At 36.4% G+C, this 144,179-nt stretch overlaps 3 protein-coding genes, 2 long non-coding RNA genes, 1 other non-coding gene and 1 pseudogene across 14 annotated transcripts; 3 read left to right on the top strand and 4 right to left on the bottom strand.

The window, feature by feature from the left end:
* The first annotated feature begins 9,524 nt into the window (after nucleotides 1–9,524).
* Nucleotides 9,525–20,773, top strand: LOC113277284. 6 transcript variants are annotated; one of them, XR_003324839.1, is made up of 6 exons: nucleotides 9,525–9,690; nucleotides 10,158–10,263; nucleotides 10,771–10,841; nucleotides 14,226–14,315; nucleotides 14,401–14,469; nucleotides 15,257–15,620. It is a non-coding gene; the product is annotated as an uncharacterized LOC113277284 (long non-coding RNA). The 6 variants fall into 6 exon arrangements; XR_003324838.1 differs by lacking the exon at nucleotides 14,226–14,315; XR_003324841.1 differs by lacking the exons at nucleotides 14,226–14,315; nucleotides 14,401–14,469; nucleotides 15,257–15,620 and adding an exon at nucleotides 20,504–20,773.
* Nucleotides 20,774–69,332: 48,559 nt separating this feature from the next.
* LOC113281027 (SUMO-activating enzyme subunit 1B-1-like) lies at nucleotides 69,333–73,412 on the top strand. Of its 3 annotated transcripts, none has more exons than XM_026529662.1 (11): nucleotides 69,333–69,458; nucleotides 70,006–70,101; nucleotides 70,281–70,332; nucleotides 70,447–70,642; nucleotides 70,745–70,824; nucleotides 70,946–71,062; nucleotides 71,778–71,828; nucleotides 72,414–72,480; nucleotides 72,663–72,766; nucleotides 72,858–72,962; nucleotides 73,072–73,412. In XM_026529662.1, exons 2-11 carry the CDS (start codon nucleotides 70,019–70,021, stop codon nucleotides 73,183–73,185), a joined length of 969 nt encoding a protein of 322 aa, XP_026385447.1. In that variant the 5' UTR covers nucleotides 69,333–69,458; nucleotides 70,006–70,018; the 3' UTR covers nucleotides 73,186–73,412. The 3 variants fall into 3 exon arrangements, with proteins under 3 accessions (XP_026385447.1, XP_026385448.1, XP_026385446.1); XM_026529663.1 differs by lacking the exon at nucleotides 69,333–69,458 and adding an exon at nucleotides 69,609–69,743; XM_026529661.1 differs by lacking the exon at nucleotides 69,333–69,458 and adding an exon at nucleotides 69,754–69,861.
* Nucleotides 73,413–74,797: 1,385 nt separating this feature from the next.
* Nucleotides 74,798–80,908, bottom strand: LOC113281026. 2 transcript variants are annotated; one of them, XM_026529658.1, is made up of 15 exons: nucleotides 80,754–80,908; nucleotides 79,963–80,027; nucleotides 79,617–79,700; nucleotides 78,887–78,965; nucleotides 78,295–78,365; nucleotides 78,077–78,178; nucleotides 77,680–77,769; nucleotides 77,507–77,581; nucleotides 77,360–77,392; nucleotides 77,192–77,269; nucleotides 76,788–76,847; nucleotides 76,051–76,110; nucleotides 75,622–75,687; nucleotides 75,408–75,464; nucleotides 74,798–75,255 (listed from the first exon to the last, which is right to left on the bottom strand). In XM_026529658.1, exons 1-15 carry the CDS (start codon nucleotides 80,794–80,796, stop codon nucleotides 75,079–75,081), a joined length of 1,140 nt encoding a protein of 379 aa, XP_026385443.1. In that variant the 5' UTR covers nucleotides 80,797–80,908; the 3' UTR covers nucleotides 74,798–75,078. The 2 variants fall into 2 exon arrangements, with proteins under 2 accessions (XP_026385443.1, XP_026385444.1); XM_026529659.1 differs by lacking the exon at nucleotides 76,051–76,110.
* Nucleotides 80,909–103,485: 22,577 nt separating this feature from the next.
* Nucleotides 103,486–106,745, bottom strand: LOC113277283. The gene is made up of 3 exons (XR_003324836.1): nucleotides 106,238–106,745; nucleotides 105,955–106,148; nucleotides 103,486–103,790 (listed from the first exon to the last, which is right to left on the bottom strand). It is a non-coding gene; the product is annotated as an uncharacterized LOC113277283 (long non-coding RNA).
* A 5,762-nt stretch (nucleotides 106,746–112,507) lies between these two features.
* On the bottom strand, nucleotides 112,508–116,651 carry LOC113281025 (3-oxoacyl-[acyl-carrier-protein] reductase FabG-like). Its single transcript, XM_026529657.1, has 4 exons — nucleotides 116,235–116,651; nucleotides 115,930–116,135; nucleotides 113,268–113,497; nucleotides 112,508–112,887 (listed from the first exon to the last, which is right to left on the bottom strand). Exons 1-4 carry the CDS (start codon nucleotides 116,324–116,326, stop codon nucleotides 112,609–112,611), a joined length of 807 nt encoding a protein of 268 aa, XP_026385442.1. The 5' UTR covers nucleotides 116,327–116,651; the 3' UTR covers nucleotides 112,508–112,608.
* On the bottom strand, nucleotides 115,454–115,676 carry LOC113284708 (annotated as a pseudogene).
* Nucleotides 116,652–118,166: 1,515 nt separating the features above from the next.
* On the top strand, nucleotides 118,167–118,238 carry TRNAG-UCC. The gene has a single exon. It is a non-coding gene; the product is annotated as a tRNA-Gly (tRNA).
* The last annotated feature ends 25,941 nt before the right edge of the window (nucleotides 118,239–144,179 follow it).

Here is a 144,179-nt window from a genome sequence, read left to right as displayed (position 1 = left end):
ATTCTATCCAACTGATCCGCATTGAGATACGCTTACAAGTAGAGAACACGACAATTACAGATCGCTCAACTTTCTCTGAGCAATAGAATGATCAATAGACTAATCTAGTTGTGCATCCAAGCCAATCTAAGAATCAATCATAAACCCTAAATATAGTGAAAACAAATGATGATGATAAAAACTCTCAATATATTTTTATTATTAACAATCTTTACGCTTAGAACATTGAATTCATCCTTAATCAACAAAGGATTTTGCTACTCATATTACAAAAAAGATGAATAATTGTGGTTTCCCCGTAAAGGGGTAAACCCTAGGTTTTTGATGTAGAATAAACCCTAGCTTATGATATGATATGTATGATTGATGAAAGTCCTAATACCTATTCATATAGGTTTACATTACTTGTGAAAAAACGGGGGTCTAACAACCACACCCAATATTTCGTTTGACAATCTGAATAGACAAACTCCACTATACTTTCAAGAGAATCAACTAGACAGTTAGACTCAACCTAGAGTAAAGTATATCAAAGAGTTTTATATCTTTATCTCTCAATTCAATCTGCAATCAACAAATAGGAATTTGCGAGCCCTATTGAATATAAGAGAAATAACTTGAACGGTACCAAAGACCAATGTTCAAGGATCAATCAATTTCAATCAACAACCAAAGGTTGGATTTACAAATTGATCGATTCAATGCACAGCCTGTGATATTTCAATTATATAACAAAATATAATGTGAAAAAGAAATAACACAGACACCAGAATTTTGTTAACGAGGAAACCCGCAAATGCAGAAAAACCCCGGGACCTAGTCCAGATTTGAACACCACCCTGTATTAAGCCGCTACAGACACTAGTCTACTAGCAATGAACTTCAGATTGAAATGTAGTTGAACCCTAATCAATCTCACCCTGATTCAAGGTACAGTCGTGCTCCTTATGTCTCTAATCCCAGTGGGATACTACGCACTTGATTCCCTTAGCTGATCTCACCCACATCCAAGAGTTTCTACGACCCAAAGTTGAAGACTTGATAAACAAATTTGACTCACAAAGAAAAGTCTATTAGAATAGATAAATCTGTCTCCCGCAGACATACCTACGAGTTTTGTTCTGTCTTTTGATAAATCAAGGTGCACACGAACCAATTGATAAACCGGACTTATATTCCCGAAGAACAACCTAGTATTATCAATCACCTCACAATAATCTTAATCGTATGGAAGTGAAACAAGATATTGTGGAATCAAAAACGATGAGATCGAAGATGTTTGTGACTACTTTGAATTTTACCTATCAGATATAAATATCAAGCAAATCTTAGCAAAGATAATACTCAATCATGATAGAAGAAGTAAGATCAGAATACGTCACTGCGGAGAAAATAGTTGGGTTTGGCTTCACAATCCCAATGAAGTCTTTAAGTCGTTAACTTATAGGGTTTCGTGAAGAACTTAAGGTTAAAGGAGGATCGACTCTATCTTATACAACTAGTATCACACAGGAGGTGTGGGGATTAGGTTTCCATGTTGACAAAGTTCTCCTTTATATAGTTTTCAAATCAGTTTTTGCAATCTAAGTTACCTTGGTAATAAAGCATTCAATATTCACCGTTACATGAAAACCTGATTAGATTCAAGATAATATCTTTCAACCGTTAGATCAAACTTAGCTTGTTATAGACAAATGAAATGTACCCTCATTTAAGTTTAGTAGTCGTACCTAAACGTGTACACCATGTTGGCTCTAAGTAGTTAACCGAGGTTATCTATATGAACACTGTCATATCAACCTTATCCATTTTAACCATAACTAGTTCAAATGACTCAAATGAACCTAGTTAAAGAGTTGTTAAATTTCTATATTCTCATAGAAGTATACAAGAACACAATTGAAGCCAAATCGGTTTGATTCACTCGGATCAATTCATGAACACTATAGCCACGGTTTGCAAAAAATGCATTCCTTAATATATAAATATATTAGTTCATGAGCCAACCGATTTTAGAACTTTAACCACTCAAGTATGCATACGGGTACATACCTTAGTAGTTGGTCTTATTCTAGGTTCCGAGTTACCTTCTTCTAGGCTCCGCTGGACGACACGGCATTCTCCTTCAAATATATAGGCCGGCCGTCCTTGTGATGGTTCCCAAGGGTCTAATATGAGCACTTAGGTCTTTGGGTTCGCCAGTATACGAACGGGTACGCATACTTAAGTACACTTCCAAAACCCAACAGAAATTCCCGGACCTATACCTTATAAAAGTATGTGTACCGGTATGTGTACTTGGTACACGTAATTTCATAACCACAAGTACGAATACGGGTATGCATAGTTTAGTTCTGGTCATGGATCACATACATGGAAGAATGCACACTATGTTTATAATCCAATGATGGTTAAGTATTCTAAACTCTATTTCAATCATTGGAACTTTCTTAGAGGATGGCAATAGTCGTTTTCACACATTATTAGCATCAAAGAAATTTTCAAGTTATTGAAATAAACATAATGAAAAATTCTAAGTCTACACCAAATGATTGTATCACACAAACCATGTAAGATGTTACTCGGTGATTTTCACATGATCATCTTTTGAATTTCGTCAAGAATATAAGATGAACTTGGTTGAAGCGAAAGATTACCGACACACATTTCGAGAAATATGTAAGCGAGTTAAACTTATCTCTAAATCTCAAATGTGTATAATCAACAACTATATAGTAATACGACTTTTCTCTCAATATAGGAGATAAAGTCAAGTGATAGATGAGATTAAGTCTCCACATACCTTTTGTTAATGAAGTTGCACAAGCTCTCCTTAGTAGTTCTTCATCTTCAATTGATGAACGTCGTGAAGTCTAATGCTCAACTACACAATCTATAATATTCCGAGACATTACTATAAGTAGACTAGAAATAGAGACTTATAGTTTTGGTCAATAATATTGACAAACAAGCTTAAGATAGCAAAGCTTGCAAGTTCGACCGAGCAGTGCTCTAACATCTTGGCCTTCAAGTATCCTAGTCAGTTCCGGAAACCGACCTAAAAAGTAGTAACAAAAGACCCTAATAGTTCCGGAATTTTGACCTTCATGGTTCGCATATCCTTTTTGCGAACCATACTTGAAATAAAATCCAGGGAATCTCGTTTGCGAACTGAAATTTCAGTTACTCCCATTTGTGAACTTTGTTTGTGAACTGGCTTGTCATCGATATTCGATAAACTCGTTTTGGCCGTAATTTCTTCATCCTAACTCGGAATGACCTCATACTTTTTGAAATTGAATTCTCTTCAATATGATGATGATAAATCTTGAGTCTGAATGATTTAATCTCGGTCTTTGGCCCGTCTCTTGATTTTTAGCATCTTCGCTCCGTTTCGTCACACTTCTTTCACTTCTCTTGGACTTGGGCACTAGAATACTGATATACGCATTTATGTGTTTGTTTTGTTCTCAATATTCTGTATTGTTAGACTCGATTAAGTACTTATTGTGTTATTTTGTGTTTTTGTAGATGTTTTTAGAGAAATAAGCTCTTGCGGCGATATTGGCTCGAAAAGTGGTATTTTACACCCCAGGATAGAGTACTAAAGGCACCCCAGAAATGCGCCGGAGGAACCCAGAAAAAGTGCTGAAAACATCCTAGAAAAATTACTGTTTACGCCCAAAAAATTACTATTTGCGCCCCAGGGCAAGTGGTAGCTCTGTAAAAGAGCCACAGTGTGATACCTGCAAGTGCACAGGGTCTAGTGTATAGAACAGAGCAAGCAGGGTCGATCCACAGAGACAAGGTGTGTGTGAGTTGAAGTTTCCTATCTAGTTCTGAGCTAGTGACAGTGGCAATGAGCCAAAGATGCAGTGAGTAGTGGCAAAAAACAAAGACAGTAGCCTAAGGAAATGACAAAGAAACAAAGATAGCTAAACAATGACAGTGGTACTAGGCCAAAGAAATGTTGTTGGGAGTGAAGTGAGAGCTTTGATTAGTTGTGTTGAAGCAGTGAGCTGCTGAGTTTTACACAGCAGTGTAAGGCAAAAGAAAGGAATGCAGGACAATGTGAAATTCAGGCTTCAAATTCACCACTAACCTCTACTAAGGATGCTCTGTGTACACTCCTCTTGTCTTTATGATAGACAAGGGTTTAGATTCATGTCTTCTCTATGTCTAAGGTGTTTCCCCACTAGAAAGATCAATCACAACTAAGGCATATTCTCTAAAGTACTAACTATCTAACTAAAGCACAACTAGTCTAAAGATCAATGATAATCTGGTTTGATATAAGTTGTAGTTCCACCATCATAGTGTGAACCTAACTACAAGGTATGCATGACATACCATGTGAGAGCAATATGATGCATCACTAAGTTTGATCTTTCATGAGCATTATTAACATTCAAAAGCAGTGTTATCAGAATGCAATGCACAACAACAAGTTAGGGTTTCATTGAAACCTAAGCAAAACAACTAAAGCATAATGAACACAGTATTAACTGAATTTGACATTAACAGAGCTGAATTGAAATTGAAACAACACTAACAGTTGAGGTCCTGGCTATTCCAGGCCTCTTGGTGGTGCTCTGGCTAATCCAGGCATGATTACAACACACACCCACACATCATATTTATACCCAATTTATCAATTTAGGGTTTCCCCAAATTCCCAAATTCAACAGTTGAAATTAGGGTTCGACTTTACCTAATTTGACGTGACAAATCACTCAAGAAGGTCGACCCATTTCTTCTCTGACTCTCCTGCTCCTCTCCATGCCTTCCAATTGCGTTTCTAACTCGACCTATTCTATTGATTTCTTACCTAGGGTTTCAGTGAGAAGAAAAGGTTGAGGGGTTGATGTAATAGGTAGATAGAGTGATGGTCTTTGGTTGTTAGAGGCCATGATGGCTTTAGGTGGAAGATATGGTGGTGGCAGCGACGACAGGGGCGGAGTTGGTGGTGGTTGAGGCGGACATGGTGCTGTTGCAGAGAGGGAGGAGGAAGAAGAAAGAGAAGGAGGAGAAAACCCGATCGAAATTGAATTAGGGTATGTTTGGTTTGGGTATAGGTATTAGGTACTAGGGTTGAGCGGTTGTAGCGAATTAGATGTCCAGCGAAGATGATACGTTGGATGATCACATCTGGATTGAATCGAACGGCACGAGGGAGACAGGCGTGGAGCGACTGTTGGATGTGTGATACATCAAAACTGACGACTTAGATTGGAGTTAGGTACTATGATGTTTGACAGGAGCTTCAGAGTTTGATGCACGATGATGAGGTGACCGTGGGATGATGTGATGGATCCAATATGACGGCTCTCATGGAAATGGGTATGGATATTGGAAATGGATTTGGGCGAGGGTTTTGGGCCTTGGGTATGCCAAGCCCATATCTTCTTTAAGAACAATTCTTCCTCTTCAAGCTCACTTCTAGTTGATCCGGCTCTTGCAAATATCATCCTTCGCTTCCTTTCTGCTGGAGTCTTTACCGTTTCTTTGCTTTTTTCGCTCAACAATTCTTCTAGGCTTTATTTAGTACCTAAAAATGCAAAATTAATTAAGAAAAATATTTACTCTTGAAAATAACGAAAACACAGAATTTGGGTTAAAATTGAGAGTTAGCGCACAAAAGATGAGTTAAATGCCAATAAAAAGGTGCCGATATATACAATATTTGGCACTCATCAGCAAGTGCTAAAGGTACACCCGTACAGGATTAGGGGGAGGTCATCTTCTCCATTCAAATTCCAAAATTGGCGGGAAAACAAACTTCTTCACTGACAGTTTTTTTCGATCGATTTTTTATGGTGTTCTAGAGAGATTCAAAGGCTGAAATTTGATGGGTAGTTGTGATATGACCTAATAAACATGTTTTGGGCTTTAGTTTCAGCTAAAATTGGTTGGATAATCCGTGAGAAGAAAACAGAGAAGCACGTACGTGAAAGAAGCTTTTCACGGGTTTGCATGAGTTCTGGGAAGTTTTGAACGTGTGTTATACATGATTGTTGGCTCGAACAACACTCTGGGGAGTGGTAGAGATAAATAAGGATGTCCGGGAGATGCAAAACGCGTGTAAAGATTAATCAGGGAAGAAAATATTCCCGAGAATATTTTTCTTTACTGCCGATAAAGAAGAGATTATACGAAGTTAATGAGGACTTATTCTTGATACAAAGGTGTATAAATAGGTTCCTAGGATCACATAGAAAGGGTGTCGAGAATTTGGGGTCGAGAGGATAGCTCAGGAGCAAGAAATCAAGAATTGATGAAACTCTGTTTCTGCTGCTGCTGATGATGAAGAACACGAAGAACAGACTAGTAAGAACCGTCGTTTATGAACATTCGTAGTTACAACTAATGTGGGTCTTAGAACGCGACAACATCACTTCAGTTTTATCGTTCTTTTGTGACGCTTTCTGTGGGTCGCACATTAGCTGTTTTACACCATTTTCTCTTCTTCTCTCCATTGTAAACACCATTAGAGCAATAAATAATTATTTTGAGAGCATGTTTACCATGATGAGCTAATTCCCCTATAACCAAGGCAATGGAGGAAGCTATTGACGCAACATAAATGGGTAACTATTTCATTTACTTGTATTATATAATTCACTTAATCACTGCTTTTGCAGAGTTCTTTAAACTGTTTGAATGATTGTCTTAATTATTTGTTATTCAGTTTGATATGTTATGCTTGGTTTAATCTCTTGATAATCTATGCTTAAGGTTTACAAATAATGTTTGAGAATTTGTATGATTGATAGTGAATTAAAGATAAAAGAGGACTTAAGAATTGAATAGAGTTTTGAAATATTTGTCAATCAATTTTGCGTAATAGTGGAATCTAGTGTCTTGGTTACCTCTCGCACCCATTGTTAATATTGTGCATAATATTTATTTAAATCTGAAAATTCATTTCCTTCACAAATCTGAAAAGAATCCATTTTTACCACTATCGCTACGACCCCACATAAAATCTTAAATCAAATACTTCGAATACTTCTATTATTTAGATCTTTTAGTACCTTTTCACTTTTACTGAGATGACTCACCTGATGGAAATACATAAAAGAAAACCATAGTAATAATACGAAAATATGCAAGAGTAATATCTAAACCAAGTATGGAATAAACACTAAAATCATATGAATTATGCACCTATCAGTGTTTTAGCTTCAACAACAACTCTAAGCATATTCTCTGGTCTCTAAGTGACACAATAAATGACACACCTATGAAACGGATAACCTACACTAGAATGAAACAACCCAAATTTTGTATTGGGTCATTAGCCGGTCCGTTTTTCAAAACACTGCTTTTGACCTTTTTAACACGGACAAGTAAATTAGGACGGAGTGAGTAATTAAAAACAAGAAAATAAACTCGAATATGATATGTATATTGTCTCAAATCGAAACATCTTTAAAGAAACTTACTTTATCCATGATTTATTTAGCTTGAACTCCAATAGGTGTTTTAGCATCAATAACAAGTCTAAGCATATCCCGGGTCTCTAAGTGACACAAGCAACGCAGACCTATAAAACATATAACCTAAGCAATGATGTGACTATGAAATGTCTAGTCTAGGCTTATGCATGGTTCAATCCTTTAAGTACACTACCCAATTTCGTTTTTTATATAGTGTGTTAGACAAAGACGTAAAAAATAAAAAAAATTAAGGAACAAGGGGCCATACAGAGCCCCTAGACTAATTATATTAATAAAATGTCAACAAGTTACAGAAATTCATACATCATCAACAAAGAATAGTAAAACATTTAATGATAGCCCCTAATACATAAGATCTAAGATACATTAAAAGTATTGAGTACATATTCAAATAGAGAACATATGTTTTTTGAGAGTTTTTGGAACTCTTTCCAACCATTTGGATAACTTCTTCAAATCGTGATGCTCCTATAGCAGGGAGTAATAAGCACATAAAATCATAATTACGATTAAAATCGATAGCCATGGATCTTGTATCTATTTGTAGAGACCTCGTCATGCCGGAGGAAATATTCGTAAAGGATATACATGAATATGCCATCATATGTTAACAAAGTGTCACGAAGGCTATTATATTCTTCATAGCGACAATAATCGACCATTAGAAGACGACCAGGAGAATATACACAAACCTGAATCTCGAATCCCTGTAGAACAATAACAAGTTTTATTGAAACCATAAAAACCTAATTTAAATGTTACACAAATTCACCCTGGTTAATATTAGAGTAAATCTAGGAAACACACAATAATCTACTTAAAAAATGATTGATATGTAATTGAAGTTTTGTAAAAGGAACCGATGATGAAGAAGAAAATATTGTTTGAATTTTTTAGCATATTCAGTTATGCAGAGCAATAGGAGAGAGAAAATGTAGTAAGGATTTTTCGTATTTGGCTATTTAGTGCGCCAAGGTCAAGTGCAGTAGGTCGTGGACACATGCAGTACTCGTCCTTGATAATAACTGAATGAGTGAGTAACTTATCCTAACCAGGTGTACCTCACTACCAGATACAAAACATCCCTACTTTTTTTTTGGAAAATTTGGCCTAAATAGGAGGATGGAAACACTAACATATACTTTGTTGACAAGAATACAAAACACAGTTTGGCTAAGTTTGCCTATGTTAGTGGTGGTCCATATTTGTCCTCAAAAAGATAAATCCATAGATGTAGTTCTCCGAACCACACCCTACTACTCACACATGTGGCGTAGCTTCTAGGTTTAGGAGTGAGTTTTGGAGTGATAATTCAAGAATGCACCCCACCGTCCACCCCATCATTCTCTCTCACTATCTCGAATCCAAAATGTATTGCCGATGCTAAAACCTAGATGATCGATCACTTAGTTTTCCTACCTTTCATTGTTAGACATGGAACACACAAGTTACTTTTTTAGGCTTATTTTGTTCATCAAGTTAATCTTGGTGATGTTCTCAATGATTTTGATATTTGATTTCATACTCAGGGAAGATGAATCACCAATTTTCAAGAGTACAAAAGATGTTTTACATGATTTTGAAATTTAATTTCGTTCCCAGGGAAGATGAATCACCCACAAATCAGATTACATGTATGATTTTGTGAGACCCTGAAGAATCAAATTTTTGTTCAAATTTTAGTTCGTTATTTGTATCAATTTTTGATATTTATTATTTTTACTTGCTTCTCCGGTTCCCTCAAGATGATAACTTTGATTCGTTATGCATGTGAATTTTGGAATAATTTTTTATGTACAATTTTTTTTTGTTTTAGAGCTAAGAATTGGATTTTTACTTTATTCCATGGTGATCCTAATTTTTACCTAATTGTTAGGGACCATATCAATTTTTACCTAATTGCTTAGCTCACGCATAAATGTTTCATCATGGGACGTTTCAGGTTATTTACATTTAATTGGCTTTTCAAATATGCAGTTACAAATTTCCTAATTTTAACCAGAGAAATTTCTAGGTTCCTTTAGCCTTCAATCTTTCTTTGTGTAAGTGGTGGCCCATATTTTATCTCTCAAGAGATAAATCTAAGACTGCTTCTCTCACATGGTTTTGGTTTTAGAAAGTAAACGCCTTTCTCATGAGACCCTCCTCCTTCATCTTCATCTTCATCTTCTACCATTTTCGTCCACTTGGAGATCTCCTTATGGATTATAGAAACACCTTCTCTTTTGAGGTATTGCTCTTTCATTGTTTTCGTATCTTTAAATTTTCACATTGAATATAAAAATCACCGTCTTTGATAATTTCTAAACTAGGTCAATCAAATTATAATTACTTGATTTGAATTATTTTATGTTGATAAATGATTTTCTAAGTGTGGTTGATCCCATAACACAATGTGTTACACACAATTTAATTTTTCACTTTCTCTTCATCTTCATTCATTAGACTCCAGGATACATCCCAAACCTAAGTAGTATTAGGTGAAGATTTGTATAAGATTAGCAGAAAAGTAATATTATTGATATCTTTATAAATTTCTAAAATGGCTAGGCAAATCTTTTCTGTTTCAATGTTTGGATTTACTATTTTGATCCGTCTCTTTTGATTTTTTAATAAAAGTGAAAGAACTATTTAAATTATGCCTTAAAAATACATCCACCTTCAATTAGTTTTACAATATTCATTCTTTGGTTTCAGCATCAATTACAAAAATCGGAAAAAAAAACTTCACACATGAAAGAAGCAAGCATCATCTCAATTTATTCTTCATTTTCAATGATCCTCTCATTACTATTTGAAAAAGGTAATGTTATCTGATTAATTTCATATGGTGGGTTTGTTAGTTATTTGTTCCTGAAATTTCCAGTGTATTATATTACTATATGTATAAGCTTAATTAAAACCAGATGGGTTTTATTTTATGTTTGATTGTCTATGATTTGATTCATGGAAAAGTTCAACTACTTTTACTGTTTTATTGTTTGATTTTTTAAGGGTTATTGAATTTGGGGGTTTTGGTTTTTAATGTATAAAATATATGAGTTTGTTGTCAAGGTATAGGGTTTATCATTTATTTATTTTCTTCATAGGTTTTTTACTGGTTAATTAGAGTTACTGAAACATTTTGATTGTTTATTCTGCTAATGTTTTTCTTCTTTGCGTATCAAATATTTTGGTGTTTGCGTATTAAATATTTTGCTGTGACAATTAGTCAGGCTTGTAAATTCAATTTCAAACCTAAATTTGATGAAGAAATAGGGAAAATGGTTAGAGAAATAAATTGATTTGTTGATTTTGATGCTTTTCATAGGAACTGGAAGGACTTAGATGACGAATTAGTGGAATCCAGTACACCTGGTGATGAAGCGTCTACAATAATTGGTAAGTTTATCAAATTGTATTGAAATCTCTTGCAGAATGTAATAAATTTCAATGCATTTTTTAAGAATAGAATTATAATTATACTACCTACTTTCATAATATGAAGATTCACCTTTACAGAACAACAATAATCAACTTGAAAACTATTAAAATGGTCCTCACTATGTTCATTTTTATTATCTTTCTTAATGCTTGGACCACATCCTTCTCGTTTCAAAGATGTAATAGAGAAAAATATAAGACCATTGGCGTGTGATTCAATAACTATGTCGATGTTGTTACAATAAATGGATGATTGAGTGGGGTAGGCTTCTGATGGGTTGTCGTAGGCACAACAAATTAATAAATATATTTCCCACTAATTACTGGTAATAGCGGTAGTGAGAGATAATTCCCACAAAGAGTTATGTAATTGATAGGTTATTTGATCAGCAAAATAAAGTAAATAACAATAAAAAAATGGAAGATTACCCGTCACACAATTATCAAATTAGTGTTTTCCCATAGAAAAACTTAAAATAGGTGTTTGCACATATTTCTGGATAACACTGTATTTAAGACTGATTACAAGGGTATTTCGGATTTATTTAACTTTCCAAATCTAACCTTCTGGAAAATAAAAGTATATTCGATTTTTGCAAATTAATTAAATTGTTAGTTTGGTAAATAAGTCAAACTGTCAAACTAATCCGATATTTATGAACGCGCGATTGGGGGATATGGAAACTAATTGGGGGATATAGCTAAAAGACAAAAACTGAATCCAAATATCTAAACTGGGCACCCCTTATCTAATATTTTTTTTAATTCCTAAGCTACCCCTCACTAATCAGGTTTAGTGGTTAATAATAATTAGTAAAATCTTAAATATTTGGGGGATAGATTAGTGTGTATTTTTATTTGAATTTGTGTGAGTGAGGTAAGAGTAGAAGGAGGGAAAAATATTTTTGAGTGGAAAATTTTTTGTGAAAATGGAAGATGATTGTGAAAAGAGGAGAGAATTGCAGCTGTTGAATCTTTAACTCAACCACAACAACAAAATCGAAAATTTTATTTTTTTCTGAAACCGCCATTTTTGCTCTGAAAAAGCTTGGTGCCGGCATACACGTAGTACGAATACCACGCCGGCACTTAGAGAACCAGCGTGGTATTCATAGATCTTGTATGCCGGCAAACAATATCCCCCATTTTGAAACAATTACCGGCACGCCTTTAACTTTTTACCTACCACCGAATATTCCGTGGAATATGCTTCCGGCGTGGTTTACTTCTAGCTTTTCCATGCCGGAACCACAAGAAAAACATCCAGAAGTTAAAGAACTTTTAACTTAAATACCGACGTGGTTTATAATTTATCAAGCATGACGGTTCCTAGTTCCGGCTTGGAAACCTCATAAAAACGAAATTCCGGAATTCCGAATTATTTTGGTCCGATAAGAAATCAATATACCGGCATTGTTGTTAAAATTTCGACCGAGCCGGTTCTTGGAAAAAAAACATAAAAACTGCAATGTTTTACATAGATTAACCAATTTAATATGTTCTAAGCCAAAAACAAATGAAATCAACATCTCTAAAGTTTAGCAAGACACACAAAATAACATAACAAATACTACATTGTTTAACAAACCATATGTAAATTTAATATGTTCCAAACCGAAAACAAATAAAATAAAGATCTTCAAAGTTTCTCAAGACTCACAAACAAACATAAAGCGACAGTAGATTGTTCAAAGACATAACTAATACTATAAAAGAAACATTAACAAACATCTTAGATCACTCTATCCTTGGATTATTGTGAACCCTCTTCTTCAATTTTTTCTATCTTTTCCAAGACTGTCTTCATTTCTGCCGGGGTCAGCACCTCTCCTTTCTTGTTCTTGCATTTAAACCAGTTTCCCAATTTTCCTACCAGCGAACGTTATTGTCATACTTTTTCCATTAGTATGTTAACTTTTATAAGTTTACAGATATACATTGAAATAACAGGAAGTGAACCAGAATTACGTACCATCAACGTGAGGGTCTTTTGAAGTACGGGCACAGTAAGTTTTTCAGGAGTTGTTGAGTGAGGTTTTGCTTGTGGAGGCACTGCTTCGGTGCCCGGACGTACAATATAAGGATTGGAGTACATAGAATGACCTCTGAGGAAGCTTGGTTCCGATTCATAACCGTTTACCGCCAATTCCCAACCAACCCTATTCGGCACTAGTTGTTGTTCTTCCCTTTCATTCCAATGTACAGGTAGAGGAGTTGGTTTGTAAACCACCAGCGTAAGCTATTCATCCGATAGACATTGTGGAAAGTCATGAGAGAATTTGGCATCAGATTTACCCGTAAGTTTTTTCTGTTTGTACCCAAGTTGGCGCATCACACTGCGAGGGTTATGCATAACAAATCCTTTTGGAGGAAACAACGGTCCGTTATAAAATGCTACATTGTCAAGCCTTTCGAAGTGAACTCCTCTTTGGTTCCTATATGGGTCAAAAACAACATCTTCGACAGCGATAGAGTCCAAATCCTCTCTCATGACGAGTAACCGAGCTCTGTTATTGGGCTTCGGTTTAATGTCGAAAAAGTATTTCTTAGATATAGGACGTCGTGGATCCATAACATACGTGAACATAACGATACTGTCGGTATAATTTCCGGCATTGTAATTTAAAAGGGGTCTATGCCGGTTTTACCTAACAACATTGTATGTAAATAACATGCTATGCCGGTTTTACCTAACAGCATTGTATGTAAATAACATGCTATGCCAGTTATATAGGAATTGTCAACAGATATTGAACAAAATAAGGTAATAAAAACCGGCATGGATAGTGAACATTACGACACTTCCGACATGTACTCCGGCGTTAAAATATATAGAATTTCTATGCCGGTTTCCGAATAACTTCATGCAATAAATGGGGGATACAGAACATATAAACCGGCATTATAATCAACTTTAATTGTAGGCCGAAACTAAGTTGGACTTTTCATGTAACATCCGCGGAAAGTTAATCGAGTTGTGGGCTTGAGATCAACCTACTCGTTGTATACTGAGATTTTGCAATGTGGGCGCAGGAATCTTTGTATTATCGTACCTTGCATTTGGAATGCGAGCTGAGTGCCTTGAGTCTCGTGTAGGGTTTTATTAACTGATTTAGTCATCCCTTATAGCAATGGAAGAGTCTCATTAGTATTATCATACAGTTGACTAAGACTAGAGTTGACCTATTTGACACCTAGATGTATAAGTGTCACAAAAAGAAGTGATAAGGGCATTTTTATCATTTAAATTCCTGTACAATACTAAAATGAAAATAATTTCTTTTTCTCCTTGTTATTGTCGTCTTCTTCTGTTTATTTACTTCTCATTTCCAATTAATTCAGAAACAAAGAAGAGAAGAAATCATTTTTCTTTCCCCTAAATTTGAAATACTAATTTAAGGAATTGCTATTGCGATTAAGTCTCGGTTCAAGGTAGGGTTTTCTTCCATTTCCCTTTATTCAAATAAAAAAAAATTCAGTTGTGATTGATTTGGTTGGGTATGTGTTAACATTTCAGAAATCTTCATTTACTTATCCAAGACGTGGTGCTTGGATCTCTCTGAATTGTTTTGCTATTTGCTTCAAGGTAGGGGGTTTTCTTTCCTTGAATATCTTATTCTTCTTTGTGCTAATTAAATTGATTTGATGGATAAACTTGACCTGATTTTTGCCTTGTACTCATATGATTCATGAAATTCTGAAACATGCATGGTTTTGAAACCCCATATATGTTTTTGTTTACTCTTTGCATAATGAGTTGCATGTAAATTTAATTAAGAATGATTTCTAAGGATTGGAGTGGTTTTGAACTCATCCAAGTTCTGGTTTTCATCTAAAAGATCAAATCTTTGATTAAGTTTCTTAGCTAGCCCATTTTCTAAGACAGCTAAGTGTTTGTAAAAAGAACTTCAAGTTTCTGAAAATGTAATTTCTGTCCTGTTTGTGGTACACTTTTTGGCTTAGATACCAAACTCATTATTGTTGGTTATAATTTTTATGTTGAGGAGGGTTATGACACTTTTCTTTGGAAACAAGAGAACTCTCCTATAGGACCGTCAGGCCCATTGGGGCCCCCCACTCGCGAGTGGCAACCCGGAAGACCGTTAGCTGTAACGGTGGCTGGTATCCAGAACTACCCTGACGTTGACACTGGCCTTTGTAAAGAGTAGAGTAATTTTATTTGTATTTAAATGAATGGCAGTTTAAAAATGTTTAATTTTGAAAGAATATTTTACATGAATTTCATATTTCAGTTTGAGGCTTTGTTGTTATTTTTATCTTGTGACACTTTTTGATTTATATCTTGGCACTCGGTCATCGTTATATCCCCTAATGGGATGTGGCTAACCCCGTTTTGTTTTGTTTTCCCACAGAGTATGGAGCTAGCTTGATGTGGTAAGCTGGGAAGAGCTTACAACGTGGATCTATGGACACAACATGGTATATGTAGTTGTCCTTGTATATATATATCATGGGCTTGTACATGGGGTGTTTTGCCATTAAAACTAAGTCACTTTGATTAGACTTTACCAAGTACAAATGGTTTAAATTTGCAAAGTTGAACGTTAGTTTTATAAAACTTTCCTGACTATTTCAGATGTTAATTTCCTTGTGTATCAAATCTCATTCACTGTCCATAATTTTTAATTTCAAATTCAGATACTTGTAAGAAACTTTCACTTTTTAGTTATACACTGCTTATGAATGTCAAGTATTCTTATATTGTTTTTCTTTTCATGGAAACTTCTATTGTTGAGCTTTTACATTTAACACAATAGTTCTAATTTGTATCTTGGATTCATTTTATTATTATTTTACTGAAATGAATTTGCCTATCCTTTTATACTTTCGAGTGACGGAACGGGGTTTTAGCCGTGCTGGACGGGTTGAAATCCAACCCGTTAGAGGTAAAATTTCTGGTCCGTTACAGTTGGTATCAGAACACAGTTCCGATTTACTTGGACTATGAGATTTTTGACTTACTAGTTTTTTCCGATACCGTGTATTTGATTGTGGTTAAAAAAATTCTTTGATTTTTGTCATCCGTTGATTCTCATTCAATTTTGAGCAATCGAAAGCTCCATAAAAAAAATTTGAGAATAATTTTATCGGTTTCCATCTGCTTCGGGGTTTGGGGTGAAAAGTTCAAAGCCATGATATATATATATATATGTAGCTTGTTGTGAGTCTTACTATCTTAGACTCCAACTATAATAAGTGTTGCTAATATGATATAGTCTCAATGAATGTTTTTAGTCTTTTACTCTTCTCGAGATGTCTTGAAATGCATGTATGAAACTATCACTTCAGCTGGAAAGACAAGGATATTAGAAACTATACCAAGCGCGTCGAAACAAAGTTAGAGGAAGAAACACTTCGTTTTTTATCTGTGGAGTTGGAATCGTATATACTTGAAGTCTTAGTTTTGAAATATCAAAATAGGTAATATGGTTTTTCCTATTTAGATTAAGTTTTTAATTGATTGTTACCTCTAAATACAGTTCCTGCTAAATTTTAGTTTTGGATTGTCTAACTTCGGAGATTAGTAAAAACTTCAGTTTCCTTCTAAATTTTCGTTAAAATTTTTTCTTTGGAAATTGTCAGATGTGTCCGTTAAAATACGATTTCATATTTTGATAGATCAAATTGCTTAGTATCTTTCTTGGTTGAAATCTTGGTCATTTTTTTTGTACGTTTTGAACCTTACGTTTTATATTTGTTTTGACTTGATTCTACTAGAATGGTGAATTGGGTTATAAAGATTTTCTTATATTTAAGAAACACCGGTAAAAAAATTATCAATTGTTTATGATCTTTTTAATTTTATTCATGAACCCAGTGTGTCTTGTTTTGACATGAGTTGATTCTTCATAACCTTGGACGGATTTATATGGCCCTGTCATATTTTAACTCGTTGGGAACCTTAACTGTCATCCCAATTGTTTTTTTGAGTTTGACTTTTGATTTTGAATGACACTCGTTTGAGTATTCTTTCACTAAGAATTTCTTTGAAATTGATGTGTTGTTGTTTTTTAAGAAATATAACTTTCCCATGAATCGTGATTATTACTTATTCATTTTCCTGATAATTTGGCTTGTGGTTTTCATTTTCTTTTCTATCAACATGAATTTGTTGTTTACTTGAACTCTTTTATCAGCTTAAGAAAATTGGAATACAAACAAGTATCATGATATGGAAAATTGAACGTTTTGTTTATTCATAAGCTTTTCATATCATATTTTGATTGTTATCTTGGAAACTTAATATCATGTAACACGTTTTAACAAAGACTTAGAGGAAACAGTACGATTTTCCTTATGTTTAATTATTTTTATTTTATTTTTTAAAAATAATAAAAATGGATGACGAATCTTTTCCGTTGAGTTGAGCTTGTTAGGAACTTTAAATGTTTCTTACTGCCTATAATTGGATACTTATCAATTGTTATTTTTAGTATTTACTTTTTACTGGCGTTTTTAGTACCTGTTGCAATGGTATTTTATCAATTTTCAATGGTGTTCCTTTATTTTTATTTGAATTCCCCACAATTTTACAACATGATAATCTGTTCGAGATTGACCTTAGCACGCAAACTGGAGTGAACACTTATTATTTGTCAAGTTCACATAAGCCAAACGTCATAGAAAGCTTCTCAAAGTTGACCATGAAGTGTTAGTACACCATTATATCAAGTCACCAATGAAGTGTTTTGGTACCAGAAGTTACTCCAAAGACGACAACAGTGATATACATCATGTAAGACCAATTGAAAGGACCTATTATCAAACTTGAAGATGAGAATTTTGGAGTTCTACGAGTTGACATAAATGCTTTCCAGGAAGCTAGTACAATGCGATCCTGTAATGAGAGTAAAGGGATGCGCTCTATGTGAGAAGGAGTTTGTTGTTTTCCACCAGCTCTGTGGACATAATCCATAGATGCACACAATGTTGACCTTTTTCACGTGCTTGAATGACAAGGCTTACGATCGAACACAACGTGACTTACATGGAGAAGTGATTCTGGATTATTGGCACGAAGGGAAAATTCATCAGGATACGGACTTTTAGATGGTGATGGTGTTGTGCTAACATCGTAGCTTGAAAGAAGCAACTAGGGGAAATGGAGTTCGGATGCGACAATAATACTAAGGAGGTAATCTTTTTTGCCCTTAGTTTTGTTTTGATTTTTGGGGACGAAAATCTTCTTTTAGTGGGTAATGGTGTAACACCCGCGAAAAGTTAATCGAGTTGTGGGCTTGAGCTCAACCTACTCGTTGTATACTGGGATTATGCAATGTGGGTGCAGGAAACTTAGTATTGTCGTGCCTTGCATTTGGAATGCGAACTGAGTGCCTTGAGTCTCGTGTAGGGTTTTATTAACTGACTTAGTCATCCCTTATAGCAGAAGAGTCTCACTAGTATTATCATACAGTTGACTAAGACTAGAGTTGACCTATTTGACACCTAGATGTATAAGTGTCACAAAAAGAAGTGATAAGGGCATTTTTATCATTTAAATTCCTGTACAATACTAAAATGAAAATAATTTCTTTTTCTCCTTGTTATTGTCGTCTTCTTCTGTTTATTTACTTCTCATTTCCAATTAATTCAGAAACAAAGAAGAGAAGAAATCATTTTTCTTTCCCCTAAATTTGAAATACTAATTTAAGGAATTGCTATTGCGATTAAATCTCGGTTCAAGATAGGGTTTTCTTCCATTTCCCTTTCTTCAAATAAAAACAATTTCAGTTGTGATTGATTTGGTTGGGTATGTGTTAACATTTCAGAAATCTTCATTTACTTATCCAAGACGTGGTGCTTGGATCTCTCTGAATTGTTTTGCTATTTGCTTCAAGGTAGGGGGTTTTCTTTCCTTGAATATCTTATTCTTCTTTGTGCTAATTAAATTGATTTGATGGATAAACTTGACCTGATTTTTGCCTTGTACTCATATGATTCATGAAATTCTGAAACATGCATGGTTTTGAAACCCCATATATGTTTTTGTTTACTCTTTGCATAATGAGTTGCATGTAAATTTAATTAAGAATGATTTCTAAGGATTGGAGTGGTTTTGAACTCATCCAAGTTCTGGTTTTCATCTAAAAGATCAAATCTTTGATTAAGTTTCTTAGCTAGCCCATTTTCTAAGACAGTTAAGTGTTTGTAAAAAGAACTTCAAGTTTATGAAAATGTAATTTTTGTCCTGTTTATGTTACACTTATTGTCTTAGCTACCAAACCCATTATTGTTGCTTATAATTTTTATGTTGAGTAGGGTTTCCTAAGATTTCTAAAGATACCTAATTTTTTGAATTCTGTATACTGAATTTTCTATGAATTTTCTATTAGAGACTCTCAAAACTGAAAATTTTCAGAACATGTGCTACTGCCCTGTTTTGTAGAGACTCTTTGGAACAACTATAATCCATGATACCTTTCCCTTTTATTTTTTTGTTAAATATGACTCTCTCATATTTCTTACAAGACCAAACTTGACGAATTCCATGGTCTAATGAATTTTGTACGATTTTTTTAATCGGTGCTTGCTGAAACTGCATTTTTTTTTTAAAACTTGTTTCTGCCCTATTTTATTGGGACTTTTAGAAACAGATATACAACTAGTTGCTCTCTTTTATCATTTTTATGTTAAAGAGCAATCTCTTAGATTTTCAACGATACCAAACTTTCCTAATTCTGTTTCCTAATGAATTTTCGACGAATTTTCGACTGTACACTACCTAAAACTACAATTTCCTGAAAACGTGATTATTGTTCTGTTTTGTTGACATGTTTTGACACAGCCACGAACTTCGGCACTTTTTTCATGTAATTTGTATGTGATAAATGGATTCTTTGGGCTTCTAACGAACTATAATTTGCTGAACTTTACCGCATAACGAATCCGACGTGAAAGCGATGTGAATTTTTGATTTATGACATTCAAACTAGAGTTTACATGGATATTACTCTTAGATTTTGTTTTCTACTAAGTCATGATATTCTTTTTGTTTTAAGTTCTTGTTAGACTTTCATTCAGTGTCTTACTCTCTCTTTCGCATATATGGTGGTTGATTACTTCTCATTTCCAGTAATTTGATTTCTTTTTGTTGATCATGGATTATATATTGCACTTTGTGGTAAGTGATTTTCACTCTCATATGCTGAGTTCTTATGCAATTGCTTCCAATACTTGTTTAAGCTTCAGTTATGGATTTGTGAGATTTTCGTAACTTTCTTTGTGGATGTTTCCATCATGACACTTTTATTTGGAAACTAGAGAACTCTACTATGGGACCTCCAGGCCCATTGGGGTCCCCCAATAACGAGTGGCAACCCGGAAGACCGTTAGTTGTAACGGTGGTTGGTATCCAGAACTACCCTGACGTTAGCACTGGACTTTGTAAAGAGTAGAGTAATTTTATTTGTATTTAAATGAATGGTTGTTTAAAAATCTTTAATTTGGACTGAATATTTTACATGAATTTCATGTTTCAGTTTGAGGCTCTGTTGTTATTTTTATCTTGTGACACTTTTTGATTTATATCTTGGAACTCGGTCATCGTTATATCCCATACTGGGCTGTGGCTCACCCCGTTTTGTTTTGTTTTCCCACAGAGTATGGATCTACATTGATGTGGTAAGCTGGGAAGAGCTTACGACGTGGAGCTATGGACACAACATGGTATATGTCGTTGTCCTTGTATATATATATATCATGGGGTGTTTTGCCATTAAAACTAAATCACTTTGATTGGATTTTACCAAGTACAAATGGTTTAAATTTTCAAAGTTGAATGTTAGTTTTGTAAAACTTTCTTGACTATTTCAGATGTTAATTTCCTTGTGTATCAAATCTCATTCACTGTCCAGAATTTTTAATTTCAAATTCAGATGCTTGTAAGAAACTTTCACTTTTTAGTTTGAACTTATACACTGCTTATGAATGTCAAGTATTCTTATATTGTTTTTCTTTTCATAGAAACTTCTATTGTTGAGTTTTTACATTTAACACAATATTTCTAATTTGTATCTAGGATTCATTTTATTATTGTTTTTCTGAAATGAATTTACCTATCCTTTTATACTTTCGAGTGAAGGAACGAGGTTTTAGCTGTGCTGGACGGGTTGAAATCCAACCCGTTAGAGGTAAAATTTCCGATCCGTTACAGTTGGCATCAGAGCACAGTTCCGATTTACTTGGACAATGATCTTTTTTGACTTACTTGTTTTTACGATACCGTGTATTTGATTGTGGTTAAACAAAATTCTTTGATTTTGGCCATCCGTTGATTCTCATTCAATTTTGAGCAATCGAAAGCTCCACAAATTTACCTTTTTATCGGTTTCCATCTGCTTCGGGGTTTGGGGTGAAAATTTCAAAGCCATGATATATATATATATATCTTGTTGTGAGTCTTACTATCTTAGACTCCTACTATAATAAGTGTTGCTAATATGATATAGTCTTAATGAATGTTTTTAGTCTTTTACTCTTCTCGAGATGTCTTGAAATGCAAGTTCGAAACAATCACTTCAGTTAGAAAGACAAGGATATTAAAAACTATACCAAGCGCGTCGAAACAAAGTTAGAGGAAGAAACACTTCGTTTTTTATCTGTGGAGTTTGGAATCGTATATACTTGAAGTCTTAGTTTTGAAATATCAAAATAGTTAATATGCTTTTTCCTATTTAGATTAAGTTTTTAATTGATTGTTACCTCTAAATACAGTTCCCGCTAAATTTTAGTTTTGGATTGTCTAACTTCGGAGATTAGTAAAAACTTCGGTTTCCTTCTAAATTTTCGTTAAAATTTTTTCTTTGGAAATTGTCACATGTGTCCGTTAAAATACGATTTCATATTTTGATAGATCAAATTGCTTAGTATCTTTCTTGGTTGAAATCTTGGTCATTTTTTTGTACGTTTTGAACCTTATGTTTTATATGTGTTTTGACTTGATTCTACTAGAATGGTGAATTGGGTTTTAAAGATTTTCTTATGTTTAAGAAACACCGGTAAAAAAATTATCATTTGTTTATGATCTATTTAATTTGATTCATGAACCCAGTGTGTCTTGTTTTGACATGAGTTGAATCTTCATAACCTTGGACGGATTTACATGACCCTGTCATATTTTAACTCGTTGAGAACCTTAACTATCATCCCAATTGTTTTTTTGAGTTTGACTTTAGATTTTGAGTAACACTCGTTTGAGTATTCTTTCACTAAGAATTTCTTTGAAATTGATGTGTTGTTGTTTTTTAAGAAATATAATTTTCCCATGAATGGTGATTATTACTGATTCATTTTCCTGATAATTTGGATTGTGGTTTTCATTTTATTTTCTATCAACATGAATTTGTTGTTTACTTGAACTCTTTTATCGGCTTAAGAAAATTGGAATACAAACAAGTATCATGATATGGAAAATTGAACGTTTTGTTTATTCATAAGCTTTTCATATCAGATTTTGATTGTTATCTTGGAAACTTAATATCATGTAACACATTTTAACAAAGACTCAGAGGAAACAGTACGATTTCCCTTATGTTTAATTATTTTTTATTTTATTTTTTAAAAATAATAAAAATGGATGACGAATCTTTTCCGTTGAGTTGATCTTGTTAGGAACTTTAAATGTTTCTTACTGCCTATAATTGGTTACTCAAATTATGTTATTTTTAGTATTTACTTTTTACTGGCGTTTTTAGTACCTGGTGCAAGGGTATTTTATCAATTTTCAATGGTGTTCCTTTATTTTTATTTGAACTTCCCACTATTTTGCAACCTGATAATGTTTTCAAGCTTGACCTTAGCACGCAAACTGGAGTGAACACTTATTATTCGTCAAGTTCGCATAAGCCAAACGTCATAGAAAGCTTCTAAAAGTTGACCATGAACTGATAGTACACCATTATGTTAAGTCATCAATGAAGTGTTTTGGTACCAGAAGTGACTCCAAAGACGACAAAAGTGATATACATCATGCAAGGCCAATTGAAATGACCTATTATCAAACTTGAAGATGAGAATTTTAGAGTTCTAAGAGTTGACATAAATGCTTTCCATGAAGCTAGTACAACGCGATCCTGTAATGAGAGTAAAAGGGTTGCGCACTATGTTGAGAAGGAGTTTGTTGTTTTCCACCAACTCTGTGGTAATAATCCATAGGTGCACACAACGTTGACCTTTTTCACGTGCTTGAATGACAAGGCTTACGATCGAACACGTGACTTACATAGAGAAGTGATTGTGGATTATTGGCATGAAGAAAACACTCATCAGGATAGGGACTTTTAGATGGTGATGGTGTTGTGCTGGCATGGTAGCTTGAAAGAAGCAACTAGGGGAAATGGAGTTCAGATGCGATAATAATACTAAGGAGGTAAAAAAAATTCCCTTAGTTTTGTTTTGATTTTCGGGGACGAAAATATTTTTTTAGTGGGTAATGGTGTAACACCCGTGAAAATTTAATCGAGTTGTGGGCTTGAGCTCAACCTGCTCGTTGTATACTGGGATTGTGCAATGTGGGTGCAGGAATCTTAGTATTGTCGTGCCTTGCATTTGGAATGCGAGCTGAGTGCCTTGACTCTCGTGTAGGGTTTTATTAACTGATTTATTCATCCCATATATCAATGGAAAAGTCTCATTAGTATTACAATACAGTTGACTAAGACTAGAGTTGAACTATTTGAGACCTAGATGTATATGTGTCACAAAAAGAAGTGATAAGGGCATTTTCGTCATTTCAATTCCTGTACAAAACTAAAATGAAAATAATTTACTTTTCTCCTTTTGGTTGTCGTATTCTTCTGTTTATTTACTTCCCATTTCAAATTAAATCAGAAACAAAGAAGCGAAGAAATCATTTTTCTTTCCTCTAAATTTGAAATATCAATTTAAGGAATTGCTATTGCGATTAAATCTCGGTTCAAGGTAGGGTTTTCTTCCATTTCCCTTTCTTCAAATAAAAACAATTTCAGTTGTGGTTGATTTGGTTGGGTTTATGTTAACATTTCAGAAATCTTCATTTACTTATCCAAAACGTGGTGCTTGGATTCTCTCTTAATTGTTTTGTTATTTGCTTCAAGATAGGGGGTTTTCTTTCCTTGAATCTCTTATTTTTCTTTGTGCTAATTAAATTGATTTGATGGATAAACTTGACCTGACTTTTTCCTTGTACTCATATGATTCATGAAATTTTGAAACATGCATGGTTTTGAAACCCCATATATTTTTTTGTTTACTCTTTGCATAAAGAGTTGCATGTAAATTTAATTAAGAATGATTTTTAACGATTGGGAGTGTTTTTGAACTCATCCAAGTTCTGGTTTTCATCAAAAATATCAAATCTTTGATTAAGTTTCTTAGCTAGCCCATTTTCTAAGACAGCTAAGTGTTTGTAAAAAGAACTTCAAGTTTCTGAAAAAGTAATTTATGTCCTGTTTGTGGTACACTTTTTGGCTTAGCTACCAAAACCATTATTTTTACTTATAATTTTTATGTTTAGTAGGGTTTCCTAAGCTTTTTAAAGAGACCAAATTTGCTGAATTCCATATAATAATGAATTTTCTATGAATTTTCTCAAAACTGAAAATTTTTAGAACATGTGCTACTGTGTTTTTTATAGAGACTCTTTGGCACAACTATAATCCCTAATACCTTCCCATTTTTATTTTTTTTAAAGATGACTCTCTCAGCTTTCCAACAAGACCAAACCTGACGAATTCCATGGTCTAATGAATTTTGTACGATTTTTTTAATCGGTGCCTGCCGAAACTGCATTTTTTTTTAAAAGTTGTTTTTGCCTTATTTTATTTGGCTTTTCGAAACAGATATACAGCTAGTTGCTCTTTTTTATAATTTTTTTTGTTAAAGAGCGATGTCTTAGATTTTCAACAAGACCAAACTTGCCTACTTCCGTTTTCTAATGAATTTTGGACGAATTTTCGACTGTACACTACCTAAAACTACAATTTCCTGAAAACGTGATTATTGTTCTGTTTTGTTAACATATTTTGACACAGCCACGAACCTCGGCATTATTTTTATTTAATTTGTATGTGATAAATGGATTCTTTGGGCTACTAACGAACTATAATTTGCTGAATTTTACCGCATAGCGAAGCCGATGTCAATTTTTGATTTATGACATTCAAACTGGAGTTTACATGGATATTACTCTTAGATTTTGTTTTCTACCAAGTCATGATATTCTTTTTGTTTTAAATTTTTGTTATACTTTCATTTAGTGTCTTACTCTCTCTTTTGCATATCTGGTGGTTGATTACTTCTCATCTCCAGTAACTTGAATTTTTTTTTGTTGACCATGGATTATATATTGCACTTTATGGTAAGTGATTCTCACTCTCATATGCTGAGTTCTTATGCAATTGCTGCCAATATTTGTTTAAGCTTCAGTTATGGATTTGCGAATTTTTCATAACTTTCGTTGTGGATGTTCCATCATGATACTTTTATTTGAAAACCAGAGAACTCTATTATATGACCGTCAGGCCCATTGGTTCCCCCCCACTCACGAGTTGCAACCCGGAAGACCGTTAGCTGTAGCGGTGGCTGGTATCCAGAACTACCCTGACGTTGGCACTGGCCTTTGTAAAGAGTAGAGTAATTTTATTTGTATTTAAATGAATGGCAGTTTAAAAATGTTTAATTTGGAACTTATACACTGCTTATGAATGTCAAGTATTCTTATATTGTTTTGTTTTTCATGGAAACTTCCATTGTTGAGCTTTTACATTTAACACAATAGTTCTAATTTGTATCTTGGATTCATTTTATTTGTTTTTTTCTGAAATGAATTTACCTATCCTTTTATACTTTCGAGTGACGGGATGGTGTTTTAGCCGTGCTGGACAGGTTGAAATCCAACCCGTTAGAGGTAAAATTTCCGGTCCGTTACATTTCAATTCACTAAATTGCAAATTAAAATTTCCAAGTACAAACAATAATCATGGTTGTTTCAATTTGTGTTTTTTATATTATGAAATAAACACTAAGAAAGATTCAATAAACATATATATCACTTACCTCATATCTCTGCTATTGGTATTTCCTCACCGGCATCTTGTTCAATAAATGCTTCTGATTTCGATTTACCACCAGGATTAGGATTTGGTTTTTCAGGAGGTTTTGGAGGACCCATTCTTTTTTGGGTTTGAAGAGTCGAATGAATTTGGTTCTGAGGATGAAACCAAATAATGGAGTTTACTGGTTTTGAAAGTTCTTTTGGAATTGTAAAGTGAAAAGAAAGAAATAGAAAGATGGAATTGTTTCCATTCTATAACCGTCCATTTATGTAATAATGAGGGAGTTTGTAACGGTTACAATAGGGATAATTGGTGGGACAGTTACAATGGAGAAGAATAAGGAGTTGGACGGTTGTTTTTTTTTAAAACATTTTTAATTAATAACGGTTACAATGGGGGAGAATTCCGGCGTTGTAGATTTTCACTATCTATGCCGGTAGTCTGACGAATCTAACTGAATATATGTGTACAGTACCGGCGTGGAATTTTTAACAACATTATATGCCGGTAGTGATTCTTGATTCATTATTAACGCACCACCAAAAGGTTTTAGCAAGCAAACTGACCTAAATTGGCCTTCATATTAATAATAAGGAAATAAACATAAAAACATTAACCACATAAACAACATTCCACATCAAATGAAAGGTCTTAAGCTAATTGCAACTAACATCATTTCTTGTCACGAGATTCAACAAACATAGCGGCTTTGAAATTCCTAAAAGGCTCTTTTCTCCACTTGGTGTATGTGTCCTGAGCTTGAAACATATTCCCTCTTTGTTTTGCGAGAAACTCGTTGTATTTGCGACATAAATTTATGAGGGCAATTGTCCGATTCGATATAAATCTTTGTTGATTTATGGTTTAAAAAAATAGTCGTTATGCATTGAATGTTATATTCCGGCAGTTAAAAAAAGATCTTTGACGATGCCGGTCTTGTGTACCGGCACCATACTATATAAAACGCAGTGCCAGAAGATGATTTATTGCACACAAAGTAATAGTAGCTATGCCGGAAGTAAAACAATATTGAATTATGTTAACAAAGTAAGCCGGGACTGTAATTTATTTCAAATGTAATCCTTGTTGCAGGAAGCACAAATGCACTTAGCACGTGCATCAAGCCTTTAAACCAGTTGGTGACCCAAGTGGACGAATTATAGTCTCGTGAGGGTTTACATAGAGATGTACCCACAAAACCTAACCAAATACCACTAAGCCTATCAATCTTCTTAGGATGAATCCGTCTCCGATTCACCCACCCGCTGGTACTCCGTGACTTTGGTTACAATGTGGTTCACGTTGGCATAAAACATGAATGCTTCTCCCTTTTCCTGTAAGTAAAGCGTTTTCACGACTTCATGATACAAAAACAACACAAAAACTTAGTTTGTTACATAAAAGTTGAAAAAGAGTCGATTGTGTTGAATTAATCATAAAGATACTTACAAGTTGTTGAGGGGAAAATCTATTCCAGGTAGCGTGCTCGATCCGGTGCTTCATTTTTAAATACTCAACCACCGCATTCAGGATGATGTCATGTCGTTGCTCGATTTGTTGAGCAGTTATTCCTTTCGGGTTACCGTAATCGTCAACCAATTTGTTAAAAATCTTGCACCACATGGAATCCCGCGTACTGCTATCTATAGTTGAAGGGCGAGTTTCGGAGTACCATGATTGGGTGATTGGTAAATCTTCCTCGGAGTCGAATGATGAAATTTGTTGTATGTGGGATTAGGTATTATACTAGGGTTTTGGGTTTAGGGATTAGATATTTATAGATGATTATTCTATGGTTTAGGGTTTCTAAGATAAGAGGCTCAAGGACATATATAACAACACAAGATTTTTGGGATTTTGGGTCCAAGTATTAGCTCTCCTTATATAGATAAAAATCTCAACGACTAGTTTTTTTGAAATCACCAACACTCCGGCATAGAAGTGAATGTAACATTGAATGTCGGCATCTGGTTCCGGTACATCATACCGTCAGGTTTCAATGCCGGCACTAGTGCATTTCTTTACAGAGAAATATGCAACTAATATCGGCATTACTTGAAAAATAATTCAACGCCGGTAACAGGTTCCGGCACTCGCGACTACGCCGGTGTTCGTGAATTTCAAAAACAAAAACGACTAGTTTTTTGAAAAATAAGAACGTTGGGTGTCTATTTCTATATAATACCCCCACCCCACCCCCCCCCCCCCCCCCCCCCCCCCACCCCATTCCTTTGGAGAAGTTTACACAAAGCACCCACCTAACAACAAAAATCCTTCTCTCAAGATATAAATAACCGAAAAATAGATCAATCAAGCACGGTTAGAGCTTCAAAAGCGATGGTAGATTTATCATCAATGGATCCAAGTATTGAAGGTAGGTGTCAAATTTGCAAGTCACCTTCTCATCTAGCCATGGGATGTCCTTTTATTTATTCAAAGTGTAGAAGATGTGATGGGACACGCCAGTTTTGGATTGCAAAAACTGATGATGCGGAAAATGGAAGAATGTTTCTAAGGTATTTGAATCACCCAAAGTGCGATGAGTTTGAATGGTTTGACAAAGCTGTTGAACTAGCATAATGGAGAGAAAGCCACAAGGGACAAAGCAAGTCTATTGATGGGTGTGATGGGTGTTATATGAAGGGAAAGGAATATGTTGAGAGAGAAGAAAAACCAATGAAGATTTTCCTTGACACCCACATTCCGGACGATGTCTTCGAATATATTTACGAAAGGATCAAAGGATCCGCAATTGTTGAAAAGGGATGGAAATAGATTGTGAGATCATCTTTAACCAAATTTAATCCATTCCATGTTTTTAAGTATGTTTTAATTTGAAGTTTGAAATCTAATGTAAGGAATGAGATGAAAAGAGCATTCGTAACCTATTTATCAAATTACAATGTCGACGTACTAAATTTCTAATTTGAATGCCGGAACCATGAGAAATATGGTAGAGTAATAAAATCAAAATTCCGACACATATTAATTAACTGATCAAATGCCGACACTTCCCATAATCTACACAGAACTTGGTCATTCTCATCCACTGTGCCCGACGTGGAATTAAAGACAATTTTCCATGTCGGCATAACAATATACTTTCATTTGGTGCCGGAACCAATACCGGTTCTATGGAACTTAAACATTTGAATGCCGGAACTACCCATAATCTACACAGAAACATGTTCAACATAAACCAAACAACTGAATGTTCTTCATCAAGGTCTCATAAAAAAGGCAACGAAACAACTAAAGAGTTCAACCAAAAACTAGTTTGAAATTTTTCAAAACATAATAACCACCATCCAAATAACGAAACACAACTATACAGTTCATCACTTGGTCTTTTGCTTCTTGGAAACGAGCGCCTTCCTTGTTTCCCCAAACAAAGCTCTTGCACTTGGGTCTTCAATTCTATCAAGCTTTTCCACGACTTGCTTCAATTCTTCACGAGATATCACCCCTCCTTCCTCGTACTTGCAACCTAACATCTTCTTCAACTTTACAAGTCGACGTCGTTAGTTTCATACATACAACACATAATTAGTATACATATGCTAATATAAAATTATGTGTACATTAAACGAGTAAGAAATTAACAATACTTACTAGCAATCCAACAGTCTTATTAATTTGGGTCATCGTAGGTGGTGCCTCTATAGGAGTTGGAACGGGAGGGTTTTTCTAGGGTGGAACTTCCACGTCTTCGGGGTGCACTGCAACAGGATGTGACCATTGCAAGTAATTACGAATGTAGGCAGCATCGGCTTCATCACCGTTGATCGCAAGCTCCCAATTACTAGTATATACCAAACGACGCGGTTCTCTATCCCTCCAATGTGTTGGTTCTGGAATTGGATCATACTCTGCCCTCAACCTTGTGGAACTTGACATGCACTGAGAGAAGTCTAGCTGATACCTTTCAGTAGAGGCTGTCATGAAGCAGGGTAATTGCTTGTATTCATGTTGCCGCATCACGTCGAGGATCAACCATAACGTATCCCTTAGGGTGGAACAAAGTCCGATTGTAAAATGCAACGTGATAAAACCTCTTGTATTGGTGGTTCTCTCTAGCCTCCTTGTAAGGGTCGAACACAACATCTTTGGTAGTCATCGTGTCAAGAGCCAATGTCATTTCTTCCATTTGATGATTGTTATCGGGCTTCAGATGGACGTTGAACTGGTATCTCTTGGCTCTAGGCTGCTTGGGGTCATCAACAGGAACAAACTTCAAGAAGGGTTTGTCCTTAAACAATGTTGGGAAATGTTCATAAGCCCAAACCTATGCAAATGTGAAATAACACATATAAAAATCAGTAAATTTTGTTTCTAAATTCATGATAAGGCTACATGTGAACAATATAAATAAGAACATAAGTTTAAAAATAAAATACCTGGAGTAGAGTGAAATCCCCAACAAATTAGTTTGCAACCGCCTTAGAGGCCTTTTACATCTCCGTCATCAAATGTGTCATTGCCACGGTGCCCCATGAATAGGTAAAGACCTCTTCCAACGGATCCAAGTACTGAAGGTAGTTTGCACTAACCCTGTTGCTACTAGTGTCAGGGAATACTCTAATGCCCAAGATGAATAACAGGTAAGCAGCGGCTGTATAACGAATCTGTGCGGGGTCCCATCCATCCTTCAAACTTCTTTCCTTTGTATTTTCAAACTTCTCCTTAAGCAGGTTCAGCTTGATGGTCTTTTTCCTACTAACCTTGGATACATAGAATCTTTCCATGGAAGTTTTGTAGTCCCAACCAAACAACTTGTTAGTAAGCTCGTGCAACTTCGCTCATTCTAGCTCAAAAGAATGATTATCTCGTTCTGTTATTGATTTGCCGATAACATCCAAGCCTAGAATGTTCTGAGCATCATCGGGGATCAAGTTCATCTCTCCAAGCGGAAACTGCATGGTATCAAATTCACCATGATACCTTTCGACAAAGCAATTGACAGTCACAGTATGTGGCTTCACATAATTTTCAACCAAAAAGGATATAGAACAGAATCCTACTATTGCTTAGACCTCTTCATGCTCATTAGGCAATCCCAATGAGCCGCAGCTTGGTTTCGGAAAACACGCAAAGCCTTTGTATGATCCTACAATTAGGAGATAATATGATTAAGACATTTTCCATAAATACAAAACAATACATATTCAGGAGATAGAAATTCTTACATAGGTATGATATATAGTTGTTGATGGTGGTTTTTAGCCTAAGGTTAAAACCGTAAAATCCCTCGCCTGATATGACGTCACTCCGTAAGGAAACCAAGCCACGTGTGCAGGACTCTCCACTGGCGTATTATTGAGTCGTGCTCAATATACCTCTACCCATAATATTTTGTAAAGTCTGGCACCTCGCCAACACAAAAACTCACTGAGTACTTTTATGTGCTGTGTTCCCCGGCTGAACCCTTAACATTGGTATGGCGTCACGTATATATGTTCACTCCCGGAAGAGTAGCACGGACCTCCGAGTACTACGGTTAAGGTCATTGCACTAAATGCTCAGGAGAAAAACACACAAAAAGCATGGTCACGCCCTAGCTGGCCGGCCAACTTCTTTTCGGCCAATCAGGTCGCTCCAAAGTCTCCCAGCGCGCCAAGAATCATGGTCACGCCCTAGCTGGCCGGAAAACTTTCTTTTGTCCAATCAGGTCATTCCAAAATCGCCCAGCGCCAAGAAGCATGGCCGCGCCCCTAGCTGTCCGACTAACTTTCTTTCGACCAATCAGGTCGCTCCAAAGTCGCCCAGCGCGCCAAGAAGCATGGCCACACCCCTAGCTGGCCGACCAACTTCCTTTCGGCCAATCGGGTCACTCCAAGCCAAGAAGCATGGCCACGCCCCTAGCTGGCCAGCCAACTTCCCTTTGGCCGATCAGGTCGCTCCAAACATGCCATAGCCCCAAAAAGAACATATCACATGTGCATGTCGTCCATGCTAGGCGTGCATCCCAGATGCACAAGCCAAAATCACTTTACCAAAGGAGAACTTTGACACACACCAATAAGGGTTATCGAACACGCCAAACCCTGATTTGGACAAGTGGTCGGTAAAAGCCTTCCGCAGTACCCGAAACTAAAGCCTTGGCCAACCATGATAAAAGGTCATGTTCTCTCTTGGGGTACAAATCTCAGCCGTCCAATTTTACTACTAACTGCAAGACTTGCGCAAAATCTTGACCCAAATGCCAAACCCAAACTGACCACGGCTCCGCCAGCCTGCCAAAGCTCCGCCAACATGCCGCCATGCCTCTGCCTCGTCCGCGTGTCGCATGCCACGGCTCCGCCAGCCTGCCAGTGCTCCGCCAGTATGCCGCCATGCCTCGGCCTCGTCTGCACGTCGCATGCCACGGCTCCGTCAGCGTGCCAGAGCTCCACCGGCATGATGTTAGCGCGACACCACTCCACTATGCAACAAGAGGTTGTCGTAATCAAGGGTCATCCTTCTTCAAAAGATACGATCTCGGTTGTCGAAGTTCGCCACCGAGATGGTAAGCTCGCGACGAGTTTTAGGCGACCAACCAAAACAAGCCTGACATTACACGTTAATCACTTACGAAAAGCCTCTCGACTTTTTCCTGTCACACATATCAAAATGCTACACGTTTTCAGCAAAAACACTCGAGACATCAAAACATGTCACAAACTAGGGGATGCTCATCAGGGTATTGGTCTGGCGGTCTACAGCGCGCGACGTGCATTTCCCCCGTTACAATAAAGTGTCATGAATGAGGGTAATTAGTGGTGGTAAAAGTAACGACAAAATATTGATTCCCGCATACGTAGCGTCTAGGAGGTACACGGCTTTACTCCCCTCATAATGGATGCATGCATAACATCTGGGGGTTACTTTTCTCCGCCGCTCAATTCCTAACTTCCCAAGAGATTAGTGTTTGCGACTTGTATAAATAGGTCGGACCTATTTTCTACCAACAACAAGTCTCTCGTTCAGGAAAACTTTACCAAACTCACAAAAACGTCTGGCAGCTTTTCTCATTCAGCTAGCCAGTCCACCTTCCTGATACAAGTTGCAAAAACGTTCTCACTTCACAAAATCAACCATTCTGATCTCACACTTTCTTCGCTTCCCTCCCTAAGACCAACCCTTCTCCTTCACTTTCTGACCGAAGCAAACCTGGAACGACCATTTTCTTGGTTTAGGCCAGGATTTTACAGATTGATCTCTCGAATCAAAAAATACTCCCGTGCAGTACATTGTTGAAGGTTTAGATCCGTTTCTCACCCACACACACACAAAATTACCTAAATCAGCAGAAACGATTTTCACCCATCAACAATTGGCGACCGCAGTGGGAGATTAATCTCTCGGTTACAAGCCCAACCTTCGTTTTCATTATTCTATCAGCAAACGTCATGCTTTGAATCAATTGCCAAAGACATAGAAGCTTCAGGGAGATTGCGTCTGTGGAAGGAAAAAGTTCACTACCTTACTACGGATTGACGTGAGACGTTCTACCTATAATGAAGGGCGGCTGGAGACTTTTTATCGCAAGAAAGATATTACATAAAAGCTCGGATTTACTACCTGGGGACTTAGTTCTGGTAAAAAACCCTAAAACGAGTAAGTTTACCGGGTGACGTTTACACGACCTTCGTTTGTTTTTTCCACACCTCTTGTGGAAACCGTCGACCCAGCCATCTCAAGTTTACCTATCCTTTTTTCTCTTACGTAAGATTTATGGTTTCGCAACCTTCCTGGATGATTTCGCTACTTACACTTATAATTCAGATTTTAAACATGCGAATTGATCAAAGGGAGTATCGTTCCAAAATAATTCAAAACCCTTACAAAAGGCAATCGTCTATCAATCCAAAAAACAGAAAATAAACCAAACCATAAACTAGGCGTACTGTTTGCCTTTTAAAATAAAAAACACCTAAGAAAATGAAAGCTCAGAAGACAGAAGACATTTAAGGGAAATCATTAAGCAGTGGCTCACTCTTATTGGAAAAAGTATCCTTCGCATTTTGGAGAGCCGCCTGTTTCAGCTTCAACTCTAAGGACAATCTTTCGACCTCTTCTTCCTACTGACTAATGGTATCCGCTGAGAGACTGCTGATAGACACATATGTATGTCTAATATATCTCATTTGTGTATATCATTAGTGCTCGATTTTGTACTTATTATGGTCTTTTATGCTTTTGTAGGTGTTTTTGGTTAAATAAGGCTTTGCGGCAAAAATTGGCTAAAAATGTGGCCCTTGGATTGCCGTTGATAGTGTACCGGAAATGCCCCAGAAGTGTACCGGAAATGCCCTAGAAGTGTACCGGAAATACCCCGGAGGAACCCTGAAAAAGTGCGGAAAACATCCCAGAAGAATTGCTAAAGGCACCCCTAATTTGGATAGGGGCACCACATTTTAGGGCATGTGCTAAAGGGACACCATAACTGGATTAGGGGGAGGTCAGTTTCCTTCTCAAAATTCAAAACAGAAACTGGCGGGAAAAATGGCAGCAGCGAAGAACAGTTTTGAAAGTGGAATTTGAGCGAGTTTTGAGGAGATTCAATGGATGTATTTGGTACGTATGGACTCTAGAAGACATAACAGGCCTGTTGCAAGCAATTAGACCCAACCAATTGGGCTGGATAAGCCGGAAGAAGAAATCAAAGTCCAGGCAGAGAGACGTGTCCTGCTGTTCACTGTCGAAGATTTTGTGGAGATTTTGGGAGACTTTTACGCTGGATAATCATGTATTTGGTCCTGTTCAAGTCATAAGAAGAGTTTGGTGGCTATTTTATAGCTAACAGACGCGTACAAAGCAACAGAAAAGAGATTTCTCTCTCAACTGCACGTGAAGAAAAAGGGAGATAAACTCGGATTTAATCGAGTTATTTGGACCCTGTTGTGTATATAAAGGCTGTTGAGAAGTGGTAGAGAGTTTGATCAAGAGTTTGGGGAAGGTTTGGGACGCAGAGGAGCGAAGAAGAAGGATTAACAGCAATTCACACCTGCTGCTGCTGCTGCCATTAGAGGACCTTGAAGAACACGAAGAACAGACTGCACAGAGCAGTCTTATTTTCTGCAGCGTCAACAGCAGCAGCGGAGTGTCGTTGTTTTACTGCAGCTCCATGTTATCGTTTCTTTCTGGACGTATTTTGTGGGTCACAGAACCACTATTTTATAAATTTTGACTATTTTAATCACACTTTGATCTTTGAATTAATATTTTGAGTGTATGATTAATATGAATAGCTAAACCCCAATACTGGGATGATGGAGGAAGCTGTTTTTCAGCCATGTGGTTATTAAAATAATTCTTAATTCACTTTTTGCACCGATTTTAATTGATTTATGATTTCAATTAATTACTTGTGATTTTGTTTGATGGAACATGCTTAGTCATAGGGATTCTTGATGTGCCATGCTTATAATATACAATTAATTCTTTTTGGAATCTAATTTCGCAAAGATAGAGTTAATATTTGTTTTATTTTGAGCTATAATCGCCTAGGATTATTTTCTGAGCCACTTGAATATGAAACACATTGGAATCCTGAGTCCTGGTCCCTCTTGATCTTGTGACATATTTTCTGTATATATCTTTATTTTTAAATCTTTACAAGTCCGAGCAACGAACTCTTATTTACCGCATTAAAACTACTACAACAAAATGGCGCCGCCGACGCGGACTTGTATATAGATTTTCTTTTAGGTTTAATTTTTTATTTGTTTATTATTATTTGTTCCTTTTTACGTTTCTTTTTGTGTCTTTGATTTACAGGTTCGAAGTGGAATACTAAGGACTTGGGAACAAAAAGCTTAAAGCTAAAAGCTAAAAGAGAAGAAAAAAAGACATAATTCTTTTAGGATTTAATTTTTATTATTATTAATTTTTTGTATATAGCTTTTATTTATTTATTTTTAGAATTTGTAAATAGGCTTTATTTTTCATAATTTTTGTAATTTTTGGACTTTTTATTTGGACTTTATTCTGGACTTTTGAACATTTTTTTTATTTTTATTTTTTAACCCTACGGAAGGGTCTTATTATTAATAAAAAAAAATTAAATTGTTTGCAGGGAAGGACGACAATTACGATATCGTCTCGGCCCCTCGGGTTCGTACATGACATAGGAGTCGTGGCCAGAGTCGACTTCAACGGTTCATCCCCCGTCTGGTACGGGAGGTAAGTCCATCGAAACACTCGCGAATCTCCTGTAAGCGAGTTACTGTATTCCTTAAGGTGATTGATTGATTGAGGAAGAATTTGGACTGTTTTTAACTTCCTAGTAAAGGGCAAGGCCTGGCCAAATCAAGATAAGGACTCGGACTTCATCACCGTTTCCTTCTTGCCTGCCTTAGAAAAACGAAACCAAACGCGAACCTAAGCCTAAAATTTTGAATGGAACGAGACCTATAGGGTAACGAGCTTAATAGGATGGTTTCTGTGAGTAGAATGCATGACTGCGCCGCCTTGAATACCGGTGAGGCCTTGGGTATCAAAGCTCCACTGAGCTTCTCTCGCCTCTATTCAACTCACTTTGACTCGTAATGATTCCAGAGAATTTGCTCAGATTGTAACGAATTCCTTTTCGAAGGATTAGAAGCTGGTCTAGTGACAATCTAAGTGGATCCATCATGCTTTTTGTTTGCTAGAAATTTAGGTTTGTTTTGGTCGAGTCAGCCTTGTTTGTGATTGTGTAGAATTCCCTTGCAATTAAGAATGTCGAACTGGTATGATAGAAGCCAATACAATGATTATCGACCTGAATTTGAATATAGACATCATCCTTTTTATGACCATGTTAGGAATAGTGGTTGGGAACGCCATCCTTTGGAAGGATATGGGTCATACCCTGGTGAGCCCAATTACTATCCACACGTGCATCAGTCATACGAGCAAGAAGATTATAGTACTAGTTCTTCGTCTCTAGAGGATACAATCAAACTATTGAAAAGTAGTCCTTATTATGATCCTTAAGTTCCTATTCCTTCTCTAGAAGAGACTCTCAGGAATTTAGCTGAGCCATCACGTCAGTTAGCTGAATCGACGTATAAATTAGATGAGGTGAATAACGTAGTTATGGACGAAAGAACTGCAACAAAAACTGAATCTGTAGAAGATATCCTCAATAGATTAACTCAAAACTTATATCCTACACTAAGGGAACTTTCTTTGGAAGAGACCCTTGAGAGGATAGCTGAGTCGACACGTAGACTTGAGTTAGAGACAAACGAAAGTATTGCTCATAATAAATTGAATTGTCAATATAGTGTATCCAATAATACCCTTGAGAATGAAGATAGTTTTTCACATAATCAAGATAACGAGGTTATAATTGGTAACACTACTTATTTAGATAAGGTTAAATCATCTTCATACTATTATGATGATGAGGATAGTAGTGATGAAGAATCTGAAATATGTAGGCATAGTGATCAGGAATCTAGTAATCCAATTGATCCTTATAATGATTATGTTATTTCTGGTTCAGATCCTAATAATTTTTACAATTATTCACCTATTCAAAAGGACAAGGATTTGACTAGAGATACCCCCGTTTTAGACGATGTAGTATTTCCTTTTGATTACGAAGCCGATAATGGTTTAGAGGAACGAGTTTATTCTGAGAAAAATATTGTAAAGTCTAGCGATTTAGAAACAATAGTCTTAGACGAAGAAGATGAACTCGTAGAGCATTTAAACATGTGTGAGGAGGCATTACCTGAGTATAACCTAGATGAAGTAATTGACCATTTTCATGATTCTGATGATCTAGAAATTAGGGAAATTGTAGCTAGTCTATCTAGAGACACCCAAAACTCCAAGTTTGGGGGTGATTATCATTCTCCATGTGATTTAACTCTTAGAAAGGTCCCTCACTTGGGTCTTGACATATCTGCCGAAACCATTTTACAAGATTATCTTCATACACGTTTTCCTGAAGCTAGTGATGTCCATAACGAAGTTCAGTTATTAGAAACCCATCCTCTGGTTGATGTGGTTTGCCCAGGCTATGATACCCAGATTGACTTTGTTTTCCTACCATATAGTTTTCTTCCAATTGTGGGAACGTATAAATTTCAAATGTGTCACTTATTAAGTTCTGACACTAAGCCTAAGTACTTTAGGAAATTAGAATCGACACATTTGCTTCAGAATGACCACTACTCTGACTGTGGTCAACTATGTAAGTCATACCTAATTGGCTTAGAAGATCCTAAATTATTTAGGTTATTTTGTGATTCCAGGTTCTTATCTGAGTTTTTCCAGACTCTAGGACCTAATAATTTGGATCCTACCTATGAGGACATGCATCCGAGGAAAATAGTCTATTTAGACCCCTTCATAGAACCTGAACCTGAACCGCAATTAGCGATAGTTATTCAGAAACTATGTAAGGGCATGCTAGTCTTGTACATTTTCTTGGTTCACTGTAGTTTCCTTTTGTCAGCTCTTTTTGGTTTTAAAGACCCACAGTTATTCCGGCTACTGTTATACGGTTCGAGTTGACTAAGCCTTTTCTATGTCTGGATGAATACTTTAAACTTAGCACTTCTTGGGAGGTAACCCAATCTCATGCAACATGGTAATATCTTTCCTTATCTCTTTTGTTTCAAATGGTAACAGTTTCTCCTTGTTCATGCTTTTAATTTCATCTTTAGAACATTGAGGACAATGTTAGATTTAAGTTTGGGGGTATGGGAGAAACTTTTTAGTTGCAGTATGAATAAATAAACTCCAGAGCCTAGAAATTTATGCCTATTGAGGATTGCACTAACTAATCTAAGTGGATGGAAGCATTTTGGTTGTAGGAGTTGAGGAACCAATCTGATCAGATGGCAACATCTAAAGAGTCTATTCATAAAAGCACAGAGCTCAGTTGTTAGGAAGAACATGATAGTTTCACCATATCTCGTTGAGTCCTTTTCACTTCTTTTTTGTTGTTGTTTTCTTTTTAAATATGTTTCTAAGTGATTTGGTGGGGCTCACGATTTAAGTTGTTACCAATGCTAGGGTGAATTAGAGTGATTGAGATACCATGAAAATTGAAAAAAAAAAAAAAAAAAAAAATTGGGACCAGACCATTTGACCAAAAGGAATAAATTCAATAAAGTCGACCATTGGTACCCTTGTATATGCCAGTTTTGTTGACCTAGAGTTAGGTTATCGACCACTGGTTCCCTTGTATATGCCAGTGTGTTGATATTAGTCAGACTAGTATCTCAATCCATTAGGATAGGTTCATTTTGGCGGAGGCCTTCAGACAAATATGGGAAACGCCGTTCACTTAGTAAACATCAAAACCATATATGTTTTTCTATATCCATCTTCTTGATCTATCCATGTGATTAGTTTTGACTCCGAATATGATGTCCATAGTGCAACTATCTGAGTAGAGCTCTGTCACTTTATATGAATTTTAGTATGCTTGAGTGCAAACTCGTGTACAACAATTGGAATTTTGCATCAGGGTACTTCCTCCTGTAGTCAATAAGTATGCCAACCAAGGAGATTCTTTAGTGCCTTTCAAGGTTCTGCGTAGATAGCTAAGGTCTGGAGTAAAGGTTTTTTGGGTATATCTCTGGTAAGCCCTCCCGAGACTATAACTCGGCCACTAGGGCCACCTAGGGGTTTAAAGGCTTATTGCATACGCTAAATGCAATCGACGATGCCTGCGACAGTGAGTTAGGATTTTATTTTGTAGTTTTGATTTGCTCGGGACTAGCAAATAATAAGTTTGGCGGTATTTGATAGACACATATGTATGTCTAATATATCTCATTTGTGTATATCATTAGTGCTCGATTTTGTACTTATTATGGTCTTTTATGCTTTTGTAGGTGTTTTTGGTTAAATAAGGCTTTGCGGCAAAAATTGGCTAAAAATGTGGCCCTTGGATTGCCGTTGATAGTGTATCGTAAATGCCCCAGAAGTGTACCGGAAATGCCCCAGAAGTGTACCGGAAATACCCCGGAGGAACCCTGAAAAAGTGCGGAAAACATCCCAGAAGAATTGCTAAAGGCACCCCTAATTTGGATAGGGGCACCACATTTTAGGGCATGTGCTAAAGGGACACCATAACTGGATTAGGGGGAGGTCAGTTTCCTTCTCAAAATTCAAAACAGAAACTGGCGGGAAAAATGGCAGCAGCGAAGAACAGTTTTGAAAGTGGAATTTGAGCGAGTTTTGAGGAGATTCAATGGATGTATTTGGTACGTATGGACTCTAGAAGACATAACAGGCCTGTTGCAAGCAATTAGACCCAACCAATTGGGCTGGATAAGCCGGAAGAAGAGATCAAAGTCCAGGCAGAGAGACGTGTCCTGCTGTTCACTGTCGAAGATTTTGTGGAGATTTTGGGAGACTTTTACGCTGGATAATCATGTATTTGGTCCTGTTCAAGTCATAGGAAGAGTTTGGTGGCTATTTTATAGCTAACAGACGCGTACAAAGCAACAGAAAAGAGATTTCTCTCTCAACTGCACGTGAAGAAAAAGGGAGATAAACTCGGATTTAATCGAGTTATTTGGACCCTGTTGTGTATATAAAGGCTGTTGAGAAGTGGTAGAGAGTTTGATCAAGAGTTTGGGGAAGGCTTGGGACGCAGAGGAGCGAAGAAGAAGGATTAACATCAATTCACACCTGCTGCTGCCATTAGAGGACCTTGAAGAACACGAAGAACAGACTGCGCAGAGCAGTCTTATTTTCTACAGCGTCAACAACAACAGCGGAGTGTCGTTGTTTTACTGCAGCTCCCTGGTATCGTTTCTTTCTGGACGTATTTTGTGGGTCACAGAACCACTATTTTATAAATTTTGACTCTTTTAATCACACTTTGATCTTTGAATTAATATTTTGAGTGTATGATTAATATGAATAGCTAAACCCCAATACTGGGATGATGTAGGAAGCTGTTTTCCAGCCATGTGGTTATTAAAATAATTCTTAGTTCACTTTTTGCACCGATTTTAATTGATTTATGATTTCAATTAATTACTTGTGATTTTGTTTGATGGAACATGCTTAGTCCTAGGGATTCTTGATGTGCCATGCTTATAATATACAAGTAATATTTTCTGAAATCTAATTGGCAAAGATAGAGTTAATATTTGTTTTATTTTGAGCTATAATCGCCTAGGATTATTTTCTGAGCCACTTGAATATGAAACACATTGGAATCCTGAGTCCTGGTCCCTCTTGATCTTGTGACATATTTTCTGTATATATCTTTATTTTTAAATCTTTACAAGTCCGAGCAACGAACTCTTATTTACCACATTAAAACTACTACAACAACTTCCAATCGCTTCGACCTGCAACTCTCGGATTCTGGAAATACCTTCACAAAACCAGGAGACGTTGAACTCAAAGCCTACACATACGTCCCAGTGAAACTCCCTGCTCGAGATCACGACTTCGGAAATGGTGTGACCGGTCACATTGGACATGTCATGAATTGAGGATAAAGCTTCTTCCACACGCTTCACCAGCGCAAATCGACTAGTGATATTTTTGGACGTGCCAATATGTCCATACTTTTCCCATATCTTGGTATATAGCGCTTCATAATTAACTGGTACACTGAAAACTCCAACCAGCACGTGACCTTCATGAGGAATCAAAAAACAGTTGATTAAAAGTAGCACCTGCAACTGAGTTCGCAGCAGACCAGGTTTCCTTGACGACAATCGCGTTTGCATCCACAGGTGTGTTTTCTGTCATCTGAAGCGTAACGGCGTCTCTGCAACGATCAATCTCCATGTTGCTAACAGGTACGACTTCCATGGCTAGAGACGACATCACGTCCTAACAATGGATTTCCACACCCAAGTTACCTTCGGAAACTTTCCCCTGCAGCAACATCGATAAGTACTTACTCCAAATAAATAAATAATCTAGAAGGAATATGAAAAAAACTCACCTGCTCGTTTGTTAGCCCATTGGAAGAGGACTCGCTGGTACACTCCAAAGTGTCCCTCTCTTCACCGGATCTGGAACCTTCCTCTATTTCGGATTCTTCTTCAAGCGATTCAGTCTTGTTACTCTCTCCCCCAAGGGTCGCCGCCTTTTGGCCGAGGGAAAGTGTGGCAAAGATATTCGAATTATCGATATCCTGAGTCAAAAAGAAAAGTCAAATAACGGAATGAAATCATGGAATTCGTCCAAGTAAACAAAGGGGGTCGTACGCTCCTGCGTGTTGAAAGAACCAAAGGTCAAGAGAGCATTCGAATTCGCATGGAAGCCACCAGCACGGTTCTTCGATCTTCGCTCCTTCTTCTGGGGACTATCTGCATCCGATGTAGAGGATTTTCACTTACCGATAGGAAGCCTTTTCAATGACTTGTGCTTCATTAGAATGGCAGAGGAAGGTTTACCACGTGGGTGTAACACCACATCCTGTACGAACTGAAGAATAACGAGGAACTCATTATGCCAGAATACATTATATTTCGGAGTCGTCACAGTTCTTCGATCTGAGAGAAAAAAGGGAAGACTCTTATTCGACAAAAAGACGCTATAATCAAGAATGACGGGTAACATTTCATTTGGAGGTGTCAGTGGGCGACAAAATGGGACTCCATGATCAAAACCCATATGCCAAACAGCCCTGTCAATGTTGTAAGAAACCACTCCACAAGTTCCACTGAAAAAAGACGGCACATACCCAGACATGCAACTTCGCAAGAACACGGTTTCTCCAATACTCATACCCTTGTTATCAGAATGCAAAAATACGTTGGATGCAGAAACAAAAACGTATGGTTGAACTATGGAAGCATGGTATGAACCCCAAGGGAGAAAACTAACCGCATGTGAGTTTTCAAGGAAATCAATAAGCTTCACACCAGGTCATGGACGCCTCTCCAACCAACGGAGTATCCTAGAACCACCATATGCATCGGGAAACAAAATCCTCGGTTTAGGAGCGTAATGTTTAAAATGCTCCCACAACCACGTTTGAATAAAGATGATGTGAACGTACGAGTTCACTTTCATATACCCATCATAGACATGCATATCCTCTACCAAGTGATCAAGATGAGTGTACACCGAACCAAGAAACAAACCGTCAATAGGAAGAACAATGCCTCTCGCTATTTTGACAGCGAACTTGATAAGCTTATGCCTTATCTCTTTCTTACCAGAGTCGTCATCGAAAACATCTCTGGATAGCCACAAACTTAAAACGCAGCAACATGAAATGTATCATCCAACACCTGGTCTGACTCTGGCTCATCATAAAACCACTAAGAAACCCACCAATTATAGAAGCATTTCTTCTCATAATCCTTCTGGACGTATTCCATTGCTTTTATAACCAAGGTAGCGTGAATTTTTTCCTATTCATCAGACAAGACAACATCAATATTACCAACTATTGAGAGACTCAACAAAATGGCTACGCTTTCCAAAGAAATAGTCATTTCACCCCATCTACATATAACCGTATGAGTCCCGGAAACTATCGAGAGATGAATGTAACCAAACCTGCAACATCTTTTATGATTTGAAGCACCGAGGAGGCCATGACGGCATGCATGATTTGCGCCTCGGTCAAGTTGGTGTTCACATGGTCACGGCTTATCATGAATTTCACCCATTAGTCATAAGAGCGCAACGGACTATGACAGACTCTGAAATCAATAGGGGGAAGCTTAATACTTTTTTTTTTGAAGAAAAAATCTCATTATGCGCTCTGGAACGACCAACTGAACTTCTCCATCATTCTCTGAATCAGTCAGAAGAGTTGCCACGAATTTGGGATGGGTCCTTATGATTGTGGAAGACATCGCAAAAAACTCATCATCTATGTTCGGCTTAGAATGCCTTGGCGCGGCGATGGAATTGCTTTCAGGTGACATCTTAACAAAATCCTTTGTGCTTTTGAAGTTCTGCAACGTAACGAAACGAGAATTACTACTCCGGAAGAAAAAAAACATACATGGAATTCTACCAAAGGGGTTACGGCAATCAAGAGTCAACGACACACCCGCTACGAAAAATTCCCTTCCAACCACGTGTCATGGCGTTCACGACTAAAGGAATAGGGGACTCATGCCCGCTCAACGGAATGCAGGTGACATAAAGGAAAGTGTGTTCGTCCCCTCAGCCGAAGCTAGACAATTCCGCGGGAACATACGAAGCCGCGGAAGGTGTAACCTCGACCAAGTTGTGCCCGACCATGAAGATATACTTGCGTCAAAAGAAAAAAAAATGTTTCCACCCGGAAACCATGTACACGGCTACGAGACAAAAAGGGAACCTTAAAAGCTAAGTTTTCACAGGAGGAGAAATAAGGACGGCCACCATTTATATACGTTTATTTTATATAACGACCAGTCTCCGCGCCATCTACATCACGGTTAATGTTACTACGAAAGGATCATTCATAGCAAAGTGTTTTGCCAGTTTTTACAGAAGACATGTCTACGGCCAGGGTTTGCGCCAATATACATAAAAAAAAGAGGAAGAATGGACGTTAAAACACATACCTGAGATGAGCTCACCCGTATTTTTCTGCTTTGCTGCTAGCACAGAGATGTGTAAACAATGCCAAAACTACAATAATAAAATATATGTGGCGCCTCTTATATATACAAACTAGTTTTTGGAGTTTGGGTAAAGGAAGGTTTCCTTTTGCAAGCACGACACTTTTGGAAATAGAGGAGGAAAAGCTTTTCTTAGGCCGCACGTGAAAAAGGCAACCGGCCCGTGGAGGAAACCAATCCGCGGCCAAGGAGTTTCCGGACCAGCTAGCGTCCTGGACGCGTCTCTCCACTTGTGTCCTTGCCATGCCGTCCAGCCAAGCACTCCACCCACGTTGTCCAGCCAAGCAGTTCTCCCATGTCGGCCATCCAAGCACTCCTCCCATGTCGTCCAGCTAGCGTCCTTTCCCATCTCCCAGCCAGCATCATTTTTCCGGATTGCCTAACTATCGCCCTTGCCCCATCGCCCATCCAGCGTCCTTTTGTCGCATCGCCCAGCCATCGTCCACGTCGCGTCGACCAAGATCTTTCTCCGCGTCGACCAAATATCTTCTCCGCGTCGACCAAGCATCTTCTCCTCGTCGACCAAGCATCTTCTCCGTGTAGGCCAAACATCTTCTCCGCGTTGGCCCGTCAATGCCAACACCCTCTCCGTCGATCCTAGTCTGCAATACCGCAAACTATTTCTCGACCAGCATACCACACTAGTGTCAACACTCTACGGCCAAGACAAGCTCATACAAAAGCTGCCAACATAAAGATAACAGTTTTTTCGCGTCTTCCGCCAAAGGTTAGTCGAACTCCCTCAGAAATTTATTTACGTCTCGCTCTTTCGATTTTGACGCCTGTTTGTCACCATCTCATGCTTACGCCGCAACACGATCCACTGTTACGTGCTAAGCAGGGGACTTAATGTTGATGGTGGTTTTTAGCCTAGGGTTAAAAACGTAAAATCCCTCGCCTGATATGACTCACTCCGTAAGCAAACCAAGCCGCGAGTGTTGGGCTCTCCACTGGCGTATTATTGAGCCGCGCTCAATATAACTTTACCCATAACATTCTGTAAACTTTGGCACCTCGCCAACACAAAAACTCACTAAGTACTTTTCTGTGTTGTGTTCCCCAGCTGAACCCTTAACATTGGTATGGTGTGACGGATTTATGTTCACTCCCGGCAGAGTAGCATGGACCTACGAGTACTACGGTTAAGGTCAACGCACTAAATGCTCAGGCGAAAAACACACAAGAAGCATGGTCACGCCTTAGCTGGCCGGCCAACTTCCTTTTAGCCAATCAAGTCGCTCCAAAGTCGCCCAGCGCGCCAAGAAGCATGGTCACGCCCTAGCTGGTCGGCCAACTTCTTTTCGGCCAATAAGGTCACTCCAAAATCGCCCACCGCGCCAAGAAGCATGGCCACTCCCCTAGATGGCCGAACAACTTCCTTTCGGCCAATCAGGTCTCTCCAAAGTCGCCCAGCGCGCCAAGAAGCATGGCCATGCCCCTAGCTGGCCGGCCAACTTTCTTTCGGCCAATCAGATCGCTCCAAAGTCTCCCAGCGCGCCCCTAGCTGGCCGGCCAACTTCCTTTCGTACAATCAGGTCGCTCCAAAGTCTCCTAGCGACAAGAAGCATGGCCACGCCCCTAGCTGGCCAGCCAACTTCCTTTCGGCCAGTCAGGTCGCTCTAAACATGTTATAGCCTCAAAAAGAACATATCACATGTGCATGACGTCCATGCTAGGCGTGCATCCCAGATGCACACGCCAAACGCACTTTACCAAAGGAGAACTTTTACACACACCAATAAAGGTTTTCGAACACGCCAAACCCTGATTTGGACAAGTGGCCGGTAAAAACCTTCCGCGGCACCCGAGACTAAAGCCTTGGCCACCCATGATCAAAGGCCATGTTCCCTCTTGGGGTACAAATCTCAGCCGTCTAAGTTTACTACTAACCACAAGATTTGCGCAAACTCTTGGCCCAAACGCCAAACCCTAACTGACCACGGCTTCGCCAGCCTGCCACCATGCCTCGGTCTCGTCCGCACACCGCATGCCATGGCTACGCCAGTCTTTCAGAGCTCCGCCAGCATGCCGCCATGCCTCGGCCTCGTCCGCATGCCACGGCTATGACAGCCTGCCAGAGCTCCGTCAGCATGCCTCCATGCCTCGGCCTTTTCCGCATGCCGCATGCCACGGCTCCGCCAGCCTGCCAGAGCTCCACCTGCATGCTTCCATGCCTCGGCCTCGTCCTCAAGCCGCATGCCACGGCTCCGCCAGCCTGTTTGAGCTCCGCCTGCATGCCGCCATGCCACGGCTCCGCCAGCCTTCCACTATGCCTTGGCCTCGTCCGCAAGCCGCATGCACGGCTCCTCCATCCTGCCATAGCTCCTCCAGAATGCTACCATGCCTCAGCCTCGTCCGCAATCCTCATGCCACGGCTCCGCCAGCATGTCGCCATGCCTCGGCCTCGTCCGCATGATGCATGACACGGCTCTGCCAGCTTTCCAAAGATCCTCCAGCATGCCGCCATGCCTCGGACTCGTCCGCACGCCGCATTCCATGGCTCCGTCAGCCTTCCAGAGCTCCGCCGGCATGCCGTTAGCGCAACACCACTCCACTATACAACAAGAGGTAGTCGTACTCAAGGCTCATCCTTCTTCACAAGATACGATCTTGGCTGTCGAAGTTCGCCACCGATATGGTAAGCTCGCGACGAGTTTTAGGCGACCATCCAAAACAAGCCTGACATCACACACTAATCACTTACGGCAAGCCTCTCGACTTTGGCCTGTCACATATAGCAAAATGCTACAAGTTTTCCGCGAAAATACTCGAGACATCAAAACATGTCAAAAACTGGGGGATGCTTATCAGGGTATTGGTCTGGTGGTCTACAGCGCGCGGCGTGCAATGCGCCAGTGTCATGAATGAGGGAAATTAGTAGTGGTAAAAGTAACGACAAAACATTGATTCCCGCATGCGTAACATCTCGGAGTTACGCGGCTTTACTCCCCTTATAATGGATGCATGCATAACGTCTGGGGGTTACTTTTATCCATCGCTCAATTCCCAACTTCTCAAGAGATCAGTGTTTGCGACTTGTTTAAATAGGTCGGGCCTATTTTCTACCAACAACAAGTCTCTCGGTCAGGAAAACTTTACCAAACTCACAAAAACGTATGGAAGCTTTTCTCATTCAGCTAGCCAGTCTACCTTCCTGATACAAGTCTCAAAAACGTTCTCACTTCAAAGAATCAACCATTCTGATCTCATACTTTCTTCGCTTCCCTCCCTAAGACCAACCCTTCTCCTTCACTTTGTGAGCCAAGCAAACCTGGGATGGCCATTTTCTTGGTTTAGGCCAGGGTTGTACAGATTGATCTCTCAAATCAAAAAGTACTCCCGTGCAGTACATTGTTGAAGGTTTAGATCCGTTTCTCACCCACACACACAAAATTACCAAAATCAGCAGAAATGATTTTCACCCATCAATTATAGTACGAGCCCACGAGTCCTTGTAGACAAATAGATACCTTGGTTCAAAAGAAGTTGCACCCCAAATTCTACCACGATCAAGGTCGGGTATCATGTCATCAACATGAGGAAGGTGTGAACCTTATACTTTTGCTCTGCCTTTGCCTTTCCCCTTGCCTTGTTGGCTTTGGTTTGCTAATTGACTTGGATCAATCTCATTATCTTCCTCCTCATTTTCCTCTTCATCTTGGTCATCTTCCTCCTCAACAACTCCGGTGTATTCAAGGATTAGGATTTTACTACGATCACGACCACTCTCCCAAATTGCCCCTCTTGTATCATCATCCAAACGCTTTTTGTTTTTTCCTCGCGGAGGCAGAGACTGAGGAGTATCAAGACCATCCTTCTTTCTTTTCTTAGTGACAGCATCTTTAGGTTTTCCTTTGTTAGCCTCCTTTGCTTTAGCTTGCTTTGATTTAGATCTTTTTCAAAAGAAGCACCAAATAAATATAAGACAACTAACTTTCATTTCTAATACCGGCATAGATACATCATATTATGGCATAGAATCATCACTACCGGCATAGAGACAATACATTACGACATAGAATCATTACTACCGGCATACCAAAAAAAAAAATCGAACATGGTGGAAACAAATACCGGCATTGATAAATATATTACGGGGATGTCGGTACACTTTAGGAAATTCCTGGATAACAAAATACTAGTACCGGCGTATAGGTAAAATACAAACTTATGCCGAGATAGAGTGCCGGCGTAATCGAAATATAAAACATTATGCCGAAAATAATTCAGAAGTTCCTGGATACCAAGACTCTAGTACCGGCGTGGAATCTAACCTAAAGTGTATGCCGGAAACTCAAACAAAATCCTAGGGTTGTTTGTGTGTTAGAAGCTCGCTACCGGCGTAATTGAAATTCTCCAAACCATGCCGGTACATCCTAAATAAAATGATGAAACTAAATTCCGGCGTTGTCTTCAACCCAAATTAAATGCCGGGAGTTAAAGCCGGTGTGGTCTTCATCCTAGAACGAACGCCGGAACCAGTTTCCGTTGTGGTATTCATACTAAATTGAATGTCGTAATAACTGAAACTCAACTGTTTCAGTTAGGGTTTTGTGATTTTGACATAAACCTATAGCTACAAATCTATTGAAACACTAATTAATCAGTTTTAGATGGCTTAACTTCTCACAGAAGCCATGTATTTGTGTAGTTGATCGTCTGATAACTCTTGTTCTTCGTTTTCTTGCTCTTGAGCAATCAAAGCAAGCTTTTTCTCTAATTTCTGTTCAGCAATCGATTTTGATTTCGATTGGGCATCTGATTTCTTTCCTGGAGGCATTCTTATTGATTCGGGTAGGTTAATCGACGAAGAAATTTTTGATTTAACGATTAATCGTCGATGAAGAACGTATAAGAACGATGAAGAAGATGATGAAAAAAACAAATCGAAAACCCTAACCCAACTTTGTGCCGTAAGAAAATGGGGATAAAATGATTTGGTTTTTTATTTTAAGTTTTAGTATAAAGGGTATAACCATCTTTTCATAATGTTTTTTAATTAATCCAAGGGTCTTTTAGTATTTTTGACCCCAAAACACCCCTTAGCAGACATTTTTGATTGGGGGAAGTAATTCATATCCCTCAATTAGTTTCCATATCCCCAATCACGCGGTCATATTTATGGGATAGCATAATACAGTATTAAAGAGATATACTATTAATAATAAAAAGAAACTCATGAATAATTTTTAACAGCCTTTACTTTTATCTCTCCATTTTTTGTTCCACCTCCATCCAAAATCCTTCGATTTTCTCTGATTTTGTTCGATTGTGTCCATTTGTGGACTAAATCGAGTAATATCTCGTAAAAATCATGTATATATCTTATAGTTCATTGTTAGGGTTTAACTCTTTTTCTTCTTTTTCTGGTACGTGTACATGTCTGTTGGTGGGAGTTATCGATTTTGGATCTGTGATGGTGGTTTGTTTTTAGGTACTGGAGATCGGATCCTATCGTGTTTTCGACATTTTTGGTCGTTGTCACTAGTGATGGTAAAGTTTTTTTCGTTGGATTTTCTATGGGCTTGTGGCTAAAAGTTCGCATCGGTGATAATTTTGGGTTGGTGGTGTTTATAACTAGTGTGTTCGATGGTTTTTTTACCAACCGTGTTTTAGGACATACAAAAAAATTTTAGGACATACAAAATGATTATCTTAATTAGACTGTGATGATAAGGGGTATTCAAGAATAGATAAATTACTTAGTTACCGTCAATGAATTTATTAATTTATTTATCTATTATTTATTTTGTCATTTAAATCTTTTTGAAAAAAGATTTTCTTTTTCTTTTTTAGTATTTTCTAATAAAACAAAATTGATCTTCCCATCGGGTAAAAAAAAATATTTTGAATTAAAAATTAAATTAAAAAAAATTAAAAAAAAATTAAAAGAAAATAGTAAGAGAAAAAAGATTAATTTTTAAAAAGCATTTATTTTAATAAATCCTTTTTTTAACTTTTTAATTTCCCCCTTTTAAAATGTATTAATTTAAGAAAAACAGAAGAAAAAGAAAGAAAACTAAAAAAGAAAAGAAAAGCAAATAAATATTTTCTTAAAAGTCTTTAATTTTTTTTTAAATTTGAAAAATTAAATTAATAAAAATAAAAAATATAAATATAAATAAGGGCAGTTTTGATATTAAGCAAAATATATGGATGAGGGGCTTTTAAGATTACTATCTAATAAACCGTTTATAACCCGTTTTTATTTTTATATGATATGCCTTAAAACACAGTTCTTTTTTATTGATCATAATTGAATGATTGTTCTTTACTCGGTGGTGGTTTTTGTTTTTGTTTTTTGTTTTTTTTTTGAAGCATATGGTGGTATTCTTTTGACGGTAGAAAGGGTTTATTATCTCAAGTTGCAGGTTTTGTGGGCCTTACAACTTCTTTCGGTGCTTTGGTCTGACTGGTGCGCTGGTGGTGATTTTTCCACTGTTGATTGCTCTTGTGGCGCTGTTGCTGGCGTTCATAATCGCAGTTAATGATTCTCAAATCTCAATCAACAGTGGCTTCTTTTTTTCTACTTAATCTTTGTTTTAGACGAACAAGTCAATTAATTTTTCCAAGTGAAATGTATTAGTGTCTAATTAAATCAATCCAAAGTTACTGAAATCAATTTTCTATGATGATGGATTCTTGCTTGTGTTTGAATATAGTTTTTCGGTAATTTAATATAATGTAACAGGAGCTTGTGTAGAGTAACCATAAAAATCTATGTTTGCAGTCCATTATTTTTTTTTTGGACTCGCAAGAGTTGGCCGCAAGCATAGGCAATTTTGAAGGAAAAAAATAGAGAAAACAAAAAAATGTTTCTGTAGTTCAAAAACGAATCTGATTTTGCAATGCATATGTGTTTCGTCAATCCAAAAACCGAATATGCATTTGCTAGCCATAATATATTTCTACAATAATAAATAAATAAATGAATAAATAAATAAATAAATAACGATTTTGCTAGCTGCTAGCCATATACAGCAGCATTTGTTTGCAAAAATAAAAACACCAAAAACGAATTCGCTTATGCATCTGCAGCACCAAAAAACACCATCTACAATATACCAAATTAAGTCTATTTTAGTCAAATTTTTCGAGATACTCAGTCCAAATAAGATAACGTCATTTATTTTTATTTTTAATTGATGGCAGATTCAGTAAATAGGTAAACAAGTATGGTTTTTTTTTGCATATTCAGTTTTGTTGACTGGATTAGATTTTTCAAATTGGGTGTAAACTCGTATTTTTTAAAGGATTAATGGGTAAACACTAATTTGAAAATTCTTACCTGTGTAAACACCTATAAACCAATAATAACAAAAGGAGGTTTGGATCAAGGAATCCTTCACCATTATCAAGTGATAACTGGATTAGAATACTTATCTATCTTTGTAAAAACCATTCATCACCAACCGTAGAATAATATATAGATCAGTGTTATCCCAAAGTTCCTTATGTATTGATATACCGAAGCGCTCCCATATCAAGCTCTATCCAACTGAACCACCAAGTAGCATCGCACTCAAGGTGTAACCCAATCGGAAGCTTTACGTTATGTGAACTTAGATTGATCCTAACAGTTAGACTCTTACGGGAAGGTCCACTTACTAGTGTTTTATTCACTCACGATTTCTCCATAGAATCCCTATGCGAGGTCTCATGTTCTCTACTTGTGTGAGGATTATTCAACAATTATACGGATATCTCAATCCTTCACTAGCAATAGAATGATTAATAAATTAATCTAGAATGCACTCCAAACAATCTAGTTAATCAATCATAAACCCTATAAATAGTGATAACAAATGATGATGATAAAAACTCTCAATAGGTTTGTATTAATAATAAATCTCCACCCTTAGAACATTGAATTCATCCTTAATCAACAAAGGATTTAGCTACTCATATTACAAAGAAGATGAAGAATGGTAGTTTCCCCCTAAAGGGGTAAACCCTAGGTTTTGATGTTGAATAAACTCTTCTTTCTAATATGAGATGATTCCATTTTACATGACCTAATACCTTTTTATAGGCTTACATTGCTTGGCATCAAGTATCTCCGTCTATTAAGGAACCCAACCCGAAATTAAGAAGGAAAGACCCTAACCGTGAATCTTGGATTTCACAAGTATGCATAACCGTTCGCATAGTTAATTTTGTAATAAAATCCAGGGAAATAAGTATGCATACCCGTTTGCATACTGAAAATCCGTTTACATACCCGTTTGCATATTTTTCATGTCTTCGGTTTTCAATAAAAAGCTTTTTTTGCCAACAACTTCTTCGTCCGAACTAGGAATGACCTCATTGTTTTTCCATTTAAATTATATTCAATATGGTGATGAGAAATCCTGAATTCGAATGAGTGAATCTCGGTCTTTGGCCCATCTCTTGATTTTGAGCGTTTTACTCCTTTATGTCGCACTTCTTGAACTTCTCTTGGACTTGGGCACTTGGATACTTGGAATACTTCTCTTCTTAGATCTTTTCAGCGTTTTGTAGCTCCTTTTTGGATGATTCACCTAATAGAGGCAAATAAGAGAAAACAAGAGTAAGAATACAAAAATATGCAAGAATAATAGCTTAAACAAGTATGGAATGGATACTAAAATGATATAAATTATGCATTTATAAGCTTCTAATATTTACTTATATTGTTTAGTTATTGTGTGCATTTCAGGTTCCATTGTATAAATACTGTAGAAACTTGATGAGTCTATCACGTAGGTTGTGGTGGGGCGTTAAATAGCCTAGATGCAGTATCCAGTAACCGTACTTACTCAACATCACCAGAAAATTTATGTTCATAACAAATTCTTCATCTCAATCTCCTTAAAAATCGGTTTGTTTAATTCCATTCAATTAAATACCTTTTGGATGTCGTGAATTCTTGATATCGAAAAGATTAAAAATGCGTATAAATGGTGAGCACACCTTAAACTACACCACCTAGTTGTGAGCGTAAATATGGATGGTATGCACCGGGTAAAGCAATACAACTATCCAGTTCCAACGAATACACATCATGTTGGTATTCTAAACGCTAACTATGAACCAGAAGTGTGGAAATTGCAAATGTAGGACTACTTTATTTAGTCCTTGATCACAAAAATTTTCAAACCTAGAGGTGCACATAAGAGTATCTTTATTATCTGTGAAACCACTGCACAACTTTTAATTTCACTTTTGTGTTTCAGCAACTACCATTGATTTTTGCATTCCACATGAGATAATAGAGTGTGTTTTTTTTAACAAAGGGGATAAATTCCATTAAACGAAAGCTCTAGAAAGCAACGTTACAAGACCCCATAACAAAGTAAACCAGTTGCCGAAACGGCGACCCATAAATCGACATGCTTCTACTGAATACCAATTGGAAATCCATACTATTGGAAATCCCCTGAACAAATCATAAGGGACAACTAGCATCCATATTGCAGACAACTAAAGAAGCCAAACCGAGACATAAGGAACCGACTCTGAGAACAGATTCCACTGAAGAAGTGGAGGCAACACAGACAGTTTACAAACAGAACAACAAACTAGACCCCAAAGAAACACAAAGCCCAGGTTTACAAACCAACTCAGACCCAAAGATCCGAACCGACCCGCAATCCATCGAAACCCTAGATTCAGGTTCAACACACTAAGAAACCCAGACCTGAAAAGACCCGACCCGACCCAGCAACCAACGAAACCCTAGCCGCTACTGAATCATCTTCATCACCACTGAGAAGAGCAGCACCAAAGCAGCACCACCATTACCAAGCTCTAAACAGGCTGCCATCAAGAGATTCGTCACAGCTTTAAGCAACTAGGAATTGAATCACCCATCAAAGAGAAATGATCAACTGCTCAACACAAGAAGCAAAGAAGTTGTTCCACCAGTTCTACCACCACCATCATCACCACTGATACTATAGCCACCTCCAAAAACTACTATCAAACAAACCCAAAACGTAGCATCAGCACCTAAGGAGAATCACAACTTCCAATCCATATTTTAGGAATTAAACACAGAGAGGAAATACTCCAACAGAGATTGTGATACCCCAAACCAACATCACTGTCAACCAATTTTGGAAAGCAAAACCTAAATTTAAACCACAAACCATCAATCCATTCCTCTACCAACTGAACCACCAACTAATTTAGGAATAGAAATCCAAATTCGAACACACAGTAAATGCTGGAACTAAAACAAACGAAAAATATACAGGAAAACGAATATTTATAGTATGGACAAGATAATTCCTTACTCGATTTGAGCCATAAAGACCCAAATCAAGCAAGGAATTAACATAGAACTGGAAAAAATAAAGAGGCGGTGAGGATAAGAACGAGTTTTCTTTTTTTGCAGGAAAGAGAAAGAGCCGAGATAATAGAGTTTGCAGTTGGTATTCCATCGGATGTACAACATCTGGTGATGAAATTTCTTTCAGCTCAAGAATAACGTTGCGAGATATATGTAAACTAATGGTGCAGATTCATCGGTTTGTTCATCCCCTTTGTTTTCTCAGCTAACTTTAATATTAGATTCTACTTTTTGTATTACTCGATGCTTACTTGAACATTGTCATAATTTGTTATCTCAATAAACAAGGTTCATAACCAACATCTTTAGTTTGTATCTGAAAGAAGTTTTTAAGTCACATGACATGAAGAATGTTTATTATCATCTCTAATTTTGAAATGTTGTGGTGGTAATTGGTCTTGGAGGTTTGTTGGAACAAAGGAGAATATTTGGTTTCTCTTTTTATGATTGGCTTACACTGCAAGAAAATATTCTCTAGATATGTTTCTATCTATACGAATATGTGGCATGTATAGGATATATATATACACTTCTTGTAAAACCTCTATCGATAATAAGAAACCCTAATAATTCTTCTCCCGTAGACGTAGGCTATAGCCGAATCACGTTAAACTGTGTGTCGTCTTTAATCTATTTTAGTTAACTGCATAACATCTTATGCAGATCCAATATTGACTGCATAACATCTTATGCATACCTACATATACTGCATAACATCTTATGCATACCAACATGGTATCAGGGGATCGTTAACGATCCTGGCCGTTTCTCTGTAATCAAGTTTTTTTTTGTTTCTCTTTGTGTTTACTATGGCACAATCAGATCATAATACTAGTTTGCGTTTAACCTCTGTCTTGCTGAATGATGTCAATTATGTAAGTTGTTATAGGGTTGCTGCTCTTTCTCTTAGGGGTAAAAGAAAATCTGGGTATATTGGTGAAAATAGTACCTGTCCATATGCTAAGGATCCAAAGTATGAAGTTTGGATTGCTGATGATCAACTTGTTCGCACGTGGCTTCTTTAGTCGATGGAACCACATATTTCGGAAATCTTCTCGTTCTCAGAATCTGCAAAGGATTTGTGGAAGTCTGTTGCTAGTCTGTATGGCTTACGGAATAATGTTTCTCGGGTGTTTGAGCTGAAACGTGAGATTGTTGAGGCTGAACAAGGTACGAAAAGTTTTACTGAGCATTTTGGTTATTTAAAAAAGAAGTGGGATGAACTGGATACATATCGTCCTCATACAACTGATGCCAAAATTCTCTTGAAGAGGGTTGAGGAGGATAAAATCTTTGATGTGCTCAGTAGCCTCAAACCAGAGTATGAATCTCTTAGAAGCACTATTCTCACGAGTGCTGACCTGCCAAGTCTGTCTAATGTTTGTGCGACTGTGCAGCGTGAAGAGACGCGTAAGAAAGTTATGAATCTTAATTCTAAAAGCATTGTAGATCTGGATGCAGTTGAATCAAGTGCTCTTATGAGCTCCAAAGATGATAAACGACGCGTCATGCCATTTGATAAGGACAAGAATTCTCGTGCTAAGGGTAAGAGAGAAGTTTTTCATTGTGATCATTGTAATAAAACTGGTCACACCAAGGATCGCTGTTGGGATATTTATCCTCATCTTAAAGCTACTTTTGACAAAAATAAGCTTGCTCGAGATGCTGTAGCTGACAATTCATCCTTTATCATAGACCAATTGAAGGATTTCTTTAACCAGTTGGGTAATAAGACTGAGCGCAAGGCCAACCATACTTCAGGTAACCTACTAGCCTTTCTTACTACGCCTGTTTCCAACCGCCAAGTTTGAATTATTGATTCAGGAGCTACAGATCATATGGCAAATGATCCGTCGTCAGTTCATGCATTTATTCGCAGCTCTCATAAAAATGTGTCAGTTGCTAATGGCTCTACTGCTCCTGTGATGGGCAGTGGGAAAGTGCATTTTTTTTCCATATTGTCCGCCATCTAATGCACTTGTTGTTCCATCGTTTCCTACTCAGTTGTTATCTGTTGGTCAAATCACTAATTCTCTAAATTGTGATGTTACATTTACCCCTACCTCGGTCATCTTTCAGGATCGAAAGACGAAGAAGACGATTGGTAGAGGCATATTTTCTCATGGATTGTACCTGTTACGTTCTAGTGACATGGCATGTCTCACTCAAAGATATACTCTGCAGTTCCTTTATCATAAAAGACTTGGACATCCTTCTAGTCGTGTTTTGTCTAGGATTTTTCCCACATTTTCTGTCCAGACTCAAGTCTGTGATGTTTGTCAGTTTTCTAAATAATCTCGTTTTCCATTTCCTAATTCTGTGACTCGTGCTACAATGCCTTTTGAATTAATTCATTCTGATTTATGGGGCCCTACTCCAGTTGATGCTTATGATGGGTATAAGTATTTTGTTATCTTTATAGATGATTGGTCATGTGCTACATGGATCTATTTACTCAAATCCATAACTGAAGTTTCATATGTATTTGCGGATTTTCATTGTATGATATGCAACCAATTTGATGCACAGGTTAAAATATTTAGATCAGATAATGGCACTGAGTTTGTCAAAGGCACTCTTCCAGGTTATTTGCGTAGTCATTGTATTATCCATCAAACTAGCTGTGTTGGTACTTCACAGCAAAATGGTGTTGTTGAACGGAAACTACGTCATATTCTGGAAAATACTCGTGCTCTTATGATTCAGATGCATGTTCCAAAGAAATTCTGGTCTCATGGTTCTCTGACGGCCACTTATTTGATCAATCGTCTGCCTAGTCGTGTGCTTGAGTTCAAATCTCCATTAGAGGTTTTGAAACGTCATCAGCCTGGCATTTCTCATCTCAGAGTTTTCGGTTGTGTCTGTTACGTACATTTACAGGCAAAACATCGTGATAAACTGGATTCACGGGCAACTAAATGTGTGTTCTTTGGTTATTCATCTACAAAGAAAGGTTATATTTGTTATCATCCACCCACTAGAAAGCTACAGATTTCTCGTGATGTTGTATTTGATGAATCAGTGGCTTACTTTCAGTGTGATTCTGGCAGTCGGTCTCAGGGGGAGTGTTACACATATTTGGCACCACTTCCGGTTATTACTGAGATACCTACTGCAACAGATTACCACAGAGATAATGGTGGTGTGGTAGAGTTGGTGGACTTATCTAATGCAGTGTTGGATGTGCATAATGAAGCAGTTCATGAAGAAGCTTCAGACAATAATTTTGGTGTTACTGATGATAATACAGGATTACAAGATGTGCCGCATCAAGTTCCAGAATCTGAGGTTATGGTTCCACAAGATCATCAACCAGTGGTACCAATTGTCAGAACCTCAAGTCGTGAGAAGAAGGCTCCAGAGAAATACAAAGACTTCTTTACATATCATTCTGATGTGTATCCTATACAAGCACATTTAACTTATGATCATGTAGGTTCTTCACACTCTGCATTTCTAAGTGCTATATCCAGTCACCAAGAACCTAAAAACTAAAATGAAGCAAAGTTTAATCCAAAATGGAAGGCACCAATGGAGAATGAATTACGTGCCTTAGACGTAAATAATACATACAGTATTGTCAAGTTGCCTCCCGGGAAGAAGACTGTTGGATGTAGATGGGTGTACAAAATTAAATACAGAAGTGATGGAACTGTTGAGTGTTATAAGGCAAGATTAGTGGCAAGAGGTTTTACTCAGAGATATGGAGAAGACACAGAAACAAACTTTGCACCAGTTGCAAAGATGAATACTTTTCGTGTTTCATGTCTCTTGCAGTTAATAAAGATTGGAAATTGTTTCAAATGGATGTGAAGAATGCATTCTTACAAGGTGATCTAGAAGAAGAGGTATATATGAGTATACCACCTGGACACCCTCGAGAAGGAGAGAGCAATATGGTTTGCAACTTAAGAAGGCAATATATGGTTTAAAGCAATCACCACGTGCATGGTATGCAAAGCTAAGTTCAGTACTCATCCAGAATAAGTTCAAAAGGAGCTCTGCCGATTCTTCCTTGTTTATTAAAAGAAGTAATCTTGGTATAACTATAGTTCTAGTGTATGTTGATGACCTTGTGATTACAGGAGACAATCAACAAGAAATTAGAAATCTTAAAGCAATGCTTCATTCCAGATTTGACATCAAGGATTTAGGATACTGAAGTATTTCCTGGGATTAGAAGTTGCTTACTCAAAGAAGGGTATTTTTCTGAATCAAAGAAAATATGTGTTGGACCTGCTGAAGGCTACAGGAAAAATGGGAGTAAAGCCTTGTGATACTCCTACAGAAATTGGCAACAAACTTGATAATGATGGTGATGTGTTAAGTGATATTGGGTCATATCAAAGGTTAGTAGGCAAGTTAATTTATCTCACTGTTACCAGACCTGACATAGCACATGCAGTAAGCTTAGTCAGTCGTTATATGCATACACCTCGTGTTAAACATCTAAATGCAGTAACTAGGATTCTACAGTATTTAAAAGGATCACCAGGAAGAGGAGTTTTGATGACAAAGAATGAAGCCTATTCAATTTATAGCTACTGTATAACAACATATTCAGATGTTGATTATGCTGGATGTACAGTTGATCGTAAATCAACAACATGGTACTGCATATTCTTTGGTGGTAATCTGGTTACATGGAAAAGCAATAAACAAAATGTTGTTTCTCGATCAAGTGCTGAAGAAGAATACAGAGCCATGGCTTCAACAACTTGTGAGATTGTTTGGCTGCGAGCATTACTTAAAGATTTGGGTTTTCTGTCACCTCAGCCAGCTAAGATGTTTTGTGACAATCAAGCAGCGATACAAATCGCATCAAATCCCACCTTTCATGAGCGTACAAAGCACATAGAAGTGGATTGTCATTTTGTTAGAGAGAAGGTATTGGCAAAAGTAATATGCACTCCCTTCATTCGTAGTCATCAACAATTGGCAGATGTTTTTACTAAGGGTTTATCTGTCAAGCAATTCAATGGAATTATATCCAAGTTGGGATCCATTGATATCTTCGCACCAACTTGAGGGGGAGTGTTGGAACAAAGGAGAATATTTGGTTTCTCTATTTATGATTGGCTTACACTGCAATAAAATATTCTCTAAATATGTTGCTATCTATACGAATATGTGGCATGTATAGGATATATATATACACTTCTTGTAAAACCTCTATCGATAATAAGAAACCCTAATCATTCTTCTCCCGTGGACGTAGGCTATAGCCGAACCACGTTAAACTGTGTGTCGTCTTTAATCTGTTTTAGTTAACTGCATAACATCTTATGCAGATCCAATATTGACTGCATAACATCTTATGCATACCTACATATACTGCATAACATCTTATGCATACCAACAAGGTTCTTAGCACTGGTAATTGTTTGTGGGCGGGAATGATTGATCGATTGGGTTAATAGCATGGTTACATAATTGAACAATATGTGTAAAATGCATATTAAGAGAATCACTTACCAAGGATCACGATATTATCATTACAAACAATATAACATTCATTCCCAAGAGTTGTACTTGGTTTTTATACTTGAAAATGAAACTCAGGAAATTTGTGGAACCCAGCTTGAAAGTGAAACTCCGGAAATAATATATTAGAAATAATCTAGTCCAGTTGACCCAGTCAAATGTTTGTTTGGTTCTATTTGATAATATAAATTATAGTTTGGTCCTAAAAATTATTATTTGGTCCTAGGGTGGACAATACATACACGGGAAAATACTCTTTTCTTTTTCTCTTTTTTAATAAAAATAAATAAATAAAAAACTTAAAAGTTATTATCTTTTAAACCATATGTCCAAAAATGATAAATTTTATATATTCGGAAAGCCCTCGACGATAGCTTTCCAACGAGTACCATTGTCGCTATGGTTCGGAGCTTTTAAATTTTAACTTATTTTTTAGCTATAAAATGAACTATATACGAGTTCATTCAACAAAAAAAAAAAACACATATAAAAACCTAAAAAAACAGACTTCATTTCAGAAACGAAGTCCATATAAAAACCTAAAAAGAACATACTTCATTGCAGAAATGAAGTCCATATAGAAACAGACTTCATTTCAGAAGTGAAGTCTATATAAAAACCTAAAAAACAGACAAGTTCATATAAAAATTTAAAAAAACAGACTTCATTCCATATAAAAACATAAAAAAAACAGACTTCATTTCTACTTCATTTTATAGCTAAAAAATAAGACAAAAATTAAACGCTCTGAAACATAGTGACAGTGGTACTCGTTGGAAAGTTATCGTAGAGGACTTTCCAAATATATAAAATTTATCATTTTTGGACATATGGTTAAAAATATATTTAAGTTTCTATTTATTATATTTATTAAGAGAGAGAAAATATTTAAAAAAGAAAAAGAGTAATTTAGATATTTTAACATTTTTAAATAATTATGGACCAAATGTAAAAAATGTTTGACCAAAGGACTAAACAAACATGGTTCTATCTAAAAAAGGACCAAACGATAATCCTCCCTTTATAATATTTATTGGATTGTGATTTTGGGACTAAGTTCAATTTTACCCATTAAAATGCAATAGTAAGATGTTTTTCACAGATTCACGTACGGGTCACATACAAACATTTTAAAATGGATGTACCATGATTAGTACAACACAAAAAAGAACTGATGTTGCCCTTAATGCATGCAACATTTTAAGTAATGACTAACGACGATGTGTATATTTGGAATAGGGCTGTCAACGGGTCCGGGCCTTCCCGGGTATCAATGGATCCGGACTCGGACCCTATTTATAAAAGTCGGGTCCGGTTCCTAAATTAGTGGATCCAGAATCGGACCCTTTTAAAACCCCGGGTACCCATCGGTTCCGGGTACCCGTTGGGTATTAAGAAAACACACATAAAAGTTCAAAATTTTGATGTCTTTCCCTTTTTTTTGCTTGAATCAAACTTATTTCTATAAAAATTTGGTATTATTTCTTTATTAATGTACTAAATAAAGATTAAATGTAAGAAGAAATGAAAAATGAGAAAAAAATTCAAAACCAAACTAGCAAAATACTTGTAATTTTGCTAAAAACAGGGATAAAAGAATGAATAACCGGGTACCCGTTACCCGCGGGTACCCATCGGGTATTACCCGTTCGGACCCGTTTAGATTCGGGTCCAATTGGGTAATTACCCGTCGGGTCCTAACTTGTTAATGGATCCAATTTTAGGACCCGGAACCGGAACCTATTCGTTCGGGTCCGGTTCCGGTTCCGGATAACGGGTACCCATTGACAGCCCTAATTTGGAAGCAAGCTGTGGCAAAAAAAAAAAGAGAGAAAAGAGGAAAACAAGCTACTTTCTACTAAATCACCGAAAAATAAAATAAGGCATGTGCGTTACGGCCCAGATTGAACCCTAGTTTTACACTAAAAAAGAGAATTGTTGTTCTAATGACTTCAAGACTTTTGTTCAGATTATTTTAGATAAGTATTCGATCATTTGAAATATAATTCGCAAGTACAATCGGGTAATTAAATATTGCCTTATGGATACGACAAGAATCCAAATGAAATCAATTACTACATACCTTTGTTGATGAATTTGTTGTTGTCGTCTTCTTGTGAATCAAAACCTAGAGTTTAACAAATATCACAAAATATTTTATTTTCTTCTCCTCTAACTTTTTTTTTATAACTCTAAGATCTGATTTTCTTTTGATTAAGAGTTAGTATAAGTGAAACTTAATCATTAACACTAAACTAGATTAACAGTACTAAATTAAGAAAGGGTTAATTAGTCTTTTTCATTTTTTTAGGGGCACTTGAAATTACCACGTTATGACTAATTTTTCCTATTAGGTTCAGTCCCTCTAATAATTACTTCAGTCCCTATAACAAGATCCTTATTAAAATGCCCTCATCTCGGTTGACTCGTAAGCTTGATCTCGGCCGAGTCAACCGAGTTTTCCTACACCTTTCCATCTCGACCAAATTTGTTGTTTCGCTCATTAGTGATCCCAAAAGGGAAAAATCGGAAGGATTGCGACGATGTTAAAGAGTATGCATGATAGTTTTATCTCTCTATTGTTCTTCTTATTATTACTAGTGTCTTGCGGTAATTTTTCTCAAAGTACTACAAACCCATTGCATGAGTTCTTCATTTTATTCGTGTGCTAATTTTTCTTTGTTGTGTGCTAAACAGAGTGGCTCAACTCCGTTGCAAGCAGCAGTGAAGTAAGTATATTTAATTTATTTATTTACTAGGATATGTCCCATGTCGGGAAATGAGTTGTTTTTTGTTGGTTAGATATTTTTTTTCTTGTGTGACTACCAATAGCTGAGCGTGAGAAACTTGGGGAAACTGTAATCTGTCTCAAAGTGAATAAACTTTGATCTATATTATTAACATTAACTGGATCGGTTTTTTTGTTAAATAGCGATTAAGATGTCCACACGGATGTACACTGACATATATACATCATAAAGTATTTTTTTGGTGATTAAGATATCCAATGTAAGTGTGATACACTGGGATCTGCACCCGTTTTCATTTTATGGTAATTGAAATAACCATCCATTCATAGTTGTTACAAATAATACCAACAAACTTGAAAACCTAATGTCCCAAGAGGGAACACGTAGAAGAAATAAAAGAAGCTCAAGGATTAAATGATATCCACATAGTAAAAGATAGGTAATTGATCAAGTACTAGTCATGGTATCTTTAAATGCAAAATGTAGATGGGTTCCTATGCACTAAGCTCTCTTAAACCAAGATAATCTTTAAAAAATGCGACAATTTAGTCATAGCAATCACATATGTTCATATGAACCACATATTCTAGCAAAAGTTAAACTTGTACCTTTCTGGAATACCAAAACTTCTTCATTTGCATCAATGATAAAATGCATGCAACGAAAATTTGTGTAGTCCCGTCACATATAGATATAGTGACGCATCCTACAGATTTATTTTTTGTATTATTGTATTGCTCCCTAAAGCGCTTTCTTCATTGCTTAAAAACAATCTCTTGAATTCAAAAAATAAAAAATTATAAGTGAGTTTCAATAAGCCAGTTCCGCGTTGCTTGTTTTGAGGCTTCTTAAATTTCAGTATTAGCAAGATGGTTGACTATGTATAAATAATTTAAGATGATGTTCTAAGAAAAAAACTATTTTTAGATGTCAACTACATATAACCATTATTTGACTATGCATGAAGAATTTAAGATAAACAAATACTCACTTTGTAAACCATCAAAACAACAGAGAATCATACCTTGAGAATAGAGTTGTGCAAAGGATGAAAATCTAACAAAAATTAAAGAAAAAAGCTAACCAAAATTATCTCAGTCAAGCAAAATAACAGAGAATGATACCTTGAGAATGATGAAAAGCTAACAAAAATTAAAGAAAAAAGCTAACAAAAATTATCTCAATCAACCAAAAAAACATAGAATCATACCTTGAGAATAGATTTCTGCAAAGGATGAATAAAGTTGTTAATTTTTGTCATCTCAGTCAAGCAAAATAACAGGGAATCATACCTTGAGAATAGAGTTGTCCAATGGATGAAAAGCTAACAAAAATTAACAAAAAATTATAGAGAAAAGCTAACAAAAATTATCTCAATCAACTAAAACAATAAAGAATCATACCCTGAGAATAGATTTGTGCAAAGGATGAACAAAGTTGTTAACTCCCAAATAAATGATATTAAAAATCTAAACTCATTGTCTTGAGTAAAATTAATACGTGAATTAATCTGGACCCTTCTTTATATGCCTAAAATGTGGATTGAAAATCTTAAATATGTGGATCAATCTATACCATTCTTTATATGCCAGAAATGTAATTGAATAACTTAAATATGTATCTCAATCTGGGCCATCCTTTATGTGTCCAAACTGCAGATCTCCGTCAAAAGGAAAAAACACCATTGTCCCTTATAATATATATGAAGCTCTATTAACAATGTCATTAATATCTATAATCTTGATTCAACAAAGAACACATTCATAAGAATTTTTTATTATGCTTAGAAAAGAGAAAAAACAAGAAAGCCTTTTCTAGTATAATATTGAATGAGAATCGATTATCACTTCTTATAAGAGTTTCATACCTATTGGAGATGCTTTATCGTCACCGACAGACATGCTTATTTGAATGGCTTTTTCTCATATGAACCATTATGTCTCTTTGTACTCAAATTGAAATTTAAATTAACTTCCTTTGTACCATGGAAACTAAAATATGGAACTTATTTTATATGCTACTGAAATATCCAATAATTTCTAACTTTATCGTCAAGATACTTATTTATGAACACAAATAATCACTCAGAAAAAAGGATGAGCACGAGCACACAAAAACAATAAAACAAAATTCTTTTTTGAATTTATCCTATATTTTGCACTAATACCACTAAAGTGTCCTTATTTTTATCCTATATTTTTCATTTAGTCCACATAATATTTTATATTTAGTCCACTAATGTCCATCATTTTATGTATATATTCTTTTCAACTCCCCATATTTTAAATTTGTGACTCCGCCATGATCCATGAATCTATAAGTATGTTTGTTTATACTGACTCGGGGTCTGGTTCTGACTCAGTCCGAATCAGATGTCAGACCGTTTGTTTTTTCTTTTGAGTTAGATCTGACTCTCAATCTAAGTCAGACCTAATCCCTGACTCGTATCCCTTTGAGTCAAGTAATAAAAATACTCCTGGCTCATATTTTCGAGTCAGATGAGTAAAATCTGACTAAAAAAAGACATATTGGGTCAAATCCAGATGAGTCGGGCGATTTCAATCATATCGGAAAAACAAAAATGCTCTGTATCTGCGCAACCACTCTTAACTCTTAGGATCCAGAAAACGGGCGACCCCTTGCATGCAACTAGTAGTATCCATGCACCCGAGGCTGCTTGGTCAGGCGAAACGTCTCAAATTTCTAAGCAGTGATATATAATTAGGCTTCTCTTAAATATAGCCCACACTTTTAATAATCATAGCCCATTTGACTTTGGTCAATTCATGTTTACTAAAGTTCGAAGTTTGACCTTCTCTATTATTATCCATATCCCACAAACTAGGCTAGTAAATCAGTGAACAAGTGAAAGAGTGAGTTGAAACATCAGTGACCCAGTAAATGAATAATAAATTTATAAAAAAAAGTATTAGGTTTCTTTTTTCTTTTTTCATATGAGAGTTTATATACATGATTTTTTTTGTTTTAGAACCGTAGTTGTTACTAGATACAAAATTCACAAAATTATTATTTAATATTTGTTATTAAAATGGAAGAAAATTCACCATCTGCTTACATCATCTGAAATCCTAGAGAAATCAATTGGAAACTTACCGGAATATCATGTTGGTACCAATAATTCTACTAATACCTTGATTTCTTATCATGAGGTAATACTACAAATCTTTTATCTTATTATTTAATTACAAGAATGCAAAAGCTTTTGGAGTTATGCAACGAGCATCGTTATGTAACATGGAACAAGACAAAAGGTGGAACATATGCTATGAATCAATTGTTTTTTCTCACCCCAAGGGTCCAACACTTGCCCAATGTTTCCATAGTTTAGTCATCCTTGAATGTACTTACAAAACAAATCAGGGGAGTATGTCGTTGCAATATTTTGTTGGGGTCACATCTACAAATCATACCTTTACTATAGCATATTTTTTCATTCCTGGAGAGAAGACTAAACTATGTTTGGGTGTTGAGAAAGCTAAAAGATTTGTATTCCCCTAATTATGTTCCGTCTTTATTTATCAGTGATGATGATCAACAACTTCAAAAGGGTCTCGCGGAAGTATTTCCCGAAGAAACAAATTTTCTATGGGCATTACACATCAAGAGAAATGTATGTGCCAATTTCAAAAAAATTATGAACAAGGATACTCCAGAAGACCTTGATAAGATAAAAGGATACTAGGACGCTCTTTGGCTGTCTGAAACGTCATGTATAAAATCAACCTCGGATGTGTGGAAAGATCATGGGGCAAGAAATACCCAAAGTGGATTTCTTATGTTAAGACACAATGGTTGGATCGTAAAGAGAAATTTGTATGTGCATGGACTAATCAGATAAAACACTTTGGTAATAGAACGACAAATCGTATTGAAGGTGAGCATGATATTCTTAAACGATTCCATACTTGGTTAAAAATGTGAAGAAGAGTACTTGGATTACCTGACATCAAATCTGGAAAAAATAGATCAAAATATATCTCTTCACATAGTTGAAAGATTGGAAAATGTTGCTCCGAATGGTCATTGTGGATTCCGTGCTTATGCCGAAATATATGGATTATATCTGGTAGATGATTGGAGAACTGTCAAGAGACGCGTGCTGAATAAACTAGAGAAGAACCGTGACTTGCATTTCCCACAAATGGGTGGAGAGGAAAGTTATAGAAAAGTAACTAAATCTCTTAAATATAGTTACAGTATTGCGACAAAGGATTACTGGATGACCTTACCTGAGATGGGATATATTTTTGCTTCAGCATTCAACTGTATATTTACAGTTATTTCTAACAAAGGGAACAACTGCTTTTTACCCTTAACTACCAGTACCCCTAGAGATGTCAAGGATGTATCAAACTTCAATATAGATAATCGACATGTTGTGAAGGCAATCTTCAAACCAGGAGCTCCCATTCCACCAGTACATCAGGATGGGAAAACGTATGCAAAGAAGCGACACTTTTGTGGACTCCTCATTGTGAAAGAATGCATCAAGTATGGAATGAACTTGTCCCGTCACAAGTCCAAGATGTCCCTATTGAAACCATAAACCTTAGCTTAGATTTCTGATTAGAGTTATATTATGATTTAAGTATTAAACTTTTTGGTTGAGTTACTTTCAAAGTTTTAGTTTTTTTGATTGAGTTACTTTGAAAGTTTTTAGTTTTGTTTTGGATATTATAAGGTTATTTAAGCTTGATATTTTTGTATTACGTGTGTTAACCTTTAATCTCGTTTTAATCTTGATGTTGACTGACATAGGAATTTAACGATGAACTTTCGTACACCAGATCCATCTTGAATTTTCATTTCCACTGACTTTGATCATCATTGAAAAATCATGGACACTCTGACGGTCGAGAATCCCTTGAATTCTCGTACACCAGACCCATCGTGAATTTTTATTTCCCCTGACTTTGATCATCATTGAAAACTCACAGACCCTCTGGTGGTCGAGAATCCATTGAACTCTCGTAAACCATATTTACCGTGAATTTTCATTTCCCCTGAATTTGATAACCATTGAAAACCCACGGATGAATTCTCGACCACCAGACTTAACGTGATTCCCCCCCCCCCCCCACACACTTTCATAACTCACGGACCCTCTGGTGGTCGAGAATTCATTGAATTCTCAACCATCAGACCCAATGTGAATTATTCTCTATTTTTGCTTCATTATATCAATCTCATGTATCCAAGCAAACTTTGGGAAGAAGTATGGCACGAAAAATCCAACCAATAACTCGTGAATTTCTTTAATAAGTCTGTGAAACTTACTCTTGCCGTCGGTATCAATTTATTCTTTAATTTTTCCTTCCAAAAGAAACTCGACATATGACGTTGTTAACAAAACAAAGAAGAAGAAGATCTATGAATGAGTTTAACCAGTGTAGCCACCTCTTCTTCCCTGACAACGTGAAACGATTGTACCCTCTTCACAGTCAACAGTTCCTCCATTGTTATTTTCCTAACCTCTCTCCAGTACTCACCATAAAGAGCAAAAGTTATATCCACAAACTCGTAAGAAGATGCTGCCATTAATGATCGGTGTTGTTGTGGTTGTATTGAGTGTTCGGAGGAGTTGGACTTGAAACAAAGATGAGAGCAGTAAGGCCGAGAATAAAAAAGCAATGGAGAAGATAAAGAAGACATAGATGACTAGTTTGAATTTAATCACTAACACTTCCCCCTCCGTGAAATTTAAAAGTCCCTGGATTTTTGTTTTTCGTTGATTAACTCTCACAGATACTTCCCCTTCTGTGAAGAATCAATTCTTCTGACTTTTTCTAACTCTAGCCAATGCTCCCGCGTTCAGAAGAGTCTCAGCGAAAATAAAAAGTTCCTGAATTTTATTATTTTCTGGCAGTAACTCACGTATACCATGAAGTCCGTGAATTCTCGATTTTTGCTGGATTTATTTTAGTTCGTCCCATATGATTTGATTGATTGATTTTCGAACCAATTTTAAAAAGAAATTTTAGGATTTATAGCCAGAGGGTGTGGTTGGCCAATTTTAGAAAAAGGGTTTGTGAAAATCGTTTTAGATTCTAGTTTTAATAACCGAGTTAACTGAGTTGGATAGCCTGAACTCAACTCGTCTCTACTAGAAACCGATTTATGCTAACTCGATGTGGGCTATGACATGAGCTATGGTTAATAAATTGAAAAATATCATGGGCTATGATTAAAAGGGGCTATGGTTAATAAAAGTGTGGACTATATTTAAGAAAAGCCTATAATTATGTACACCTACTCAGTTTTGTACAATTATAAGCAGCATCCAGGATGAAGCATGGCGAAGTATCATCACTGCGCAACATCATCAACACCACCAATAACGGAGGCGATGATCAAAGAAGACCCACTCATCATCTCGAGTCTTCCGCCACCAGCCAAGTGCTAATTCCCATATTCTCCAGGCAAGTTTCTCCCATTACTCTTTTTTTAGTTCTCAAGGCATCCTCATCATATGGTATCAATTCTCATGTCCCTCAAATTCTTTTTTGCTTCGCCTTTAATAATTTCATCAAAATTCTACATCCATGACTCAAAAGAACGAGAGCAAATAGTAGCCGCTATTGCGAGGGTCGAGGGTTGCGATCGGCGGAGATTAATTTTTTTAGGCTAAGATTGTGAACTTAGAGGTGAGGACGTGTGTATCCGGACGGAGCACTCGGGGTTCAACGCCTCTTGATCTGCCAAGGGTATATTTAGTAATTTTGCGCCATATACAGTACTTTTAACGAGAATTTTTAATTTTTGAGTCCAACCCGGGAAATACTTCACCGCTCCGAAATTCCTCCACAAAAAAGAGAAGAAGCGGTAAAGCAAAGCACCGTTTAAACCCTAAACTAGGGCTTCTAAATTTCTCATTCTTCTTCTTCTCGATTTAGTACTGATTCTCTTTTAGGGTTTATATTTTCATTAATCTTTTCTATGAATTTCTGATTTCATTATTTGGAGCAGTTTAAGGTTAAAAATGGACGGCGAGGAACTAACAGAACAGGAGACTGCTCTCTATGATCGTCAAATCCGTGTCTGGGGTGTTGATGCTCAGAGAAGGTATAACCCGTTTCAATTCTGTACTGAAATCATTTGCTTGTGTTAGATTGGATTAGTATTTTTTGTTGAATCGGTGGTGACTCAGTGTTGACTCGGTCACAGTTCACCCAAAACAAACACCGGATTAGAACGAGTTAGTGGAGTTACTGAGAAAACAGGCACTTTGTTTAATTTTGTAGGTTGAGTAAGTCGCATATATTGGTTACTGGCATAAGTGGAACAATTGTTGAGGTAATAACTTTTTTCTTTTTAAATTTCTGATGAATTTAGTTTTAGCTGTTCAAAATCGTGGTTTTGGGTGGATGTTGGATTCACTTTTGTTTTCTGTTGCTGTTGTTGTTTTAGTTTTGCAAGAATATTGTATTAGCAGGAGTTGGGAGTGTCACATTGATGGATGATCGTAAGGTTACTGAAGAATCAATGTGGGCAAATTTCTTAATCACTCCCGATGAGAATATGTGGGATGGTAAATCTGTAGCTGAAGTTTGTTGTGACGGATTAAGCGAGTTTAACCCCATGGTTCATGTCTCGGTAGAAAAAGGCACGTTTCTTTGATAAATTAGTGTTTTATTTATCGTGGTATTAGATTGAATATGCTAAAGTTTAGATGAAAAAGTACCCAGATCTTAATACTATTGTGTAGGTAACTTGTCAACTTTTGATGGAGAGTTCTACGACAAGTTCAGCGCTGTGGTTGTTGGTCGATGCTCTCTTGCAACTAAAGTATGGTCTCATGTTTTTTCATTTGTAGTGCTGAATGCTTCTGCAATTTAGAAAGTGAAGTGATTTGTACTCATGCGATTCATTCGTTAATCTGCTTTTATAATTTTTGCTTCTGTTTCAGAAAAGGATCAATGAAATTTGTAGGAAGAGACCAAATCGAATCGCTTTTTACACCATTGATTGTAGGGACTCGTGTGGTGAAATATTCGTCGATTTGCAGAACTATTCCTATGCTCAGGTGCCAAATCGTGTTTCCCTACCTATCGGACTCTTCCTTGCTTCATTTTTTGTACCGCCCCTCTTTGTTCTTCTAGAATCTCACATCTTCCGTTTTTTATCATCTCAACAATGCACATGTGGGAAATAGAGGAGTTTACATTTAATACATTACTATAACAGCAACTAGAAGGTTACATCTGACATAATATCGTTACTGATCTTATTTTTGAACTCTTAACTAGACCAACTTTTTCTTGTCACAGACTGTTGTTGCTTATAAAGTATACACATCATGATGCAGCTCATTCTGTAGTATTAGTAGTAAGCCGTTCCATAGACATTCACCCAAAATGGCTTAGCTCAGAAGGTATAGATGATAATGATTGAGTAATCAGCTTTTAAAGGCTTTTCTGGTCTTTTGAGGCGCACTCTTATATCGATCTCATGATCAGTTTTTGGTGGTTCAGCTATCTAACTACCACCATGAGTCCAAGACCTGCTATTTGGTAATCCTGTAAAAATAAGTTTATTGATGTGATGGTAGTTGAGTGCACAAGTCAACCCGCATTACACATCCTTAACAGCTTCTTAGTGCAGAGTTGTTAGATTTTCTGTTATTTGGTAATCCTGTTGGATTTTCTCACAAATGGTTGATACTTGTGTTTTTATCATATGATGCACTGTGACAAAAGTTTTCCCGGTTCAAGAGCTGATGTTTAATGTCGTTACTGCAGAAAAAGCTTGAAGAAACTGTTGAATGCCGATTGAAGTATTCAAGTTTTGAGGTAAGCGGTTAATGTCGACTCTCATTAACAAAAAGTTATGTCAATCCAACTAGTCGATTAGTTGGTTTGTGATATGTTCTTTTTGAGAAGTGGCAATGTGATTATTTTGTTCTAGGAAAATATTAAAATTACCCTTTTAGATCACAATGTCAATAAGACGATAACTACTACCAGTTGCTGCGTACTGCTAAACAGATAAATGTGTGATACATCCTCGTGGGACCCTTCCATGATCTTGTTTAGGTCATAAAATAGGTTTTGTAGAAACGAAGAAAGGAACTGTTGATTTTACGACACACCTGTCAGAGAATCTCATGCACGGAATCTGGAATGGATTCCCTTGCATATAATAGGTTATTTCTATATATTACTGAACTGAATCTGCTCCATCTACCCAAGGGATTTTAACCTACCTAAGACTTGGTACTTTCCACCTCTCACCGCTCCATCAACACACACACACTCAACCCACAACCCACTATCATGGCATCTCATTCAGGTAGACAACTTTGGATTTCTACCTTCAAGAAATCAATATACTGCTGCTAATTTTGTGAATGAAACTCGTGGTATTTGTCATGGCAGGAAGCAGTTGCACTACCTTGGAAATCTCTTCCTAGGAGGGCGTCAAAGCTTTACTTCGCCATGAGAGGTATGTGATAATTGCTTTATTTTCTCTTTATCCTAGTTGAAAAATGAACGACAGATGCAATAGACTGTAAGTTACAGTTCGTAAGGGATTTTCTCTTTCAACGAAGTTAGATCTTAGCCTATAATTTGTATTCTTTGTGAAAGAATCAATCATCTGATGGTGGGTGCTCATTCTACATGCAGTGATAGAAAAGTTTGAACAGGATGAAGGGCGTACACCTGGTGAAACTTCAATTGCTGATCTCCATAACGTGTTGAAACTGAAGAAGCTGCTTTGTGAGGAGCAGGTGATTTGTTTATTGATTTATAATATTCTCCTTATTGTGTGCAAACCTTCTAATCATCTCACACAAGTTTGTCATATATTTAAATGTGCAGTCTGTGAATGAATCCCAAATACCAGATAGTCTCTTAGAGAGATTATTGGTTGGTAATATTGAACACCCACCAGTCTGCGCAATCATCGGTGGTATTCTTGGCCAGGTACTATGTTGTGGAATCAAATTCCACGGTTTCTTTGTTTTTTGTTTTGTTTTTCCCGTCCAAAATGTTAGCAAGTATAATTAAAGCGCCTCGTATTTTCTTTTATCAGGAAGTTATCAAAATGGTCTCTGGCAAAGGGGACCCAATCAAGAACTTCTTCTTCTATGATGTCATGGATGGAAAGGGTATAATAGAGGACGTATCAGCACCTGAGTCAAGTTAAAAGTAGAAGCTTAGGGTTAAGGCTACTAGACATAAACAATGACTATGGCTTATTTTGGTTGGAACAAATGGTTTTCTTTTAACTTTGAACTCATTGTTTAACCATTTTGGTGACCACATCCTATTTGGATGTGGCGACTTTAAAGAAGCTCTGAAATGTATCAAAAAAAAAGCCAACTTCAGAGATTAGTCACAAATTGTTTCCATATATATAACTATCTTAGCACTCCAAACTCGGCACTTTTGCTTCTGATTTGTAGATGGGGTGTTTCTGTTTAATGGTCGGTCAATTTTATGGTAAATTTCCAAACAGGAAATATCACAACACATAAATATGCAGCAGTGTGGCCTGAGCAACAGAACAATAGAGTCCAGAGCTTTTTGATTCTGGAGAACCCGATCATCATCCAAGAAATCGGTTTTATATTCTCTAAAGAATCGGTTATAAAAGCAAAATCAAATATCTTTTGGTTATAAAGACGCCACTAATAACCAACAGTTGGCTCTCAACGGGTGTGAGTCAAACAAGTCCGAACAGAATCAAAATTTCAAGTAGAAAATCAGATTGAAACGTGGGGGGTAGTTTCTTGTTTCCCATCATTTTCTCAGATTCTCCTGATCAGGAGTGGAAGTTACGGCCATGACCATGCACAAAAATATCCAGAACGGTGGTGGTAATGATTCTGTTGTGAATGATAAACTTCACAAGAAATTCAATAACTTGGAACAAGTCTGGGATTCTATTAAACGAACCAACTCTCATCGTCGAAAACATTGTTATCACACCATGGATAATGATGTTAAAGTACCAGAAGATGAAATGGTTGGACTCTTTGATTATTCTTCTCCTCCATCTCTTCAACAAAACCCTAAACAATCTGAGGAAGAAAAGGAATGGAATGTGAGAACGAATGATTTGGCAGTGTTGGAGATGCTTAGCGAGAGAAAAGACTGTATGAGAAGTGGCAAGTTTAAGGGAAGGTCATTGCATGATGCATTAGAGAGTGCAAGTAAAATGGGCAAGCAAGAAGAAAAAGAAGAACATATTCAGAGTGGGTGCTCTTCTTCTGTTTTGATTCAAGAAAGTGGAGTACAAAGACGTTTATTTTCTTCGCGTTCATCGTTGGACTCCGATGATGATGATAACCACAGCGAATGTTCCGAGTATGATTATTGTAATTGTTCAGAGGATGATTATTGCAATTGTTCAGAGGATGATTATTGGAATTGTTCTTCATCGTCGTCTTCTTTGTCATCTGTGGAGAGAAATAGACTGGTAGACAAGAAGAAGAAGAAGAAAGACCGGGTTATTGTTGATGGTGAATGGAATGGCGATGGAGGGAAATGGATGGCTTTCATGGGTTGGGTTGCAGTTCTTCTCATGATATTCGCAATAGGTATTATCACTTCGAAGAGATATGATGGTTGTTCACCATCTATTGAGTATGATGATTTTTATTACCCTACTTGAAGTTGGAACTTCTTTGAGGCTTCAGTTTTTCTTTAGTCTTTTTTTCCATTTCACATTTGTTAATTTCAGAACACTTTCAATGGGTGGTTGTTCATTGCTGCTCGTATTTGATATTAATGTTTTTAATTAGAGAAACAGTTTCTTAATATATAAGTGTTTACTTCACAGTTTGTCTACTGAGAATACAATTTCTGCTGTGAAGATAATAATCACACATTCAGAATGTGTGATTCTTTATAACAGTGTTTGTCCTTCAGTAAAATAGCATTTTTGATTCGAATCTACAAAAATTTAGTGCTCTGGACAACCTTCCATAGTCGAGCGCTATCTCTGCTAAGAACATCTAAGACAAAAGAAACGAAAATAATCTCAATATGCATCCACTGAATGAAAGTGGAGTGCCTCGTATACAAGACCCTATAATTAGCTTGACGTCCTAGTGCTGAAAGGCCGCCATCCGAACAGGCCACTGATCGTAGATGCACTAGCATTAGATGAAGATGGAGTTGGTGGTTCTGGTGGCAAGGAGAATGTCCGCGTCATAGATGCACTAGCATCAGATGAAGATGGAGTTGGTGGTTCTGGTGGCGAGGATAAAGTCTGCACCAGCAACGAATATCAATAAGAAAAATAAGTTAACAACAATTTGTAACCAACTCAACGTTTCTTTTCTACCAAGGAATATTTTTCAACAATGTAAACACAAATTTACTCTTCTCTATTAATAATTTATATAAAGAATGACAACTTACTCTTGGGGTACATGGAACTTGAGGAACAACAATCCGCGAAGAAATAGATGGTGATGCCTAAAGAGTTTAACATCTCCATAAGTGCACATCATTAGTATAAGAAAACAATAGGGATACCCATTCTAAATAAGAACACGCGTGAATTCAAGTTTCAAAATATAAGACGAAAGACGCAGCAAAATAACATAAAAAGTTTGAAGAAGTTAGTTCATGCCTGAATAGATGGAGAGGGCGTTTCAATAGATAAAAGTCCCAGCGGCATAGAGGTAGCATGCAACAGCTGCAGAACAAATTAATTAGATGTTGAAAAAAGATGATGTCATCCTTGGAACCCCATTCCAGCATACATCAGTAATAAGCTCAGTTAACTGGTTATGATCAACCGAAACTTAACTTTATGTTTGCAATAACACATGCGCTTGTTCAAATGAAAACAATTGAAAACGAAGAAACAAAAAGCACACGTGTTTTTTCTTTTCTTTTCAACCGAAAATCATCCTATGCCCTGGTCAACCTAAAAACAACTCAGCTATGCCCAAATAAAAAACTCCACGAAGGTAGACCACAGTGGGATTACCTAGAATTTTTTCATCTTTCAGCCAAGGAGCCCAAACTAAAGCACTGTGGACAGAAATAGACTTACTCTTCGGGTATGTGTAGTTTGAGGAAGTTCTAGAGCTGGCTCGGAAGTAGACGGGGATGCCTAGAAAGTTCAGACAGACAACCAATATCAGCAAGATAAGTAACAATAATAACACAAGGTGAGTGCTACTTAGAAAAGTATGCTGCCCCAGAGTATGATGAAGTCATGAATGGTAAGTACAAGTAAGATAAGTTACAATCACAAGGTTAAAAGGATAATTATTAATTATCAGAAGTCCGTTTCGGAATTGTCAGTTTGGTTGTGCACTTGAGCATGGAAGTGATTGAGAAACACTGTGACTACTTTTCGTCGAAACCAAAAAAATTGAGAAAAGTAATTCCTTAAAACCACAATAGCAAACCAAAAACTTGAAACCCCATTCCGCCACAACTATTCTGTAGCAAGACTACACACCAATAATAAGCCCAATTAACAGGTCATGATCAAGCGAAACTTAACTTTATGTTCGCAATAAAACATATGTGCTTGTTCAAATGAAAACAATTGAAAATGAAGAAACAAAGTGCAAGTATGTTTTTTGTTCTTCTTTTCAACAAGAAGTTAACCTATACCCAGGGCAACCTAAACATAGTTCAGCCATGTCCAAAATAATAGATAGAAAAGCTGAGTATGCTCAAAAAACTCCACAAAGGTAGAACACAGTGGGATCACCTGGAATTTTGTGATCCTTCTGCAAGAAGCACAAACTAAAGCTCTGTGGACAGAAATAGACTTACTGTTGGGGTAGGTGTAGTTTGAGGAAGTTCTAGAGCTGGCCTGGAAGTAGACTGGGATCCCTACAGAGATCACACAATAAGATTAGTAACAATAATAACACAAGGTGAGTATGCTACCCCAGTATGAAAGTGATGAAACATAAGTTATTAGAATTACAAGGTAAAAGGGCTAATTATCAGAAGTTCGTTTTGGAAAGGTCAGTGTGGTTGTGCACTTCAAAATCAAGGTGATCCAGAAAATTAGTCACTATTTTTAGGCGAAAGCAAAAACTGAAAAAAAAAATATCCCCTGAAGTTGTTTTTGTTGAAGATGCCAAGCCAGGTTTTAGCCTTTTCAACTATACAAGTAAAAGACAGCATCCATTAAGAAAGGCCACAAACATTTGAAGAAGTTAGATCCACACCTGAATAAATGGTTGAACCTTTGCCTCATTATCGACGACAAAATTACATAAGTAGTGAACCCCTCCATAATCTATATCCTGAAGCATCAAAACATAAAATAATTATAAGGCTTGTACACATGCTATACAATTCTATTGATCTTTACTTAAAATAAAATAAAACTATACCTGCTTCTTTTCAAAATTTCCAACTTTGGATCCCTGAAACACAATAAGAATGAAACAAGTGTTTCTTAAATCAAACTACAAACACAAGTAAATACTAAAAATACAGGGGAGAGAGTCGTGTTCTAAGAAGTTGGCAAGATGAGCTACCAGATTTAAGGCTGCATCACGAACTACTTGGAGCTTCTTGGAAAAAATATTTGCATCTCCAGTTATGGTCACGAACTATAAATAATCACACAACTTATGTAAGTCCCTCTGCAAATAATTTTACCAAAGAGAAGTATCATACCTATTGAGACACAATGCTACACTTAAGCTACCTCTTTTTTTGTTGCAGATAGGTTTGCCATCGAGTCATCTATTTTTGCACCGGCATCATTGATTTTTGCAGATACTTTATTTTCTGTAACCTGCAATCAAAACCAGTCCAACGATGACGAAAAGCACAAGATCATGTTTCCTTAATTTCATATTTCATAAAGCTAATTAACATATTAACATTGACCCATGAAAAGGTGGTACACTTCTAAACTAGAATATAACTGCTTGCCATGTAAGACACCATAAACTACTAGAGAGTGTCTCTCAACACTTTATGTGACAAATCAACAAGAAGGTCAATATCCACATTGAAAAATGTTCGAGGTGTAAGATCAAGTCTTAGTTTCATGAGAACTTCAATCTAAATCAGACAATGTTTTAATAAACGTAACTTGCCTTGACAGCTGTAAAAAGATGATCAAGTGGTTTTGCTACAGACGTGCGAGAATCATTCAAATCGCGTGTTGTGGCGTACATCAATGAAGAAAACTTCCATCCCTGAAAACACAGAAATTAGAGTTGACTGAGGATGTATGTGGTTCATTATGCAATTAGCCAGTAACTAAAAGGTTCGAAACCATCACTCAAATTAGTATCCAGTTAAATGGACTTACCTTCCACCATATGATACCATATCCTATAACAATGACAATAACAAGTGGGGGCCCGTAGGTGCTTAAACCACCTGCATGATGAACCCTGGTTAATTTTTTTTTTTGAAATACCAGCACCTTAACAAAGAGATGGTATTATAGAACTTCCAAAATATATAACTAAGAAGCGTATGCTGACTCTGTAAGTCTGAGTCTGTTTATTAAATTGAGACTTAGCATAGGGGGTGGATATGCAAAAAGTGGAAACCGTTCTACGAGGGTCTCTTTATGCTGATAACTTCCTGACTTTGAAGATGCATATTCACATAGCATCTCTCATCAAAGAAAGATGATTCTAATATATAAAACACGCCAGATTTACCTAAATTCACCCAATTAAACAAAGAACTTTGAAAATCCATATCACAAAACCATATAAACATAGAAGATCTCTAGCAAAGTGAAATCATGGTAGCTCCGTGTATAAGATGAACAAGAGGTGCTACAATAGCTCATAGTCACATTAGATACCGCAAGAGTATAAGGAAAACCAGCACAACTGAATAACAACAACAATAGCACTTATAGTATCTCTCTCAAATTCTATTCTGACCTGAGCTACCCCCTGTCATTATTACTGTTGGGCTATTATCATATTGCAACAGTTGCAGCTCTTGACGCAGATTGTTGACCTGCAAAATAACCATACGATCTGTATCAAGTCGAAAACATAAATTTTCTTAATGATGCACACACAATATGTGCGAATGAGCCTTATGAACTTTAAATTAGATGCGAAAAAAGCAACTGTTAATAATAGGTGACTGTCTAGTCCATATTGACTTTCAAATGAAATACCAAACAGCACAAGTAGATTAACAAGAAACCTTGATAAATCCAAACATTCATGGAGTGCTTTTGGTACCAGTGCATATGCAGCATATCACTGGAGGTATTCCTTATGTAACTAGCAACAGAAAGGGAGCAACTATCCCCTCCTTTAGAAGGAGGACCACATTAAAGAAGTGACTAGGGATATTTGAGTGATTGGTAAGTTGTAAATGTAAAGAGTTTATGAAAGTCACAGCAACACTGAAAACACTAGTTCCAATATTTTGGGGGTGTTCCTACTATGTGATATTGAAATTGTAAGTCGATATCAACTTGACATATCATAAGAAACTTAACCTCCGAAATTCGAGCACAATACAAGAAACTACCGTGAAGATAAAAAAGTTGCCTTAGTATATAATAAAGAAACAAAACTACCGTGAAGATAAAAAAGTTGCCTTAGTATAAAGAAACAACAAAATGTCACAACATAGCATACACAACATCCTAACCTGAGCTAGCAGCGCTTCATTTTGTGGTTTTGATCTAGATGATGAAGAAGTATCATCCGTTCTCTTAATTTGCTTCACAAAAATCTGAAATATAAGGGAACACGTTATGGAACAGGCATAGGATAATATACAACATAAAGATAGGACCAAACGAAATCAAAGTAATGACTACTAGTATGAAAGAAATTTACACAATTTACATAAGAGTAAAAAAGACAACCAGTCAAAGCAATAACGTTTAGTCAGAACATTTATCTAAACCATAATTTCTGTCTGATTTGTGTATAAGCAACTATCCTAGAGTATAACACAAGGTGTTTTAAAAGAAATGCTGGTGTAACAATACCTTGAAAGCTCCAGAAAAGAGATCACGTGTGCGTCCTTCCTGAGCTAAGACAGACCCAACTACACCTGATAGATAAATACAATAAGGCATCCAGTTAAGGAAGGAAAGATAAATACTGTAACAGACATGGTTAGCTAAATCTTTATTTCCCATCCGAGCAGTAGTCAATATGATATAACCAACTGAACCTAGGCCGTCCATGCCGTAATCTTCAAAGTTGTTGGAACAGAAGAAACAAAACAACAAAACTATCTATCGGAAATCTGGTTACAAGTGACACTGAGAAAAGAACAAGGCAATTGTAATTATCAATTTACCATATACACTAGAGAACAACCCACAGACAAAACAAAACCTAAGTTTCAGCATTCATTCACAGCATAAATTTCTCAACTACCCTTAAAATTTTCTTCCTAAACTCATGCTAATTGGTGGGCTAATAACTCCTCCTCCATGGCCTATGCCGCCTCCCAGGCCTGTTTTTCCCTTTATAGGCAAGGCTGTAGGAGGGGCATCCACATAGCCTCCCAAACTTGTTTTCCCTTCCATCTATTTTTTACTCCACTCTCTCCCAAGCCATGAACCATCAAAATTCTAGGTTTTGCATTTTGTTTTCCTAAGCAGTGTGTATGTTAAAAAATCTTAAAAACCATCTCTATCAGTTACTACTACTTAAGTAAAACATACAGAAAAAATAAACAGAAATTACAGGAAAAACTCACTTTAAGCTCGATCAAGCCTACTCAATCGATCAAAAAAAAACCCTAACAGGGGATAGTAGTAGCACTGACCTGCTCCGAGGAGGATAGTAAGCTTCGCAAGAGAAATTGCCATGATGATACTCCAAACCCTAATTCATTGATCGATTTGATAAAAAAAAAATAATTTCCGATTTACAGAAGAAAGAAATTTGCGTTTTAGAAAAATTAAATTAAAATTCGTCTTCTCTTGTCCTTGTGGCCCGTTTAGGTACCACGTTTTTATGTGACTTACGGTACTCCCTTGAGACTGTAGGACCCACTAGCTTGATTAGTGAGACCTATTGATTTAGTTTTGATACGAACCGTTTGATTTAGTTTTTAAGAATCAATGGTAAGTAGATCAGACGGCAAAAATGTTGTTTCTTTGAGTATACGAAACCTAGCGTTTTTAGGGGCCACCCCCGAAGGATTTAGGGGCCATCAATTTATACCCAGCCAAAGCCTCTAGTTAAGGGGTACCCTATATGATATTGAAGTTACATAAATGCCCTTATGGTAAAACTGTATGAAAACCAAATCAAAAACAATTCTAATCATTTCAACTCTTCTTCTTCCAGTTTCCTATTATCTTTCGATTGTGGAAGAAAAAAAAAATTCCGCTCCAAAGTCAAATGGCCCCAATTAGATAAGAATCTATCATTTTTGAGGTTTATTTCGCTTTAATTCGGCGAATCGAGAAAAAATAATTCTAGGGTTTTCGGTTATTTATCCAGATTCGGGCGATATTCATGCTCCTTTACTTCCGAATGTAGTCGTGTTCTTCATTTCTCAAGAACATCGACAGTATTCAGGAGAAATATTTGATGGTTATCGGCCGAATATTGTTGGTCATATCTTCCTGGATACAAACTGGTAATAATCGGTAGTTTAATGAATTTTTTGTCTCCCGAATATATTTAAGTAGACACATAGTATTCGGAAGTACACTCACTACCGAATATATATATATATATATATATTGAAAAATATCAAAATTTCTGATATAGGAAAAATCCCATTTTGAGGCCAGTATTTATTCGGAAGACAATATAATGTTATATACTTCCGATTATTTCAATTTCAAAATTTGAAAAGTATAAGTTTTTCCCAAATTCTGATTTTTGGGCCATCGTACATTCGGGACTTTACAAAACAATTATCCTCCGAATATAGCAAGTTCAAAACAAACCACGCCTTGGCTCTAGGTGGTTCCAAGGGCCAATATAGAATGTTAGACAGCCCATATTCGGAAGTTTGGGTAACTAATTATACTTCCGATTATTTCAATTTCAAAATTTGAAAAGTATAAGTTTTTCCCAAATTCTGATTTTTGGGCCATCGTACATTCGGGACTTTACAAAACAATTATCCTCCGAATATAGCAAGTTCAAAACAAACCACGCCTTGGCTCTAGGTGGTTCCAAGGGCCAATATAGAATGTTAGACAACCCATATTCGGAAGTTTGGGTAACTAATTATACTTCCGATTATTTCAATTTCAAAATTTGAAAATTATAAGTTTTTCCCAAATTCTGATTTTTGGGCCATCGTACATTCGGAACTTTAAAAAACAATTATCCTCCGAATATAGCAAGTTCAAAACAAACCACGCCTTGGCTCTAGGTGGTTCCAAGGGCCAATATAGAATGTTAGACAGCCCATATTCGGAAGTTTGGGTAACTAATTATACTTCTGATTATTTCAATTTCAAAATTTGAAAAGTATAAGTTTTTTCCAAATTCTGATTTTTGGGCCATCGTACATTCGGAACTTTACAAAACAATTATCCTCCGAATAATATAGTTGTGTTTAGAAATACCAACTTAATCGGTAGCTAAGAATTTAAGTTTTCCACCGAATTTCTTATTCGGAGGTAATACGTGTATCGTTAACAACCGATTGTAGTGCACCAATGATACGAAACCTCAACGGCCATATTTTCAAAAATTAGATCCGTTGGAACTCTAATCTATTTAAGGAGGGTAACCCCTCTCAGTTATTATTGAGTAAGAAATCTGAATGAAAAACCTTTTCAATGGCAAGTTCATCATCAATCGACAACATACTTCGAAGATGCAAGCGAACAACTACATCAATTGCAGCAAGGGAAGAAGAAATACAAAAAAGGAACAAACAACCCAAAAAAAATTAAACCATCGTTAGTGGCAACGGAGGAGGAAGAGGAAATCAAGGCTAAGAAGCGAGGTCAAGAACAATTCTATCATAGAGAAAGATTAAAACAAGTTGAGGAAGAGACCGAATAGATAAAAAATTATTACATTGTGAAAGATCTACCCAAAGAACAGCAGGACGATCGTATATTTTGGATTAACGTTTCATTGGGTCCTTTTGTTGGTAAGTACAAGAAGCCACTCCACAATTATGAACCATCCCATGTTTCTTCAAGGGTGCACCATGTTATAAAATTGTGCACCGAGTACAACCGTATTCTTGCTAGGCACAGAGACGACAGGTTTGCGGCACAAGATGCTTATTCCAAGTGGAGAGGAGAGTCGTTTCTACATTTCGAAGCCGCGTTGATTGTTGCATCTCGGACTGGGAAAAAAGAATAACATGTGATGTTTGAGTGCTGTAAATTCAAATTTTTAATATTAATCAGCGGTTTGATAAAATATGGAATTCCCGAATATGATTAATCGTATTGAAGTGTTATAATACTGTTGTTCCGATTACATAGTTTCAAAAAAAATTATAATCGTGCCTCGAAAAAAAAACGATCAAACATCGTCATCATCCGAGGGGATCAATTCGAGTAACTCAGCGGGAAAGTTGTTGTCCATAACACGATCCCAATCAACCATGTTGGACTCATATTGTTTCACCCAATCCTTGCAATGGTTCATCGGGAAGTAATCGTGCCACTTACTCAACGGAGTTAACGGACAATCTTTCTTTACTCTTAATCCGATAAAATGCATTTCATTCACAAATGCCATTACGATTCTTCTATCTTTAACCGACTCATCGCAAGCCGTTCTTGTGGGTGCAAACGTCATGCTAAGTCCATACATAGGAGGAACGAAGAAATGTACCACGCAATTCAAAACGTCCGCTAGGAGATATCCAAATTTAGGCATTGTCATCCAATACTTGGATCCGATTGTCTTCAATCCCTTTCGACACTTCACACGCGCAACTAAGTCTTTGAACTCTTGTTCTTTGTCGTATCTATCTCCTCGCCTCATCATCTCCATATAAAAACCCTTGTCCTTCACTAGTTGTACCGCCATCTTATTTCTTAAATATTGGCATTGGGTGACATCTTCGATATCCGCCTCTCTAAAGTAACCCATTTGTTCCGTAGCAACGTGAAACCCACAATTTCCATCCCCATCAACCTCGTCGGTCGACAAAACAAATGGAATGATAAGTGGAGGGAGTTGTTCCAAATACTCTTTGTATATTGTATATGTGGATCGATTTGGTCTTCCATTAATATCTCTAGGGAAACGAAGAGTACCTTTGTCCTCTTTTATAGTAAGAATTTCCATTGGTTGGGTTTGTTGCGAGGCGTTCATTTGCTCAACAACTTCTTAGACAACATTGGGTTGACTTACTTGAGAAGGCTCTGTAGAGATCTTTGGCCTTACTTGTCGGGTGGTTGGTCCACTTTGATCATTTCTTGGACGACCTCTTTTCTTAGGTTCCGGCTCATCTTCAAATTCGGCTTCCGAACACTCGTGCCTAGACAATATTCTTTTATTAGACAAATACTCCTTCAACTCTTTTATTTGGATGGTCCTCGACACTTCGGTGTTCGGCCTACCGGTGTTCTTTTGCTTAATAGGTTCATCAACCTCCCTTAAACAAGGGTGAAGGGCTTCCTCCAAATTATGCATCAATATTTGCTTTTTGGTGCCGTTTGATGTAGCGTAACGCTCGGCTATTCGTGCATACAATTACGACTCGAAGAAAGACGGACCATCAACTACCGGGGTGTTCGGAGTGAAATTTAATTGCTTCCAAAATGGGTGAATATCATCGATGTCAATCACTTCGACATACCTACCCAACTTATGACGACATGGGAGTCCAATACCTATCATATCCTTGCAAACACAAACCGTATTCTCGTCATCATAAGTTTTATATAACTTCAATTGTTTCATCATGCGATTTATTGCCCATCTTGAAACTTTATGAACAACTCCCCTTAGAAGCAATTTTTCCTTAATATGTTCCATCGGGAATTGGTGTACACTAAATTGCATACATTTCCTAATCTTTACGAGATCACGATTGGTGAATTCATGGATTGCTTCTTGGATCGACACAACTCCATTTTGACTACCAATTAGTATTTTCTTTAGTCGACCATGAGACCCCTTCGCAATGCTTGTCGCCTCGTTCTTGAAGTTACGATATTCATATGTCCATGCAAACACAAACCTCTCCTTAATCGTTAACCATTGTGTTTTACAATACTCAACCGGTTTTGGGTAGTACGTGCTGTATTCATCCTCAAATTTCTTCAAGTTACATTCGTAAATTTCCTCGGTCATCGACCAAACGATTTTGTCCCATGCTTTCATGAACATTTTCCAAATTATTCCATCCTCCTTCCACTTCCAAATGCAATCTCATCCTCTTCCTTTGACCTCTTGGTACCCTTCCTTGGTCTTTTAGCTTGGAAATGATGATGGCAATTGGTTTTGAGATTGCATTGAATGTGCCACGTACATTGCAAGTTTTGGGCTTCCGGAAACACTACCGCTATTGCATGCATTAAGGCTTGATCGTTATCCGTTACAATAACCCTTGGAAAATTATCACCGTTATAAATGGACCTCAACGTCTCCAACATCCAAATGAAACTCACATTGTTCTCATGATCCATTAAACCCCATGCAATCGTAAACGTGTTTTTGTCCGAAGTATGGCAAGCAATGTTCAACAACGGCATGTTATACTTGTTTGTCTTATAAGTAGCATCTATCAACAAAATTTGATGAAAGCATTGAGCCAATTGGATCATTTCGGGATGTGCCAAGAAAATACGAACCGCTATACCATCCTTTTCTTCCCTTCTCAAGGTGTAGCCGTGTAACTCCGCTAACCACTCCGATTGTTGCATGACCGTTCTACCATCCCAATCAGTCCTTTTGATCGTATCTAGGGCCGACTTAATTGTAGACAAAGAAGACAAGTTATCGGGATCGTCCGCCTTTATTTTACTTAAGATCGCACTCGCTTTTTGGATCCGCATAAACCTCACCGTCAGCATTTGATGTGGTTTTAACTTGGCAACCATTACATGTCCAATTAAATCCAACGGATCATCATGGTTGTGACAACCGTTATCAACTTTATACATTTTATACTCTTTACCTTTAATACCATCGGGCTTATAGAAGACAATCTTAAATGGGCATCCTATCTTCTTGGTATTGCTTCGGTATTTCCTATTCGTCTTCCGTATGTACTTACTATTCTTTCCCTCGTGACTCTTTCGCGTCCCACCTCGCTCACAAATCATTTCAAATCGAGTGTCACTAACATGATTATTTTGAACTACCACGCACATGTTATCTTTTGCCTTGTTCATAAGCCATTCCTTTGCCTCCTTCTTACTTCCAAATGTCTAAACGTGCATAAAACAAAACAAACCTAATAAGCATAACTATTTAACATATAAATTTTGAAAAAAAGAAAAAAGTAGTAATGAGTATACCAAATCGTTTGCATAGTATAGGGAAGTGTCGGGCCTCAAATAGAAGTCATCAACAAACTCTTCAACGGCCTGCATATGAAAGCAACAAATTATTATACAATAATCGGAGGTTATTAAATAAGTCAAACTTCCGAATATTCTATATTCGGAATCCTATCGGTTACCCAAAACACCCGATCTATGCAAATGAATGTACACAGTTTACTGAGTGAAAAAAATGATATATTCGGAGGTAATTAAATAAGTCAAACTTCCGAATACTTTATATTCGGAATCCTATCGGTTACCCAAAACACCCGATTTATGCAAATGAATGTACACAGTTTACTGAGTGCAAAAAATGATATAATCGGAAGCTAAAATATATAGTAAAACAGCCGAATATAAATAACCGGGAGATAACGTTAATCGATAAACATCCGATTTTCAAGTCTTCGGAAATTTTATTTTGAGGCCACTGTTATATTCGGCAGTCAAATAATGTTAAACTATTACCGATTGTAAAGGATAAGAATACTGAGTTTTGAAATTTTCTGAGGAATTCGTTTTTGGGGCCATTCGGAGGTAAATAACTCTACATAACTACCGAATGTAGATATTTTTGGAAAACCAGTTTGGGTTTTTCTCATATTCGGCAGTAAACTAGTATCTTGTAACTATCGAATATACATATTTGGTACTCAGTGTGTTATATTCGTAAGTTTAATCTAGAAATTATCTACCGAATCTGGGTAGTTCATGGCATTCAATGCATGCAATAATCGGTTTTTCTTGTTTACAAAAGCACACAAACGCATGCAAATTGAGTATTTGAGTTTCTTAACACAATACCTGTGTTTTACATGCATCGTTAGCTTCAATATCATGCGATTCTCCATTTTCTTCCATGAAAGGGTCGTCTATGTTTTCCTCTCCACAAAAGTTTGGATCATTCAACATATACCCCAAATCGTTTTCTCTAAACGGTCGTGAACCCTCAACATTTTGTTCTTCGTCATGATTCTCACCTTCTTCTTCGTATCCATCCATTTTTGTAGTGATAAAATGGGTTTTCTCTTTTTTTCCTTCACCTTCTTCTCTATAACTCTAACAACTCAAAAATTAAAAAGAAATGGAAAAAATGAAACACAAATCATTCTAATACTGCACCGACTACAATCGGAAGTATGGGAACGATGCTTCCGATTGCATTCGGAGGGTAACAATGTTATCATATCCTCCGAATATATAAGGGTAATTTCGCCATAACGAATTACGCGAGATAAGGGCTGGCTACATTTTCCCTTTGGGTGACCTTTTTTGTTTTATTGTTGGCCCCTAAATCCTTTTGAGTGGCCCCTAAAAACGCCAGGATACGAAATAAACAAAGATTATACAGAGTTTTTGACTTGGGGGGAAATAGGTCTTGGCCCTTTGGCTCAAGTCATCCTCTAGGACCTCTACACAATAAGTTTTTAATTTTTAATAGGAAATGAAATATATTGATTTTAAGAATTAAACATTGTTTTTGTCCTGCTGTATGAGGACTTCAGTCCAACATGGACCATTTTTAACCAATTAAAACACACTGATTGTGATCTTGCATATTTGGCCCGAGAATTAGCCAAATGGTTGGCGTCTCTGTGCACATAATTGCAGCACCAATAATCTAGAGTATTAAGAATATAAGTAGCATCATAAACTAAATTCTGTGTAGTCCATTTTATGGCATCAATCTTTTCATTCACAGCTGAAATCACATTTTTGCAGTCTCCTTCCAATTCGTACATGTCCATCCTTTTTGTTTAGCCCACACAACTACCTCTAATAGTGCTCCGGCCTCTGCTTGTTCAGGATTTATGGCACCGCATATATCTCTTCGCAGTCCATTGCTATTACCTGCATTATCTCTAGTTATTAGTCCTGAACCAGACATAGTATTCTTATATATGCAACATGCATCTGAATTAATCTTTAAAGCAGCAACACTAGAAGGTTTCCAAGTATGATCATTCTGATTGTTTAGACCAAAAGGAACTGTGGAGTTCCGCTTTGATCTGTTCCAATCCTCTACCTGTAACAAGACACAATTAATCAATTCTGAAACATTTATGGTCTTATTATCGAAAACCTTGGCATATCTTGATTTCCATATCATCCAAACAGTGAAGTAGGTAATTTCGTAGAGAGTGTAGTCCTTATGTACCTGAATATTGGAGGGTATAAAAAAAACGTCTAGCCATTGATAAACCTCTTTATTTGTAAGAGCGAAGTAATAGTATTATTCATAAGATTCCATATAAGAGAAACCACTACACAATCATGAACAAATGTTGGATTGTTTCTTCTGCACTATTACAGAGAGGACAAAGATTGTCCTGATGTCTAGTGATCCTTGCTAGCGTAGACTTGGTTTAAATACACCTGTGCAAAAACTTCCAGATAAAATGTTGGACCCTAGATGGAAGCTTATGTTTCCAAAAAGATTTCCAGTTTATCGTAAGGTTGTTCTTGGTAGATTTCACACTCAGACTGTCATTGAGAATATCCATGTAAGTTGTTTTAACAGTGAAGTTATCATTATTAGATGACTCCCATCTAATTTTATCTGATCCAAACAATGGTATCCTAATATTAGTAATATCCCTCACGGTGTTTTCATCAAATAAAGCATTAAGTGTATCAACATTCCAAGAATTATCATTTTGAATAAAATAGTAGATAAGTTGTTTATGATTATTCGGGTATGGTGACTCATTTTTGTTATTGTCAAAGTGAATAAACTCATCTTTAATGAGTACCAATTCACAAGAGTCTGTAAAGATTTAAATTCAACATTTACTGAGCATAGTGGACATTGATCACACTCGCGAGAACGAGGTGTACCCAGATTAATTGGAATACACCTAATGATACAAAAGAGGGTCGTTAAGAAGTAAAACCGAAAATTCCTTGACTAGATATTTTTTTTTTAACCAGATATTTTCAAAAATGGCTAAACTGCATTTGTTTAATTAGTACTAATAAATTTGTTTAGTTTGATGAATTTATTTAGATTAATTAATAGGATTAAAAATTACGAAACCATGTTTCAGTCAGATTAAACTTATGGATTATGATAAAAAATTTGAAAAAAAGAGTTTGATTTTATTTTATTTTTGTAACGGAAATGAAACCGCACTAGCCAAACACTTCTAAAAAAGGGATTACAAATGGTTTTACTTTCATAATTACAGAATAAATCAACACTTTCAGAACCAAAAGTACGAAAAGTCGTCAAGGTCGACTAATCTGGAAGATAACGACCATCATTAGCCGACATGTTTCTTATAAACAATAATGTCGACTAAATGAGTTTTTCACATACATATAAATGTGTTATAAATGCTTCATTAGTCGGCAAGGTAATAATTTCTTAACCTGCCGGCTAGACTATAGTTGTCAAGGTTGTAATTTCAGAAATGACGATTTGGATCAGTCGGCAGGTTGTGGCCGTTAAAACTTCTCCGACTTTTATTTATACCCAACTAAAAACTGAATCTCAGAAGATTTCTAATTTATTCATGCCATAATGGTTAGTACATTCATTGAAACATAAAATATAATTACTTTCGTGGTCATTATCAACGCACTTAGCATGTGCATCAAGCCTTTGAATCCCTAGGCGACCCTAGTGGACGAGTTATAGTCTCGTGAGGGTTTACATAGAGACTTACCCACAAATCAACACAAAAACTTCTAAAACTATCAATCTTCATTGGAGGAAACTACGTGCTATTCATACTCCAGAATTTTAGATTTCATGAAATGATAGCTTTCATCAAATGTGAATGATTTCTCCTTTTCCTCCAAGTAGCGCGCTTTTACGACTTTGTGCTACAAAAATACAACACAAATTTACTTTGTTAGTCCTGTTTAATTAGAAGATCAAACAACTTAGCTTATGTGGAAGAAACTCTGAATATACTTACAAATTTTTGAGGGGACAAGCTTAGATTGAAGATCTGTTGTTGGATAGCTATAAAATCACATATGCCTTTTTGGATAACTTGGTACCTATCATGAATTTGTTGAAGACTTATTCTCTTTGGATTCCCATAATCTTGCCTGTATTGTTTGTAAATCTTTGCCCAAAAGGTTTCTGGTTCCACCCTTACGAGGGGGAGATCTACAACTCAACTTTCGGCGTACCATGTTTTAATTATGGCCAAATCTTCACTTGAATCAAATGATGTCATGGTTGTATGTAGAGGTATGAAGAGGATTAGAAAGAGTAGATGATGAAATGAGATTTATAGAGTATATGAAAATAGATATGTCTTGTTTTGTAGAGAAAACAAGTATATTTATACGGTAACACCCAAATCTAGCCGTTTGGATAGCAAATCAATGCAATTGTACTTGCAAAATTTTAAATTTTAAACTCGTCGTCAAGATTTACTTTTTCTTACAATGCCGAGTAGTTTTAGTCGTCAGGATAGTTGTTTTGTTTCCTAGCGACTAATAGCATATTTGCACATGTAAAATGGTCATATTCAGCAACCCTTAGTCGACATGACAGTTATTTAAAAGGATGACGACTACGCATGGTCGTCTAGGTCGTAGTATTGTTATTCTGACGACTTTTGGAATTTTATCACACATGAATAGTTGAATTCATCTAAATTTAGTCGGCATGGTAGTGGTTTGAAATGATGACGACGAACACATGGTCATTTGGGTCGTAATGTTCTTAACATGCCGACTGTTAGCAATTTTTAAACAGAAAATTATCACATTCATCAACATTTAGTCGGCATTGTAGTGGTTTAAAAGGATGACGACTAAGATATAGTCGTCTAGGTCGTAATGTTCTTAACATGCCAACCCTGGTACATACACACTTTCTGGTGCCAGGGTCGTCAGTCTGCTAAAAAAAAGGGTGTCGACCATGGTTTGTTCGTCATTTTATAAGCATCAAAATCTCGTCGACTAATGTATTGAGGCATAACATAACTAATCATAACATTCATTCAATAGCTAGGAATCTAATATTTGTCCAAAAAAAAACATTTGTCTAACCTACTATAAAGAAACATTTGTCCATCCGCAAAGAAACATTTTCCCTACCATTAACCTTAAAATACTTGTCTAACACATAAATAAACAAAGTAGAAATACATTCCCGACCACCACCCCGGCCTTGTTAGCAACATCGCGTTGTTTGCTTTCACCTCCACGACTACGGGGCCTCTTTAGTTCAGCATTTTCTCGGCGTAACATTTTGGTGGCATCTTCGTTATCAATATTCTTAGCATCATCAATGTGCTTAGCTTGCTCTTAAACCGACAAAGGATCTCCTCCATCTCTACTTATCTTGTTTACATTATGAATTTATTTGCTTAATTTTCCAAATCTAAAATTGGAAAAATTTAATCTGTATAGTATAAAAACCGTGAATTTTCCCAAAAGCGAAGGCCAACTCAGGGTGGAAAGTACACTATGTGTTTCTTGATCTATACTAATGGTTTTATTCAAGGTCCCAAGAAGTGACATAGTTTCTCAAGCTCAACCAGAACCTGCTGGACGGTTCATATATGGTTTGCTAGAACTTGGCCATACCCCGGTTTTTGGTTACTCGGAAATCGCATGTGCATGACTATTTATATATCCCTACAGGTATTTAGATGATACATATACTAACAAACATCAGCATTTCCTGACTTGTGAAATGTTCCAAATAAGGTGTAATAGTGTCTGATGGATGTTTTAAAATGTTTTACTCATATAGTGTTACTATTGATATCCTATTTATATGCCATCAGGAACTGTGATTTCATTCTAACAATCTTTACAAGGAGAAAAATATCTGAACTTCCTACATCATCCAATGATCACTTTAATGATTAGGACCTTTTTTAAGAACCCATGATTGGGGATATGCAAATTAATTGGGGGATATGAATTACTTTTCTCATCCTAACTATCCTGTTAAGGGATGTGTATTTCAAAGTTACCATTCTCGTATACTATTAGATTATTATTTTATTGAATCATCAATAATTTTACAAAAGTGAATTAGTCAGAAGAATCATTACATATTGTTGATGGTGAGATTTTGACAAGGGAATTTGTAGCAAATTAGTCTGTTGGTGGGCCCGGGGATGTGTATAAAAATTGAAGCGAAGAAACGCAGGCCTACAGTAATACCGCAAGTGCACGGTCGTCAGTTGTAGCTCGTGCAAGTACGGGTCGATCCACAGAGACTGGGTGTGTTTTGGAGTGTGTAGCTATTTTGGGTTCTAGTTGTTGTTGGGCTTTGAATGGTCAATGGGCTTTGAGTACTAATGGGTTTGATAACAATAAGCTTTTGATTAAGCCTTTGCTTTCAAAGTAAAAGTAAGATGGGCTTGACCTTTGGCCTTTGGAATGAACTGAGCCTTGGGCTCAGTTGGCTGGATACTGAAATGATCTGGGCTTGGTAGTATTTTGATGTGAACTGGGCCTTTGGGCCTTTGAGGAACTGAACTTCAGTTTTGATTTAGCTAGGCCTTTGGGATTAGCTGTGAACTGAACTGGGCTTGTGCTGTGTTTGGAGAATTAGCAGCTAACAAGGCTGGGCCTGGCAGGAGAAGTGGAGTGGCAGCAACAGCTGCAGAAACTCAGATGCAGGAGGCAGCAACAGGAGAAGAAGTAGCAGCAACAGTAGCAAGAGAAAGGAGGCAGCAAGCCAAGGGAAGAAAACAGGGCAAAACAAGGCAATGAAGAAGAAGAGATGGCAGTGAAGCAAAGACAATGAAGCAAAGGCAGTGAAGCAAAGACAATGAAGACAATGAAGAAAACAAGCAGAGAACAATGGAACCAAGGCCTAAGCCAAGGGCAGGGGAGATAGGAAGCTAACAGTGGTGACAATGCAAGGCCAAGGCAGTGGCTCTAGGCATACAAATAGAATGGAAAGAGAATTAGCTTGCTATGAGCACTAATTTCTCCCATTGCTCTATCAAAACAATTCATCCTAAGCATACAAATGGAATGGAAAGAGAATTAGCTTGCTATGAGCACTAATTTCTCCCATTGCTCAATCAAATCAATGCTTCAAAGCTCTAACCTAGCATTCCACTTCTTGACAGTGAATTAAACCTAACAGTGAACTAAACATGGCACTAACATGACATTAAAATTAAACAGGAACACAAACATCAATAGGAAATTAAAAGTAGAACATATACAGAACATGATACAAGCTTACAGAAACATAACATAACAGGGGTATGGGAGTGACAGTAAAGAACAAACATAACACAATGGAGTTCATAGCAGGAAAAACACATACAAACATCACAGTGACAGCACCTTAACATATGCAGTAAAATTGAACAGAACACATACATGATTAAACAGGAGCAGTGCATGAAACAGCACAAATTGAAGAGAAAAAAAAACATTAACAGAACATAGTTCTGGACACTGGCTAGTCCAGCATCAAACCCCACAGTAACAGTTAACAATGGATAAAACAAGAGAAAAATATGAATAGCACAAAGATTGGAGAGACTGGCTAATCCAGCTCTCCCAAAATCAGACCAAATGACACTGGCTATTCCAGCATACCTTTCTACACCACACCCATTCTCTATTTATAGTTACAAGCTTCAATTTCCCTAAATACCTAATTCCCCCAAAATTAGGGTTTGTTCTTCCCCAAATTACACAAAATAGAAATTAGGTTGTCTCAATTACCTAATCCATCGTGATAGTCGCAACCCATGATGCCAATTCTCTTTCTCTACCTCTCCATAGCCTTGTTGTCCTCGATTGATGACATGCAATCACTCTCACCAATTCCACACGTCACTGAGGTCGTGTGATGTTGATGAAGGGATTGAAAATCATCATGGATAGTTGGTGGTGAAGGTGGGTTGCGTTTGTACGGTGATTTGGTGGCGACAGGGAGTGGTGGTGGTGAAGGTGATGGTGGTTCTGCAGAGGGAGGTGAGGGAGGAGAGATCGATATGGGTTAGGGTAGGGAGCTGTTTGGCTAGGTCATAGGGTTCGAGTATTAGTGTGTTAGGCGGGTGTATCAAGATGGGTATACCGCGAGCTGAAGCCGCTGGATATGGAGATGGTAGATGGATCGGACGGCTAAGAAAGAAGCAGCTTGTAGAGACCGTAGGATGTAAAATACAACGAAGTCTACGGTGCGAGATTAGCTTAGGTGTTGTAGTGTTGAGCGGAATCATCGGGATTTGATGCACAGGCGTAGGAGCGACCGTAGGATTCAACTGCAATCTAATCTGAAGGCTTGGAATTTAGGCAATATGGTGTTTTGCAGGAGCTTCAGATTTTGATGCGTGATGAAGGAGCGACCATCGGATGATGAGATGGATCCAATCCGACGGATGAAGATGGAGGCGGTTTTGGTTATAGAAAATGGGTTTGGGTAAGGGTTTTGGGCCTTGGGTATGCCAAGCCCATATCTTCTTTAAGAACAATTCTTCCTTCTTGAGCCCATTCCTAGCTTTTTGGACGTGCGCTCCATTCTTTGCGGCTTCCTTGCGTAATTTCTTCCGGCTTTTCACTACTATTCAACTCTTTTCCGCTCCGCAAGTTATCCAGACTTTATTTATTACCTAAAAATGCAAAATTAAGTAAGAAAAATATTTATTCTTGAAAACAATGAAAATACAGAATATGGGATAAAATGTAGAATTACTGCACAAAAGATGAGTTAAATGCCAACAAAAAGGGATAAATATATACATTATTTGGCACTCATCATCTGTCCAGTTGTATAAATACTCCATGACCCGGTATCAAGATTATTGAATCTGCATAAATATAATTTGTATTCCGCAAGAGAATCAGTAAACTGTATTTGGCTAACAGACTCAGATGTCCTAAATTTTTTTTGAAAGTGTATATGTATGCCAAATTTCAAGGCTTTTCACAGTACAAACCTTGTTATTTCATGTACGCCGATGTACATGTCTTCTATGCCATATACATGGCATTATTCACATTCAGAATAGGATTGGACGCCATTCTTGAATCAATGAGTTATTAAGAATATTATGCTTAACATATAGTCATATCAGTATCGCCTCAAGTCGTAAAACTCTCATGGCCGAGTTCCTTGAACATACACGACACTATTGTATTCGAAATTTGTACTAAAATGGTATTATGTTTCCTGGAATATTGTTGTTAGAGCACTGCTTGGTCAAACTCGCAAGCGTTGCTATTTCAAGATTGTTGTCAAGTTTAGTTTCCAAAACTATAAGTCTTGATTTCTAGTCTACTTATAACTAAGTCTTGGATTAGGATCGAAAGTGTAATTGAGCATTAGACTTCACGACATTCATCAATTGAAGACGAAGAAATACTAAGTGGAGCTTGTGAAACTTCATCAAAAAAAGGTATGTGGATACTTGAACTCATCTATCACTCAAAAGTCTATCTACTTTATCTCCTATTTGAGACAAGAGTTGTATAGCTATACAAACTTCAATTATACACATTTGATATTTCGAGCGGAGTTTAACTCGCTTACATACTTCTCGAAATATGTGTTGGTAAGCTTTTGCTTTAACAAAGTTCATCTTATATTCTTGACAAAATTCAAAGGATGATCATGTGAAAATCATATGGTAACATCTTTCATTATTTGTGTGAGACAGTCATTTGATGTAGACTCGAAATGTTTCGTATTGATCATTCGATCACTTGAAAATTGCTTTGAAGCTAATAGTTTGTGTGAGACATTTATTGTCGCCTTCCAAGAATGTTTCAATGGTTGAATTGGAGTTTAGAACAATTGGATAAACATAGTATGCGTACTTGCATATATGTAATCCAAGTCCAGGAACCATGGTATGCATACACGTATGCGTACTAGTTGGTTTTGTGAAAGTCTGGGAACCTGGTATGCGTACCGGTACGCATACTGGCGTAAAGTTCAGGTCCGAGAATTTCTGTGAGTTTGAAAGGTATGCATACCAGTTCGCGTACTGACGAAACCCAAACTTAGTCCGGCCATTAGGTATGCGTACCCGTATGCATACCTAAGTGGATAATGTTCTAAAATCGGTTTGTTCATGAACTAATACATTTATATAATAAGGAATGCAATATTTTGCAAACCGTGGCTATAATGTTCATGACTTGATTCGAGTGAATCAAAATCGATTTTGTTTCAACTGTGTCTTGTATACTTCTATGAGAATATAAACAATTGAACAAATCTAGAACTAATTTCATTTGATTCATTTGCACTAGTTATGGTTAAGATGAATATGGTTGATATAAAAATGTTCATATATCTAACTTCGGTTAACTATTGTTGAGCCAATAATGTGCACACGTTTAGGTACGGTTACTCATATCTAAATAAAGTCACTTTTCATTTGTTGTAACAAGCTAAGTTCGATCTAACGGTTGAAAGATATTAGCTTGAGTCTAATATTAAAATACATCACATGGGGGAATTCTTCATGGGGTATTGATGTGGTGGTCTACGACAACATGCAGCGTGCCAACACCCCATGTGAAAAGTTAAAGTAGTGTGGCAGTTACATCAGTTGGAGAGATGGTGGGCGTAACATACAAGGATTTCCAGAAAATTCCCTAAATTATCTCGCACTAACCCATCATCTTCATCTCTCCACAACTCACGACTTCCACTAATTACGAGATTGGAATTGTGTATCTTACACTACTATAAATAGGTGGCTCAACCTATTTAGAAAACAGAACAAGTTTTGATATCCAAAAGCTTTGTATTCTTCATAGTTTTCAATACCCAACACACACAATTCAATACCGTTGCCAATTTCTCAAACTTTTCTACTTCCCTCCCCTAAGATCAACCCATCTTCCTCTACATCGTGACCGAAGCAGGACGGAACGGCTACTATCGTGGTTTAGGCTTGTCCTGTTCGATTTTGATTTTCGAACCTAAAAAAGAAAGCACTACAGCGGTGCATTTGTTTTACCTGGAAGTAATTTTTAGGTACTAACATATATGAAATTATATGGGAGTTTCGCAACCAGCTGATCTCCAAAACCCTTTTGAATAACCACACATGTTCTATAAAGAAAAATCTACCAGAACCAAAATTCGCATAATTATTAGCTAAACAATTCTTCAACCTCTTCAGAAATATTATAGTGTCCTCACCAAGCTCGCCCAAGGTCGAAAAAGCCGAAATACCAAAACCATAACCATGAGACACACACTTATCCAGATATTTGTTCCGCTTGCGTTGAATCAAATGATAAATGGCTTAGCCGGGGGTAAATGACTTGACACCATCACATGTAAAAGGTGAAACACCAGTAACGCCTGGGCATACATCTTGACCACTTCCCCAATTATAAACAACAATATCAGTAGGTCTCAAAGCATTACCTCCATCAGACATGAAACCCAAAGAAACTTCTTTCCTAGCAGACACACCAGCCTTACAACAGATGTCTGCAAAAACATCTCGGACTAGGTCACGTGTGAATTTAAGCCCCACATCTCTGACAGAATGTAGTTCATGGCCACCGAAGGTATCCATCTCATGTTGCAACTAGAACATAAGCTACCCTCGGCAAAAAGTGGTATATACCAAGCCTGTAACTGATCACAGCCCTGAACTTCCTCGGCCCACGACTCTGATTAAGCCCACAAATGGGTAAAGCTAACAAATAATTCTGATCATGTTTAGCCCTGTTACATTGCTATAAAACTGAGCATGTTTATTTATTCTTGTCAAAATTACTTTTTGAAAATGCGGGGGGTCTAACAACCTCACCCAATATTTCGATTAGCAATCTGTATGGACTAACTCTAATATACTTTTAAGGGAATCAACTAGACAGTCAAACTCAATCTTAATAAAAAGTATATCAAGGAGTTAATATCTGTATATCACGATTTGATCTATACTCAAGTATATATAAATCTGCGAGTCTTTATCAAATACAAGAGACATAAACTTGGTCGGTACCAAAGACCAATATCCAAGGATCAATCAATTTCAAATCAACAACCAAAGGTTGGATTTCACAATTGATCGATACAACGCACAACCTATGATATTTCAATTATATAATAAGATATAATGCGAATTATAAATAACACAGACACCAGAAATTTTGTTAACGAAGAAACCGCAAATGCAGAAAACCCCCGATAACTAGTCCAGATTGAACACCACACTGTATTAAGCCACTACATACACTAGCCTACTACAAACTAAATTCGATCTGGACTGTAGTTGAACCCTAATCAACATCACACTGATTCAAGGTACAGTTACGCTCCTTACGTCTCTTATCCCAGCAGGATACTACGCACTTGATTTCCTTAGCTGATCTCACCCACAACCAAGAGTTTCTACGACCCAAAGTCGAAGACTTTAATAAAAAAATCGGTATCACACATAAAAGTCAACGGTAATAGATAAATATGTCTCCCACAGATAAACCTACGAGTTTGTTCCGTCTTTTGATAGAAATCAAGGTGAACACGAACCAATCGATAACCCAGACTTATAATCCCGAAGAACAACCTAGAATTATCAATCACCTCATAATAATCTTAAACGTATATATGGTAGCGAAACAAGATATTGCGGAATTACAAATGATGAGACGAAGATGTTTGTGATTTCTTTTTATCTTGCCCTATCGGAGATATAATCTCAAGCAAATCTTACAATTGAACTCGTACTATAGAAAATGGCAAGATCAGATCGCTCAACTACAAGAGAAGTATTTTCGCCTGGATTCACAATCCCAATGAAGTCTTTAAGTCGTTAACCTACAGGGTCTCGAGAAGAAACCTAAGGTTAAAGGAGAATCGACTCTAGCATAACCAACTAGTATTACACATGAGGTGTGGGGATTAGTTTTTCCAGTTTATAGAGTTCCCCTTTATATAGTTTTCAAATCAAGGTTTGCAATCTAAGTTACCTTGGTAACAAAGCATTCAACATTCACCGTTAGATGAAAAACCTGATTCAACCAAGCTAATATCTTTTAACCGTTAGATCATCTTGTCACACACAAATGAAATGCATTTCATTTAGGTTTGAGTAACCGTACCTAAACATGTACACTTAGTTGGTTCACAAATAGTTAATCAATGGTTAGTCATATGAGCACTTTCATATTAACCGTATTCATCTTTCTCATAACTAGTTCAAATGACTTCAAAAGAACTAGTTGAAGAGTTGTTCAATTGCTTAGGTATTTATTCATAGACACAATTGAAACAAAATCGGTTTGATCCACTTGAAGCAATTCATGAACAATATAGGCACAGTTTGCAAAGATTGCATTCCTTATAATTTATTGTTTTGAGTTCATGAACTACCGATTTGAGAAATAACCAGATTACGCGTACGGGTATGCGCACCTTAGCTACCGGATTTGAGTTGGTTTTGTTTTTCCAAACTCAGCAGAACTTTTTGGGAAGAAAAGTTTCGCAAGTACGCGTACCTAAGGTGACTGGTTTACTAGTTTGCAAAATACGAACTCAGAAGAATTTTCCGGGAGGAAATTTCCGCCAGTACACGTACGGGTACGAGTACCCAACCTGTCTCCTTCACCAATACCGCATGCACACACTTGGTTTTCGGCACATGGATTTATACACTAATGTGCGAACACACTGTATATGCTTATATCCATAGATGGTTACGTAATCTCAACTCCACATTTCAATCATTGAAACATTCTTCTATAATGTTATAACAATCGTTATTCACGACTATCGTCATCAAAGCTATTTTCAAGATTGAAACGTCATCATGACTTTCGTCACGGGTAAAGATGAAAAATGGTTAAAGCGAAAGCTTACCAACACATATTTCGAGAAAAAGATAGGCGAGGAAACTCGGGTCGAAATAGCAAATGTGTATGTATGAAAACTATCATACTTACACGACTTTTGTCTCAAGAGTAGGAGATAAAGTAGATAGACTTTTTGAGTGATAGATAAGTTCAAGTCTCCATATACCTTTTGGTCGGATGAAGTTTCACTGGTTCCTTGAGTAGTTCTTCGTCTTTGCAAGATAATCGCCATGGAGTCTGGAGATTAACTACATTTAACTATCCTATATTGAGACAAAGTCATAAGTAGACTAGAAATCAAGACATATGGTTTTGACAACTAAATTTGACAAACAAGCTTGAGATAGCAACGCTTACGAGTTCGACTGAGCAATATTCTAACACTTTTTTTTTAAGTTTTTCCTTTTTTTGAGAACACCATATTTTTTTAACGTTAAAAATATATATATATAAATATAAAATAATAAAAATAATAAATAACAAAGTACAAGTATAATTTAGCCATTACAAAAAATATATGGATAAGGGATTTTTAATTTTACTTTACAATGACCATATTTTATTTTATTTTATTCAATATCCACAATTAATTCCCACATCCAGTGACGGTATTGGGGGTTCCATGGAGATGTTCTAGCCACCCCAAAATCTCTAAAAATCAGCTAAAATGAAGTTTTTTAGAAAAATAAAATAATAGCCGCCTAGAAATTTTAAAAGTTAACCCTAGTATATTTTTTGCCCACCTAAACTTTGAATCCTGTTTCTTCTGTCGCTGCCCGCAACCCCTAAGGCTTCTCTTAAATGTAACCCACATTTTTATTAACCATAGCCCAAAAAGTTTAAGTTCAAATGAAAAATCAAAAGCTAAATTGAAAAACTAAACAAGTCTTAATTTTTTGCTAATAGTTAAACTTAGATACTTCGTACTTAAAATCAAAATAAACCCTAACTTTTTTTTCTTAATCATACTTAAAATTGATTATAATTGTTCCTTTAGTATACTCAAAGTAAACCCTAATTCTTACTTTTTTCCCAAAACAAAATAAACTTTAATTCTTATTTTCTCTAAATTAAATTTTTCTTAATCATAATTACATCAAAATTGATTGGAGTGGATATTCTAATTGTTCCCGTAATAGAATTCCATAACAACGTCAATCAAAATGGAAGTAATTAAGATTTTAATTCTTTTTCTAGGACCATTCTCCTAGAACTCCATAAACATAATGTACAAAAAGAAAAAATTTATAAGATGATTTTTTTCCCTTCTCAATCATGATTATACTAAAATTGATTGAGGGTGTTGATTATTTGTAAAAAAAATAATTAATCATGTCAAATATTAAAGGAAAAACATTAAAAATTTTTTGTTTTGTTGTTTTTGTTGATGCTGATTTAGGGAATTATTGATTATCTTATTATTATGGGATATATAATAATTAAACATATTTTTCTGGGCTATGTCGAATGATTATAAAGGTATATTTAACTAGCTTAATCATTTATTTTAATGGATTATAACTAATAAATGTGTGAGCTATATTTAGGAGAAACCAACCCAAATTGTAGCTTATTTTGTAGCAGCTTTCTACTGATTTAGTGCAGCTGCAACATACTCCATTGAGAAACGTAAATGTATCACACTCGTTCTTTCATAAGAAGGAAAAATGAAGTGGGTTTTCGACATGAAACTGAATCTCACCTCTCAAAGTACTTTTAGAATATCATCTTAAGAATTTTTTCGTTCCTACAATATCCTTGACATCTGTCGAAGGAATAAATCAGGATGCTTAATGCGGGTTAATGAAATGCTTCATTAGACGAATAGAGCTAAATTGTTCTTAAAAAAGGAACACCTAAGTTTAGGGCAGCAGACTCTCAAGAGAGCACCATTTTAGAGCAAGTTTTATGGTGGAATCCATCCATCTTCCACGCCACCTCAGCACTTGGAATTGTGGATGGAAGCGCAGGTGTAATTGTGAAATAGTGAAAACGCTATTAAAAATAACACTAAAAAAACGCTATTAAGAATAGCACTCGGTGCTATTAAGAATAACGTTTTTTCTCAGCCGTTAGATTTTAACAACTCAATTTAAATCTACGAATAAAAAAAAACGCTATTCTTAATAGTACTGAGTGCCATTCTTAATAGCGTTTTTTGTCTTCTACTGCGCTATTCTTATTGGCGTTCACATGGATTCCACGGACCCTTCCACAAAACAATAGAACTCTGCTTGGATTTTCTGTGAAAGACCCCAACTTGGAAGTCAGTAGACTTGACATTCCATGATTTTTTCACACTTGGAATAAGTTGGATTCCACCGTAAGACTTGCTCTTATTGCCAGATTTTGGATGATTGTATTTGGCATGTAGTCTTTGGTTTAGCTAAGGAGGTAAGGTACTTGATTGGTGTAAAGGAATAAAATCCGCCCAAAACGTTTTTAGCTTCTGTTTGGATTAGGATATTTAGTTTTGATATTATTTTTATCCTTTTAGGCTAGTTGTTGTCATTCAAAAAAGTTCGGAGTCCAGCTTGTTTCCAGGCTTCCAACTAACTTTTTGTTAGTTCATCTCTAATTGAATTTTTCTATTTTTCAAAAAAGAATAAAAAATTTAGGATTTACATTTTTTATCTTTTTAGATGTGGTATAAATCATGCAAGATGAGTTTGTCAACTGCATCCACCAGTTTAGATAAGTCACGCATGCAGCACAAAATTGGAAGCAAGTGTTTTGGTTTTCTTTCTCAATCCTCCACAGCTCCATTCAATATATAATTCCATAGAGATAAACTTGATTTGTAAGCACGCACTAACACTTAAGATTGCGAGATGCATCAGATAGAGCTACAATCAAGCGATTATGTAAGGTATGTATGTCGTGTTTTTATAACTTCAATATCTTAACTCTAAATTATATATTCAATCATCCAAAGCCAGTCTTTCCCTACGTCCTTGGGATCCAGTGGAGCCCAACCGTAATGCACTTTCCTTCCACAACCCCTTTACAGTTCACGGCCTCTGGCCCCAATGGCAAAATCCGTGTCTAGAAGGTTCACAGCACCTGTTGCAGTCTTGCAGATCAAAGGGATACATAAAGATATTGGATAGACGTAGAAGGTGGCAGCAACAAAGAATTTTGGGTTCCAGAGAGCAAAATAACTTGTCCAAGACATATATTAACTGGCTCATATTGAGATTTAAATCAACAACGAGTAAAGCGAAAACCGCCCACAAGTAGTGATTACTATGAAAGAGCAGAAACAGGTTAATTACGTATACTGGAACACGGCTGACAGAACTCTTAAGATGAGAAATATTATATTACGAAATGGTCAAGTCGATGTCATAAACAATTTCAAACTCTCCACTGACCATCATCATTTATTTACTATGCTAAAAAGCATAATGGATGAGCATGGCATGTATAAACTTTGGAAAATAATAAACCTTCTCAAAAAGATGACGGATCCTCCTGATTTAGCATCACGCATCCTTCTACCAACAGCTTTTAAGAGAAACCAGGCTGCCAGGAAATTAACTTTCACGACTTCATGAACTCACATTCAGCTAAGCTTAGACAATCTTGTATCTTCCCTGTTCCCAAACACGTATAAGTTGTAATATTCGAATAATAATGCTGCCCGTTAAATATGAAAAATTAGAAGAGACATGGACACACAAGAACCAATCTCGTTACAGAACAACACATATTGCAATTGCTCCTTTTTTTTCCAATCCATGTCAAACAACTAATATGTCTAATGTCTAATGCAATACTAGTCACAGACATTGGCAGTCAAAAATTCTGTCATTAATTTGGCATATGTTTCCAAGTTTAGTTCCTGAAGAGGATTCCACCAGACAAAGATTGGATTACACTACGTTGTCTATAATCTTATCGGTAATACAACCACTTAGCTCCCTTATGTTCAAGATGCTGAAAGGCAATTCTTCTTCCTCTTAAACAGATCAGTAATCAGTCGCTTATTTCTCCAATTGAAGTTCTATTAGCAAAATAAACCATCAAATATTACCAATTAAGGGTGTTGGCATGTGAATACTAAAAGGATACCTATGCTCTGTGTTAAAACCAGATATTACTATAAATGAAATACTAACATACGACACGCGCACAGTTACATTAAAATTATATTAGTCATTGATCCACTAATAAGCAGAAGTCATGCAGAGTCAAAAGAATTATGGCTGCCCATTAAAAAGAAATATACTACTGTACAGGCGGCCATAAACTAATATTAAATGATTTGGCACTTTCACTACTATGAATTCCGTTCTTCGACATTTCATGAAATTCATATGCACTATAGTGGGAGGGAGGTAACTCAATGAGGTGGAGCAGAAGACTCTCCCTCCATTCCCATTTCTCTCAGACAATAACAAACTTACCAACGTCAGGAAACTTGTCTATAAGCACCTCAATCATACAGATTCATAATACTTCAGGGGATGCAAATAGGAGCTTTAACTCCTCAACAGTTATTCTTCTCAGATACATAGAAACTCCCCACATGAACAAATATGATTAGATAGTGTGGGTACATTTGTTTCAACTTTCGGCACTTGAAATGGTAACAACACAACATACCACAGTGTTAATCTAGAACTTGGATTCAAAATACAATAACATACTCAATTTTCTTACATAATCATTTTTTTCCTATTTCTACAGTAAAAAGAAACCATCATATTCTTTCACCTTTAACAGTTCAGTATTCAGTTATTTATTTTCAACAGTTGAAGTTCTATTAGTCAAATAAACCATCATATACTCCGCTATAAAACTAAATACTACTTATATTTAATAAATAAAAAACTAGCATACAGTGCGTCAACACTTGCATTATATTAGTCTTCAAGCCACTAAACACAAGCAGAAGTGATGCGAAGTCTACCTAAAAAAGAAATATTTTATTGTGCACGCGGCCATATACTAATAAGCGATTAAGCATTTTTATTTCTATGAACTCTATTCTTAGATGTTTCCTGAAATTCCTATATGCACTACAGTGGCAGGGAGGAAGGTTACACAACAAGCTGGAACAGACAACTCTCTACTGAATCCCAATTCTATCAGATGATACTGATAACAAACTCATCAATGTCAGGATGCTTGTCTATTTTTATTTTTTTTGAAAGGAGATTTAAAATTGATATCAAGGTCCCGAGGAGGCACATGAATACAGCAAAATAGAAAAGAAAGCTTTCTATAAACACATCAAATCATACAGATGCGCAATAGTAACTCTAGGGGATGCAGAAATGAACTTTAAATAGACAGCTTCAACCTGTGACCCGAGGCTGAAGAGGGGTAATGGAAATAGTTTTCAACCAACAACTGACACACCTGGGTTATTACCTCATTAGCCGCGGCATATGAATTAGTTGTTTTGAGATAATCAAAGCATGAACAAATATGCTTGGAAAGTGAGGATACATTTTCAGCTTTCTGACACTAGAATTGCTAAACAACTAAGGGTTGACATACCACAGCATTAGTCTACAAAGAAGATCCACTCAAAATTCTACACTAATCCCAATCATTACAAAAGGGAAAATTGGGAATATGTCAAAAATTAAGAAATCTATCCCACGCATCTAATAATTCTGTTAAGTGGTCAATATTATCTACAAAAAAAACTAATCATTTTGAAACTTTTACTTATAAAGCACAAGCACAACAAATACCGAAATCAAGTAAAAAGACAAAATAAAAATCGCAGATGTAATTCGTTATTACCTTGATAGGTATAACAATTCACAAGAGCATCCAAGTTCCCCCAAATCTTACAAGCTTTTTCCACCATTATCAAAATCCTATTCTTTACCTCGTTCCATATCTACACCAATCTGAGTTTGCATACCCCTCCTTCATTGATCCATTTATTTCTCTACCATATTTTGTACACACCTTTCGTTTCCCATGAAACTTACCTAAAAATCAATCATAAATCTTATTAACACTAAAACCCCACAAATAAAAAACCAAACTTTATCGAAATTAATCAATAGAATCATCAAACCTGCAACCATATTTTCTTCCTTGATTCTCCATTACAAGTTAATGAATGAATAAATGGAAGAAAATCTGTAAACTCTTAAGGAATTGGAAGCTGAAACTGGAGAATATGCACATGAATGGAATTAAAATGTTTTAGTTTGTCGTTATAGTGTTAATCTGAAGAGAATCCAAGGGAAGAAGCAGAAACGTGTAATGGATTCTAGCGAGAGAGAAAAGGAACAGAAAATGTGTGTAGAAGAAGTAAATGATGTCAGTCATGGCGCCTGGGGAGTGGACTCATAAAGCACAGCACTGGAGTGTCTGCAGGCTCTGCCCTTGTTTGTATTTGTATTGTTTGAACTTGAAGACTTGAAGTCATGTAATAAGTCTTGACATCCTATGTGAAGCCCTTCTTGCAATCGTTCTACACAAAATGTGAACACATTCCATGGTTACAAGTAAAGTAAAGCAATGATAGAGAGTTCGCTTCCAAAACCCAGTTCGTTGTTGGTTTTTAAACATAATATATTGTGCCTTCTTTAAAATTATGGAAAAAACATATAAGTAAATTTTACAGGTGAAGGGGCTTTCTCTTTTGCTGCTTTTAGTTTCTTGGGAATTTTAACAAACTGCCACACTTGCAAATCCCGATTCAAGAAACTGCCACCGTTTTTTTCAGAGTTTATTTAATGCCACAACCGTTAGCACTAACGTCTTGGACCCACATAATTGGTCAAACTTTTTTGACTTTGTCCAGATTACTTACATGTGTCTTATGTGGACGGCTCAAGATGTCGTGCACGAGATTATTACACGTAACACAGGCTAAATGACTATTTTATCCTTCGTGGGATTGAAAACAGTTTGTAACTTTGTATCGTTTCATTTTTCTTCTAGGGTTTGCTCGTTCTCTCTGTCCGCTCTGTTCTCTAGTGGAAGAAATTAGGGTTTGGGTCAGTTTTCAGCGGGATTTTGCTTAGGTTTAGTGTCTGAGTAAAGGGTTGGGGAGCGATCGAGATTCAGAAAAAGAAGGGGAAGGACAAGCAGCAGATATGGTATGATTGCAAACCCTAATTTCGTTTTTCTGAGTTGAATTAGGGGTTTTCTCTTAGGTTTCTGTTTCTATTTCTTGTACTTTTTTTCTCTTGCTCTATGTCCGCTCTGTTCTCTAGTGGAAGAAATTAGGGTTTGGGTCAGTTTTCAGCGGGATTTTGCTTAGGTTTAGTGTCTGAGTAAAGGGTTGGGGAGCTGAAGATGAAGAAGAATAACGGGAAGGACAAGCAGCAGATATGGTACGATTTCAAACCCTAATTTTGTGTGTTTGATGAATTGATGAATTTTATTTTAGGGGTTTTCTGTGTGAAGTGTGGAATTTGATGAATTTTATTTTGTTTGTTCATTTACAGTGATCATACATATTATCCATATAGAGATATCAGTGTGTTTGTTGTGAATAGTAAACTTAATTTGCTATTCCCTCACATGGATAGAGATAGAATTGACCTTAAGGAATTTGAGCAGATGTTGCGTGTTAAGTTGCATCTTGATGAAACAGAAATTCCAAATTTATATTGGACCATAGACCCATGTCTGCCTGAGTATTTGGTTACAAATGAAGACTTGTTTAAGTTTTGGGAGCATGTTGTACCTGATGATAAAGGCTTCATATGTTTACAAATGAGTGTAATGAATTCAGAATTTAGGAATGATAATGACTTCATTAAGGCTGCAATGGAACAACCAGTAGTAACAATTGATGAGACTCCTAAGAAGACACCTAAGAGGATTGCTAAGAAGCCAGTTTCAAAGGAAAAGTCAGTAAAGATATCACCTACAAGGAGATCACCAAGGTTGCATGCTCAATCAAAGAATGAAAACTCAAATGGAGGAGCATCTAGGAAGTTGTTGTTCATGGATCTGTTAAATGAAGTGGAATCTCAGGGTTTTTCTTGCCTAAGTCAAGCCAATGTTGTTGGTTCTAGCAGTACACCAGTTGATAACTTTAATCATGATTACTGGGTTGATGAAGTAAACAACACTGCTGCAGGGGATAACACTGATGCAGGGGATAATACTGATGCAGGGGATAAGTCTGATGCAGGGGATAAGACTGATACAGGGGATAAGACTGATGCAGGGGACAATAGTGATGGTGATGATGAGGACAATATGGTGCTAGAGAACACTACTGTAGATGAATGTCACCCCATTGAAGACCCAAATGCTTCACCAATCTTTGACAGTGATGAAGAGAATGATATTGATTATGAAGATATTGTCAAGACATACAAAGTTGGAGATGAAAGCAGTGATTCAAGCAGTAGTGAAGAAGACAATGAAGAAGGTATGGACCCTTTAGTGTTTATAATTTTTTGTTTATTTTTTACATGTACTAACACTTTGATGTTGATTGCAGTTTCTAATGATGACAAGAATAATGATAAGGATAATGATGGTCCTGAAGTAAATGATGATAAATTGTAGACAAACAATGCACTTGTTTGCAATGGCAGCTAAGGGGATTCCCTTGTCAACATGCTGTATGTGCATTGAAACTGCTCAGGCCAAAATGGAAAGAGTAAGAAATTTTGTAATATGCTATTACTTTTGGGTTGTAATATGCTATTACTTTTTTTTTCTGTAAACTGACACATTTGTTTGATTGGTTGAACAGTTACTGTGCTCCTTACTACTCTGTGGAATATTATAGGACCAAATATGCAGATGCTGTAAATCCACTAGAAGACATAAGTGAATGGAACTGGGAAGATAAGGTACTTTTTTCAGCATTAAATATATTATTGAATGTGATGCATTCACATTTTCTCTACTGATAGACGCATTTATGTGTCTAATATATCTCAATTGTATATAGTGTTAGCACCCATTTTTGTACTTATTTGGTTATTTTATATATTTGTAGGTGTTTTCAGAAGAATAAGGATTTGCGGCGAAATTGGCTGAAAATGCGGCGTTTGAACCTCCATTGATAGAGTGCCGGAAGCGCCCCAGAAGTGTACCGGAAGTACCCCAGAAATACCCCGGAGGAACCCCGAAAAAAGTGCGGAAAATGCCCCAGAGGAAACTTGTTATATGGACCCTTGATTTTGGATAAGGGGTAACCTAATTACTAAGGGGTGACCCATTTCCAAGCAGCTGCTAAAGGGACACCAGGTCTGGTTAAGGGGACACCACATTCAAAGTTCAAATAATGGAATTTGGCGGGAAAACTAAGTTCACGTCTGATAATTCTCTGTTGGATTTCTGGGCAGTTTTGAGGGAGATTAAATCCCTGAAATCAATTGGGCTAGGCCTGTTAAGAATAAACAGATCGTATGCAAGTGATTTTATCGATCAACTTGGGCTGGAATGGCTGGGAGAAGCGATCAAAGTCCAAACAGAATACGTGTTCTCTGTGAAGTTTTCAAATATATTTTTAGAGATTCTGGGAGAGTTTTACGTTGAAGTAAAGTGTATCTAGTCTTGTTTAAGGATTAGGAGAAGTTTGAAGCGTAAGAAATTGCCAGAAGACGCGTACAAAGCAACAGAAAAGAGATTTCTCTCTCAACTGCACGTGAAGAAAAAAGGGAGATAAACTCGGATTTAATCGAGTTATTTGGACCCTATTGGTATATAAAGGCTGGTGGGAAGTGAGAGAAAAGGGGATGAAGAGTTAGGGGTCGATTGGGAGGCCAGCAGAGAGGCGCAGGAGGAGTTGCAGGAATTGTACCTGCTGCTGCTGCTGCCATTAACAAACCTTGAAGAACACGAAGAACGGACTGCTCAGAGCAGTCTTATTTTCTGCAGCGTCAACAGCAGCATCTGGGTGTCGTTGTTTTACTGCATCTCACTGGTATCGTTTCTTTCTGGACGAATTTTGTGGGTCACAGAACCACTGTTTTATATTTTTCACTCTTTTAATCATATTTTGAGCATCAAGTATGTATTTTGAGAACATGATTATTATGAGTAGCTAAACCCCAATACTGGGATGATGGAGGAAACCATTCTTTATGCATGAGTAATTTTATTTAATTCTTTTATGACTATTTGCACTATTATGAATGGAATTATGATTTTTATTGATTATTTGTGATTTTGTCTGATGATGTATGCTTAATCCATGAGATTCTTGATGCATCATGCTTATGATTTATATATAATACTTACAAAATCTATTTTTGGCAGAGTAAGAGTCGATATTTGTTATCAATATAAGCTTTAATTGTCTAGAATTAATAATTGAATCGCATGAGTATAAGAATTGGTGAAATCCTGAGTCCCAGTATCTCTTGATCCTGTGACAATTTTGTATATATTTTTGTTTTTAAATCTATTCAAGTCCGAGCATCGAATCCGTATTTACCGCAAATTTAATACTACAACATCTACTTTATTATATCCTTATTTTTCTCTACTTTTTTCTCTACTTTATTATATCCTTATTTTTCTCTACTTTAACTTTCTCATTTCTTTTAGGGTTAGGGTTTCATTTCTTTACTTTAACTTTCTCATTTCTTTTCTCTTCTTCTTATCTTAATTGGCAGGCATCCATGGTCATAATAAGAGAACCTGTGCTGGTGGTGATGTTGGTAAAAACCCAACTGGATTCATGCCAAGCACCGAGTATGATGCTGCAAACTGCACCTTCACTAGTAGAGATCATTCTGAAAGTAGCAGTGCAAGGGGTAAATCAAAGGTGAACAAATCCAGAGGTACATCTTCATTTGTTGGTGAGTCAACAGGACCTAAAAACTTTGGAAGAGCACCAGCAGAACCTAGCACCCATGGATCTAAACAAGATGTTCTGAATTTCAGTCAGAACTTTACTGGTATTGGATCTGTTAGTCAACATATTCCTGTCACAAAGGGAAAGCAAAGCAAGGCTAAGAAGAAGTAGAAGTGTGTGTGTGCTTCTTGTTGTGTTAGATCTTTTTTTTTTTTTGCTTTAGACACTGATATCATTGTGTTAGATCTGTTTTTTTATGTACCAGAATTCAGTTTTATTTTGATGGATAATCTTACTTTATGAATGGAAATGATATGGTATTAGTTAAGAACTAATTACATGTTAATAGTCTTTTGAAGTTCCTTACATATGGCATTGAGATTGAAACTTGAATGGATAACCCTATTTTTTGCAGCAATGAAAAGGTGGTCTGAAACCCATCTAAATGCTTCACAATCTGTGCAGATCAGGTAAGCAATGTTTCTATTGTGTTCATTTTTGCATATTCTCAGCTGCATTATTGACTTGCATTGCTCTTTGTAGCATTCTTGCTTATGCAGTGGGCATTCTTTGTAACAGTGGGTCTCTTCTCCACAAGCACAACAACAATTCTCTTTGGGTAGCTTGATATTCTTGGATTTGAGTGGATGATTGGCAGAATCAAACCATTCAAAGTAGGTGCAGGTAGGATTTGAACACTTCAAGAACATTTCTCCATCTGTTTCTCTTGTGCTGGATCTTAGTAGTTGTCTTATACCATTACAAGGTATCTGTTTGCATCTAGAGTACATCCAAGGACAAACCTTAGACTCATGACTTCCTTGTTCACATGTTGGACATAGATCTGGGGTAGTTTGCTGTCTAAATTTGCTGCTGCTGCTGCTCTTGCTACTACTACTGCAACTGTCACTACCTGGAGATTTTATAACCTTTTGGCTCATTTTTTTGTGTTGAACTTCTGAAGAAATTGACTAATGAAGAGTTTGGGATCTTCATTAGTATATATAGAGCTTCAAGATGATGAATAAAACCGTTATAAATCCAGGTAAAATATGGATCGTCGATTTTTTCTCTTAGATTGATCCCACGTGTATTCCGACCGTTAGCAAATCTTGCACGTTTTTCTCACGTGCACCGAGTCGCGAGTTAACTCACTACTCTATAGCCGGTTAACTCAATCCCAGTGAACTGATTAACTCGATCCTTGTTAACTGATTCAGGAACTTCTATGTAATTTTATACGGATTATTTAATGCCACGTACGCACTAATAGAGACTAACCGCCGTTAACCGTTATCTCAAAAAAACGGGATGAAAAACGTCAAGAGTATGGCATTTAATAAACTCTGAAAAAAACGGTGGCATTTTCAGAAACTGCATATTGGAAGTGTGGCACTTTATTAAAATCCCTAGTTTCTTCTGGGACTCATTTTTCTTTAGTTTCTGCTTTGTGCTTTCTTTAGTTTCTGCTTGTGTGCATCTTAATACATCAATTCATTCACATAAAGTAGTCGGTCTCCTAACTAAACAGACCGTAAAATAGTACAGAAACTGCATCTTTTAGAGAAGCTAACTTTCTGTTACTGACACTTCACTTTGTTACAGAGAATTAGACTACAGACTGAAAAGCCATCAAAAAGTAGTATAACCTATTATCATATTATTCACATATAGGATCGCATACGAGGCCTTACAAGAGACTGAGCACCGTCAACGTATATAGTGGTTCCAGTCATGTAACGAGCATCATCGCTTACCAAATATATGACTGTGGATGCGATGTCATTCTTCACGTCGAGCCATCTGTGCAGTGGTGCAACCTCGTTCACTGACTTCTCTGCCTTTTCCTTTCCCACAGATAATATGTACACATCTTGTAAGTGCAGTCCTCGTGCAATTGCGTTTACCCTGATCCGATGTTTCCCGATATCTATAGCAGAAGTCTGAGGATGTAATACTGAATAATTAGTGCTGATTCTAAGTTCCAGCAGAGAGCAAAATAACTTTTCTAAGACATGTATTAACTGGCTAATTGAGACTTGATTGATCACCGAATAAAGTGAAAAGCAATAGTAACCGCACAAGCAGTGATTACTACAAAAAAGCAGAAACAGGTTCATAACGTATACTGGAACACGGCTGACAGAACTCTTAAGATGAGATATACTGTAATGCCAAATGGTCAAATCAATGTCATAAAGGGTTCGCATTTTCCACTGACCATCATTCATCTACTATCCTAGAAAGCATACTGCATGAGCATGGCATGTATAAAACTTCGGAAACGGTAACCTTGACAGGAGAAGTAAAAACCGGGACATACCCTGACTAACTGCTGAATTCCAGCCAAACACGATCCATATGCAGCAGAACCTGGATAGAGCCCTCTCTCCGAGCCCATGAATGAGGTCAAAAAGATGACGGATCCTCCTGATTTAGCATCACGCATCCTTCTACCAACAGCTTTTAAGAGAAACCAAGCTGCCATGAAATTAATTTTCACGATCTTCATGAACTCAATTTCAGCTAAGCTTAGACAATCTTGTATCTTCCCTGTTCCAAAATACAAATAAAATCCGCTTGAATTGTAGCATTCAAATAATAACGTTGCCTGTTAAAAAATGAGAAACTAGAAGAGACACGGACACAAGGACTCATCTCGTTACAGAACAAAACATATTGCAAGTGATCCTTTTTCTTCTTTTTCCAACTCATGTCAAACGATAATACATAAAATGTCCAATGCAGTACTAATTACAGATATGGGCAGTGAATATTCTGCTATTGATTTGGGATATGTATTCAATTTTAGATTAGTTCTCACAGAGGATTACACTAGACAGATTTGATTATACTACGTTGCCTATTATTTTATTGGTAATACAACCACTTAGCTCCCTTATGTGCAAGATGCTGAAAGGCAATTCTTCTTCCTCTTAAACAGACCAGTAATCAGTTGCTCATTTCTCCAAATGAAGTTCTATTAGTAAATGAAACCATCATGTATTACCAATTAAGGGTCTTGACATGTGAATTCTAAAAAGATAAGATGTTCCGCGTTAAAACTAGACATTACCAATGTATTACCATAAATGAAATACTAACATACAACGCGTGCAAGCTTACATCAAAATTATATTAGTCATTTATCCACTAAAGATAAGCAGAGTCGTGCAGAGTCATCAAAAGAATTATGGCTGCCTATTAAAAAGAAATATACTACTGTACAGGCGGCCATAAACTAATATTAAATGATTTGGCACTTTCACTACTATGAATTCTGTTCTTCGACATTTCCTGAAATTCATACGCACTATAGCAGGAGGGAGGTAAGTCAATGAGGTGGAACATAAGACTCTCCCTCCATTCCCATTTCTCTAGGACAATAACAAACTTATCAATGCCAAGGAACTTGTCTATAAGCACCTCAATCATACAGATTCATAATACTTCAGGGGATGCAAAAAGGAGCTTTAACTCCTCAACAGTCATTCTTCTCAAATACATAAAAAATATGACTAGAGAGTGCGAGTATATTCGTGTCAACTTTCGACACTTGAACTGGTAAACAACTACGACATACCACAACATTAGCTTAAATAATAAAGTTAGTTCCAACATACAGTAACATACTCAATTTTCTTACACAATCATAAAGCACTAATCCCAAACACTAAAAGACTAATCATAAATCATTTTTTACCATAAGCTAAGAAAATACAACAGTACTGAAATCAAGTAAAATTACAAACAAGAATTACATATGGATAATGGTTATCAGTAATCAGTTGTTTATTTCGCCAATTGAAATTCTACTGTTAAAATAAACCATCATATACTACCATTTCGTCTTTCTCTTTAATAGTTCAGTATTCAGTTGTTTATTTCTCCAGTCGAAGTTATATTAGTCAAATAAATCATAATATACTACCAAATTAAGAGTTCTACCATGTAAATCCTAAAAAGATACCCATACCCCGCAGTGGCGGAGCCACATTGAGAGGTGGGTGTGCAATTGCACCCCCTCAAATGTGAGCTCCCAAGCCTAATTTTATCTAAGTTATCTCATTTTTAATCATTTTAACCCTTTTACACCCCCTAAAATATGTGTTGATTGATAACTTGCCCACCCATTTCTCGAATCCTGACTCCGCCAGTGATACTCCGTGTCAGAACTAAATATCACCAATATATTAGAAATAAAAAACCAACATACAATGCGTCAACACTTACGTGGACAAGAATAATTAAACATCAGCAGAAGTCATGCGCAGTCTACCTATTAACAAGAATAATTCTATTGTGCACCCAGCCATATACTAATGCTAAATGATAATGCATTTTCACTTCTATGAACTCTCTTCTTAAATGCTTGCTGAAATTTCCTATACATCATAGTGGGAGGGAGGGAGCACAACGAGATGGAACAGACAACTCCCCATTGATTCCTATTTTTATCAGATGTTATTAGTTACAAACTAATCAATGTCAGGAGGCTTGTTTATAAACACCTCAAATCAAACAGATGCACAATAGTAACTCCAGGTGTTGCAAAAATGAACTTTAACAAGACAGCTTCTACGAATCCTAATAGTTTATTTATTCGTTTGATTTCGCCCCAGGAGACATTTAAGCTTGTTTATCCTAATAGGGGGTTTGGAAATAGTTTTCGACCAGCAATTGACGCGCCTCAGTTATTACCTCACTAGCTGCGTTGTCCCCTCACATGAATAAGTTGTTTTAAGATAATCAACTTCCTGACACTAGAATTGTTAAACAACTAATGACATTCTACACAACATTAGTCCACAAATAAGATCCAAAACACAATAAAATACTCAAAATTCTACAACATTAATAAAGCACTAATCCCGATCATTAAAAGCCTAACCATTTTTAATCTTCACTTAAAAAACACTACAATATTGAAATCAAGTAAAAACACAATCAAAAATCACACATGGATAATGGTCATTAGTAATTACCTTCATAGCTATAACAATTCACAAGAGCATCCAAATTCCCCCAAATCTTACAAGCTTTTTCCACACCATTTTCAAAATCCTCTTCTTTACCTTGTTCCATATCTAAACCAACCACACCAATCTGAGTCTGCATACCCTCCTTCAATGATCCATTGATCTTCTCTACCATAGTTTGTACACACTTTTCATTCCCCATCAAAACTAACCTAAATCAATCAAAAAAAACATCATAAATCTTATCAACCATAAAACCCCACAAATAAAAAACCAAACTTTACTAAAATTAATCAATAAAATCATCAAACCTGCAACCACGTTTCACCAAATGAAGAGCTATGTTTTCAGAAATCTCATCCCCGTTTGTGGTTAACAAGACTTTCTTTCCTTGATTCTCCATTAAAAATTAATGAACGAAAGAATGAATGAATGGGTTAGTGAATTGGGAGATGAGAAATTGTTGTTACAATATTTATTCTAGTACTAGACGAGAATCTGTAAATTGTAAGGAAATGGAAGTGGAAACTGAGAATATTCACATGAACGAAATAAAAATAAGAAATTTTGTTTGTCGTTATAGTGTTAATCCGAAGAGAATCGAAGGAGAGAAGGAAGGAAAAATGTGTAACGGGATTCTAGTGAGAGAAGAAGGAACAGAGAATGTGTGTAGAAGAAGAGTTACAGTAAATGATGTCAGTCATGGCGTGTGGGGACTCATAAAGCTTGGATCATGTGGGACTAAAGAGCGCCAGAGTGTTGCTTTAATGTTTGCACTTTGCCTGCCACATCAAGTAGTGTCCTACTTTCTTTCTTTAGCTAAGTTAGTTGGTGCTAGTAACCGAGTAAGAGTGGGTAGGTTTACTAATACTACATGTCTGTGCATTGTTTGAAGTTACTTTGAAGTCATGCAAGTCTTGCGAGTTGTGATATACATATGTTTTTCTCTCGAGTAGGAAAGCCCGAAGGAATATGAGTACTTTTTGTTTTGCAAAATGAGCCCAATCTGATATGCCAAACATCACGATCTACCGACTGAAATTTCGACCGTTAATTTTCAACGGTTGATTTTCAAAATAGTAAATGATGGTGTCATATGTCTCTGCTCATTTTTTGGTGAGAATTTAGAGTTAAATAAGAAGAATATATCATCAAAATATTGGGTTCAAATTGATTGTCGTTTGGATTTTAAAGAAATATTGGTTTAATCTTTCATGGATACTGTACATATAAGATTGTCCATGATTCCTTACTCTTTAATCCATATCAATGCCTCACAGTGCTTATGATCCTAGGTATACTCAAGAAGAGGATTTAACTCTTTGTAGAGCTTATGTTTTAGAGAAAGTGTCCATAGTGATCAATGCATGTCGGCTTATTGTGCATGACAAAATTTTTGTAACGTTCGAAAACACGATAAAACAGATGAGGCGTGCTGCTCATGGATTGTCGGGTCGTTTACATGTAATTGTTCGCGATGGCAATCAGCATCTAGGATTGGTAATGCATAATAACCGCCATAGAATAATGCTGAAACTGAAGTTAGACCGATACAAACAACTCTAGCGACATTAGGGGTGGGACTTGGGTTGGGTTAACCCATCCAACTCATGCCCAACCCGAATGTTGGGCGTACATCAACGATGTATTTCAAAACTTTGGGCAAGAGCAGGCATAAATTTTATAAATCCGAGTTAATTTTGGACAAGCATGGGCACAAATAATTTTAATCCAAACAACCCGCCCAACCCGAAGAACCATGATATAGTTATATAAAAATATTTTTATAATTGGTATTATTATATATTTAGAGTAATTTAAAATATTATCTTCAAATCTAATAATGAAAATATAAATTATACCCATCTCATTAATCATTTAACGTGAAAAAAAAAATATATATTATTGTAAATAATCTTCAGTTATTTGGAAATTGGAGATATATGGAGCAATTAAATCTTGAATTTGTTATTATCATATTAACAAAATCGCATGTCCATAAAAACTTGGGCCAATCCGAGGAATATAATTTGGGCGGACTTGGGCAGTATCTCCAGGGGTTCCACGGGTTCGATGGGAAATCTGTGCAAAGGATTCCTATCTCGGGTCTGTCTCGAGCAAGCCTTTTAACCCGCCCAACCAACCCAAGTCCCACCCCTTAGTGACATGGCAGTAATGTAACGACAAGTCTTTCGCTTACGAGTCTTGTTTAAACTTAGAGAGCTCCACAAATTTAACCACAAGCGTTTGTAGTCCAACGGTTAGGATAATTATCTTCCAAGCAATAGAGCCGGGTTCGACTCCCGGCTGACGCAACCCTTTATTCTTTTTCTGGATTTACCAATAAAAGAATATCCACAAATTCAACCCCTTCCTAGATGTTCCACCACCATTGAATGAGGACGTTAATTAACTAGTTTTATAATTTAGTTTAATGAATGTTAAATAGTTTTAATCCAAAGTAATTGCTTTAATGTAATGTAGTTTGCTCTAACCCAATGTAGTTTGCTTTAAAATGAGAAAGTTCAAATCAATTATGATTGAACATTGATGGTGCAAATACAAAGACATCTTTGTTGATTAAATAAACATAACACAACTGCAAAAATTAAACATAAATTTATGGTAAATCAGTACATGCACTTAACTAGTCTAGTCCACTATAAAATAAACATGACATTTCCAGAAGTGCTTTTCATATGTGTCTTCTTCTGTATAATTGTACCAAATAATCCTGCAACCAGGCTTTGAGCATCCAATTCCCTGTCGACAAACAAATTTTTGGTGATTTTCTTGTTTGTAATGAAACTTATTAAATTTCGCTTTAAATTTCAAGTTTTTGCACAATGATGATATTCTTTCTTCATCTTATTTAACCTTCATAACATCATCTAACATATGTGGTTCCTTAAGACAGTTAGGATATCTTTACATTGCAAACGCCCGAGCTTTTCAGGGTGTGATTCAATGACCATTCTGATGCGTCGATAACCTTCTTGTGGATATTTAGAATGCATTCAAGGGAATTGCATCATATTGAGATTATCCATGAAACATAATGGACAAACCTCTTTTTCTTCCATACATAATGTTTGTTTTCCTTTGGCTTTAGAATACACGGTTTTGGTTGAGAATGCTTTCGATAATTTGTGTTTAAAAGCTCAATTGTGTGCGTTAGTATCAGAAAAAATATAGTCGTTATTATATATGTTGATAATTTTAAAAATATTGTTGCTAATTTTATCCAACCTGTTTTGAATTCTCTATAAATACTCTGTTTTTCGTTGTTAATGTATTTTTTTTATCAGAATATGTAATGTATTTTTCATTGTTAATGTATGACGATGTTATTTTGTGGTTTTCAAACCAAGTTAATTAAATGTAAGTATAAATGTAATAATAAACACATATTAACTAAAAATGGAAGTCAAGCTTTTAAATTTTAAATATTTTCCAACTCATTCATATTACTGCCTTATTTTTTACAAGATATAAACTTAGACAATAAAAACTTAAATAAAGACTTCAACAAAAATGTCGGACAATCTTTGACATCCTGGTTATCTCCATTTCACGTATGTTTCGTTCAATGCGTTCTTGAACGATCTTCCTTTGGTTTTTGTAGCTTCAGTTGTTAACCGTCAAAACTTGAGATGTTCTCTGCCTTCTAGCAGAATATTTTCTTGGATTAACTTCTAATTGCACTATGCTTACCTTTTACTATTTTCAATTATTTTAAAATGAGCACATATCTTATTAGCAACGGCTTCAAGTTTGATATCACAAAAAAATGTTATAGCTTTTTCAGACATTTCAATTAAGGAATTTGAAACACTAGTATAAAAATTAAAAGTACTTTTAGAGGAGAAAATTCAATAAAAGATTGAATTTTGATGTGAGTATTAGTGTTTGAATTGGTGTGTCATTCATAGGGTGAAAATCTAGTTGTTGCCAAGTTAAAACGACCATCTCAGTCATCTACTGTCGGCTCTATCTGTCTCGATAAACCATTTTTCCACGACCTCAAAAGTTGGTTTTCCCACCCAAGTGGTATACCAAATATAGGTTTTTCCCAACCCCCACTTGCTTTGCTCTTGTGGTCGTTTCTCCCGCCAACATTAGTAATGCAAGATATTGCCAACTACACATAGTTGAAATGTCACCCATTAGAACTACATGTAGTACAATGTTTAGTGGCTGGCATGAAAATAAAATGGATATAATACATGTATGGAATTTTAACTTTAAAATCTAGCTAAAAGAAAAATAAAAGTTATAAATATATGAAACAAAAGAATATATTAAGAATAGTATATTTCAAACCTTTTAAGAATAAAAAACATACAAATAAAAAATTATATGAATAAAAAAATTAGAAAAATAAAAAAATGGTTTTGTAACCTGGCTAGATTGGGGTATACCTAATGAGACAAAACCCAAGACATTATGAAGTAAAATAAGCCACCCCTTAACCTTGTATTTTCTAAATGGCTAATATGTCCTTGTTTAATTAACACTAAAAATTATGATTAGGTTAATTAATTGAGTTTAGTTTAAATTTTGAAATTATGAGTTCAGTAGATTAAACCTTTAATCCGTTTTATGAGTTCGATTTCCATCAAAAAATTTGGTTTTGAAAATGTGAATGGTCGGCAAGGTCGACGTTTGAATAAGGTGTCGGCTATGTTTCGCCGGCATGGTCGACGTTTGAATAACATGCCGACCAAATACAGCCGGCATGGTCCTTGGATGAAGAAAATGCCGGCCCTTTTTAGGCCAGAATGGTCTTTGAATGAAGAATACACCGACTATCTTGGGCCAGCAATCTTACGGTGGGCATGTAAATATTTCCTACCATGCCGGATATCATATCTCCGGCATACACATAATGTATAACACTGCCGGCTGACATGTAGTCGGCATGATAAGGACTTATAACCTTGCCGACTTGTACTCATACCAAACAGAAAACAGAATATGGGAAGATGCAATTCACTTTATTCATGCAATTTTGGTTACTACATTGATTGAAACATAAAATACAACTCCTTGTCGACGGAAAAACGAATGCACTTAGCATGTGCATCAAGCCTTTGAACCCTTAGGCGACCCTAATGGACGAGTTATAGTCTCGTGAGGGTTTACATAGAGGTTTACCCACAAAACCTATACAAAAACTTCTAAAGCCATCAATCTTCCTCCTCTGAAGACGATACAACATCTAAGTAGTCCGGGTTATCCTCCGGGATTCTTTCCGCCAAGAAGTGATAACTTGCATCGAACGCGAATGATTCCCCCTTTTCCTCCAAGTAGCGCGCTTTCACAACTTCATGCTACAAAAACACAAAAACAAACTTACATTTGTTAGTGGTGTTTCATTGGAAGATAAAACAACATGGGTTACGTAAAAAAAAACCACAAAATTACTTACAAATTGTGCAATAGACAAGGTGAAGGGGTGAGTGTTAAAAATCCGAGGTTGGAGAGCTACAAAAGCAAGTATCGCGTTTTCGATGACTAAATGCTTTTCATGGACTTGTTGAACACTTCTTGCATTAGGATTCCCAAACTCTTGGATAAATTTGTTGTGTACCCTAGCCAAAAAGGTTGTGGAATCCACCCTTTCGGATGATTGACGTCTAAGTCGTTTTTCCGCATACCAAGCTTTGGTGATTGCCAAATCTTCATTAGAATCAAATGAATCCATTGTTATATGTAGAGAGCTATTGGGTGAGTTAGATGGAGTGTATAATGATATGAGCTTTGGAGAGTATATGCAAATGGTTGTGTGTTGTTTTGCGGAAATAAGTAGTGTATTTATATGATGGTGCCCAAATTTGGCCGTTATAGTGCATAAGTACAAGTGAATCAATGCAATTGTACTTGCAAAAAATTTGAATTTTAAAACTGCCGGCACAGTTTGTTTTCCCTAGTTTGCCGACTAAGTCCGGCCGGCAGGGTCGGAATTTTGTTACCATTTCGGCCTTATGATTATTTTAGGCATCAAGAGAACATTTTCTTCTGTCTATCCGCCGGAACTATATTTGGTCAATACATGCCGGCTACGATACGTCCGGCAGGGTAGAATTTTCTTACCATGCCGACCTTATGACTTTTAGGCGTCAGGAGTTCATGCAATTTTCTGTTTAACCGTCGGAATGGTATTTGGTCACTAGAGTGTCGGCTGTTAAGTGGTCGGGAGGGAACATAATTTTAACCATGCCGACTTTATGATGATTTTAGGCATCAGGAGAAGGTATCTTCTGCAACACATAGCCGACAGGATCGATAATATAATACCTTGTCGGCTTCTTAACAACCGGCTAGGTTTTGATCTGATTACCCTGCCGACCCTGGTATGCAAATAATTTCTGGTGTCAGGGCCGGCAGTCTGACAGTTCAAAACCTTGTCGGCCCTGGTGTTGTCGGCATATGTATTGAAACTTTACATAGCTAAAAAAACCATTCATTCAACAACTAGAAATCCAACACTTGTTGTCCAAAATACGAAAACATGTCCGATAAACCTTAAAAAAACATTTGTCGAACCGTTAACCAGAAATAAACTAGAGACTGCATTCATTCACCACCACGACCACGACCACGACCCCGACCCGTTTAGGAACACCACCACTACTACTACCTTCACCACCACGACCACTGCGAGCCCTCTTTTTGTCAGCATTCATCTTGGCTTGTGCTTCCCTCATGGCTTTTTCTTCCTTCTTTACTTCAACATCAACTTGCTTGAACAGTTCATGGGTATCCTCATTGTCAATATTTCAAGCATAGTCAATGTGCTTGCTTTTCTCTTCAATCGACAAAGGCTCTCCTCTGTCTTTCGCGCAACACAACACCTTCACAAAGGTCTTCAACTGCTCCTTCTATTTTCAACTAAACAACAAAAAATTAATAGAATGATTCGATAATATAATATTAAAACAGTAAGAGCAATTCTAAAATACTTACAAAGAACTTAAGACTTGTTGCCGGGTCTTTCATGCCATCTTCTTGATACGAGCCAGTTCTTAAGCAGTCGGTTTCCTAATCACAGTAGGACGAGCCCAACCCTAGTACCACGTCATGTATTTCTCACTAGCTTCATTACCTTAGGTCACCTTGTCCAAAAGACTCACATCGATGATACGGCCGCGTCTATTGTCCCAATGTTCTTGACTTGGCGGTGGATCGTAAGCGACGTTAATAATGTTTTGGGACGTGGAGCAGTTAGCCTTTAACACAGTAAAGAACGACTTATATTCATCGAAATGAGGTTCTTCTTGGACGTAACCCAATTGTCGCATTACCCGATGTGGATCGTACATTGAGTATCCACCATCCGCAGTCATTAAGGGTCCATAGTATAATGCAACTTCATCTCTCATTTGGATTAAACCTTGATTTCTAGCATCTCGATACGAATCAAATAACACATCATCTGCAGTCAATTCGTCGATGGCAATTCGGAGTTTGATAAGATTTTTCGGCATTTCCTTATCCTGACCACCCTTAAAACTGTATCTTTGCCCTCTTGGCTTATCAATCACAACATTCTCATCTACTTTGATGTAGGAGTTGGATTTCACCAAAGAAGGGAGGTGCTCATATATCCAAACCTATGCAAACACACAGTTTAGTAAGAATCTTATCTTACGAGAATTTTGCAAATATAAATGATGTAGACAATAAAATTACCTGAAAGATACATATGTTTCCGTTAACTTGCGCAGTGAGTGCCCTAGAACCCTTTGTCAACTCATTGTTCAAGAAGGCGACCTCCACAGTACCCCAAGAATACTCACACATCTTATCTAAGGGATCCAATAGTTGCATATAACTGGCGTCGACCAAGCTTCCGGAACTGTCGGGGAAGATACATTTGCCCAGGACGTATAGCAAATAAGATGACGCGGTAGCATTGATTCACACCGGGTTCACCCTTCCTTCCTTATCGAAGATTTTCTTGGTGTCACATAATGTGTCCCTCAATTTCTTCAGATTAATCTTCCTGCTTAGACGACCATCCTTCTTCTCAAGTATAGACTTCGTCTCAGTCTGATTCCAATCGAATAATTTCTGGCTCAATTTATAAATATCCTTGAAAGAAAAATCATCATCGAAGCCCTCACTGACTGCTTTTCCCTCAACCTCGAGGCCTAGAATCTGATGAGCATCATCGGGAGTTATCGCCATCTCACTGAATGGGAATAACATTGTATCAGTCTCTCCGTAGAACCTCTCACAGAATGCAGATACAATAACTCTATCATGCTCAATATTCGAACTCTCCACCACAGGCCACAACCCGGAGTTCTTGACAATAAATTTCACCTCCTCACATTCATCCTCAAGATTCCTAGTCTTAGTCACTGAAGATGAAGCTTGGCGCCTCATGAGACGGACGACATGCTTGTGATCCTAAATACCAAAAAAAAAAAATGGAAAGAAATACAAACACTTGACGCAAATTTAAGATAGATACACACTTAAATAAAAAACAAAGACGGATTGAGATTACTTACCATAGTATTATGGATCGTACATGACCATGAGTCTTTGTATCCAAAAAGAACATCTCCACCATCTCTTAGGGTCCCCCTGGAAGCTCACATTCTTTCAGTGTAAGCATCAAGTGAGGGGGAGGCATGTGGGAATTAGCTGGTTTAGTGATCACCCTCTTCTTCTTTCCGATTTCAGTTGAAGTTGAAGCTTCGGTTTGTTGAACCATAGCTAGAGTTTGTTCTCCATATCCATCTCCTTCTTCTTCTTCTTCCACTGCCTCTTCAACAATTTCATCTTCGATATCCTTATCTTTATCTCCATTACCATCACCATCATCATCATCATCCTCACCTCCTCCAACATTAGGCACTTTTTGATCACCATCATCATCATCATTGTTACCTCTTCCAGCAGCCGGTGTTCTTTCATCAACATCATCATCATCACCTCTTATACCAGATGAAATTGATTGGTATTCATCTGGAGTCTCATATGAATCATCGTGTTCCGATGGTGGTTCAGAATCATTCGATACACGGATCAAAAGCGTTCCCGGAACAACGTATGCCCCTCTATGTGTTGAAGTCAAGAGTTTTTCACCAACACGAGGAGGTATTGAAGGAGGACTAAGAGATTTCAGAGCTTTATTCTTTGCCTTTTGCAACCTGAACAAGAGCGATTAAGAAAAAAATACATAAGTCGGCAGGGTCGACAAATACAACCTTCCCGGCTACACAAAAGTCGGGAGGGTCGACTAAATAATGCATGCCGGCTAAACAGAGGCCGACAGGGTAATATTCACATAACCTGCCGGCTAATAACAAATATGAACACATTGTATACAAGGATTTTCCACAAAACCGGTCGGCAAGGTCCACTACCCACACATTTCCGGCTAACACACAAACGGCATGGTTTTATCCAAATACCATTCCGACTTTTAAAATTCAAGGCATCATGAGACACCAAAAAAATGAAATATAGTCGGCAAGGTAAAAATATATAACCAACCCGGCTTAAAAAAAAACTGCCGCCGGCAAGGTCTTAGTTTGAATAACTTGCCGACCCTGCAAGTACTAGTTACAGATATTCAACAGCCGGCAAGATATTCAACCTAAGAGCCTGCCGGCCAAACCCTAAATATGAAAAGTCGGCAAGGTCGATAACATAATACCTTGCCGGTGTCGCAAACGCCAATTCACAATTTCGATTTTTCTGACCTAATTTGACATGCAAACATGAAATTAAAGTACTAGAGTGAGTTTAAGTATGCCCTTATTTTCTTAATCGCGTCATTTCTCGTGTTTCAACGGCTACGAATTCTTCTTCTTCAACTATTTTTTTCTTCACTTTCTTTTGAACCAAACTTGCAATTCCAGGGTTATACTCATTGGGTTTTCGATTAACGTCTTTCATACGAGTAGCTTTACGTCTTGGCGGATCCATTGTTGAAGATTAATCATAGTTTTCGAATCGACGAGTTTTGAGTTTTGATGGAGAGGAAGAAGAGAGTCGGTATGGTTTTGGAGGAGAAGAAGAAGAGAAGAAGGAAGATGAAATGAAAATAATAAACCTGATTTAGGGTAATAGGATTATAAAGGGTGAGGGTATTTTTGTATCTTACCCATTAGGACTCCCCCAAAAATCTTTAAAAAAAGTCCACTTAAAATTGGGTATGCCCCAATTAATCTGGGTATACCCCAATTAAGCCAGGTTTTTTAAGATAATAATAATAGTTTTAAAAAGAAAGATACAAATAAAATAAAAATAAAATTACAATATAGATTAACTATAACGAGTCCAAAAATCATAAATTAAGATATTAAATAGCATTGATAAAAAGGAAAATATAAAAAAACACTGGGAAGAAAACGAATTGAAATTGAACACTGAATAATAATAAAATGGCATTTGATTAAGTAACTGTAAAAGCTAAAAATAATTTATTTGATTAAGTAATTATAAATACTAAAAAGACCAAAGATATATAATAAAATAAAATAAAATAAAATAGTGATAATAATTTGGCATGGTTAACCTCTGGCTAGGGTTCTCAAGTTTAGAATTTAGTAGATGCTCAAAGACTTATTTTTTAAATATGTTATCACTAAAATACTTATGTGTGTGCATCATGATTAAACTCTTGAATGCGTAAATGAACATCAACTTGCTTACAGTTCGGAAGGCATATTTTCCAAATCAGAATGGTCATTATACATGGTTCCGTAACAGGACCACTGTGTATATTCTTCCATTTGTATTTTCAAGATTGATTATCACATGTTTTAATTGAAACTCTAATTAGAGTTTCATCTATATAGAGAAAGCTTTTTCTTGATTATCAAGTCATCTTAGCTTCAAACCTAAGCAACCCTCAGTCTGGAAAATCTATAAGTAGAGATGCTCTTTTAACCGGGACATTCAATCCTGGCATTTTTTTTCCTAGTTGATAGCTGGAGTCGTCCTCTATGAACCTTGGTTTCCTCTGAGAAATGTAATTAGGTTTATGATTAAAAGACTTCGCTTTGGGGATTCGTGAATCCAGATATGTCTATCTTTACCGTGAATCGGCCGTAAAAAACTAATCCATGGATTTAGGAGCTAGTTCGTGTATCCTGATCTTGGTTTTTTTGTTATCGAGGTTCTCGTAATCTCTTTCAGGAAAAATATATAGAAATCGCAGAGTTCTCTTCGTCTCAGACTTTGTGATTCCACAAGATAGATATCTAAAACTTAATCTTAAATGATTTTTTTGAAGATTGTTCTTGAGAGGTAGTAAAAGATTCAGGATTCTCATCTAAGTGAGTGCAAATGTTCTAGATTGTGAGGTTTACTAGCTTTGTCTATCTCAAACAGATTTTCAAGCCCTGATCTTTGACCTAAAGAGAAATAAAATAAACATATCCGTTAGAGGCAGATTGGTATCAAAAGTCTTCATTGAGGTTGAAGTAACTCTTAGGATGTAAAGGACGTCAACTAAGGGAATCGATTGCGTGGAGCTTTGCGAGGTTTAAGAGACGTAAGGAGCGCGACTATAACTAAATTGCTTGGAGGGTAGATTTGGTCTCAACTACATTCCATTCCGAAATATGATATTAGGATAGTGTCTTTAGCGGCTTAATACAAGTTGGTGTTCAAATCTAGATGAGGTCCTAGGCTTTTTTCTCCAGTTGTGGTTTCCTCATTAACAAAATTTTTGGTGTATTATGTTTTTCCTTTTCCGCATTCCATTGTTTATCAATATAATAGGATTTATGCAAGTAGTATGTATTAAATCTTAGTAGACACGTCCATCTAATTCTCATTGGTTGGGAGACTTGTTTCTTGTAGAATTCGTATCTTGAAAGATAGATAACAAGTTTATTACTTGGCATAATTCCGGTTAGTTATTTGGATACGAAATTGATCTTGGATATTTATTTTTGAGATCCTACACGTACTCTTCTTAACAATCAGGTTCGCAGACTGCTTAGTAAATATTAGTGATTGGGAAGAGATATAGATATAAACTCTATATACATATTGTCAAGCATCATTAACTTGCAATTGTATTAGGTTTTGTCCATGCATATAGGTTGCCAAACGAAAAATTTGGTGATGTATTTGGATCCCTTGCGTTTTCACACAAGATTTTGTTAATGGGGAAATGACAAATTCAGAAAAACACTCGGGCCTAGCCAGTTCAATTTTGCTTGGTTTGATTTCTCTTTTTCTTGGTCTTGTTTTTCTTCCTTGACTTGTGATCACAACAAGCATTGGTACAAGGAACTTTAGGAAATATTGAGATCTTTCTTTAGTCTTTGAAAGAGACTTTCATAAACATTGTTACAAACATTTATCATTTGAGTGTCATCCTTGTGACTGACTTCTGCTTTTTCTTAGGTAACCCATATGGTAGACTTAGGAACCAATTTATAAACAAGTTTAGAAACCGCTGATTTCTCTTTCATACCATTAGGGTGGTTTCCCTTTTGGTTAACTCGTGTAACAACCTTTATCGAATTTGAAACATCATACATTGTCTTCGCATTTATAGAGCTACTTCTCTTTTTATTATTCAGGCAATTATGAGATAACTTTTTTGTGCATTGATAGGAAACCCTTGATCTATCATTATAATTATTATTTTGCCTAAAATTTGGACAATAACGACCTGAGTTATTTAGGGGAGAATCATAACCAATTTATTTAATACAAAAGCAAGCGCATCTTGTATCTTACGAGCCTTGATCCCTTTTGTAAGTGTTCTTTATTCCCAGAATAAAAGCAATGCTTCGTAACATAAGGAATGTGATTTTTCATGTTACCTTTTTGTGGATCCACCTGCATAGGAGCTTGAAGAGTTTTATCTTTCATATCTTTGTTCAACGATGTTGCAACTTTGACATCAATGGAAGCCTGTGGTTGAGAAGAGTTTCTAGCCTTGACGGATTTTACCTTATTGCTAGTATTTTGAAGCATCTATTCCCTTCCAATCCTCAGTATCACGATAATTTATACTTACTTCTAACATTGAGGTTATTTTGTTTGATTTATTATTGAACTTTTTCAAGTTCTCTTCTAGCGTATTGATTATAAAAGAGCACCAATTAGATCAACCTTAAGGAGTTTTTCTCAAGAGAGATGTGTAACTTCTTTATCTACAAAGCTCATTTGAAGAGAGTTAGTCATCATTTTAGATTCAGTAAGTTTATTTTTCAGCAAATAGAGATCTCTATACAGATTTTCACTTTCTAAGTTCTTTGAATATAGATCTTCTTCACAGTCTATAAGAACAGATTTAGTGAGGAAATAACCATTATCATGACTTTCTAAGATCTTTCTAAATTTATTGATTTCTCGATAAAAAAGAAGTCAGAAGAAAAATAAAATCATAGGTTGTCAGTTTTATTAATGGATACAGTAGCTTACTGTACTATGAGATATACTCATCAAAATCTCGATCAATATCCGAGTCAACTGAAATTTCATCCAATTGTTTTTCTAGGCGTGTTTCTCAATTATCAACAATTTCTATATCCTTATCAAGATGAACTTGTCTAGTAGATTCACTTGAGGTAATTTCATGAAGATTTTTACATTGAGTTTGATGAAAGGATTTTATCAGGTTTTAATACAAAACTTTTAAAATCATGTCACGCATTAATCGAATCAACTTTAGGTTTTTCCACACTCATGTTTTGATTTCCGTCTTAGTATGTTAGATTGCACCAAACACAAATTGTTAGATATTTAGCGTGTTTGCTGGATCTAATACCAAATGAAATGATGAGTGTACCAAGTAAACCATAATCTTTTCAATACCAAACTATTCAAGACATACCTAGTGTGATTTAATATAGACAGAGACTGTGAAGAAGATAACAACCACAAGATGTACACTTGGTTTATGGCGTAAGTTCGAAACTGACTAAACTGTGGGACCAAACCAAGTATTTTATTAACGCACAATGTATTTACTTTAATAATAAAAACAAGCAATATAATGCGGAAGTAAAGTAAATCACACGACACAAGATTTTGTTGATGAGGAAATCGCAAATGCAAAAAAACCCTGAGACCTAGTATAATTTTGGATACTCTCAGCATTTAGATGTTATACAAAAACCAACCAACTTCGTAAAGTTGAGACCAAGTAAACTAACTCCAAGTTACTCGGTTCCTTCAGTATCCCTGCGCTAACTACCAATCTGATATACTTACATGAGCCCTAAGATATATTCTACTATCTTAAGTTGCTTCACCTGCTGTGAATACTTATATAATTCAACTCCTTTGGATTTTATTCCGAAACTGTAAAGGACTACTCTATTTTAGTAACCATTCTATTTAATCTCCCAGATCAACAAGTTATCAGAGATAAATTGAGTTACCAAGTAGCTTTTGTTTGATCAATATAAACTCTATTGTAGCAGTTAAATAAACAAAGATCAAGATTAATCTTAGTTCACAATATATCAAACTCAGTTTCTAAAAATAAACACCAAGTGATAGATTGTCGATCTATACAAAAAGCTACAAAAGTCAATACACGATAAATGAGTTTGTCAGATCCTAGTCAATTAAGTTTGCACAAAGTTATCACAAAGATTAGATTGCCAAAAAGGAAAATATTCCAGTCTTCAAAGTACCTTCACCAAAAACTTGATTACACTTATGATCGATCATGCAAATAGTTAAGTATGTTAACAATGGATGATCACAAGTCCTATCTTCATATCTAGATGTAATATAGCATATCTGAAATTGTTGATCCTTGAAAAAATTAGAGTGACCTTATATCATAAGAGAAAAAACATAGAATAAACAAACTAGAATTATCAAGGCTCAACACACCGTTAGTCAATCAAATCAATAACCAAAAAGTAAATAACAATATGATATAGTTTCCACCAACTGTACTACTAGAATCTTTATGATCCCAAAGAATTCTGTAAACAAAGCGTACGTAAGAGATTCATGTAATTAGGATACTCTTATCTCTAGTGAGTATTACGCGAATACTGCTAGTGGGCTTCCTCGCACAAACTTGAAGTTCCGTATGTTCCGGGATAAGTTTGCAAGAATGACAAACATCACTAATTGTAGTGACCAAGTTAATTTGAACAATAAGGAATTACCAAACCCAAAAATACAAAAGATATGCAATAAATGTCTACTTTAGGTTTTATAAATATTCCAACTGTAATCAACTAATATACCGAAGTCTCTCTTGGATGAAAACTCTATATTAGCTAGCATAAATAATATACTTTACCAATATGGAAACCAGAGATGTGTGTATCCACTGGGATGCGAACGACACATAAATTCTAAATATCAAAGAAAATATTTATGGAATATTTTGGCTTGGGATCTCACCCCGAGTATGAAGGAAAATACTTGAACACTAAGTAATAAGAGTGTTAGAGCATTTCTCGGTCGAACTCGCATGCGTTGCTATCTCCAGCATGTTTGTCAATGTTAGTGATCAAAACTATAAGTCTTGATTTCTAGTCTATTATAGCTAAGTCTCGGAATAGGATAGAAAGTGTAGTTGAGCTCAAGAACTCCATGGCAATCATCATACAAGACGAAGGACTACTCAAGGAACTGGTGGATCTTCTTCGACTAAAAGGTATGTGGAGACTTGAACTTATCTATCACTCAAAAGTCTATCTACTTTATCTCCTATTTTGAGATAAAAGTCGTTTTGCTATATAGACTTTGATTATACACATTTGCTATTTCGTGCCGAGTTTATCTCGCCTATCTATTTCTTGAAATATGTGTTGGTAAGCTTTTTCTTTGGTCAAGTTCATCTTTACCTAGTGATGAAAGTTATGTTATGTTTCAATCACTTTGAAAATTGCTTTGACGAAAAATGGTTTGTGAAATGAGAGTTTAGATTATATAACCAATCATGGATATAAGCATTGTGTGGTAACACATATATGTATAAGTCCTTTTTCCTTGAACTAAAGTTTGCGAAATTTGTTGATCAAGAAAACCCGAATAGTGCCGTGAGCTAAGTCCGCGAACTTGCGGAAGTTCTCGACCCGAGAATATCTGCTGGAGTTTGTGAACTCCTTCCGGGAACTTAAGTCCGCGAACTAAGTTTGCGAACTTGAGTTGGTTATATCTAAAAACGATTGTTTGTGAACTTATTCATATTAACTAAGGAATGCTAAATGCAAACCATGGCTATATAGTTCATGAACCGACTCGCGTGAATCAAATCGTTTTTGCTTTGATTGTGTCTAGTGTAGTTACATAAGATTTCCTTGCAATTGAACAACTCTCGAACTAGTTCATTTGAGTCATTTGAACTAGTTATGGTGAAGAAGAACATGGTTGATATGAAAGTGCTCATATGGCTAACCATTTAGTTAACTACTATTGAACCAACAAAATGTTCATGTTTGGGTACGGTTACATAAACCCAAAGTAGTACATTTCATTTGTGTGTAACAAGCTAAGTTTCGATCTAACGGTTGAAAGATATTAGCTTGAATCTAATCAGGTTTTCATCTAACGGTGAATATTTAATGCTTTGTTACCAAGCTAACATTGATTGCAAACCCTGATTTGAAAGACCATATAAAGGAGAACTCTAGCAATTGGTAAACCTAATCCCCGCACCTCCTGTGTGATACTAGTTGTATTAGCTAGAGTCGATTTTCCTTTAACCTTAGATTTTATTCTTAAATCAGGTTAACGACTTAAAGACTTCATTGGGATTGTGAAGCCAGACCGATACTAATTTCTCGTAGTTGTGTGATTTGATCTTGCTGAATCTATCGTGTTGAGTACAATAGTAACGATTGGCTTGAGATATTTATCTCCGATAGGAAAATAGAAAAGTAATCACAAACATCTTCATCTTATCGTTTGTGATTCCACAATATCTTCTTTCGCCGCGTCGATTAAGATTATTGTGAGGTGATTGATAATACTAGGTTGTTCTTCGGGAATATAAGTACGGGTTATCAATTAGTTCCTGTTCACCTTGATTTATCAAAAGACGGAAAAAAACTTGTAGGTTTATCTGTGGGAGACAGATTTATCTATTCTGTATACTTTTATGTGTGATACAGATTTGTTTATTAAAAGTCTCCGACTTTGGGTCGTAGCAACTCTTAGTTATGGGTGAGATCATCTAAGGGAAGCAAGTGCGTAGTATCCTTCTGGGATCAGAGACGTAAGGAGTGAAACTGTACCTTGAATCAGTGTGAGATTGATTGGGGTTCAACTACAGTCCATACCAAAGTTAGACTCGTTAACAAAATTATGATGTCTGTGTTATTTTTATTCCGCATTATATTTTGTTATATAATTGAAATATCACAGGTTGTGCGTTTGAATCAATCAATTGGAAATCCGACCTTTGGTTGTTGATTGAAATTGATTGATCCTTGAACATTGGTCTTTGGTACCGTTCAAGTGATTTCTCTTGTATTCAATTATACTCGCAGATTTCTATTTGCTTGAGTAAGAATTGAATCGATAAAGAGAGATATAACTCTTTGATATACTTTATTAAGATTGAGTCTTATTGATTCTCTTGAAAGTATATTAAAGTTTGTCCATAAAGATTGCTAAGCGAAATATTGGGTGTGGTTGTTGTACTCCCGTTTTTTCAATTGGTATCAGAGGAGGCAAACACGTTCAAGACCTTACAAGTCTGTGTCTGTAGCGATCTGACTCTATGGACTGAGGTGTTATCTCTATCAACGTACCACCAGTCTTCGATGGTCTAATTACTTATGGTGGAAAATTTCTATGCGAGCTTTTCTTCAAGCACGTGATTTTCAGTCATGGGTATATGTTATTAATGGCTATAATGCTCCCGTTGTGACAGTTGGATATGTAAACATTCTCAAGGATATTGGTGAATACAGCCCTGCCGAGATACTTGCTGCAAAGCAAAATTCCAACCGTTTGAATGCCATAATACATGCCATTACCCCAAATCTTCAGCACCATGTGTCAAATTGCACTATGTCTAAAGAAGCGTGTGATATATCAGAAACTGTATTCGAAGGTAATACCAGTGAAAAAGAATCTAGGCTTCAAAACCTTAATTCCGATTGGGAAAACCTTCGTATGTCGTATGAAGAAACATTTGATGAGTTTAATCACAAAGTGTCTGAAATTGTTAATGCATCTTTTGCATTGGGTAAGACTATTACTGAAAAGGACATTGTGATGAAAATTCTCAGATCGCTGCCATCTAGATACGATTCTAAAAAGCATGCCATCGTTGAGGGAAATAACCTAGATAATCTCTCCATAAATACTCTGGTTGGGAAGCTTAATATCTTTGATCATGAGCATTCATCCAAATCTAAGGATGTTTCATTCAAAGCACTAAAGGACACTAAATTACTTGATAAAAGTAAAAAATTGTATATCTCTGAATACGATCACTCTGAGACTGATTCATCAGATGAAGATTTTGACAAATCGGTCTCGATGATCACATGACAGTTTAGAGATCTTCTGTTGAAGAGAAGTAAACGCTTCTTCAGAGATAAGCCTAAAGCATCAGTCAAACCTCATAATCGTGTTCCTCCTAAAAATAGGGATATTGATGAAATTGATGACGAGGATATGCCTCAGTGCTTTAAGTGTAAAGGATTTGGTCATTTTGCAAACGAGTGTCCAAATCGTAGAAAATACACTAGGAACAATGGTTTTGCTGCAACTCTTGATGAAATGTCTGACAGCTATGATTCTAATGAAGACGAAAAATCAAGTGTTGCACTTTTTGGTGAAAATATTGATTTTGATAATTGTGGCAATACATACATCAATCTTGATATTCTTTCAGAAGAAAACCCAACTAATCTGGAAGAAAAAATTGACCCTTTTCTTGGAAACTCTATATGTAATGTTTCAGGTTCAACCATGTGTCTAGATGCTTGCACATCTCAGAAGCCTGATTTTTATTCTAGATTGACGTGCTCGTACTGTTCTCTAAAGGGTCATGAAATTTCAAAGTGTTACAAGTACAAACACCAATTGAGGCACGTCAACAAACTTCAACGAAGAGCAAATCAATTAGCAAATAAGCTTAAACTTGCTCAGAAGACAGCTGAGGTATGTGGAATTTTATCTTCGTCTAAGAAGTTAGTTTCCAAGGATAGACCAAGGACATTAGAGAAGAAAGTATGGTCAAGTCGCTTTGATAGACAGAGGTCTGTGGATCCCTCTCAAGAGGAAAATGGTGGACAAATGGTTGTTCACCGAAGCACAACTTGATTGTGTTGATTTATAAATCCTGTCTCATGTGCCTGATCAAAAGAGACAAGATTGTGTACCTCTCAGGATTTTAAGAAAAGTTTTTTTTTTTCCTCTTTTCTTAGTTTTGTGTCTATCAATAAAGGAGGGTTATTCTCGATAATTCTACTCTCTTTAGGGTTCAGAATTGTGCGTGCACGAACCTGTTAAAGGTTAAACCTACATTCCTTTTTCCTTCCTTGAAACTTCTTTTTATATCAAGACCACTTGTTGATATTGTGATTTTCTCTCGCAGACCCATTCGTCTATGGATGCTCCAAGTACCATGTCTTCTGATGGAAAGGATGTTAATATGATTGTCAAGACATCAATCATGAAGGAAAAAGAGAAATCTCCGTTAGCTCCAATATTGAAAAGAAAAAGAAGGACTGTGAGAAAGCCTAGAGTTGTTCCTTCAAATTCTCAGAAGTTTTCTGATGTTCTTGAAGTGTCGAAGGAGATGCAAAAGGAGATTCATCAAATAAATACTTTTGTGTTTAAGACTCATGAGATTCAGAAGGCCCTGGTTCGACATCAGTCGAGAAGGTTTATTGATATTAACTCCTATCTTCATGAACCTTATGTCCCAATGGCTGTTGACGACAAGGAGTTCGGGGACGATAAATAATTCTTCAAAAGTCTTAACATCTAGTAAATCTTCTATCTTCTTGTTTTGTTTATAAGAATAACTAGAGTTTGGAATAACCATTATTGTGATTACACATAGCTATGTGCAACGTGAAAAAGCGGGGGTCTAACAACCACACCCAATATTTCATTTGGCAATCTGAATAGAAAAACTCCAATATACTTTCAAGAGAATCAACTAGACAGTTAGACACAATCTATAAAAAGTATATCGAAGAGTTTTATATCTCTATCTATTGATTCAATCTGCAATCAGCAAATAGGAATTTGCGAGCCCGATTGGATATAAGAGGATTAACTTGAATGGTACCAAAGACCAATGTTCAAGTGTCAGTCAATTCACTCAACCACCCAAAGGCCGGATACAAGAACTGATTAATCTTAACGCACAACCTGTGATATTTCTATTATATAATAAAATATAATGCCGAAAAGAAATAACACAAACACCAAAATTTTGTTAACGAGAAAACCGAAAAAGCAGAAAAACCCCGGGACCTAGTCCAGAATAAACACACACTGATTATAAGTTGTTACACCAATTTCCTACTACCTATTCAGACTAGATGTAATACCTTCTTCAGCACTTGTAAAACTCCTAGCAGAATACCGATTCTCTTTACGAACTCTTCACACCAATCTTCTAGAAGAACCCAAAGTTCTCTTTAGAAGATACACCAACACGATTGATACAATTTGATATTTTTTTTGCACAAAACACCGGTTTGATTTCCCTTTAGATGTAAATCAAGGTTTTGGAAATCTTATGTTTATTTTGATAAAAATAATTACTAGGTAAAAGTAATATCAAAACAAACTTGTAGATTAGGGTTTTAACTTACAATCAGTATACGTACGCACAAGGAGTCCGTAAACCTGGTTTCCGTAAGTAAACTTGGGTGATTCCAAAGATCAATTTCCAAGTTAAGAAAACCCTAATAATTCTACAACAAAAACAACTAGAATAAATCTAGAGATATCTTGTTTAAAACTTCTCAAGGATTTTTACGAGATGCCTCAATCGAAGTTTTTCTTTCTAGTCTCCAATTTCGACTAACAAGTGTTGGTATACGATCAGAAACTGAAATCTATCAAACCTAGGGTTTATGATCAACAACTCTTGAATGGTTTTATATCAGAAGAGAAAACCTTAGAATAAACAAGAGGTGAAAAACCTAGATTACAAGTTGTGTTATCAATCACGAAGATTAAATCCAACTTGGCTTTGTGATCCCCAATACAAAGACTTTTATCTCACTCTTGTTCACGAAGAACAGAAGACATGGAAACAACCTGCAAAGCTTACGCCAAATTTCCTAAAGGGGATGAAAAACGTGTAAACTCACAAACCCTTTATTTATAGTGAACAATAGCTTGGAAGCTAAGCAAAACTATTTTCCTTTTTCAAGACTCTCCTAAATATGGGAGTCTTTCCTAAGTTATAAATAATATGCATAAATAATTAATTAGCAAATATTTATTTATGTGAATAAATCACATTTTAACTTAGACAGGAATTAAAAGTTATCACAAACACTTTAATATGGTAATCAAATATGTTTGAAATAATGGCCATCTTGCCTAGACAAGGAACATCACCAACTTGTCCAAAAATAGTTTTTAGTCACGAATTGGGCCCAAGTCCATGAACCACTACAAACAGCCCATAATGAACTTTAATAAATCACTCATAACTTCATCGTTATAACTCGGAATTGAGTGATTCTTGGCTCGTTGGATTCGTAAGCTCATTCACTATAACACGAGATTCTTTATAAGAATAAAGGTTATTGTATCCAAGGTCATGAATCAAATAACCTCAAGAATATAAACATAAATGTACATTTACCGTCATTGGAATTGTTCCATAGAGTGAGCATTTGTCTTGATAGATTAGAAAGGTAGAATTGAACAAGAACAGAAATGAAATCAATAACATACCTTTGTTGATGAAGTACTTATTGATGTCTTCTTGTAGTCTTCAATATTCAATCTTCACCCTTTAAGGATAGCTTCGATTCAACTTCTTAGACCTAATCTAGTCTGAAACTATCTTTAGTATGCTAAATCAAGAATGCATTTTGGCAACTAAAATTGACAACTAACTTGACATACCAATGCTAGTGGGTTCAAGCGAGCAGTGCTCTAATAATCTCCCTCTTTGTCAATTTTAGTGACAAAAACATATGGCTTGTACTTGTTAAAAGTAAAAACGACAATCTTGATTTCCTTGGTTCTTCAACTCTGCATGTGTTCATCATGTACTTGTTGAAGATCCATCATAGTATTATTACACAGTATCAAAGTTTCATTGTATCACAACTTTGACAATAATACTATGGTGATATGTATCACTCCCCCTTAGTCAATACTCCATCTCACATGGAAACCACTCCCACTTACATAATGATCCGAAAACCATATGTATTTGTAGTGTGAACTACATATTAATTCTCCCCCTTTTTGTCAATAAAATTGGCAAATATATAAGAACAGGATCATAATGAAATTTTCGTAAGAGACATTTCATGATTAAGAGAAAGAAACACACATCATCTTATTTAGATGCAATCATATAGCCGAAACTAACAACATTCATCAAGGAGTTTAAAGATACAATATAACCCCTCTAAAATTCCACAGCCGCACACCCCTCAAGATATGACCATTAAGCACAAGTTCAAAAGAACTCTCCCCAATTGATGTCATTCCCGGAAGAACAACAAGAGTGACCTTACTCCAGAAATAAGGATTTATATATTGGATTTTAGAAAACCCACAAGGAGATGCGAACTTAGAACCAATGATTGAAAGTCTCTCATGAGATCAAGTTACTGAATAAAAGAACTATCTCATGGTAATAATACACAATATGTAATCACGAAGATCAAATATTGTGATCATATTTTCTAAGATACAAACTTGTACGAACAAGAATTGATATGCTTAGAAGGAAGAATAATCATTTTCATAAGGATTTACACCAAGAATGGTTACCATAAGAGTATGAAAAACATTCTTTGATAATAAAAAGCAACATCCATGGCTTTGATAATTGCTTCTAACCTGTTATATTCAAGAATTCCAATCACAAATCAAGTTAGGTAGTTAAGACTCATACATGTGTTATCTAAACATATTCACCTTAACCATAACTAGTTCAAATGACTCAAATGAACTAGTTAGAGAGTTGTTCAATTGCAAGGAAATCTTATGTAACTACACAGACACAATTGAATCAAAAACGATTTGATTCACTTGAATCGATTCATGAACTTTATAGCCACGGTTTGCAAACTTGCATTCCTTAGTTTATATAAATATAATTTCACGAAAAAATCGTCTTTAGATATATAACCTTCTCAAGTTCGCAGACTAGGTTCGCGGACTTAAGTTACCGGGCAGAGTTTACAAACTCCAGCAAAAATTCTCGGAAAGGATAACTTCGCCGGTTCGCGGAATGGTAATCACGCAACAGTTTGTCAACTCCAGCATAAATTCTCGGGTTTGAGAACTTCGGCAGTTCACGGACTGAGTTCGCGGACTTGGCTCACGCCATTCTTCCGGTTCTCTTGATCAACAAAGTTCGCAAACTTTGGTTCAAGGAATAGGACTTATACATAAATGTGTTTCCACAACAATGCTTATGTCCATCATTGGTTATATAATCTAAACTCTCATTTCAATCATTTAAACATTCTTAGAGGACGTTATATAGTTGTTACACCATTTCTCGTCAAAGCAATTTTCAAAGTGATTGAACCATAACATGACTTTCGTCACTAGGTAAAGATGGACTTGGTTAAAGGGAAAGCTTACCAACACATATTTCGAGGAATATGTAAGCGAGATAAACTCAGCTCGAGACAATAAATTGTTCCACATATTCAGAAATTTCCCAACATGGCGCCCCAATTCTTTTGCAATCCTCACCGCATTTAATAGGGCTTCTTGGTGAGGGTGCACTTCCAACACAATTAGGTTGTGTTTAGGTGAACAAAAACTTGCTCACTACAGGTATTTGAAACAAGATCAAACATGGAATCTAGGAATTTAACAACTTCCTAGAAACTTTCAATAAATGTTCCATACCTTTTTAAGATGTTATCCCTTGTCGAACTCTTGTCTGGGAGATCCTTCTTAATAGAACTTGTTGCTTTATTGGTCTTCTTTGGTACCCATTTCTGAGCAGCTTTTGGAGCAACGTATTTCTTTTTCTCCCCAATATAATTGTGAAACTTCTTCGGGGGAATACTGAAAGAACTGATATTATGAGACTCAGTTTTTCTCCAGTTTGGAACATCAAATCTTGTCATCCTAACAGAATCATATCTGGTTTTATCTCGTTTAAGAAATCTACAATTCCTTTGCAAGTGACCTGGTTTTCCACAATAAAAACAATGTTTAGTATAATGGAAAAAGTTATGTTTAGTATTACCTGAATGTGTATGTGCTTTCTTTGGAGATTGCCAGGATTTCCTCTTTTTGCCATCCGTAGTTGGTAGAGATACTTTTTTTTTGTCAACCATGGAAGGTTTTGGTTGAGAAGAATCTTTAGCTTTCACAAATTTTACCTCTTTGCAAATACTAGGAGCGTCTATTCCTTCATATCCCAATCCTCGTGTATCACGATGAATTATACATGCTCCCAATATCGAGGATAATTTATCTGAGCTCATATTTCTAGAAAACTCTTTTTTAAGATCGAGTTTTCTTCTTCCAAACTTTTAACCTTCTCAAGCGCAATAACTAGATCATTCTTGGATGATTCACATTGAACTTTGAGATCTTCTCGTTCCGAATCAAATAACAAGTTCTTCTCAATGTTTTCCAAGTTATCTAGCTTTGCTTGAATGATCTCGACCTTCGGCAATTTTTTCTTTAAGCTTTCGTATTTCGTTGAGATAATATCTTGCACCACTAGAATCAAGTTGGTCTTGCAAGTCTTTATTCCAACTACGAAGTATGTCATATTTAACTTTGTCACTGAAAATGGTGCTATCAGCTTCTGAAATTTTCCGATGACATTCTTTTAGAAGATTATTAGCAACTGGATCAACATGGAACACTTCTTCGTCAGAATCAGAATCAGTGTCCGAAAGAATTTTTCCAGAAGCTAATGCAACCTCGCCTGTAAGCTCTTGAGGATTATAATATTCAGGTCCATCATCAAGAGTAGGCAAATCTGCTGCATATGCTGATTGTCTATGGCTCCAGCTAGGACATACTGAAGAAAAGTGCCCGAAACCACGACAATTATAGCATTTTACATTATCCTTAGGAGATGTTACATTTTTTGAAAAACACTTTTTCCCGTCTCTCAAGAATTTTCTAAATTGTCGTGGAGTAACATCCTTAGTATATGGCGAACCAGATTTATCCTTAGAGGACTCAAAATTTTTTGCAGCTTTAAGAGAAATCACCCCTTTTCTTGCGTGTTCATTATCAAAGATCTTTAACTTTCCAGCAAGAGTACTTTTGGAGAGTGTAGAAAGATCGTTTCCTTCTTCACTGGCATGTTTATTAGACTCGTATCTTGATGATAGAGACCTGAGAATTTTGCACACAATATCTTTCTCCGGAATAGTTTTTCCTAATGAAAATGAGGAGTTAACTATTTGAGAAAGTCTTTGGTTAAACTCATCAAAGGTCTCATCATCAGACATGCGAAGGTTTTCCCAGTCAGAAGCTAGATTTTCAAGCCTTGCTTCTTTCTCTGCGGCATTCCCTTCGAATACGTTTTCTAAGATATCCCAAGCATCTTTAGACTTATTACACGTAGTAACGTGGTGCTGAAGATCTGGGATAATGGCATGGATGATAGCATTTAATCCTTCAGAATTTTGCTTTGCAACAAGAATCTCAAGATCATCATAATCACCAATATCCTTTTTAACAGTTACACCGTCTACTGTAACTGATGGAGGATCATAGCCATTAACAATACGAACCCATGATTTAAAATCTCGCGCTTGAATGAAAGAACGCATAACAATTTTCCACCATAAATAGTTCGTGCCATCAAAGACTGGCGGTACATTTATAGAGATGGCACCTCTGTCCATATAATCAGATTGCTAGAAACACATACTTATGAGGTCTTAGCGTGTTTGCCTGTTCTGATACCAATTGAAAAGGCGAGGGTCTAACAACCACACCCAATATTTCGTTTGGCAATCTGAATAGAAAAACTCCAATATACTTTCAAGAGAATTAACTAGAAAGTTAGACACAATCTATAAAAAGTATATCGAAGAGTTTTATATCTCTATCTATTGATTCAATCTGCAATCAGCAAATAGGAATTTGCGAGCCCGATTGGATATAAGAGGATTAACTTGAATGGTACCAAAGACCAATGTTCAAGTGTCAATCAATTCACTCAACCACCCAAAGGCCGGATACAAGAACTGATTAATCTTAACGCACAACCTGTGATATTTCTATTATATAATAAAATATAATGCGGAAAAGAAATAACACAAACACCAGAATTTTGTTAACGAGGAAACTGCAAAAGCAGAAAAACCCCGGGACCTAGTCCAGAATAAACACACACTGATTATAAGCTGTTACACCAATTTCCTACTACCTATTCAGACTAGATGTAATACCTTCTTCAGCACTTGTAAAACTCCTAGCAGAATACCGATTCTCTTTACGAACTCTTCACACCAATCTTCTAGAAGAACCCAAAGTTCTCTTTAGAAGATACACCAACACGATTGATACAATTTGATATTTTTTTTGCACAAAACACCGGTTTGATTTCCCTTTAGATGTAAATCAAGGTTTTGGAAATCTTATGTTTATTTTGATAAAAATAATTACTAGGTAAAAGTAATATCAAAACAAACTTGTAGATTAGGGTTTTAACTTACAATCAGTATACGTACGCACAAGGAGTCCGTAAACCTGGTTTCCGTAAGTAAACTTGGGTGATTCCAAAGATCAATTTCCAAGTTAAGAAAACCCTAATAATTCTACAACAAGAACAACTAGAATAAATCTAGAGATATCTTGTTTAAAACTTCTCAAGGATTTTTACGAGATGCCTCAATAGAAGTTTTTCTTTCTAGTCTCCAATTTCGACTAACAAGTGTTGGTATACGATCAGAAACTGAAATCTATCAAACCTAGGGTTTATGATCAACAACTCTTGAATGGTTTTATATCAGAAGAGAAAACCTTAGAATAGACAAGAGGTGAAAAACCTAGATTACAAGTTGTGTTATCAATCACGAAGATTAAATCCAACTTGGCTTTGTGATCCCCAATACAAAGACTTTTATCTCACTCTTGTTCACGAAGAACAGAAGACATGGAAACAACCTGCAAAGCTTACGCCAAATTTCCTAAAGGGGATGAAAAACGTGTAAACTCACAAACCCTTTATTTATAGTGAACAATAGCTTGGAAGCTAAGCAAAACTATTTTCCTTTTTCAAGACTCTCCTAAATATGGGAGTCTTTCCTAAGTTATAAATAATATGCATAAATAATTAATTAGCAAATATTTATTTATGTGAATAAATCACATTTTAACTTAGACAGGAATTAAAAGTTATCACAAACACTTTAATATGGTAATCAAATATGTTTGAAATAATGGCCATCTTGCCTAGACAAGGAACATCACCAACTTGTCCAAAAATAGTTTTTAGTCACGAATTGGGCCCAAGTCCATGAACCACTACAAACAGCCCATAATGAACTTTAATAAATCACTCATAACTTCATCGTTATAACTCGGAATTGAGTGATTCTTGGCTCGTTGGATTCGTAAGCTCATTCACTATAACACGAGATTCTTTATAAGAATAAAGGTTATTGTATCCAAGGTCATGAATCAAATAACCTCAAGTATATAAACATAAATGTACATTTACCGTCATTGGAATTGTTCCATAGAGTGAGCATTTGTCTTGATAGATTAGAAAGGTAGAATTGAACAAGAACAGAAATGAAATCAATAACATACCTTTGTTGATGAAGTACTTATTGATGTCTTCTTGTAGTCTTCAATATTCAATCTTCACCCTTTAAGGATAGCTTCGATTCAACTTCTTAGACCTAATCTAGTCTGAAACTATCTTTAGTATGCTAAATCAAGAATGCATTTTGGCAACTAAAATTGACAACTAACTTGACATACCAATGCTAGTGGGTTCAAGCGAGCAGTGCTCTAACAATCTCCCTCTTTGTCAATTTTAGTGACAAAACCATTTTACATATGGCTTGTACTTGTTAAAAGTAAAAACGACAATCTTGATTTCCTTGGTTCTTCAACTCTGCATGTGTTCATCCTGTACTTGTTGAAGATCCATCATAGTATTATTACACAGT

The sequence above is a fragment of the Papaver somniferum genome, chromosome 5 (assembly GCF_003573695.1).
Source record: "Papaver somniferum cultivar HN1 chromosome 5, ASM357369v1, whole genome shotgun sequence".
Taxonomy (NCBI): domain Eukaryota; kingdom Viridiplantae; phylum Streptophyta; class Magnoliopsida; order Ranunculales; family Papaveraceae; genus Papaver; species Papaver somniferum.
This window is presented reverse-complemented; position numbering and strand designations above follow the sequence as displayed.

What these genes read in the sequence shown, in the direction of transcription:
- LOC113281027 (XM_026529662.1), top strand. Translation starts at nt 70,019, where the DNA reads ATGGACGGCGAGGAACTAACAGAACAGGAGACTGCTCTCTATGATCGT. An exon ending in GCTTTACTTCGCCATGAGAG is followed by an intron (nt 72,481 to 72,662) that starts GTATGTGATAAT and finishes TTCTACATGCAG; the next exon opens with TGATAGAAAAGTTTGAACAG. An exon ending in AGCTGCTTTGTGAGGAGCAG is followed by an intron (nt 72,767 to 72,857) that starts GTGATTTGTTTA and finishes TTAAATGTGCAG; the next exon opens with TCTGTGAATGAATCCCAAAT.
- LOC113281026 (XM_026529658.1), bottom strand. Translation starts at nt 80,796, where the DNA reads ATGGCAATTTCTCTTGCGAAGCTTACTATCCTCCTCGGAGCAG. An exon ending in AATGACAGGGGGTAGCTCAG is followed by an intron (nt 78,366 to 78,886) that starts GTCAGAATAGAA and finishes TTCATCATGCAG; the next exon opens with GTGGTTTAAGCACCTACGGG. An exon ending in AGGTTCAACCATTTATTCAG is followed by an intron (nt 76,848 to 77,191) that starts GTGTGGATCTAA and finishes TGATCTCTGTAG; the next exon opens with GGATCCCAGTCTACTTCCAG.
- LOC113281025 (XM_026529657.1), bottom strand. Translation starts at nt 116,326, where the DNA reads ATGGAGAATCAAGGAAAGAAAGTCTTGTTAACCACAAACGGGGATGAG. An exon ending in TTGGTGAAACGTGGTTGCAG is followed by an intron (nt 116,136 to 116,234) that starts GTTTGATGATTT and finishes TGATTGATTTAG; the next exon opens with GTTAGTTTTGATGGGGAATG. An exon ending in GAATTGTTATAGCTATGAAG is followed by an intron (nt 113,498 to 115,929) that starts GTAATTACTAAT and finishes ATTTTGGAACAG; the next exon opens with GGAAGATACAAGATTGTCTA.